Here is a 144,179-nt window from a genome sequence, read left to right on the forward strand (position 1 = left end):
CTTCAGCTGAATAACATCGAAAATACTGGCTCCATAGCTACCTTCACCAGCAAGAGCCTAGACTTAGTCCCAGGACGGGATGTAAGGAGACTCCAGACGACCTGCAGGAGTGATGTCAGAGAAGGCCAGGTGGGGAGCCAAGACTTTTATCTCCACTGGGTGTTAATGAGTCCCATTCTGTGGTATCAGGGGAGACCTGGTAGATACAAACCACTTTGTATCCCCAGAAGGAACCTCACATATTATGTTCTACGTGTGTCTCTGTATCTTCACATGCCCATCTTCGTATAGAAACGCCAGTCACGGAGAGCTAGCAATCCATCTTACCCTGGTGGAAACTCATCTTAATCAAACTAATTTTATTTACAAAAACCTTATTTCCAATGAGGTCCCACTATAAGATACTGTGGATGAGGCCTTCAACATCTTTTTGTGAGAACAATCTTCAATCCATAAAACAAGAGAACTCTTCACTCACTTACCAACTCTTTTCCACAAGCCCCCACCAATCAAGAGAAATTTTTAGGAAAGAAAAGGAAACTCAATGGAAACTTAATATTATTAAATGGCTTTGAATAAACACAAAGGTAGGAATCAGCTTTCACTAGCAGACAGGCACAAAATCTACCAATGCCCAAGACCTTCCTTGGATACAAAATTTTGTAGAGGACTGGGTACAGTGGCTCACACTTGTAATCCCAGCACTTTGGGATGCCGTGACATATGGATCACTTGAGGCCAAGAGTTCGAGACCAGCCTGGCCAACATGACAAAACCCCGTCTCTACTAAAAGTACAAAAAAAATTAGCCAGGTGTGGTGGTGCATGCCTGTAATCCCAGCTACTCGGGAGGCTGAGGCAGGAGAATCACTTGAGCCCGGGAGGCGGAGGTTGCAGTGAAAGGAGACCGCGCCATTGTACTTTAGCCTGGGGGACAAGAGCAAAACTCCATCTCAAAAAAAAAAAAAAGACATGTAGTAGAAGACAATATTATAAACAAAATGGACAAAAATTGATTGTATTTCTATACACTAGCAATAAACAATCTGAAAATAACATTAAAATTAAGGAAAAATTTTTTATAAATTGTATTTTAAAAGCATTCAAATAATAAAATACTTAATAATTTTTTAAAAGTTGTGCAAGACTTGTACAGTGCAAAATATTGTTGATTGAAATTAAGATGATTGAAATAAATGAAAATACATTCATGTTCATGGATCTGTTCATGGAATTAATATTGTTATGATAGCAATACTTCCCACACTGCTGTACATACCCATGCAAATTTCTATCTAATAATTTTTTTTTCAGGTATTTACAAATTTAGCCAAAAATTTACCAAAAACCTGTACTTGGGAACCAGAATAGTCAAAGAATCTTGAAAAAAAAAGAAAATAGGACTCGCCTTCACAATTTTAAAACTTACTACACATCTAAATTCCTATATGAATATAGTATTTATATACTGTATTATTGTATATAGATATATAGTATATAAAATATGTAATATATAGTATATAATTTATAATGCTATATTCAAATATACAGCATTATATATTATTTGCTAAAATATGGAATATAGTACTTAAGACAATGTGACACTCCGTAGTCTAGCACATAGCTCTAAGGAATAGAATCAAGGGGGTTCAAATATACACCCCTATAGTTATGGTAAATTGATCTTCAACAAGAGTAACAAGTCAATTCAATGGGAAAATAGTAGAGTTTCTAACAAATGGTGCTCATACAACTGTATATCAACAAGCAATGGAATGAATTTAGATCCCTACCTCAAACCATAATAAAAATAACTCAAAATGTATTATAGACATAAATATAAGGAAAAAACGTACAAAGGTTTCAGAAGAAAACATAGGTGAAATCTTTGTTACCTTGCATTAGGCACTGTGTTCTTAAGATATGACACCAAAAACAAAACACACACAAGAGAAGATAAATTAATTGAACATCATCAGAATTAAAAATGTGTGTACTTCAAAAGATACTGTCAGGAACATATAAATACAAACCAAAGAATGAGAGAAAACTTTTGCAAATTATGTATCTGATGAGATACTTTTATCTAGAATATATAAAAACTTCTTACAACTCAAAATTGAAAGACAACTTCATTTCTTAAAAAAAACAGTAAAACACTTGAATAGATATTTCAGCAAAGAAGATAAGCAGATAATAATTAACAACATGACTATGCTCAGGGCCATTAGTCTTTATGGAAATGCAAGTCAAATCCACAATAAAATTTCACTTTGTACACACAAGGATAACTGAAATCTGAAGGACTGGGAATAATAATGTTGAAGAAAATGTGGAGAAATTAAAACTCTTTCGCGTCATTGGTGGGATTGTAAAATGGTGCTGCCACGTTGTAAAACAATTGTACAGTTCCTGAAAATAGAAAACATAGAGTTAATAAGCTCACTAGAATTGTCTACCAGACACTTGCACACCAATGTGGATAGAAGCATTTTTCATAAAAGCCAAAAAGTGGGAATAACCCAATGTTCTTCAGCTTACGAATGGATAAACAGAATGTGATAGATCCACACAATGAAATATTATTCAGCAATAAAAGTGAGGTACTGATACATGGTTTAACATAAATGAATCTTGAAAACATTACGCTTAATGAAAGAAGCCAGTTACAAAATACCATATATTATACGATTCCATTTATATGAAATATAATTGAATAGGTGAATCTATAAAGACAGAAAATAGATTAATGTTTGTCAAAGGATGGAACAGAAGAACTACTAATAGTTTTGCCATGTTTTGGGGGATTATTAGCTAATAAAAATGTTTCAAAACTAGATGATGCCAATGAGTGCATGATTCTGTCAATATAACAGAAAACCACTGAGTTGTATACTTTAAAAGAGTTATTTTATAGCATGTAAAGTGTATTTCAATAGGTTTTGTTATTTTAAAAAGGAAGCTGGAGGAAAGACTCTACAGAGGTATTTTAGGTAGAGATATGGAGAATATAAGAAAAAAAACTAAACTTCTAGAGATGACAATTACAAAGCTTGTGATATAAAATTCCCTGGGAAAGATTAACAATAGATTTCACATTGTAAAAAAAAAAAAAAAGTAGTTAGTGTACTCAAAGACACAGCAATAGAAACCTTACACAATTAAGAATTGAGAGAAAAACTGAAAACATGAATATAGCATTAGTAAGCTCTGAGGTACATTCGGTCTAATATAGGAAATCTGGACATTTGCAAAGGTATGCAGAACACCAAAAATAGTAATTACGTCAGTAAATATAATACATAGTTTTCTTGTATTATTTAATTCTATGTAAAAACAATTGACTGTTTAAAGCAAAAATAAGGACAGCATTTGTAACACATAAAAAAGTAAAATGTATTAACAACAAAGCTTAGGCTGGAGCAAGAAGTGGAGCAGGCAAGAAATGAAATTGTATGGTTTTAAGGTTCTCATACCATGCAGGAAGTAGTATAAAAATCACTTGACAAAAACTACGATACACTGGAAATACATACTATCAAGCCTAAATCATCCATTTCAAACACACACTAAAATGTGTTAGCTGGGCAATACAGAACATACAATGCATTTCTAAAAAATTACTCAGTAAAATAAAGCAAAAATAAATAAAAAAGAGGAAAAAATATTAGATGAAACAAGTAGAAAACTAATGGCAAATTCTATCAAGTTAATAAACTTATTAAAGGCAAATACTCTAAACATTACAGTTTAAAGACACAGAGAGATTGGATTTAGAAAACTAAGGTCCTAGAGTACATACTGATTATCAGAAGCCCAAATTAAATATAACAAACCAAATATGCTAAACAATAGAAGAAATAAATGAAGCAAATGAAACAAGTTCAGTCACGCCGACAATAGTCAGAAATGAGAATGTATAAATACCACTCAAAATAGTATCAAAACTATGACATGCCCAGGAAAATGTTTGGAAAAATATGCATAAGACCAATACACTTAAAACTACATAACAATGTTGAGATAAATAAATTACCAGATATACTGTGTTTGCAAATCAGAAGGCTCAAGATTGTGAAAATGTCAATCTTTTCAAAACGACCTATTAATTGAATGTAATTCTAACCAAAATCTCAGTGCATTTTTCTGTAGACATTTACACACTCTTTCAAAGATGTATATGGCAATGCAAAGGTTTTACAATAGCCAAAACATCTTTGAAAATGAACTAAATGAAAGAACTCACAGTGTCTAATTTTAGGGCTTATTGTAAATCTTCAGTAGTCAAGATTGTGGAATTGGTGTCAAGACAGACAATTAACCAATGAACAGAAAAGATAATTCTGAAATAGACCCATAAATACATAGTCAATTAAAGCTTGACACAAGCATTATGGTAAAGTCATAAGTCAAAGGGAAAAATAATACAATCTTCTCAACGACTATTGCTGAAACTATTGGGTACCCTTATGCAAAACAACAAAAACAATAACAAAAGCTTCAATGCTTATCTCATGTCACATGTAAAAATTATGTGAGATGTATCATGACCTAAATGTAAGAGCTACAACTCTCAAACTTCTAGAAGAAAACATCGGGAAAAAATATTTTGACCTGGGGCTTGGTAAGATGTCTTTAAAACGACAAAAAACAAACAAACAAACAAAAAATCATAAACGCAAAAGAATCATTAAAAAATAAGTAAATTTAAAAAAAAAAAGAATTGGATTTCATTAAAGTTACACACTTACGTTTCTCCAAGACACTGTTAAGAAAATGAAAGCACAAGCCAAACCAATGAGAAATTATTTGGAAAACATATATCCAAAAATTATTTTTACCTAGAATGCATAAGGCCATGCTATAACCTAGCAAGAGAGACAACCTAGAAAAATAAAAGATTTGTAAAAACTCTTCACCAAGTAAGAAACGCAGATGGTAGGTAATTAAGCACATAAAAACATGCTCAGCATCACTAGTCTTTAGGGAAATGCAAATGAAAATCACAATAAGGTATGGCTGCACATCCACTAGAATGATTTAATTAAAAAGGCTATTAATACCTGGTGTTAGATGTTGAAGATGGGGCTCCTGCAACTCTCATACATAACTGGTGAGGTGAGAAAATGGTACAATTACTTGGAAACACATTTGTCAGCTACTTAGTTATATACACACAGTATGATCCAACTGTTCTACTCCTAGGTGTTTTTTCAAGAGAAACAAACCAAACCAACAACAACAAAAAAACACCCAAAACAAAAAGTGTCATTCCCTCAAAAACCTGGGTGTAAATGTTTATTGTGGTTTTTCATAATTGTCAGAAATTTAAAAATAACCCAAATATCCCTCAACTAGAGAATGAGTAAATAAATTGTGGTACTTATAAAATAGAATAATAACAGAAACAATGAAAGAATGAATAGGTGACCCGTGATGGCTCACGCCTGTAATCCCAGCACTTTGGGAGCCCGAGGAGGGTGGATCACGTGAGGTCAAGAGTTCGAGGCCAGCCTGGCCAACATGGTGAAACCCCGTCTCTACTAAAAATACAAAAATTAACCAGGCATGGTGGTGCACGCCTGTAATCCCCGCTACTCAGGAGGGTGATGCAGGAGAATGGCTTGAACCTGGGAGGCAGGGGTTGCAGTGAGTGGAAATGGGTGATTGTACTCCAGCCTGGGTGACAGAGTGAGACTCCATGTCAAAAAAAAAAAGAAAGAAAGAAAGAAAGAAAAAGAAAAAAAGAATGAGTAATTGATATACACAATGTAGTTCAAAATGTATTAGGCTAAATTAAATAGCCAGACTCAAAGGACTACATACCCTATGATCTTATTTATATGCCATTTTGGCAAGCGCGAAACTCTATGAAGACAAAGAAGATTAGTGGTTGCCAGGATTTGAGGGTAGAGGGAAAGGTTAACTACAAAATTACACAGGCAAGTTTTGGGGAATAATATAGTCCTTCCACATCCTGAGATGGTGGTTATGTAACTGTGTGTCTTTCACAATTCACAGAACTTTGCGTTAAGAAAGATGATTTTTGCTGTATGTAATGTATACCTTAATGAGGTAATGAAAAATAGTCTGTAAACCATATCTGGGCCATTTTAAATCTGAATTGATTAAATATGTAGTGATCCTTGGTCAATCAGTCATGGTTATGCATAAAAGACTAGTCTGATTATTATGGGCAGCTATGGAGAAAGATTTTCTCTTGCTGGTCGTATTGACAGGTCTTTTCCTTCTTTCTGAGATTTATGCACTGGACAGAGTATAGATCGCTAACTTAAATTAGGGCATGAAACAGGAAGCAGTCAGACTTCCTCTTCTCTTATAAAATTATAAAGGAAGAAGAGTTTCACTCTTGGGCATCTAATCCCAAGCAGGAGGTCTGGCCCTCCTCTGATTGATTCTGATACTACAATTTTATCTTTGTGCACAAAGTGGGAGAGGAGAATGAAGTAGGTGACATTCTTCTTGAGACAGTCCTTTGCTCACCTATTTAGATTCTAGGAAAATCATCCAACTGCACTGCTGCTCTAGCTGCCATCTCCCACGCTATTCCTGGGCTATGGTTTTCTCTACTCTCTTTTTTTTTTTTTTTTTTTTTTGAGACAGAGTTGTGCTCTGCACAATGGTTCAATGTCGGCTCACTGCAACCTCTGCTTCCGGAGTTCAAGTGATTCTCCTGCCTCAGTCTCCCGAGTAGCTGGGATTACAAGCTCTGCCATCACGCTCGGTTAATTTTTGTATTTTTAGTAGAGGGGTTTCACCATGTTGGTCAGGCTGGTCCGGAACTCCTGACCTCAGGTGATCCACCTGCCTCGGCCTCCCAAAGTATTAGAATTAACAGGCATGAGCCACTGCGCCCAGTCTACTCTCTTTCTTATGATCCCCACTTCATTCCGCAGAAGTTCCATCAAAATCTCAAATCTAGCCATGTGTATGTCTTCTTCTTAATACTTTTACAGCTTTGTTCTAAAGTGGCCTTCTTTATTTTTTCATTTTAATATTTAGGGAAGAAGTTTGCCCACTTGGAGCAGTATTTAGAACACATGTTTTTGTTTTTGTTTAAATCTTATTTTTCTTAAAAGCGGAGTCAGTTTATAAAAACTAATTTAATATGCTGTATATTTCTTCTTTTTGTTTATTTTTATTCATAATATTCTCTTTTGTAAATAGCACGAAAGTGGAAATTTTTGTCCCCAGTAGTGAAACTAAACATGTAAGGTAATCTTCCAAATTGTGTATTAGGGTTCTCTAGAAGGACAGAACAAATAGGATATATGTATATATGAAAGTGAGTTTATTAAGGAGCATTGACTATACAAGGTGAAATTCCATGATAGACCATCTGCAAGTTGAGGAGCAAGAAAAGAGTAATGGCTCAGTCCAAGTCCTAAAGTCTCAAAAATAGGGAAGCTGACAGTGCAGCCTTCAGTCTGTGGCTGAAGGCCTGAGAGCCCCCGACAAATCACTCATGTTAAGTCCAGGAGTCCAAAGGTCGAAGAATCTGGAGTCTAATGTTCAAGGGCTGGAAGCATCCAGCAGGGGAGAAAGATGAAAACCAGAAGACTCAGCAAGTCAACTTCTTCCACCTTCTTCCTCCTGCTTTTTCTAACTGTACTGGTAGCTGATTGGATGGTGCCCACCCACATTGAGGGTGGGTCTTCCTCTCCCATTCCACTGACTCAAATGTTAATCTCCTCTGCAACAGCCTCAGAGATACACCCAGAAACAATACTTTGCATCCTTCAATCCAATCAGATTGACTCTTAATACTGATCATTACAAATTGCCTTTTCCCTTTTTATTACTTAATGTTTGCTAACTCATTCCTTTCACCCTTTTAAATTTATACAATTTATCTATCTTTATACAACCTTCATGACTCATTTTTTTCAAATTCCACGTATTCTTGCAAGTTCCTCTTTCTCTTAATTTTTAGACGTCACGTCTCTAGCTAGTTTCCTTTAAATTTTGTTGTTTTTTTCTTCTAATTTATTTTTATTTTCTTAATTTTTTGTGGATACACAGTAAGTGTATAGATTTACGGGGTATCTGAATTGTTTATACAGGCATGAAATGCAAAATAAGCACATCACGGAAAACGGATTATCCATTCCCTTAAGCTTTTAAGCTTTGAGTTACAAACAATCCAATTATATCTTTTAAGTTATTTTAAAATGTACAATTAAGTTATTATTGACTGTAGTCACCCTATTATGCTATCAAATAGTAGGTCTTATTCATCAAAAAAATTTTTTTGCACCCATTATCCATCCCCACCTGCTCTCCAGCCCCCCACTACCCTTCCCAATGTCTGGTAACTACCCTTTTATTTCTATGCCCATGAGTTCAATTGGTTTGATTTTTAGATCCCACAAATAAGTGAGAACATGTGATGTTTGTCTTTCTGTGTCTGAGTTATTTCTCTTTAACATAATAATCTCCAGTTCCATTCATGTCATAGAAAATGACAGGATCTCATTCTTTTTATGGGTGAATAGTACTCCATTGTCTATATGTACCATATTTTCTTTATCCATTGATCTGTTGATGGACACTTAGGTTGCTTCCAATACTTAGCTATTGTGAACAGTGTGGCAACAAACATAGGAGTGCAGATATCTTTTCGATATATTGACTTCCTTTCTTTTGGGTATATACCCAGCAGTGGGATTAGTAGTAGCTCAAGCTTTTGTTTTTTCAGGAACCTCAAAACTGTTCTCCATAGTGTTTGTACAAATTTACATTCTCACCAACAGTGTACAAGGGTTCCCTTTTCTCCACATCCTTGCCAGCGTTTTGCCTTTCTTTAGGATATAAGCCATTTCAACTGGGGCAAGATAATACCTCATTGTAGTTTTGATTTGCATTTCTCTGATAACCAGTGTTGGGCACCTTTTCACAGGCCTGTTTGCCATTTGTATGTCTTCTTAGTCTGAATTTCATAGTCTCAGTTTCATAGTCTGATGTCTTAGATTTAAGTCTTTAATCCATTTTGATTTGATTTTTGTATATGGCAAGAGATAGGGGTCTAGTTTCATTCTTTTACATGTGGATATCCAGTTTTCCCAGCCCCATCTATTAAAGAAACTGTCTTTTCCCGAGTGTATGCTCTTGGCAACTTTGTCAAAAATAAGTTTACTGTAAGTGTGTGGATTTGTTTCTGGGTTCTATTCTGTTACATTGTTTGTGTGTCTGTTTTCATGCCAGTACCATGCTGTTTTGGTTATTATCACTCTGTTCAGTGGTATAATTTGTAGCCAGGTAATGTGATTCTCCCAGTTTTGTTCTTTTTGCTTAGAATAGCTTATAATAATAATAATAATAATTATTATTATTATTATTATTATTCTGGGCCATTTGTGGTTCCATTTAAATTATAAAATTCTTTTTTTTGTTTTTCTATTTCTGTGAAGAATGTCATTGGTATTTTGATAGTGATTACATTTAATATGTAGATTGCTTTGGGTAGTTTGGACATTTTAACAATATTGAGTCTTCCAATCCATGAACATGGAATATTTTTCAATTTCTTTATGACCTTTTCAATTTCATTAATGTTTTATAGTTTTCATTACAGAGGTCTTTCACTTCGTGAGTTAAGTGAATTGCTAGGTATGCAATTTTATATATGGCTATTGTAACTGGGATTGCTTTTTTATTTCTTTTTCACATTGTTCACTGTTGGCATAGAGAAATGCTACTGATTTGTGTATGTTGATTTTGTTTATCAATTCTAATAATTTTAAATCTTATCAACTTTGCTACATTTGTTTATCAGTTCTAACCATTTATTGTGAAGTCTTTTGGTTTTTCCAAATATAGACCATATTATCTGCAAGCAGGGAAAATTTGACTTCTTCCTTTCTAATCTGAATGCCCTTTATTTACTCGTCTTGTCTGATGGCTCTAGCTAGGACTTCCAGTATCATGTTGAATAACAGTGGTGAACATGGGCATCCTTGTTTTGTTCCAGATCTTAGAAGGCTTTCAGCTTTTCCCCATTTGGTATTATAATAGTTATGGGTCTGTTACATATGGCTCTCATTGTGTTGATGTATGTTCCTTCTATAGTCGATTTTTTGAAGACTTTTTTTCTTATGAAGGGATGTTGAATTTTATTTTATTTTATTTTTTTTATTTATTTTTTTTTTTGAGACGGAGTCTTGCTCTGCCGCCCAGGCTGGGGTGCAGTGGCCGGATCTCAGCTCACTGCAAGCTCCGCCTCCCAGGTTTACGCCATTCTCCTGCCTCAACCTCCCGAGTAGCTGGGACTACAGGCGCCCGCCACCTCACCCGGCTACTTTTTTGTATTTTTTAGTAGAGACGGGGTTTCACCGTGTTAGCCAGGATGGTCTCGATCTCCTGACCTCGTGATCCGCCCGTCTCGGCCTCCCAAAGTGCTGGGATTACAGGCTTGAGCCACCGCGCCCGGCCGGGATGTTGAATTTTATAAAGTATGTTTTCAGCATCAGTTGAAACGGTCATATGATTCTTGTACTTTATTCTGTTGTTATGATGTATCACATTGATTTATTTGCATATGATGAACCATTCTTGTATCCCAGGGATAAATCCCACTTGATTATGATAAATGATATTTCTAATGTATTGCTGAGTTCAACTTGCTAGTGTCAAACTCACTAGCAAGTTGAGGATTTTTGTATGAGTATTTATTAGAGATATTGGCCTATAGTTCTTGATATGTCCTTGTTCTGTATTGGTATTGAGGTAATACTGGCCTCATAGAATGAGTTTGGAAGTATTGCCTCCTTCTCTATTTCTTGGAATAGTTTGATTAGGATTGGTATTAGTTGTTCTTTAAGTGTTTGGTGGAATTCAGCAGTGAAGCCAACAGGTCCTGGACTCTTCTTTACTAGGAAAATTTATTATGGCCTCAATCTCGTTACATATTGTTGGTCTGCTCAGGTTTTGTATTTCTTCCTCGTTCAATCTTGATAGGTTGCATGTATCTAGGAATGTGTCTATTTCTTCTAGATTTTCCAACATATTGGCATGTAGTTGCTCAGAGTAGTGATTAATGATCCTACGAACTTCTGAAGTATCCATTGTAATGTCTGTTTTATTGTTTTGATTTTATTTGTTTGAGTCTTCTCTCTTTTTTCTTAGTCTGGCTATAGGTTGGTCAACTCTGTTTAACTTTTTAAGAAACCAACCTTTTCTTTCATTGATCTTTTTTATTTTTTTATTTCAATTTCATTTATTTCTCCTCTGATGTTTATTATTTCTTTCCTTCTACTAATTTTAGGTTTGATTTGCTCTTGCTTTTCTAAATTTTGATTTTTGTATTCTATTTTACCACAAGTCATTTGAAGATATTTGAAAAAGAATTTTTTTCTATTTACATATTTTTTCTCATGTTTTGTTTTATCTTTTTTGTTTTTTTCATAAACAACTGGTTTTATTTTTATTTTTAAAATTATACTTTAAGTTCTAGGGTACATGTGCACAACGTGCAGGATTGTTACACAGGTATACATGTGCCATGTTGGTTTGCTGCACCCATCAACTCATCATTTACATTATGTATTTCTCCTAATGTTATCCCTCCCCCAGCCCACCCCGCCCCCCGCCCTGAGAGACTCTGGAGTGTGATGTTCCCCGCATTGTGTCCAAGTGTTCTCATTGCTCAATTCCCATCTATGAATGAGAACATGCAGTATTTGGTTTTCTGTCTTTGTGATAGTTTGCTGAGAATGATGGTTTCCAGCTGTATCCATGTCCCTGCAAAGGACATGAACTTACCCTTTTTTATGGCTGCATAGTATTCCATGGTGTATATGTGCTACATTTTCTTAATCCATTCCATCATTGATGGACATTTGGGTTGATTCCAAGTCTTTGCTATTGTGAATAGTGCTGCAATAAACATACATGTGCATGCGTCTTTATGGTAGCATGATTTATAATCCTTTGTTTATATACCCAGTAGTGGCATCGCTGGGTCAAATGGTATTTCTAGTTCTAGATCCTTGAGGAATTGCCACACTGTCTTCCATAATGGTTGAACTAATTTACACTGCCACCAACAATGTAAAAGTGTTCCTATTTCTCCGTATGCTCTCCGGCATCTGTTGTTTGCTGACTTTTTAATGATTGCTATTCTAACTGGCGTGAGATGTTATCTCATTGTGCTTTTGATTTGCATTTCTCTGATGACCAGTGATGATGAGCATTTTTTCATGTGTCTGTTGGCTGTATGAATGTCTTCTTTTGAGAAGTGCCTGTTCATATCCTTTGCTCACTTTTTGATGGGGTTGTTCATTTTTTTCTTGTAAATTTGTTTAAGTTCTTTATAGATTCTGGATATTAGCCCTTTGTCAGATGGTTAGATTGCAAAAATGTTTCCCATTCTGTAGGTTGCCTGTTCACTCCGATGTTAGTCTCTTTTGCTGTGCAGAAGGTCTTTAGTTTAATTAGGTCCCATTTGTCAATTTTGGCTTTTGTTGCCATTGCTTTTGGTGTTTTAGTCATGAAGTCTTTGCCCATGCCTGTGACTTGAATAGTAATTGCCTAGGTTTTCTTCTAGGATTTTTATGGTTTTAGGTCTAACATTTAAGTCTCTAATCCATCTTGAATTAGTTTTTGTATAAGGTGTAAGGAAGGGATCCAGTTTCAGCTTTCTACGTATGGCTAGCCAGTTTTCTCAGCACCATTTATTAAATAGGGAATCCTTTCCCTATTTCTTGTTTTGGTCAGGTTTGTCAAAGATCACATGGCTTTAGATGTGTGGTGTTATTTCTGAGGCCTCTGTTCTGTTCCATTGGTCTATATATCTGCTTTGGTACCAGAACCATACTGTTTTGTTTACTGTAGCCTTGTAGTATAGTTTGAAGTCAGGTAGCGTGATGCTTCCAGCTTTGTTCTATTTGCTTAGGATTGTCTTGGCAATGTGGGCTCTTTTTGGTTCCATATGAGCTTTAAAGTAGTTTTTCCCAATTCTGTGAAGAAAGTCATTGGTAACTTGATGGGGATGGCATGAATCTATAAATTACCTTGGGCAGTATGGCCATTTTCAAGATATTGACTCTTTCTATCCATGAGCATGGAATATTCCTCCATGTTTGTGTCCTCTTTTATTTCATTGAGCAGTGGTTTGTAGTTCTCCTTGAAGAAGTCCTTCACATCCCTTGTAAGTTGGATTCCTAGGTATTTTATTCTCTTTGTAGCAATTGTGAATGTGAGTTCACTCATGATTTGGTTCTCTGTTTGTCTGTTATTTGTGTATAGGAATGCTTGTGATTTTTGCACATTGATTTTGTGTCCTGAGACTTTGTTGAAGTTGCTTATCAGCTTAAGGAGGGTGGAAATGATGGGGTTTTAAAATATACAATCATGTCATTTGTATTTAGGGACAATTTGGCTTCCTCTTTCTCTAATTGAATTTCTTTCTCTTGCCTGATTGCCCTGGCCAATCACTTTGTTGAATAGGAGTGGTGAGAGAGGGCATCCTTGTCTTGTGCTGGTTTTCAAAGGGAATGCTTCTAGCTTTTGCCCATTCAGTATGATATTGGCTGTCGGTTTGTCATAAATAGCTCTTATTATTTTGATATAAATTCCTTCAACACCTGGTTTATTGACAGTTTTTAGCATGAAGGTCTGCTGAAGTTTGTCGAAGGCCTTTTCTGCATCTATTGAGATAATCATGTGGTTTTTGTCATTGGTTCTGTTTATGTGATGGATTACATTTATTGATTTGCATAGGTTGAACCAGCCTCACCTCCCAGGGATGAAACCGACTTGTTTGTGATGGATAAGCTTTTTGATTTGCTGCTGATTTCGGTTTGCCAGTATTTTATTGAGGATTTTGCATCAATATTCATCAGGGATATTGCTCTAAAATTCTCTTTTTTTGTTGTGTCTCTGCCAGGCTTTGGTATCAGGATGATGCTGGCATCATAAAATGAGTTACAGAGGATTTCCTCTTTTTCTATTCATTGGAATAATTTCAGAAATAATGATACCAGCTCCTTTTTGTACCTCTGGTAGAATTTGACTGTGAATCCCTCTGGTCCTGGACTTTTTTTAATTGGTGGGCTATTATTGCCTCAATTTCAGAACCTGTTATTGGTCTATTCAGAGATTCAACTTCTTCCTGGTTTAGTCTTGGGAGGGTCTATGTATCCAGGAATTTATCATTTCTTTCTAGATTTTCTAGTTTATTTGCATAAAGGTGTTTACAGTATTCTCTGATAGTAGTTTGTATTTCTGTGGGATCGGTGATGATATTCCCTTTACCATTTTCATTGCATCTATTTGATTCTTCTCTCTTTTCTTCTTTAGTAGTCTTTCTAGTGGTCTTTTAATTTTGTTGATCTTTTAAAAAATCCAGCTCCTGGATTCATTGATGTTTTGAAGGCTTTTTTGTGTCCCTATCTCCTTCAGTTCTGCTCTGATCTTTAGTTATTTCTTGCCTTTGGCTAGTTTTTGAATTTGTTTGCTCTTGCTTGTCTAGTTCTTTTAATTGTGATATTAGGGTGTCAATTTTAGATCTTTCCTGCTTTCTCTTGTGGACATTTAGTGCTATAAAATTCCCTGTACACACTGCTTTAAATGTGTCCCAGAGATTCTTGTATGTTGTGTCTTTGTTCTCATTGGTTTCAAAGAACATCTTTATTTCTGCCTTCATTTTGTTATGTACCCAGTAGTCATTCAGGAGCAGGTTGTTCAGTTTCCATGTAGTTGTGTGGTTTTGAGTGAGTTTCCTACTCAGTTCTAATTTGATGGCACTGTGGTCTGAAAGAGAGTTTGTTGTGATTTCTGTTCTTTTACATTTGCTGAAGAGTGCTTTACTTCCAATTGTGTGGTCAATTTTAGAATAAGTGTGATGTGGTGCTGGGAAGAATGTATATTCTGTTGATTTGGGGTGGAGAGTTCTGTAGATATCTCTTAGGTCTGCTTGGTGTGGAGCTGAGTTCAAATCCTGAATATCCTTGTTAACCTTCTGTCTCACTGATCTGTCTAATACTGACAGTGGGGTGTTCAAGTCTCCCATTATTATTGTGCGGGAGTCTAAGTCTCTTTGTAGGTCTCTAAGGACTTGCTTTATGAATCTGGGTGTTCCTGTATTGGATGCATATATATTTAGGATACTTAGCTCTTCTTGTTGAATTGATCCCTTTACCGTTACGTAATGGCCTTGTTTCTTTTGATCTTTGTTGGTTTAAAGTCTGTTTTACAGAGACTAGGATTGCAACACCTGCTTTTTTTATTTTTTCTTTTCCATTTGCTTGGTAGATCTTCCTCCATCCATTTATTTTGAGCCTATGTGTGTCTCTACATGTGAGATGGGTCTCCTGAATACAGCCCAGTGACGAATGTTGACTCTTGCTGAATATGAAATTCTGGTTTGAAAATTCTTTTCTTTAAGAATGTTGAATATTGGCCCCCACTTTCTTCTGGTTTGTAGGGTTTCTGCCAAGAGATCTGCTGTTTTTCTGATGGGCTTCCCTTTGTAGGTAACCCGACCTTTCTCTCTGGCTGCCATTAACATGTCTTCTTTCATTTCAATCTTGGTGAATCTGACAAGTATGTGTTTTGTGGTTGCCCTTCTCAAGGAGTATCTTTGTGGTGTTCTCTGTATTTTCTGAACTGGAATGTTGGCCTGCCTTGCTAGGTTGGGGAAGTCCTCCTGGATAATATCCTGAAGAGTGTTTTCCAACTTGGTTCTATTCTCCCCATCACTTTCAGGTATACCAATCAAACGTAGACTTGGTCTTTTCACATAGTCTCATATTTCTTGGAGGGTTTGTTCATTTCTTTTTACTCTTTTTTCTCTAAACTTCTCTTCTTGCTTGATTTCATTAATTGATCTTCAATGCCTGATATCTTTTATTTCAGTTGATCAAATTGGCTACTGAACTTGTGCGTGTGTTACGATGTTCTCGTGCCATGGTTTTCAGCTCCACGAGGTCATTTAAGGTCTTCTCTACACTGTTTATTCTAGGTAGCAATTCATCCAATCTTTTTTCAAGCCAGCTTGCTTGCAATGCATTAGAACATGCTCCTTTAGCTCAGAGAAGTTTGTTATTGTCGACCTTCTGAAGCCTACTTCTGTCAGCTCATCAAAGTCATTCTCCGTCTGGCTTTGTTCCATTGCTGGTGAGGAGCTGCGTTCCTTTGGAGGAGAAGAGGCACTCTGGATTTTAGACTTTTCAGCTTTTCTGCTCTGTTTTCTCTCCATCTTTGTGGTTTTACCTACCTTTGATCTTTGATGTTGGTGACCTACAGATGGGGTTTTGGTGTGGATGTCCTTTTTGTTGATGTTGATGCTATTCCTTTCTGTTTGTTAGTTTTCTTTCTAACAATCAGGTCCCTCAGATGCAGGTCTGTTGGAGTTTGCTGGAGGTCCACTCCAGACCCTGTTTGCCTGGGTATCACCAGCGGAGGTGGCAGAAGAGCAAATATTGCAGAGCAGCAAATATTGCTGCCTGATCCTTCCTCTGTTAGCTTCATCCCAGAGGGGCACCTGCCTGTATGAGGTGTCTTTCGGCCCCTACTGGGAGATGTCTCCAAGTTAGGCTACACAGGGATCACAGACCCACTTGAGAGGCAGTTTGTCCATTCTCAGAGCTCAAATGCCATGCTGGGAGAACCACTGCTCTCTTCAGAGCTGTCAGACAGGGACGTTTAAGTCTGCAGAAGTTTCTGCTGCCTTTTGTTCAGCTATGCTCTGCCCACAGAGGTGGAGCCTATAGAGGCAGTAGACCTTGCTGAGCTGTGGTGTGCTCTGCCTAGTTTGAGCTTCCCAGGCACTTTGTTTACCTACTCAAGCCTCAGCAATGGTGGATGCCCCTCTCACTGCCCAGCTGCAGCCTCGCAGGTTGATCTCAGACTGCTGCACTAGCGGTGAGCAAGGCTCTGTGGGTGTGGGACCCACCCAGCCAGGTACAGGAGAGAATCTCCTGGTCTGCCAGTTCTAAGACTGCGGGAAAAGCCCAGTATTTGGGTGGAAGTGTCGCATTTTTCCAGGTACAGTCTGTCATGGCTTCCCTTGGCTAGGAAAGGGAAATCCCCCAACCTCTTGCCCTTCTTGGGTGAGGTGATGCCCCACCCTGCTTCAGCTCACCCTCCATGGGCTGCACCCACTGTCCAACCAGTCCCAATGAGATGAATCAAGTACCTCATTTGGAAATGCAGAAATCACCCAGCTTCTGCATTGATCACACTAGGAGCTGCAGACTGGAGTTTTTCCTTTTCGGCCATCTTGGAACGGAACCCAACAACTTTCTCTCATATGTTTACCTATTTGTTATTCATTTCACTTTGCCTAAGAAGACATCAAATATGTAAACCTTAATAGGTATCATAAAAGGCAGAATATATGGGGGAGACACAGGTCTTGACTTCAAGGCAAAAATGACTCTTAAATGAAATGAAGCAACAAAACAGCCAAAGAAATAAGCACTTTGCTTCACACAAGGGTCACACATCAAGATGCTTACAGGAATTGTGTGGGGTGCGTCAAGAAATTTTTCAAAGGTTACCTTAAGCTTAAGGGGGCTTTTAAGTCATGTATAAGGTTTGACTTACAGAAAAGGTCACTGTCATTTTCTCCCAAGAATAAAGGTAGACTGTGCTGTCTGATTACTAACAACTTCGAGAAATAGATTATTTTTCTTTCTTTCTGGGAGTTTTCAAAGTGGCCTCTAGAACTCTGAAGGCATAATTATTTTTATGCATTATTTTGTATTTTGATGAAATAAAATTGCATGACCACAAACTCTACTAATTAAATCACTACATTTAAATTATTTACAATGTAAAACAGAAAAGTAGTACTTGGTAAGAAGCATGAGTATTGAACATTTTAGAATGAATCCACATTGTCTTATACAATATAATTCATTTTTGAATTATTAAAGATAAAATTATACACTTATAATAAAAATGTAAGTGTAAATAAATTTTCATTTATTCATTTATCAACATAATGTATTTGAGATAAATGAGATTACCAATTTCCCTCAAATGCTTTCTGAATGTTTAAATGTTTTAAAAGAATATTCAAAAAATCTATTGTATATTTCTCTAATTTAGTAAAGAAAATAGATGACTATAAAGATTGCTTTAAGCATCACTTATTGTCTGTGAAATATTCAGAGACTATTCACATACATGACAATGTGTACTTTCTCTTATTCATTGTCCAGAGTTAGTGTTTAGTTTTTCTTTATGTATTTTTTACAAGGATTGGTTCAACTGTACATTCAGGAGATATTAGCCATATTGAATGATTTGGCTTCTGTTCTAAATGTCTCTGGAAATCTGGATTGAGTTATAGAAAGAGATACAGTTTTTATCATAACAGCCAAGTTGAAACAGGTTCTATGTAGTAAAATGGAAGAAGAAGAATCCAAAATTGATGTTTATAATTAGTGAAAATTTAAATAAAGGCAAAAGGGTCAAATGCAAGTTGTGTCTTTAAAATATTTATTTGTCATCAATAATAAAACAATAATACATATGGAAATATTACAGTTTACCAAGACCCAGCTCCTAATCCTTGCAGAGATCTTAGTGGCAACTATTAGACTTTACATATAAAGTGGGATATTGATATGGTTTGGCTGTGTCCCCACCCAAATATCAAATTGTAGCTCCCACAGTTCCCTCCCATTGTGGGAGGGACATGTTGGGAGGTAATTGAATCATAGGGGTGGGTCTTTCCCATGCTGTTCTCATGATAGTGAATAAGACTCATGAGATCTGATGGTTTTATAAGGGAGAATTCCCCTACACAAGCTCTCTTGATTGCCACCATCCTTGTAAAACATAACTTTGCTCCTCTTTGCCTTCCACCATGATTGTGAGGCCTCCCCAGCCATGTGGAACTGTGAGTCAATTAAAACTCTTTCTTTTATAAATTACCCAGTCTTAGGTATGTCTTACTTAGCAGCATGAAAATGGACTAACATAGACATCAAGATTTCAATTAAGTTGCCCACAATCCCACAATTGGTTGCTTGTGAGATTGGGTTTGAAATCCAGGTATTCAGATTCCAGATCCAAAGCTTTTATTTTTATTGCTAGTATATCTTGTTGCCTATTGACTGACTGTTGTGAAAGCAGGCTCTCCTCAAGGATTAATAGACAGATAACTTTAAACTTTGAGTAAAGGTGCTAGCCAAAAAAAAAAAAAAAAAAATTTTAAGAAAATCTGAGAAATTGCTGAGAAGGTAAAGGTTAAAAAAATAAGCAAATGATTATCTAGAGTATGAAACATATAAAGGACTAAGTTATTATGCCTAAAATTATATCCTCTGAGAGAGATGGAGACATTGAAAAAAGAAAAAAAAGTCTGAATGATGTATTAGTCTGTTCTTGAATTGCTATTAAAAATATCTGAGACTGGAGGAAAATTTATAAAGGAAATTTGCTCATGGTTATGCAGGCTGTACAGGAAGTATGATGCCGGCATCTGCTCAGCTTCTGGGGAGGCCTCAAGAAAGTTACAATCATGGTGGAAGGTGAAAGGAGAGCAGACACATCACATGGCAAAAGCCACAGAGGGAAAGCAAGTTTTCACACACTTTTAAACAGCCAGATCTTGCAAGAAGTCACTCATTATCACAAAGACAACACCAAGGGGATGGCACTAAACCATTCATGAAAATCCACCCCTATGATCCAATCACCTGTCACTAGGGCCCACCTCTAATACTGGGGATTACAATTGAACATGAGATTTGGGTGGGGACATATATCCAAACTGTATCAAATGATAAGAAATTAATGGTGAAATCTGAAATGATGAAGCAATAGACAGATATTTATGTAGCAAGTCACTGAAGATAAGGGTCTAGATGGCAGGATGAAGGTGCAGAGTTGGGAAGATCATGGGCACTGAGGAAATAGCTGAGACAGGATGAAGATGGGCTCTCTGAAGTAAAGAGTATATAATTAGAAGAACAGGAAGTGTAGTTTTGGAAGACAAGGACAAAAAAGACAAAGGAAGTACTATCTAAAAAAGTCAAGCAGGGATAATTATAAAAAAGCAAAATGTTTGGATTTTCATGTGAACCCTGAAAGGCTACTTGGGCAGCCTGTACTGTGTGTTTCCTGCCCCAGAATATGGCCTCTGAGTCGCGGCTGTAGTGGCACAAGCACTTCCAGCCAATCCTCCCATCTGCCCTGCATTGGCCGCTTGTGCTTGTCTTCCCAGAGCCACCTGTGGCTTTTAATGGTTCTTTCGACCCTCACCTCTCATACTGGCTTCATAATTTTCTGCTGCATGGCTCTGAATAAGCCAGATATAGTCCTTTGTTGCTATGGTCTGAATGTTTGTGTATTAGTCTGTTCTCACGCTGCTAGGAAGAAATACCTGAGACTGGGACATTTACAAAGGAAAGAGGTTTAATTGGCTCACAGTTCAGCATGACTGGGGAGGCCTCAGGAAACTTACAATCATGGTGGAAGGGGAAGCTAACACATGGCAGCTACAAGGAGAAGTGCCAAACAAAGGGGAAAGAGCCCCTTGAAAAACTATCAAATCCCGTGAGAACTCATTCAGTATCATGAGAACAACATGGGGGTAAACACCCTCATGATTCGATTACCTCCCACTGGGTTCCTCCCATGACATGTAGGAATTATGGGAACTATAATTCAAGACGAGATCTGGGTGGGGACACAGCCAAACTATATAAGTTTGTGTTCTCAAAAACACAAACATCCAAAAGAGATACATCACCCTTCCACCAAGTGAGGACACAATAAGAAGGCGTCATCTATAACCCAGAAAGTGGACCCTCACCAAACATCAAATTTGCCTTTGGTTTTGGACTTCTTGGCCTGCAGAACTGTGAGAAATAAGTGCATGTTTTTTAAAGCCATCCAGTCTTGGGTGTTTTGTTATAGAAGTTCAAATGGACTAAGATATTCATCTTCTTCTGAAGCTTACATTTAATTGATAGGGACATGCAATTGTAAAATAACTAATTTATTATTTTGTGAAAGTATGAAAGCTCTATATTCTATATCCCCATTTACACCACAAACCTTATATAGCACACCTCAAAATTCTGAATTGGCAGTGCTCATTGGAAACTGATTGTTTTTTTTTATTTTTTCTACAGAGAGAGAGTTAAGAAAGATTTTCATAGTGTTATTAGAAACAGTACCTTTAACTGGCCCTATTATTAATAACGTTCTTTGTCACATGTAGTTCTCTTTTACATTGCTCTTTCAGATATTGATGGAACTGCTGCTGTTTTGTTCTTTCTCTTTTCTTCCTTCTCTTTAATCTTTGGATTAAGTGCTGCCAGCGATGAACCCTTGAGGTGAGGCTATTGATTTGGAGATGCTAATATAACTGCAAACTAATAAATTATCCTGTCCTAACCTCTTAGGGAATCCTCAATTTGATGCCCTGAGACTTGTGGCCAAGCCTGTATAGAGACACTGTGATGAAAAGAACAATCCGGTTGATACAGAGAAAATCTAGCAAGCTGTCTCATGTTTGCTGAATGTTTCGTTTGTTTGCTTTTTTTTTTTTTCAGTTTCTGCTCGAGTTTAGGTAAGTAACTCTTGTGTACATTTTCTATCTGACCCAAGCAGTCCTCTTTACTACTTCTGGCTTACTATTCATCAGGCAAATATTTTTCTCCTCCAATTTCTGGGGTAGCCCTTGTTTAGCTGGCTCCCATGATGGCAGCCAAATGGAGGCTGGTGCACTGTGCTAGTCAGAGTCAACTTGCTGTGAAACTCCTCAAATAGACAGTTGTCATCAGAGCATTTCCTCATCATTCTCTTCTTGTTAAAATTGGGAATCTGACCAGTTCCTTCCTGTTTGCCAGCAAATATTTCAGTCCATGAGAAACTGAGTGGTGTATTTGTACAAAAAGTAAACTCATCATTTTGAGTAATCATTTGCAATTCTTGGCAACTTCCCCGTTTTTCCTGAGTTCTTCCTCTCTTTCCTAATTTTCTCCTCTTTTTTCCCTATTCTTCTTCTCTATTTCTTGGTAAAAAACATTTCTTCTATCAAGTGGTAATTATGGCACAACTTACAGGGTTCCTTCATCCATGGGCAGGTAGATGTTTATTCGTCCTTCTTTTACAAACTAGCAGACGGTGGAATTTCAGGTTGTAATATTCTGGACCTGAGCATGCATTCAATTGTGTGGGTCCACATTATCTTTAAGAACCTCCATGGCCATATGTAAATAAATTAGTGAGGTAGTACTCTCTGAAGACATTCTAGATAGGCTATTTCTCCTACTTGTGGCTTTTTGCATAGTAGACAATTTTGAGGCATCTGCAGAGTTCCACAAAACCCTATACACATAACATTAAAGCGCTGGGAAGATTTCTCATAGCTGTGCCTCATGCAATCTCAATTGTTTTTTTCCATACAAGGCACTGCTCCTATCTGTACCTTCACATTTCATGACTATTTACCCTGACTCAGGAGTAGCCCAAAAGAGAGGCTGGAAGCCACAGAAGGTTAGTGTCAAAATAATCCATCACTAATATTGTTAACCTTAGGCAAACTCGTACTCATTTTGCTTAAATGTCGTGGAAGCAATTAGGATGAGAAACCACCAAAGAAATACCTGCGTTGTCAGCTTGTAGACTTTATTCAAAAGTATCCCAATAGACACCCCTTTCTGTGATACCAGACCATGCTTATCTGTACTAAACCTACCACTGAGAACACTACACTGGAGAGGGGCCCAAAGTCAACTGCTAGTCCCAACTTCTAGTTTAGCAGCACCCTTACTTTGTCCCTGGAAGGAATTTTCCCCACCTAGGAATCACCGTAAATCACAAGAGCCTGGCACATTTCAAGGCTGCAGGAATGGAAAATATTTACTCGGTGATAATGGTTTGGATCTGTGTCCCTGTTCAAATCTCATGTCAAATGGTAATCCCCAATGTTGGAGGTGGGGCCTGGTTGGCAGTGATTGGATAATAGGGGCTGTTTCTCATGGTTTAACACCATCATCCTCATCCTTGGTGCTGTTGGGATAGTGGGTCCTCATGAGATCTGGTTGTATAAAAATGTGTAGCATCTCCACCGCTTCTCTTCCTCTTGCTCTGGCTATGTGAACATGCCTGCTCCAGCTTTGCTTCTGCCAAGAGTAAAAGCTCCCTGAGGCCTCCCCAGAAGCAGATGCTGCCATGCTTCCTGTACAGCCTGCAGAAACATAAGCCAATTAAATCTCTTTTCAATGTAAATTACCAAGTCTCAGATTTTTCTTTACTGCAGTGTGACAACAGACTAATACACTCTGCAAACAAATCACATAGTATGATAGTAAGGGGGCTACTATCATTGCTATTTCTTCATTCCCATATTATGTGTTGTAGGTACTGGAAACACAGGACAATATATTGTTCATTAGTTCAAGCTTATGTCTGAATCATCTATCCAAATAGATGGTAGTTGAGATGATGGCTAGAGAGCAAAATGGTTAGATAGATAGATAGATAGATAGATAGATAGATAGATAAATAGATAACAACAGTGGGATTGAATTAGATGACAGCAAGGTATAGAGGATAGGAATAGTAAACTACTTGTTTTGGTTTGAGTAATTCAAGGCATGATAGTGGCATTTACTGAAATTTACAGATTTACAATCTGAGCAGATTTGAGAACATACATCAATAATTCTGTTTCTATATCTAAAGTTTGAAATGTGAGACAATCAATTTGAAATGCTAAACTGGCAACAGGATACGTGAGTTTGTAAATAAGGAGTTAAAGCTGCAGATGTACCTTATTATTCATTCATTACTATTTTCTGAACTCCTGCAATAAAGAAAAAAAACCTTATTGTAAGAAGAAGAATGGCCAGTATGTAATTCAATTACAAAGAACTTGCTAGAAAAATTGGGGGAGAAAAATTATGCAGATTTCAAGGCAGTGATTGGCCTGGAGAGTCTGACTGAAGACAGGTGTAAGAGGCAATTGAGAAATAGGGAAGATCACATTCAGGATATGAATACCCAAACAAGAGAGGACTGTAAACTGCTTAAGCAGAGAGAAAGAAGGACACATTCCTGTGAAAGAGGAAACAGGTGTATGTTACATTTTGAGGTAAGAAAAGCATATATGGACAAGCTCTGAAAAATGGCTTTATGTTTTTAAAGTATTTAAAAGTAAAGAATAAGTGAAAGAAGCTGTTGAGGATAGAAACAGAGAAAAGATTAGTAAATAAATAATAAGGGAAATTGATAAAGTGTATTAGTCAGGGTTCTCTATAGGGAGAGGACTAATAGGATAGATGTATATATGAAAAGGAGTTTATTAAGGAGTATTGACTTACACGATCACAAGGTGAAGTCCCACAATAGGCCGTCTACAAGCTGAGGAGCAAGGAAGCCACTCTGAGTCTCAAAACCTCAAAAGTAGGGAAGTTGACAGTGTAGACTTCAGTCTGTGGTCAAAGGCCCAAGAGCCACTCGTAAACCACTGGTGTAGGTCAAAGACTCCAAAAGCTGAAGAACTTGAAGTCTAATATTCGAGAGCAGAAACATCCAGCACAGGAGAAAGACGGAGGCCAGAAGACTTAGCCAGTCTAGTTCTTCCACCTTCCTCTGCCGACTTTTATCCTAGCCACACTGGCAGCCGATTAGATGGTTCCTTCCCAGATTAAGGGTGGGTCTGCTTCTCCTAGTCCACTGACTCAAATGTTAATCTTCTCTGGCAAACACCCTTACAGACACACCCAGGAACAATAATTCAGTCCAATCATGTTGACACTCAATATTAACCACCACATAAGGCATCAAGGAAATGAACAGCACATTGATGCCAGTATTGCTGGCCAGTTTGAGAAGAATACTATGATTCTCAGAGGTCTCAAAACAGAAAGAAAATAAAGGTAGGAATGACCATGGAAGCAACATATTTTCAATAATTCATTGAGGAGACAGAGGAAGGAGTAGGGAGGGGACAAAACATCAGAGCATACAAGGTGTCAAGAGGTGGCCTTGGTTAGATGACGACACTGATGAGGCAGCCATAGAAGTTTAATTCTAATTTGTCCAGCACAGATAACATTAACTCAGTTTCAGAGTCACTTTTCTTTTTAACTGACCCTTAAAAATTGTGTCATAAGACTGAAGGGAAACTATAAAGGAATCTACAGATTTTTCATTGAAAACTATTGTCACAATTAGGAAATCAAGTGAAAACAAAAGGAATCTGATATCAAAATACTGGCCACAGGTTTTGTTTCATTTTGTTTCTTTCTTTTTCCTTTTTATTTATTTATTTATTTATTTGAGATGGAGTCTCACTCTGTTGCCTAGGCCGGAGTGCAGTGGTGTGATCTTGGTTCACTGCAACCTTCACTTCCCGGGTTCAAGCGATTCTCCTGCCTCAGCCTCTTGAGTAGCTGGGATTCCAGGCACCCATCACCATGCCCAGCTCATGTTTTATATTTTTGGTAGAAATGGCATTTCACCATGTTGGCCAGACTGGTCTCAAATTCCTGACCTCAAGTGATCTGCTTGTCTCAGCCTCCCAAAGTGCTGGGATTACGGACATGAGCCACTGCACCCAGCTTGTTACAGGTTTTTCAAAAACATCAAGGAGGATTTCTGCTTTTCTTATATTGTATTATGGATTCAGTGTTGGAACTTGTTATTAGTTTGCACTTCTCCATCACACATTTCAATTTCATAGTTAATATTATTATATATTTGAATTATATTTATAATTCAATATACATTTGAATTATATTTATAATTCAATATACATTTGAATTATATTTATAATTCAATATACATTTGAATTATATTTATAATTCAAATATACATTTGAATTATATTTATAATTCAATATACATTTGAATTATATTTATAATTCAATATACATTTGAATTATATTTATAATTCAATATACATTTGAATTATATTTATAATTCAAATATACATTTGAATTATATTTATAATTCAATATACATTTGAATTATATTTATAATTCAATATACATTTGAATTATATTTATAATTCAATATACATTTGAATTATATTTATAATTCAATATACATTTGAATTATATTTATAATTCAATATACATTTGAATTATATTTATAATTCAATATACATTTGAATTATATTTATAATTCAATATACATTTGAATTATATTTATAATATACAAACACATTTTTATGTAAAATTAGAAGTCCCAGATCCCATTTTCTGCATTATTCTCCTAAGCAAATGCTATTGTTAATGTATTGTGCATTACAATTTGCCATCATTTTAAAATAAGAGGTTTTAGATTATTCTTAAGAAAAGGATATTCAAAGGCACAATTATTGTGCCATCCAGATAAGCCAAAAATACATCCTCATGTTTTTACTGTTGCTAAATATTCTTGGCATAAAAAAGCAAAAAAAAAAAAAAAAACAACAAAAAAACACCCTAAACATATAATATAATATGAATGTAATGTTTTCTAGCTAATACATGAGATTGATTTAGCAAACAAAATTGTGAATAAACATGTAACTTCAAATCATATATACTTGCTGTCTAGAAAAGACCATTGATGTGGTTTGGCTGAGTCTATACCAAAATCTCATCTTGAATTCCCATGTGTTGTGGGAGGGACCTGGTGGGAGGTAATTGAATCATGGGGGCAGGTCTTTCCTGTGCTGTTCTCATGAAGTGAATAAGTCTTACGAGATCTGATGATTATAAAAAGGGGAGTTTCCCTGCACAAGCACTCCTCTCTTTGCCTGCCACCATCCAAGTAAGATGTGACTTGCTCCTCACTGCCTTCTGCCATGATTATGAGGCTTTCCCCAGCCAAGTGGAGCTCTAAGTCCAATTAAACCTCTTTCTTTTGTAAATTGCCCAGTCTCTGTTGTCTTTATCAGCAGTGTGAAAAAAGATGAATACAACTAAATTCCAAAATTAGTCAAATAGTTGGTATGAGAAAATTACAATATTAAATGAGAAAATTTCACTTCCTAATTTTTTTTAGTTTCAATTTTTTTTTTTTTTTTTTTTTTGGTAGCAGGTAATATCTGTGCAGATTTGTTACCTGGGAATATTATATGATGCTGAGGTTGGGGGTATGGATTTTGTCACCCAAGTGATGAGTGTAGTACCTTACAGGTAATTTTTCAACCAATGATCTCCTTCATCACCACCTTTCTAGTATTCTGCAGTGCCTATTGTTCCCGTATTAATGTTCATGTGTGCTCTATGTTTAGCTCCCATTTGTAAGTGAGAAAATGCAGTATTTGGTTTTCTGTTCCCACATTAATTTGCTTAGGATTATGGCCTCCAACCACATCCATGTTGCTGCAGAGAATATTAGTTTGTGTTTTTCATAGCTGTGTAGTATTCCATGGTGTGTATGTACCACATTTTCTTTATCCAGTCTACCATTGATGAGCAGCTAGGTTGATTCCACGTCTTTGTTATTGTGAATAGCATTTCAATGAACATACAAATGCATGCATGTTTTTGGTAGAACAATTTATTTTCCTTTGGATATATACCCAGTAATGGAATTGCTGAGTTGAATGGTAAGTCAGTTTTCAGTTCTTTGAGAAATTTACAAACTGCTTTTTACAGTGGCTGAACTAATTTACATTCCCACCAACAGTGTATAAGTGTTTCCTTTTCTCTGTAGCCTCACCAGCATCTGTCATTTCTTGACTTTATTATAATAACCATTCAAACTGGTGTGAGATGTTATCTCATTGTGGTTTTAATTTGCATTTCTTTGATGATTAGTGATGCTGAGCATTTTTTTCATGTATTTGTTGGCCTTGTGTATGTCTTTTGAGAAGTTTCTGTTCATGTCTTTTATCCATTTATTAATGGGGCTATTTGGTTTTTCCTGTTGATTTGTTTAAGTTCCTTATAGGTTCTGCATATTAGACCTTTGTCAGATGGCATAGTTTGAGAATATTTTCTTACATTTTGTGGGTTGTCTTTTTACTGGGTTGATAGTTCCTTTCGCTGTGTAGAGGCTCTTTAGTTTAATTAAGTTCCACTAGTCTATTTTTGTTTTTGTTGCAGTTGCTTTTCGGGAGTCAGCCATAAATTCTTTACCAAGACCAATGTCAAGAAGGGTATTTCTTAGGCTTTTTTCTAGGATTTTTATAGTTTGAGTCTTACATATAAATCTTTAATCAATTTTGAGTAATTTTTTGTGTATGGTGAAAGGCAGGTGTCCAGTTTTATTCTTCTGCATATGGCTAGCCAGTTATCCTGGCACCATTTATCAAGTAGGGAGTCCTTTCCCCATTGCTTGTTTTAGTCAGTCTTCTCAAATATCAGATTATTGTAGGTGTGTGGCTTTATTTCTACATTCTCTATTCTGTTCCTTTGGCCTATGTGTCTGTTTCTGAATCAGCACCATGCTGTTTTGGTTATTGTAGCCCCATAGTATAGTTTGAAGTCAGGTAGTGTGATGCCTCCAGCTTTGTTCTTTTTCCTTATGATTGCTTTGGCTATTCAGGCTCTCTTTTGGTTCTATATGAATTTTAGAATAGTTTTTTTCTAATATGTTAAAAATGACATTGGTAGTTTGAGAGGAATAGCCTTGAATCTATAAATACTTTGGGTAGGATGGCCATCTTTAAGATATTGATATTTCCAATTCATGATCATGGGATGTTTTACCATTTATTTGTTTTTATCTCTGATTTTTTTCAGCAGTGTTTTGTAGTTCTCTTTGTAGGAATTTTTCGCCTTCTTGGTTAGGTGTATTCCTAGGATTTCATGTTTTTATGTGTTTACTGTGAATGGGGTTGCAATCTTGGTTTGACTCTCAGTTTGAATGTTATTGGTGTATAGAAATGCTGCTGATTTTTGTACACTGATTTTGTATTCTAAAACTTCACTAAAGTCATTTATCAGTTCCATGAGTCATTTGGCAGAATCTTTAGGATTTTCTAGGCATAGAATCATATGGTCAGTGAAGAGAGATGGCTTGACTTCTCCTTTTCCTATGCAGATGCCCTTATTTCCTTCTGTTGCATGACCGCTCTGGTTAGGACTTCCAATACTATGTTAAATAGGAGTTGTTAGAGTGGACATCCTTGTCTTTTTCCAGTCCTCAAGGGGGAATGCTTTCAGTGTTTGCCCGTTTACTATGATGTTAGCTGTGAGTTTGTCATACATGGCTCTTATTATTTGGAGTTCCCTTCAGTGCCTAATCTGTTGAGGGTTTTTGTCATGAAGGGATGTTGGATTTTATGGAAAGTTTTTCCTATGTCTACTGAGATGATCACATGGTTTTTGTTTTTAACTCTGTTTATGTGGTGAATTGCACTTATTGATTTGCATTGCAGCCCAGGAATGAAGCCTACTCTATAGTGGTGAGTTAACTTTTGGATATGCTGCTGGATTTGGCTTGCTAGTATATTGTTAAGGATTTTTTTCATCTATATTCATCAGGAATATTGGCCTGAAGTTTTCTTTTTTTGTTGTGTTTTTGCCGAATTTTGATATCAGAGTGGTGCTGGCTTCCCAGAATGAGTTAGGGAGGAGTCTCTTCTTGATGTTTTGAAAGAGTTTCAATAGAATTGGTACTAGCTCTTCTTTGAACTTCAGGCAGAATTTGGCCATGAATCCATCTGGTCCAGGGCTTTTTTTGGTTGGTTGGTCTATTTTTTATTAGGGATTCAATGTTGGAACTTATTATTAGTCTATTCAGGTGTTCACTTTCTTCCTGATTCAATCTCGGGAGAGTCTGTGCTTCCAGAAATTTACCAATTTCCTCTGGATTTTCTAATAATAGAAAATTCATAATAGTCTCTGAGGATCTTTTGTATTTCTCTGGGATTGGTTGTAATGTCATATTTGTCATTTCTGGTTGTGCTTAATTGCATCTTTTTCTTTCTTTTTAAGTCTAGCTAGCAGTCTATTACTCTTCTTTAATCTTTTGAAGAACCAGCTCTTGGTTCATTGATCCTTTGTATAGATTTTTGCATCTTAATTTCATTTAGTTCTCTAATTTCCATTATTAATTTCCTTCTGCTAACTTTCCTAAAACTAAAAGTTTCTCTAGGTGTAACATTAGATTGCTATTTTGAGTTATTTATAACTTCTTGATGAAGGCATTTAGGGGTATATACTTGCTTCTTAACACTGCTTTATCTGTATTCCAGAGATCTTGGTAAATTGTGTCCTGATTTTCATTAATTAAAAATTGTTTTTATTTCATTTCAGTGTTCACTCAGGAATTATTTGGGAGCAAGTTGTTTAATTTCCATGCATTCGTGTAGTTTTCAGAGATCTTCTTGATATTGATTTCCATTATTATTGCACTGTGGTCTAAGAGTATGCTTGGTATGAATTTCATTCTTTTGAATTTATTTTCATCTCATAATTTTTATTTGAATGTTATCAGAACTAGGAAAAACTGAAGTGTTTTTCCCAGTCTCACACTCAATACCACACTCAACACAAAATGCTTCACCTCTGGTCCACAAAATGTATGTGGATTTCTCTTCATGAACAATAATTATCTGGTGGAAACCCACTGGGTGTTCTACAATTTAACTACAATTTAATTGTAGTATTCTCTAGCTGGAGTTAGAGTCCAGTCTCACAGGTTAAGGGCTCAGTTCCACAAGATCCTCCCCCTTCAGATGCCAATTGTAAGTAGCAGGTTGCCAACTACATTTCCAGCTGACTGGCTATAAATCAGGGTTCCCACTAGCCCCTCCTAAGGGTGATTAATATGCTCCATGGGCCACAAACCTTAGAGGAACACTTACTTATGCTTACCAGTTTAGCATATTAATAAAGAATATGAGAGAGGCTGCAGATGAACAATCCGAAGTGCAAGACATGTACAGCGCAGGGTATGTGGGAAGGTGTGTGGAGCTTCCACGCCCTCTCTTGGTGCACCACCCTCCAGGGAGCTCTAGAGTGTTCAGCAATCCAGAAGTTCTCCGATCTCTGTTTTGGGGTATGTAATAGAGGTTTCCTTACATAGACATGATTGATTACTTCATTAGCCATTGATGATCAAGTCAAGCTTCAGCCCCTCTCCACTCCCTGGAGGTCAGTGGGTAAAACTGAAAGTTCCAACCCTCTAATCACATGATTGTTTCCTTTAATCACCAGTCCCCATACTGAGGCTATCCAGGAGCCACTCATTAGAGCACCCTCATTAGAACAAAAGATGTTCCCTTCACCCAGCAAATTTCAAGGTATTAGGGAGCTCTGTGTTAGATGCTCCTAACACTCAAGAAATCCCAAAGATCTTAGGAGCTATGGGTCAGGAACCAGGGTCAGAGACTGACTATTAGAACAGAAGGTTCTCTAGCACGTTTATCTGCAAGCGTTTTAAGAGCACTATCTGAGCAACCCAGAAGCAAAGAACAAATCTATGTTTTTTATTATATCATAATATTAGAAATATAAATTTAAAAATAACTGATTGGGCCAGGCGCGGTGGCTCATGGCTGTAATCCTAGCACTTTGGGAGGCGGAGACGGGTGGATCACGAGGTCAGGAGATCGAGACGATCCTGGCTAACATGGTGAAACCCGTCTCTACTAAAAATACAAAAAAATAGCTGGGCTTGGTGGCAGGCGCCTGTAGTCCCAGCTACTCCAGAGGCTGAGGCAGGAGAACGGCGTGAACCCGGGAGGCAGATCTTGCAGTGAGCTGAAATCGCCCCACTGCACTCCAGCATGGGTGACAGAGAGAGACTCTGTCTCAAAAAAAAAAAAAAAGAAAAAAAGAAAACAAACAAACAAAAAGACCTGATTGATATGAAATGAAAGTATTCAAATGTAGACAAACTTCATGTAAAATAGAAAATGTAAATACAATATTAACTACTTTATTTCCCAATGTGAAATAGTACTTAAATAATTTGACCTATGGGTTTACAAGGAATGTATTTACGTTGTTCAGCATTATACTAAGATGGCAGTCTTGACACCATGCAGTATGACTTATGTGTTTTGCCAAAAAGTGCAAAGGCACTGAAGGCAATGATTATTTAGTGAACGTGTATCAAGTAAAAGCCGTTCCACGTGAATCACACAGACAAGTTTCACTTTATTATGAAATAAGGCTATAAGAAAAACTGACTATTATTCTCCCCATTTAAAAAAATATACAGATGCTTGAAAAGGATAATACTTTCATTTGTAATTATTATATTTATATAGCACTTAATATATATGTCCATATATGTATTATGTCCAGATGTATGAATACTTAAATGTACATAATTATTCATGTATGTATCCACACATTTAATCCTCACAACATCCCTGAGATAGGTGTGTATTTTATCTCTATTTTATAAAAGAGAAAGCTGGGGCACAGACAGGTTAAAAGATTTGTGCAGGATCATATAGCTAGTAAACAGGGCAACCAGGTTTTATCCTTTAAAAAGCTTCTCCAGAGACCTTGCTCTTAAACACTATACATTACTTAATTTCTTAAAGAACTGCATCTTTATTTAACCTCAGGCGTCAAAAAAAGATTCTGGAAAAACTCTCCTTGTCTGTGTGTGCGTCAAAAGAATTGACAAACTGACCAATAGTCCAGAGAAAGCAAATAAAATGAAATAGATTCAACCATTATCTATTGGTGCACATTATATGATCTTACTTATCGACTGGCAACTCAGTTTAATCAAGGAGTGCCTTTGAGGTCAAATGATCAAAACACTTCACTGTTCCTCTACCTCTAAGCCATTGATTTCTCTGAGGAAAATGCTGTGATGCTACTGTATTGAATCAATATTTATTTATTTTTATACTGGAACCATGTTGCCTGGATTTCTATTCCCTGTTTAGTTCTGAGTTAAGCTGGCCACAAGAGAAATTCTGTATGAGATGTGGAGGGTAAAGGTGAAGCATCAGTGGCTTCACACTGGGAAAGTTGGTGTGGGTTGCCAGGCCCTGGTGGGGCTCATGCATATTGTCATAATTCATCCATGCCCCTTTTGGTGAGGGCTGCAGCCAGGTCCCCAGCTCCTCCGGCTCCCATGGAGTTCCTCCTTCAGGGTTATCAATCCTGCAGCTGATGGCAAATGGCTTGGGCCTTTCTGCCAGTCATATGCAATGTTAGGGTTGGTGGTCACGTGAGGCTGATGTGCTTTTGCTCTGCTTGATTCCAGTGTGCCCTCATGTCCCCTTGCTTTACACTCAGCACTTCTTCCCCACTGCCAGCTCAGCAGCCTTCAAGACTCTAGGGCCTTCTCCTGACATGGAGGTGAGACCCTTACGTAGGCTTTTCCGCCAGCTCTCACAACTATGGGAGGTCTAATCCCCACAATGAATCCATTAGTCCATAGTACTCACAGTGGTGCCACTTCCTGGATCAAACTTTAATACTGACATTAATCATGAAGTTGTTCCAGGAGAAGAGAACCTTAAGACATGTTCTTATGTTCTTTGATTGAGATCTGGGCTATCTGGGATTGGTTCTCTGATTCAATTTGCTTTAACGCTGTTAATGACTCCTTCACCAGTGGAAAGGTGGGCACTAGTAGTCCTATGGCATGCACTGGCAAAAGCATTGCTTAAATAACCTGTAGACTTCCATAACCAGATGCCTTACAGGTAACAATGTTCTGGATAGCCAAGTAACTGCTAATATAGAATATTTTTATCGAAAAATTTAAAAAGTGGTGGAGCTGGCTGGTTGCTTCTAAGTGTTCTGGAGAACTTGGGAAAGAAAATGATGAGTTTGGGATTTTAAAAATCCACCTCAATATCCAAGCAAAAAGAAAAAATGTCAGAAAGTTTATATTACTACTGTGAAAGAAACCCTTAACTCTTGTAGCTATAGGACCAACATTGTTGAAACTAAACTCAAAATCTAAACCTATGAGTAACTGAATCACAATTTAAATTGAATTAATAATCACATAGGATCCTATATGTTAAAGCTGGGGCACTGAGTATAATAGAGGGGCATCCTGAAAATCATGAAGACATTTGAATTTGAGAAAGCTGGAGATCTCTCAAACTTCTGACTTGTGCCTGCCTTCACTTGCCAGAGGTCACTGAAGGAATTTCGTGTCTTTTTGCCTGAGAAAACTCTAATGGCCTCTCTTGTGACAGCTGCCTTGAAGGGGCTGCTGGTTCTCCGCAGGATTTGCTACCACCACCTGCCATGGCTTCTAGTCCAAGTCAGTCAGGCCACAGGAAATAATTACAAAGTATGCAAGTGAGAACCATGAAAAGATGCAATACACACCAACAGATGCTTCTAGGAAGGCTCCATCCACGGCTGCACAGAGCATCATATACACCAGCATGGCATTCCAGCAGCATTGCCTCCGACAGAAAGATGATTTAACGAAGCAAGACAATGGACGCTTGCTCATGGAATTCACTGATTGCTCTTCACATTTTTTCAAGCCAGATCATGTAGTGGAATTGACCTGTGTATTCCATCAGGAGGCATATGATGACAGTTTAGCTCAATATTTTTTATGCTAACTTTGCTTCACTTGATTAAGTCTGGCTTCTGCCAGGTTTCTTTGTCTCTCTCCTGTCAGGTTACCCTTTTTCCCTCTGCAATTAATAACTAATCTGTTGGAAAATACTTACAATCAGTGCATGTAGCCTTTTCCCATCACATTTTCACCCAATAGTTCTACTATCCATTGATTTTTGCCTGGAACATTTATTAACATGGTATTGGAAAAGAATGATTTTTATAACTGCATCATTCCATTTATATTTATTATTTAGTACTTCTCTGTAAGCAAGGATTTCTCTGTAAATCTCTGTAAGGAAGAGGTTTTTCCTTCTCCTGTGTTACGTATATATGTGTATATATATACACACATGTGTGTATTCACATTTATATGTGTGTATTCACATTTATATATGTATATACATATGTATGCATTTGGTGTAAGTATAGATTTATGTATTATTCTTTTAGTTTGAGATGTTTCATTAAAATTGAATTTCTAACACAATTATATACAGAGAAAATTTAAATCCATATGATGTAGGGTATAAATTGCAATATTAATGTGTTACACCATATGCATCTTACCCACTCTTGAATTCATAGATCTAAAGTATTATAGAACATAGTAGGCACTCAATATATATTTATTGGCCATATGATGTATGTCACTGCATACTTTGATTAGTTTTTGTCTCCTCTCAGTTATGTTAATTAGATGGGCACAGTATGAGTTCCGATTTCATGTTATATAGCCATTCATAGAAAAATGATAATGTCCTAATATAATTATTAACCTTACTGTAGTCATATTCTACTTGCAAATATAAAATGCAAACAGTCAGGGAACAGCGTGAAAGGGTATAAAATGAAGTCAGTTGAGAAGAAAACTGTTTTAAAAAGAAGGAAATTGGATTAGGAGTTCAATTTATGTTAAAGCTAAACCCATTAAGCTGAACAGATAAAAATGCTCCAGAGCACAGGAAGTAGAACTGGGAAATTACAGTGGCGAATTGGGCAATACAACAAAATGATCTAATAAACTAGCAATTTACCATATTATTATTAGCTCAAAAGGCAACTTAATCAAAACAATTTGGTTTATATTGCTTCTAACGTAGTTGTGTAGTTTCACACTTTTTTTTTAAGTACAAAACTTTTAGTCACAGGACTACAGTTTTATAAATTAGAATACATGCTGCTAAAATTATTATTGTTACTACCTTAGCGATGACTATAGTTATAAAGGCATCCACTTAAATGCCACAGTAAATCAAGACACAATTACAGCCAAGCCAATTTTTAATGTATATGCCCTTTTGTTTTGAGAATAAATAAAAGCACTTCTCTATTTTCTCCTCTACTTTATTTTTTCAAATAAAGATAGCAATAAAACATTTTCAAAATATATTCTTTGGTGGATATTAAGAAATTAATTAAGAATCTCATGTCCTAAAATTTTTATTCAGTTAGTAAGAATTATTTAAAAAGTAGTAGGGCACAAAGCACCCTAAATATCTTTATTCTATAATTACTTTTGGAAAATGGAGCAATTATCCTTGCTTAAAGTTTCCCAATTTCACATAATTTTATTACCATTTTTTTGTTAACCATACAATCACCCTAATGTTGGAAAAGTTAGTTGGGCATGACAGATAAATCTTTCCATGAAATTGACCTTTCTAAAACTATTTCATTGAGTGTGATGCTTTCCCAAAGATATCTACAGGAAATACACATAATAGTGAAAAGTTGAACACATTCTTTTTAGATCACTTATAAGTCAATGTGGTTGCAACATTTACAATTATATTACAATGCAGACAATGGAGATCTTAGTTATTACAGCAAGACATTAGGGGGAAATGTGGTTTAGGATCCTGAAAAGATAAAGACTTGAAGAAACTAGAACACTCATATGCTGCTGGTGGGAGTATAACATGTTAGCTCTGACATGTAAAAAACTTGGAAGTCATCACTCCACTGCACACAAGCTAAAGCTGGACAAACTGAAAATCAACAACTTTTTTTTGGACCCATCAGAAAACTGAGGATTCAGAGCAAACCACATCCTGAAATCTGGAGAAACAGATACATTCAGAGAGAAACAGCTGAGATCTACTTACCTGGAACAAAAGCCACTGGAGCCACAAACTGGTAAGAAGACTTAAACAGTATGTATTTTTAATGTAATAAAATTAAAATAACGAAATTTATCGTTTTGACCACTTAAAGTATACAGCTCAGTGGCATGAAGTACATTCACAGAGCCATGCAACTATCACCACGAGGTATCTCCAGAGTGTTTTCATCTCTCCAAGTTGAAATACTGTACCCCTTAAACAATAACTTCCCATTTGCCCCTTCCTCAGCCCCTCGCCACCACTACCCTACTTTCTGTCCCTTTGAGTTGACCACTCTATATGTCTCAAATAAGTGGAATCATATAATATTTGTTCTTTTGTAACTGGCTTCTTTACATATCATAATGGCTTCAAGCTTCATCCATGTTGTAGTATATGTCCAAATTTCTTTCTTTTTTAAGGCTCAATAACACTCAGTTGTATTTCTAAGCCACATTTTGTTTATTCGTTCGTCTGTCAATGAAAATTTGTGTTGCTTTCACTTTTGAGTATTGTGAATAATGCTTCTGTACCCATTGGTGTACAAATATCTGTTTGAATCTTTGCTTCCAACTCTTTTGGGTATATTCTCAGAAGCAGAATTGCTGCATGATATAGTTTTCCCACGTTAAATTTCTTTAGCAACTGCCATATGGCCTTCCACAGTGGCTAGACTTTTTTACATTCCCAGGAGCAATGCATGAAGATTCCAATTTCTTCACATCCTCAACAAAACTTGCTATTTTCTGATATTAAAAAAAAAAACAAAAAAAACACAGCCATTCTAATCATCGTGAAGTGATATCACACACTTCAAATGAAAATCAAATGGTTATTTGCATTTCCTTAATGATAATTAGTGCTGTTATACATCTTTTTTCGCTTATTGGCCATCTGTATAGCTTCTGTGGAGAAATGTCAGTTTAAGTCTTTTGCCCATTTTTAAATTGAGTTGCTAATTTTTTTCTGTTTTTAGCCAATGAAAATTTTGAAACCATTTCTATAAACTCTACAGCCAATGATAATTTTGAAACCATCCCTATAAACTTTATAAAGTTCATCAGGGAAGAAGAAAGGGGAAAAAAACAAAAAAACAGAAAACCAAGTTTGCAACACAAGCAGCATTCACCATGGGGTCAGCCTGCTCCCTGCCCTGCTTCCTCATAGCTGCTTCATGCCCCTTGCCTCAGAATCACATAGACTCTGTTACAAGATTATAATCCCCTTTAATTGTTCTGTAGATAACCACTTGAATATGATAAAATGTTAAGTTTTTCCTTCGAGATATTCTTTCAGGTCCTTCATAGCAATGCAGCTACTAATGTCAGCTGGTCTGAAGGACCCCAGTGATTCCAACTGGTTTGAAGGACTTCACAGGAGCTGACTCACCAAAGAATGCAGTTTTCACATCTTGATGATTTTATGCCCCTAGTCGCTATCAATCAACAACTCCAATTCTGCAACCACTCACCCTCCATGATCCCTTTAAAAACCCTAGCCCAGCTGGGCACAGTGGCTCATGCCTGTAATCCCAGCACTTTGGGAAGCTGAGGCGGGCAGATCACGAGGTCAAGAGATCAAGACCATCCTGGCCAACATGGTGAAACCATGTCTCTACTAAAAATACAAAAATTAGCTGGGTGTGGTGGTGCACGCCTGTAGTCCCAGCTACTTGGGAGGCTGAGGCAGGAGAATCACTTGAATCCGGGAGGCAGAGGTTGCAGTGAGCCAAGATTGCGCCACTGCACTCCAGCTTAGTTACAGAGCGAGACTCTGGAAAAAATAAAAACAAAAATGAAAACCAGCCCAGAATTCCTCAGGAAGATGGATTTGAGAGTCTCCTACCATCTCCTTGGTGCCCTTTAATCATTCAATTATTTCTCTGCTGCAAACCCTGGTGTCTATTAGTTCAGAGCCCCCATGTCAAGGATGGGCACACAGATGTCTAAACAGCTGACAAATTGAGGATCTTTGCTTCTCTAAATTCCTTAACTCAAATGGGTTTAACAAAATGCTATGTTTTCTATAGTTAATTGCTACAAATCTCTTTCTAAGATCCGGATTAAATTCTGTAACTTTATTTTTGGCTTTTGGTTTGGGCTCTTCTATTGATTAAAAGGCCTTCAGGGTTAGTGAGTACATGCTCACCTCCATTCCCACCTGTCCTAGAATGTTTAATTGCTTGTAAGTATTTTGGCTCGAAATCCCTTGGGCATAGGGTCCCCACCAAGAAACAGGATGGATCCAGGATAGGTAGCCACACCACCCTGTCAATATGGGACAAAATATAAGTTTAGACATCGATGCTGCCTCTGTCAGATCTTGGCCAAAAATGGGGGAAGGTAAACTAAAAATAAAATCTTAAACCCTCCTACCAACTGAACTGACCCTCTATGGCCATAGGACCCTCACCTCCCAAACCAACCCTTAAAACAGAGTTCCTGACAATGATAGGATGGAAATTCAGACACACCTTGTTATATACTCACCCTCTTAGGGTTTAGATACAACAACTGACCGGCATTAATGTTAAAATAGAGATCATAAAACTGACAGAATGGACTCTGTGTGGCAATAAGAGCTCATGGGTACCCCAAAGTTTTCTATCTATTTTACAAAAACTTTTAAAATTTGGGCTTATAATTCTGACAATAAGGGCTAAAATTTATCTTATATTCCAGTGTGCAATTAAATGCTATGTTAGGACAGTGGACAGATGCACTAATGTGTTCATGCTTCACCTCCCAGATCCCGTACTGTGCACTAGTAAATACTTGCAGGTCACTGACAGGCAATTTCATGACTTTAATCCTGACTCCTATCACAATTATGCCCTTTGCCAGAAGGAAAAAGCTGGAGCAGTCTTGGTCTGATTTCTAGTAGATTAGGATTGAAGTATGATCTCCTCACCTCAGGATTGAAGTATGATCAAACCCATGTGGACTGAAACCATCCTTATCAACTTTATAAAATTAATCAAGCATGGGGGGGAGAATGAAAGTAAATCAACCTTGCAGCACATGCAGGGTTAATGATTAGGTCAGCTTGCTCTCTGACCTGCTTCCTCATACTTGCTTGGTGCCTATTGCCTTAGAATCACATAGACCCAGTTACAAGATTATAGTTCCCCTTAACTGCTCTATAGAGAGCAACTCAAACGTTATAAAATGTTTTCCACTTGAGACATTCTTTCAGGTCCTGCATACCAATGAAATACTTTTGCCAGCTAGTCTGAAGGATCCCACAGGAGTTGACTCACCAAAGAATGCAGTTTCCATATCCTGAGGACTTCATCTCCCTTACCCTGACAAGTCAACAACCCCAATTCTCCAGCCCCTCACCTTCCACGATCCCTTAAAACCCCAGCCCAGAACTCTTTGGAGAGATGGATTTGAGGTCTCCTCTCATCTCTTTGCTCTGTCCCCTATGACCATTAAACTCTTTCTCTGCTGCAAACCTTGCTGCTTCAGTATAATGGGCCTGTTACTCTGCAGTGCCATGAAAACCCATTGTCCTATAATTTTTCAAAATTTCTGAATACTGAATGTGGGATAGCATGGGTTTGAGCAACTGCTTGGGCTGTAGTCTTATGGGAATCCATACTTTTATGTGTTTTACCTTCAGAAAACTCCCCAGGTTCTCATGCTGAATATCCAACCAAGACGCCCTGGTGATTCAGGCAGAAAGAAATGAATAATAATAGTAAACTAAGCCCCTAGCCTTCTCCTTAACAATGGCCTGCTCTGCAGAGGATGAAAAGAGCCTTGTTCAGCAGCCTGGGGGAGAGATTTCTACCCATCCCACTTCCCTCTAGTCTTCCTCTATTTCATAAAGAAGAGAGAAAAATAACATCAGAAGAGGCCAGGGTTTCAAGGAAACAGTTTGGAATATGGTAGCCAAGGGGAAAAAAGCTACACCATTGAGGAAACCCTTGTGAGGGTCACATTCAGAGACAAAGGTCCATTAATGGTTTAATTGGAAAATTATAGCACAGTAACTCCCACCCCTTACCACATCAACACAGTTTCCAGCATAATAACAGTGAATTACAGCTAAAAAGTTAAAAGACACAGTCTCTAAGGAGAAGTTCTCAGGGAACCCCAAAATGAAGATGGAAGACAAGCACAAGGAGACTAGCTGAATTTCAAATCTATCGCATTCATAACTACAAGGAACATTAAATACAGCCTAACCTCTAGCTATATTCACATAATTCTCACGCAAAAGGCTTACTTGTCTCAGTTTCTATTATCCAATGCAACATGTTCAGCTATCAACAAAAATTACAAGCAATGAAAAACGGCAAGGAAAAAAAGTATGAAAAGACAAGGCAAGCATCAGAACCAGATCCAGATATAACACAGATATTGGAATTCTCAGTCAGGGAATTTAAAATCACAAAGACTAATATAATAAGGGGTCTAATGGAGAAAGGCAGAGATCATTCAAGAACAAATGGGCAAGAGAAGCAGAAAGACAGACACTCTAAGCAAAATCAGAAGGAAATGCAAGAAATCAATCAAAAACACTGTAACAAGTAAAGAATGCCCTCGGCAGACTCATTAGTAGACAAGCCACAGACAAGAAAATATTTAGTGATCTTGGAGAGTTGTCAATGGAAACTTTCCATATTGAAATGTAAAAACAAAATAAAATAAAACAAATAAGCAGAACGGAACATCAGAGGACTGTGGAACGATTTCAAAAGATGTAACATATGTATAACTCAATACAAGAAAGAGAAGAGAGAAAGAAACAGAAGACATACTTGAAGTTGCAATGTCCAAGAATGCTCTAAAATGACACAATCCCTTTTAAAGCAGTCTGGCAGTTCCTCAACATGCTAAACATAGAATCACCACGTGACCCAACAATTCCACCCTTAGGGTTATACTCAAGAAAAATGATGTCCACACAAACACTTGTCCATGAATGTTCACAGCAGCATTATTCATAAGAAATAAAAAATGGAAACAAACCCAAATACTCATGAAGTGGTGAATAGATAAATGAAATGTGGTGTGTCCATGCAATGGAGTATCATTTGGCACTAAGAATGAATCGAGTTCTAATATATGCTTCAACACAGATAAACTTTGACACCATTAAGCTGGACAAATGAAGCTAGGTACCAAAAAACATGCATTGCATGATTTCATTTCAAAGAAATATCCAGAATAGTGAATTCATAACTAAGTGGTAGCTTAAGATAAGGGGTGGGGGGACGGGAGTCACTGCTAATGGACACACATGCTTTCCTTCTGGGTGGTGAAAATGTTGTAAAATTTGGTAGTGGCAATGGTTACACAATTGTGGAAATACACATAAAAACACTGAATTATATATTTAAAAGGGTGAATTTTATGGTACTTGGACTATACCACAGTAAAGCTGTTAGTTAAAAAAAAATTCTTAAAGGAAGATACAAAACTATTATAATGAAAATATACTGTAATTTCCATGTATAAATATCTTTGAACCTACCAAATCATATGTATACATTGTGGAATGTGTAAATAGAGCAAATTGACATACATGTCACCTTACAAATAATTTTTTCATGGTGAGAACACTTAAAATCTACTCTCATAGTAAGTTTCAATAGCTCAATACATTGTTATTAACTATAGTCACCCATTGTGCAATTGATGTCTTCAACTTATTCCTTCTAATTGAACGTTTGTGTTTTTTGACCAGCACCCTTCCCAACCCTTCTTCCCATCCCCAACACCTGGTAACCACCGTTCTATTCTCTGTTTCTGTAAGTTCAATTTTGAGTCCACATATGTATGAGATCACATGGTAATTGTCTTTCTGTGCCTGGTTTATTTCACTTAACTGTAAACCAAAAATAAAATTTGAAGCTCCCCACCACCCCCCAAACATCTGAAGGCACTCCCTCCTCCGCCAGGGCACTCCAAAATTTAACCTGAAAGACCGGTTCAGGCCATGATGGGAAGTAGGGGTTGGGCATTCTTCATTATACCCCTTCAACATTAACATCGACACAAACCTTCTGTCTGATAAGAAGCATTTACAATCTATTTTCTCTGAAGCCTGCTACCTGGAGGCTTCATCTGCAGGATAAAACTTTGGTTTCCACAACCCCTTATTGGAACCCAGACATTCTTTTCTACTGATAATAACACTTTCAATCATGCCAATCAGAATATGTTTAAATCTACCTATTACTTGGAAGCCCCCACTTCGAGTTGTCCTGCCCTTCCGGATGGAACCAATGTAATTAAATGTAAATGTTACATGTGTTGACTGATGTACTATGTCTACCTAAAATGTATAAAGGCGAGCTGTACCCCAACCACCTTGGACACACTTCCATACAGTTTTCCATAATAACAGTATTAATTTCCACTCTCACTAACAGTGTGTGGGGGTTCCCTTTTCTCTACATCTTTAATAACACTTGTTATTTTTTGTCTTTTTGACAATGGCCATTCTAACAGGAATGAAGTGGTATCTCATAGTGGTATTAATTGCATCTCCCTAATGATTAGTTATGTTGAACATGTTTTTATATACCTGTTGGCCATTTGTATGTAAAGACACAGACATGTTCGAACAAATTAAATAATTAATATTTTCATTTGATTAAAATTAAGACTTTCTTTTATCCCAAGAGAATAGAACATTTTAAGGCAGGGCACACAGCTTTGCAGAAAACATTTGCAACACTTATATGACAAGATTAGTATTATTGATACACCAAATATCTACTCATCTGTATGAAAAATATAATCCCATGGGAAGAAATAGGCCAAAAATATAAACAACCATATCTGGTAGATGAAACATAGATGGCTTGCTAAATAAAATTATGTACAGCTTTATTATTAATCAGGGACATGCACATTATAACCAGAATGAAGGTACTGTCAGACCTACCAGATTGCCAAAATTAAGTGAGTTTATAGCACTTATAAGTAAGGTAAGTGCTATAAGGTGATAGAAATTTATTTACTATATGTCATACTGTAAAATCAGTATAGTCATTTGGAAAAACTGATGAAATCTACTAAATCTTTTTGGATAAACTCCAGGTACCAGCAGTGCCAATCCTAGAGCTGTCAGGTACTTGTGGCTATAAAGATCTTTGTGCATGCATATTACATCAGAGTTTATGTGTAAGCATGTCCATAACAATATTGTATGTAAGAGCAGAAAACTCAAAATAGTCCAAATGTCCATCAACAGAAGAATGGATCAGTATATTGCAATTGTTTAAATAATGGAATACTATACAGCAGTGAAAAATTACACTACATCTATATCACTAATATGGATAATTCTCAAAAAAAATAATTCAGAGTGTAAAATTAGAAGCAGGAAAAAATATAGGCAGTAATACATATTTTATTGTTTGTTAGTTTATACATTGGTGTTAATAATGCAAAGCAAAGTAGAAAAAGATAAGCATAGTATTCAGAATCATACTTTCCCATGTGTGCAAAAAAGGTAAATGGTACCAGGTTGGGTACACTGGGAGATTCTAAAATACCTAATTTCTTAAGTCCTGTGGTGAGTACAGAGACATTTGTTTTTATCTTATTAACTGCTCTTACATGTTTTATACACTCATAATATTTAAGTAATACAGTTTCCATTTTCTAAAAAATGAGTAGAAATTCCTAGGGTGGATGCTTTTACAATATAGTGTTTTGAGTCAGGGGTTGGGAGTATAATTTCAGGTAAAATATAGTTTATTTGGGCATTATTTGGAAAGCAAATTTGGTAGCAACTTTTAAAAATCTTCATTTTGTTTTAAATGGAATTTTAAGAGTGCTCAGTGAGAGACATTATTTTTACCATAGTGATGTAGATTTCATATAACTGCTCTGCACAAAACATCCTCAGCTTTCTTTATTCAAATTCTTGTACTAGTATTCATGACAGCAAAAATAGGTTTCACCTGTTTATCAGATCACGGCTCCATGCTGAGAGGCATAAATAAGCTACCCCATATCCAGGTAATTAATATGACTTGTGATAATGCTAATGGCTTTAAAGCCAATACAAATACGACTATTTCTTCCTTATATTATACATTTACAAGTGATAGCAATTAAATAACATTTAGTAGTATCTGTGGTTATATTGGGTAAAAGCCAACCTGCCATTTCACTCCCTGAGCACATATTATGATAAAATTTTGTCCTTTATGTAATCCTAAAAGATGCATTTGATAGGAGATCAAGAGTTGAAAGCAGTAACAGATTCATAAGTCTATTAAAATAATTCTGTTGCCTCTATAAATCTATAGTTTCTTCCCTATTAAGAGGTTAAGTGTGACCGTAAGAATAAAAATACTTTTTTTTAAAGAAACTGAAAATATTCCACACAACAAAATCTTTAATTAGTTTTGAAAACTTTAATTTCATATGAATTAGGTTTGGTAAACAATTTTTTTCAGTTTTGCAAACAATTCTGATCAGTAGTAATATGTGTAGATATATTAGAGAAGTTTTAAATATCACACTTTGAAATAAATGTTAAATTAATTTTATAGAGCTATACAATTGAAATTAGAATTAGCTTCTATAGATTTACACAAAAATCCCATTTTTCCCCTGCTATTTTTTTTAGCTTTAACAAAAATAAGCAAAGTTGATTGCCTTGAAGTTAAAGCAAAGTTTATAATAACCTGTCTGTCTGAGTCTGGCAAGAAGTCTAAATAACATGGCCAAGCAAGAGAGTAAGATCAGTGGAAGAAAAAGACACTGGATCTGGCTTGTAGGTATCAATGATATGGGAGTAGGGATGGGGAGAAGAGCTTTCCAATCTGGATTGTTCCCACCGAAACTGCTCTTGCCAAGAATACTAATGACCGCCATCTTGCCAAGATGGTGAACACTTAACATTCCTCATCTTACTCACCTTTTTCAGCAGCACTGGCCACCGGTGATCGTTCAGTGTTACCATTTCAGAGACAGAAAGGCTTATTTCTTACTCCGTGTGAAGTAGGAACCCTGCTAGTCTTCCATAGGGGGGAAAATATCCCTTTAGTCTCTCTCACATCATTATTTCAATTATGAGTTTTATGTATTGTTTATTTATCGTCTTCTCACTCAGCAGACTTTGAACTCCTAAAAAGACCATGGACCACATGGACGCACCTGATGTGTAGCAAAGTTCAAGCTCTCAGAGATTATTATGATTTCAGATTCTGGTAGCCAGAGCTGTGAAATAACAGATATCTATAGTTCTATGCCACTAAGTCTGTGGGAATTTGTTACAACAGTCACAAGAAACTGTATAATAAACATTAAAATGTTCTTCCTCACTAGTAATCTAAAAATGTATGTTAAAAAGGAAATACCGCTTTAACCTCAAGATCTTAAAAATCCAAATAAATGATGACAACATATTAATGCGAAAGTGGTTATCTCTAGATGGCTAATTCTTGTATTTCTGTTTTATATAGAGAAAAATTTCCTAAGACAGAAAGGCTTCCACCGCAGATCATGCAGGATATATTAGAAAATACTCAGAAATCATGAATGGAGCAGGATTGTTGAGTGACCAACAAGCTTTAGATAAAAGTGTTCTTTTATGTTCTAAATCAATTCAGTTTACATATATACTATAAAAGCCGAAATATTTTAGATGCATATAGTAACATCCTTTTAGAGCAGGGTTGTTGAATTACAAACAAGACTTAGCTAAAAGTATTCTTTTATGTTCTAAATGAATTCGGTTTAAACATATACTAAAAAAGCCAAAATATTTTATATATGTATATTAAAATCTATATATATGTATATATAAAAGATATATGTATATTGCAATATGAATAGATATACATATACACATACACACACATATATCTCATAGTCAAAATCTTCCACAACCACTTTGTAGCTTAAATCCTTGAGAACCTAAGTCAGTTGTAAGCTGTTCATCTGGTCAATGATTCACAGATTTAAAGTCCAAGTGAACTTCAAGATATAGCTGTGTAAAAATACCAGTCAGAGTCCATTTAAAATAGTGAAAAACTCCCTGAATGTCCCGTAAACTCAGGGAGTATGTAAATTATGGTAGGAACAAGCAATGGAATTTTAACAAACATGAAAAATCATGTCTGTAAAGAATGTTTGATCACATATGGATAAATAATATCAATAAAATGTACAGTTAGAAGAGCAGAATCATTACAAAGAACTTTATTGAGTACTTGCCAAACATTTGGAAAAGTATTGCTGCTTCTTTTTACGTTCATTACAACATCAGGAGGAAAGTCAACTAACTTGCTCAGAGTTACGCAGCTAGAATTAGGAGGGTTAATTCCATAGGTCAACCTGTTAATCAGCGTGCTGTAACAGACTATATAAAAAATAAAACCCAACTTCTTTTTCTTGGAGAGATGCTCCCTACCAATTCCCAGTAGCCAACCTTGTCAGTTTTGATTACATCACCTGAACATAAGCTGTACCCGGACTGATCACCATTCCCAACTCAAAATAAGCTTAACCATGTTGTCAACAGCATCATCCCCGGGGTTTAGTGCATCAACACACCCAAATATACAGCATGTCAGGATTATGGACTTATACTTTGGTGATTTTTTTCAAAGATTATATATAAAGAATATGTTTCAAAAATCTTCTATAAATGTTTTTAAATAAAATATTTTTGAAGTAGAATAGGAGGAAATGAAAGGACACTTCAAGAGCAAGAAATGCAGCAGGAAGCACACAGCAGCAGTGCCAGCCACCAATTGTTTGGGTGATCAAAATACCGCTCTGTAGGCATAAGTTCCTGTAGTCTGGTTTACTGCTTCCTGCTCTCTGCACTGAAATGTTTTTTCATTATTTCTACAATGTTTATTGCTTTATTAAAAACATGCAAACATCACTGGGCAATGACTTTGAAGTGATAAATATATTTAATACTTTGACACTGGAGGCTCTTTCCAGTTGCAAAGTAAATGATGCCTGGAGGCCTTTCAATATTTTTGGAGTTTTAATAAAGTGGAGAAAAACAGAGTCTGGCAACCAGTAATCTGGGGATAATGAAGGCATCCACACCCACAATTTATTATTGTATTTTTATTCCCCTGGCATGTGGGTCTCACATTTCTCACACGAAAAAGAGGAATTGTTTTGCTGGTTGCTCTGCTGATCACAATAAATTGCGTACCTTATTTGTGTAAAAATTATTAAATCAACCTCCTATGACAATATCTATATCTATATTTTTTGTTACATTTCCCAGTAAGATCTCTCTTTCCTTCTCTGCATGGTGTGTGGTGTGTGTGTCTGTGTGTGTGTGTGTGTGTGTGTGGCTATAAATGTGTGTACTGAGTACTATAATCAAGACTTCTGGAGAATTTTATTACCTTGATTTTAGAATACACTACAAATTTCAGGCGATCTCAGCAGGATCCAGCATAGGACCTTGGAATATGCAAACACTACCAATGTGATAAAAAGCCGTGAGGCATGGCACAGCGCTTTTCAGAATTTAATATGCACATAAATCACCTGGAGAACACTTGAAAACTCGGATTCTGATTCACTAGGTCTCAGATGCTACCTGAGATTTTGTGTTTCTCACAATATTTCAGGTGATGTCAACGTGGTGGTCCACAGATCACACTTAGAATGGCAAATCTCATGGAATATGATAGACTTGAGTGCAAATCTCTTTTTAACACCTATTGACTATATGACTTTTGTATGTTTTAAACATCTCTTTTGGTCTCATTGTTGTCATTTATAAAGTGGAAAGTAAAAACTAACATGGATGGTTGTTGCCATGACATAATGACACTGTGTCTATAAAAGCACCTGCTGAATAATACACACAGATAATGAAGATTGTTTTTAACCTCTTTCAATGCTGAGGACCATGTAACGTCCATGAAAATGGGACCATCTCAAATGTCCAGGAAAGTGTTCATCAGAATGCTGTAAAATATTTTTTAGTGTTAGCTTAACACTTTCTCCAGGAAGTAAAAAGAAGTTATTGTTGCAACAATAATTTTATTTCATCGGTCTCAACCCTTGAGAAATTTCTGGCAACTTTCTACAAATAGTTTCAGAATAGTTTCAAATAGTTGCAGAAATGGCTGGATATAGCACAGGAGAAACGATTTCTGTGCTCATAAAAATGCAAAGAAAAAGAACAAGACATTTGAATGTCATGTAGTGCTAAAGTTAGAAACACACAGTTGTCATCACTATGAAGAAGCTCTGATGGTTACTGCCATCAGAAGTGCTTTGTGCCAATTACCAATCTCTTGAATCTCAGCTATAAATCCACCCTTCATTGCTATGTATTGTACTGGAGAATTTCTCCTTTGCCAGTTGGCAGGAGGGTATAAATTTTCAGGAGAGTGTCCTGGTAGTGGGGCTGCGTACACGAGAGGAGTAAAAGGTTTTCTTCCTTGTCCTAGGGTGCTTTTGTTTTCTGCAGCAAGTGGCTGCCAGCTAGAGATAGCATCTCTCTGTGGACAATTCTTCAGCACCCGCTGTGAGTTTCAGAGAGAGATCTGAGGCCTGGAAACTACCTGTGACTGGCTTTCCCCATTCATCCCTCTTGGAGTTTCCAGAGCCTTTTTCATAGGGTACCTCAGTGAAATTTGGGTAGGACACCTCAGCGAAAGCCACCCAGTAGGCCAGGCAACAGCCTCTCCCACAAAGCAAGGATTCTAGGCCTAGGATGGGAGTGACTTTTTCCGTATGATTCCTATCCGTGGAGTTAACAGCTATTTATTATTTTCAGCTTTCCTGTTCTTTGTAGTGTTCTCTTTATTCCTGAGTAGCAAGCTACCCCATTACTTCAATCCCCTGTAATCATCAATAATCTTTTCTATTACATTGTTGAAATCAATGTGTGATTTCTGTCTTCTGATTTAACAAGAACTGATACATACCTTAACATATTAGTCCATTCTTACGCTGCTATAAAGAACTGCCCTATATCGGGTAATTTATAAAGGAAAGCGGTTTAATTGACTCACAGTTCCACATGGCTGGGGAGGCCTTAGGAAAATTACAATCATGGCAGAAGGGGAAGCAACATGTCCTTCTTCACATGGTGGCAGGAAGGACAGAAATGAGTGCCCAGCGAAGGGGGAAGACCCTTATGAAAACCATCAGATTTCGTGAGAACTAACTCACTATCACAAGAACGGGATGGGAGAAAATACCCCCATGATTCAATTATCTCCACCTGGTCCCTCCCACAACCTGTGAGGATTATGGGAACTACAGTTCAAGGTGAGATTTGGGTGGGGACACAGCCAAACCACATCAACATCTAATGCAGATATCTGCTTACTCAATGTGGATGGGAAAATTCATAAAACGCTATGGGAAATATTGTTGAAAAGAATAATGAACACCCACAAAGTAAAATGCAAGGTCAGACCCACCCAAGAGAAAACAGATGAGCCATTTTAGTTAAAAAATCTCACCTGACAGAATTTATCAATCCTTCAGAGTGTGTTCAAAGGTGAATATCGTCTTTCAAATTTTAGAATCTACTAAATTCACACCAGCCTCTGAGATTCCACTTAGATCCTTGGAGAGAGCTTTGTAGAAATAGGTCCTATTCATGTAGTCATTGAAATCTTTGTCTCCTATCCGTTGAATAGTACAGTCCAAAATTTCAAATGACTCTTGCTTACTTTTTTTTAGCGAGGGGATTAAAGTTTTACTTTCCTCAAAGTAATGCTAATTTTGATGTCCTTTATGGTCAGTATTGAAAGAAAATCAATGAGAAATCATGGCTACATGAATACAACAGCGAGTAGGCAAAAATCTTGAAAACAGGTATAAAACTATCCACATGGATTTTAATATCTAAGTAGTAAAAATAGCAATTGAATGATATATCCCAATTGGTGTTTTTGTATTTTAAGTTCGGAAAATATCATATTTGGAAGCAATCAGTACTCAAAAGAACACATAATTTTTGAAGCATCTTATCTTTAATGCCTTTAATAAAGTTTCACATCATCCAGTTTCCTTTTCCTTCTCCAATATCATTCCCTACTCTCATACCCATAGCTCATGTTTCTTCTGCCATTCTTAGCTTATGGCTCTTCTTCCAACACAACTTTTCACCTTTCACCATCAGCTGCCTCTTCCTGGAATAGTCCACTATCCAATATTCTCATGGCTAACTTTCCTTCCAGTTTCAGTTCAAATCTCACTTTCTCCATGAATCCTGTCTTGACCACCATATTTCAAACTACAACCCAGATCCCTTCCCCAACTGGCACTTCCAACTTCTCTCAATGTGCCTGTTTTTCCTTAGCTTGTTTTATCTTCTAACATCCCATAACTTTTATCTAGTTATTTTATTTGTTGTTTATTTTCTCTCTTTCCTTGTTACATTGAAAGTTCAAAAGAACAATTGTCAGTTTTGTTTCTGGTATATCCTCAGTTCCTAGAAAAGTCCCAGGCACCTAATAAATATTTGATGAGTGAGTAATGCATGAATAAGCTGACAACAATTGCTTTAATCTGGATATAAACTTGACTTTAAAAAGATTGAAGGTTGGAGAACCAGAAGTTCAAGTAACATACTCATTATAAACTTTTTTAAAGCCTAAGAGAAAGTACATTATTCATATTACAACATAACTGATATGGCATCATACATTACACAATTATCCAAGTGCAATTTCTTAAGATTTGGAAGAGGATAATATGACTTAACTTTCCGTGGGTTGATACTGCAACTTAGCCATATGATTTTTGGAATAAGAAACTGTCAGTGCTAATCAAATATGTCTTTAACTGTTAATGTTTTCCCACAGATGCAGTTCCAAATGTTAGTTTTTCAAACATAGCCTGGTGAAAATGAACACATTGATTTAGCATCCAGAACTACTAGTTTTCTCGAATGTAAAATGTCATTTATGGCAGGTTGAAGCTTGCGAAGCACTCTTCTACGGAGTGTGTCATGTAATCTTGACAAACTTGTGTAATAAACAGAGAAAATCTATTCTTTTCTACACACCCTGGACTTCCACCCTGCAGCACCAGGCATCGTTAAGAGACACTCTTGTGATCCCTGCTCACCTTCGAGATTGGTATGTGAGTTGATGGGAAACAGTTTATAGGCAATTCTTGGCTGGCAACATCTAGGTGCCATTTCTCCGCTGATAAAATACTATGTCTTTCCCCACAAACAATTCAAATGCTGTCTCATTTGTGTATGTATTACTTCTTCCTCAAAATTCCCAGCCCACTTTGCTAGTGCTAATATTAGAGCAAGCAGATTCTGATGCACGTTATATCACACTTTAGCTCTAGCTGTCTCTGCTTGTTTCTCTCGTTAGAAAGTGAGCTTCTTGGCTGGGCGCTGTGGCTCACGCCTGTAATCCCAGTACTTTGGGAGGCCGAGGCGGGCGGATCATGAGGTCAGGAGATCGAGACCATCCTGGCGAACATGGTGAAACCCCCTCTCTACTAAAAATACAAAAAAATTAGCCGGGAGAGGTGGCGGGCGCCTGTAGGCCCAGCTTCTCAGGAGGCTGAGGCAGGAGAATGGCGTGAACCCGGGAGGCGATGGAGCTTGCAGTGAGTGGAGATCGCGCCACTGCACTCCAGCCTGGGAGACAGAGCGAGACTCCATCTCAAAAAAAAAAAAAAAAAAAAAAAAGAAAAGTGCACTTCTTGAGGCTAGAGATCAGTAATGGAAAGAGCACAGACTTTGGCACACAAGGATCTCAGCTGAAACCTCAGCTCCACTACTCACTAAGTGAATAACTTTCAATACATTCCTCAACTTCTCCAAGCTTCTATTTCTTATTTGGAAAAACCAAATTCTACTGACTGCATAAAGCTGTCATAGGAATTAAAGAATAGATGTATGTATAGCAGTTGGCCTATTTATTTAACAAGTGCTAATATAGAGCTTACTTAGTCCTAAGCAATGCTTTAAGTACTTGACACTCAGTTTAATCCTCATTATACCTTGATAAGTTGATGCTTTCATTTACTTCATTTTGTAGATGAGAACACTGATGCATAAAAAGAGTAAGGGAAAGGCACAAAGTCATCCAGGCAAAAGGCAATAAAACCAGGATTTAAATCCAAACAGACTGGCTTCAGGGTTTTTGGGATGCTGTTATGCTAGACTGCCTCTCCAGGAGAAGACAAACACTTGTGTAAGTGGCAAGCTCAACGTCACACAGCCACAGAGAATGCAAGGATAACTAGAATCCATTGTTCCTTACTCTTGAACAGATTCATTTACATTTAAATGAACCAGATTCGTTTATGGCAGGTTGAAGCTTGTGAAGCACTCTTTCATGGAGTGTGTCATGTAACCTTGACAAAGAAAATCTATTATTTTCTACACACCCTGGACTTCCACCCTGCACCACCAGGCATCATTAAGAGGCACTCTTGTGATTCCCGTTCACCCTGCCAACCTGTAAGGGTTGACTCAACCAAATGGTAACTGTCCTTTCTCCCCAGGAATCATGGGAATAATAATGTCTACCTCCAAAAGTCAGATTTTATCATGCAATAAGTCATTTGTATTCATGTTATTTATGAAGTATGAAGTGCTACATTACTAAACATGTTCAATACCAAATGTGTTAATATTAAAATCGTTTTCGTACATGTGGGTTACAGAATATGGGAAAATATGGACTGAATTTAAGAGGACAAGAGAGACAAGTTAAATATGACATTACTCCCAAGGTGAAAATGATAAACCATTCTGAGAAGATTTTTGAAACAATTTATAGGACATTTCAGTATTTGCACTAAAATAATTATTGATTGAATGAACAGGCAAGAACAGATGAGTTTTGCTTTAATATTGAAGTTGCTCTCCAGTAAAGACAAACATACACATTCAGGCCTCTATCCATGGGCTCTTCATCTGTGGATTCAATCAATGCTGAGTCAAAAATATTTGGAAAAAAAAAAAGCTTGCATCTGTACTGAATATGCACAGACTTTTTTTCTTGCCATCATTTTCCTAAGAATACAGTATAACAATTATTTACATAGCATGTATATAGTATTATGTATTATAAGTAATCTAGAGATTATTTAAAGTATACAGGAGGTTATGTGTAGGTTATATGCAAATACTATGCCATTTTCTATCAGGGACTTAAGCATCCATGGATTTGGGGTATCCATGGGGCCCTGGAATCAATCCCTTACAAATATGGAAGGATGATTGCATTTATCAGTTTTTCCTTAATCTTCTCTTTTTAGACTTCTCAAAACAAAGTTTACTGTAACGTTGATTACTGAATTTTTCACAGCCAGTTTGTGAGGATTGCTGCTGAGAAGATTGTGGACTTTCATCATAAAGAGGCTTAAAATACTGTAATTTTCCTCTAGGATATTTGAGAAGAGTTTAAGTTCCTGATTTACAAAACAACAATGTCAATTTCTCTTGCATTGCCATTTTACATACCAATTTAATGGGTGACTAATAATAATTTTCAGAGATCATAAATGGTTTTTAAACTCATTTTAATGGCAATGTTTTTTAGAAATAAAGTACCTACAGCCTTTAATTTTTAAAATATTTTACATATTTGTTTTTGCCTTTCTGTGATTCAGAATCATGCAAATTTCAAGTAGAATTAGCAAAATACACTAAAATATAAATATTTTGGAATTTTATGTTAATTTATAACATGTAAAGTAAAAATCTTAAAAATAGGATTTATACAGCTTAAATTTAGTTCTTAGTAGTCTAAAAGACTTATTTATTTACTTTTTGACTGTGCTGGTTAATCTGTATAAAATATCATAGAAAATTCAAAATCTTTTAGTCTATAGAGTCCTTCAGGAAGACCGAAGTTATGCTCATTTAAGAAGTAGAGAAAACTTTGGAAGAAGCACATATGTATGTAAACATATTTAAGGAAACAGCAGATGTCTACAGCCTGATTAGTCTATAATGGACTATGGTTCCAACAGTAGTCATGATTTTACTGACAAATTGGGACAGTACATAGATTGCTATAAGAAGCCAAAATCCGGTTCTTATGCCAATTCTCTAAAACAGGAAATAATGACCTTGGCTTTGTAAACATTCTGTCAAATAAGCAGGTTACGATAATTTGCTCATAGAATATTAGAAACCTCTACATGGTAATAGATCAGAAAAGCTTTCCTGGAGTTCCTTTCCTCATTTTTGAGGGTGATTGACCATTTCTGTTTCTAGAAATGTTTTCTTGAAGAATTCACTCTTATGTCAGATAAAGCAGGGGAACTGGACATCTCTTGTTGCATCCCCAGCATTCATTTCTCCTTCATTTGTCCCCAATAGCTACTGAGTGCCACTGAAAGATGGAGAATAGGCCCATTAGCATACTCCATGCCCTGGCCCACATTTTTTAGGATAGCATTTGGCAAGTTTCCTTTATAAAATGCCCTTTTCACAGTGCATCTTGGAAGTTTCTTCTGTGAACTCTGAACGACAGCTCTTCCGTCTTTTCCTGAATAGGCTAGTAATTGCATGTAAGAACTGAAATGGAGGCTGCCATTTTTGCCTCGATTTTTGCCATTTTGTAAACAAAGTCTGGGTGGAGTATGACTTACAGTTCTTCTACTGATGGAGTTTTCTTTTCAATGATATGGCCAAAAAATTCCTTTTATTACTTAAGCCAATTGGCATTGCTTTCTTTGCTGCATGTAACCAAAAGCATTTTATTAGTCCATTGGCAATGGCCTTCTCCAACTTAATTCCCTGTGTATAAATGTATGAGTTCATGAGACCAAACACTAAAATAACATGTTTATTTTTAAAGCAGCTTGTAACTAGAATTTCCATTGTTTTGTATATAGACCTGTTACTCCAAAGATATTCATTTCCATATCTTACCTTTATTTAAAGAATAATAATGGTCAGAAACTTAAAAGCAGGTGTCGATAAATTAATTGAATATTATTTCAATGCTTTTCCTGATTTGGCATGGTTTATAAGAAATTCCAAACTTTCAAAAGAGATAAAAGTTGCCATTTCTTCTACTCTTCTCCTGGAAAATTATACATATTTAAAGAACAAAATGGAATCATGAAGGACACAGATTGAGGCAAGCAGAGTGGGCGTCTGTGGGAAGGGTGCTTCAGAGGTCTGATAGGTTGACGATTTCCTTCTTGTCTGGCATGACTGTAAGTAGTTGGTGAGGTATTATCAAGTTAGGAATGGAGTCCCCCCTGGAAGTTGTCTCAGTTCTTAGTAAGCTGAATGGGACCCAGTGAGGAGTTTAAGGAGCAATGGACATGAAATGAAATATTCAGAGCAAGTTCTCTGTTTCTTAGTACTCCTGCTACTGGAATGGAAAGGTGTGTTCAACACAAACCTTATGAGCTTGCATGGATACCCTGTATTATCTGTTTCTTTCACAAGTTGCCAACAGTTCACCACCCTGTGCCAGCCCCAGGGCTGGGATGTGACCTCTGCCTCAGCCACCTCCTTGCTGAGGCTTACCCAGGTAGCTGAAGTCACCAGCTACATAGAGTTGAAATTCTGAAGCTTTCTACCTAAGTGGCATCACGTAGCATCTTTCTGCACTTGTCAGCTCTCTAATTACAGGCTTGGATGAAACACCACCCTGTGGTTGTGTGACATGGCTTCCTGAGCAGGTTTGCTAAGGAACCATATATGTAACTCAGAAGTGTAGAGACAAACTTTAGTTCATGGGAAGCGGAAAACAGAAGAAACCAGGCAGGTAAATCTTTCTTTCTTTTTTTTCCATTCTTTGGACTGTGTCCAAGGTGTGCTTTCTCTCAAGACCCCTCAAAGTCCATGGATGACAAAAATACCAGCAGAATGAACTACTCATCTTTAATATCACTTTAAAGTACTGAGTTTGCAGTTTTAATTGCTTCAATTCCTGTTTCTTAATGACTCTCACCTTCTTAGGTTTGGCTCTCCCAAACAAAATAGTATTACTTCAGTATATGTCTCAAGATCTTTCTAGAGTTTCAAGAAAGATATAAGATCATGAATATCCAAGGGAAAACCAAGACGCTGTTCTATATGTCAGGCTGCTGAAACATGACCTTAGACTGAGCCTTAAGGAAACAGGGCAACAAGACTCTTTAAGGCTCACGTATTTTACTTTCTAATTCACTATTAGAGATCATTTAGAATTTTGGATCTAAAGCCATAGATAGTAAATAGTGGACATGTGTCTAAATTATCCTCTGAGCTAAGCCTATTCATGTATGTCTTAGAAGTTAATTGAACTACTTATAACCTTACAATCAATGAGGAGTTGAGCTGACATTCAAACTCTAGTCTTCTGATCTTTCAAACATACCATGGTGTCTCCATTGCTTAACAATTCCTAACAAAGGACAGTGAACTTACCAAGAAAAAAAAAACTAGGTTATTTTAGCAAACATCTACTTTTAGTAATATCAAAGTCATACCAGATAATTCTTGATTAAATGCCCACAACGTTTTTTAATATTCTAAGTTTTCCACAAATAAATATCGAGCTTTTCAAAATATAGCTTCTAAAGTACACAAATATATCTTCTAATGTCTTAGCAACCTAAAGTCCATTTATTACTTGGATAAGAAATTTGTAAACTAGCAAAAGGATATGCTCTGAGAATACAAAATTCCTATTCTCCAGATAAAACATTGATTGTTATTTGGCCATAAAAACAAGTTCCAACCAACAAGGTTTAAAGCCATTCTACGTAATCAAATTCACCCTCAGTAAACCACACTTCTGAATGCCAGCAAATCAGTGACAATCATGCTTCCAAAATCAGTCAATTGCCCACTGACTCACTTCCATGAACCTGCTTCTGAAAGGAAGTCAGTCCGCTGAAGTCTTTCTCAATTAACTTTTCATTGCTTAGCAAACAATACATTCAACTTACTGTTTTAGATATTTAATTACGGTCTGTCCATTTGGCAGTTTATGTTTAGGTTCTTGGTACCTTGTTTTTCTTCCTGATTTCTCAGTTTCCCACTAGAGTATTATGTGATTATATCTGTACCTGTTTTCAGTATCTTGGCATATAATTTTAGTAGGCATAGAGTCTTAAAATATTTCACTGTCACTTAATTCTAGTACTCTCAATTATTATCCTTTTCAGAATCTCTCTTGGATACATGAAGGCAAAAATTGTTCTGTATGAGCTAATTCTTCTTCTTCTTATTATTATTGCTTGTTTGTTTTTGAGACGGAGTTTCACTCTTGTCACCCGGGTTGGAGTGCAAAGGCGTGATCTCGGCTCACTGCAACCTCTGCCTCCTGGGTTCAAGTGATTGTCCTGCCTCAGCCTCCCAAGTAGCTGGGATTACAGGCACCTGCCACCACGCCCAGCTAATTTTTGTGTTTTTAGTAGACGTGGTGTTTCACCATGTTGGCCAGGCTGGTCTCAAACTCCTGACCTCAGGTAATCTGCCCACCTCGGCCTCCCAAAGTGCTGGGATTACAGGTGTGAGCCACCACACCTGGCATTGTGTGAGCTAATTACATCCCTGAACTTTTTATAAGGTAAGAGGATGAAGTATAAATTAAAAAGTATAGTATGTTTACCATGTACCTGACATTCTACTTTAACCTTTAACTTCTGAAAATAGTGAAACAGTCTATAGCCATACCACCCTCAATGTGCCTGACCTTGTCTAATCTCAGAAGCTAAGCAGAGTCCAGGCCTGGTTAGTACTTGGATGGGAAAATAGTGTAACATTTTCCTTTGATGACAGATTTCCAAGTTAAATTAATTTGAATATGTATCTTTCCTACCTCGATGAACATTTTATCTTAAGCATGCATCTTTTAATAGTTCATGAGTCAGTCCAATTTTTGAAATGTATATCAAGAATTTTAAAATTATTGTAAAAATAAGTGATTGCTCAGTTGAATAACTGGAGTAGATTAACTAGTGGTAAAAGTAGTGACTTTATGGTTGTGTTTTGAGGACTCATTAAGGTAATAAATTACCTTAATAAATTACTAGTTAATAGCAAGTGATAGAAACATAGTATCTAATAAAACAATACCTGTAACTGTTGGTTAAGATGGAATAAATCTTAGATAATGTCCCACTAAATTTCTTTCTCTTTAGAAAAGTAAAATGAAGCTTAAAAAATCAAATTGAGTTTTTTTTTTGGCGTTCACAGAATTAATAGTTGATAGGGCCAGAGCTGATGTTACTTCACTCATAGTCCTGTGGGCTTGACATCCAAGGTGCCAGTTGTCATTGGTAACACCATTTGTGCTAAAGCTAAAGGAAATAACAGATCACTTTCCTTCAACGTATCTTGTCCAAAAGTCGTTTCTACAAAATATAACATAATAAATATGAATGTGTATTTGGAATTAGGCTTAAATTTACCGTCTGCCACTTCCTAGATAACAGGATTTCAAGCAATCATGTTATTTAAACATCTTAGAGTCACAAGTTCTTTATACAGTGTAATAAACATAAAAAAAAAGTTTAGAAAAGCCCTTCGAACAGTGATTAGCATGTATTTTCTATCAATGCCTGTTAATAAAATTTATTTTCCAATTACACTAATTATTTATGTGCATGTATATAAATGAATATATGTATACAGGTATAGGTTCATTAATCCATATATATTTATATACAAATATACATATAAATACACATGTACATATGCAAATACAAATATATATTTATATATCTATATGTATATAAATGTACATATAAATATATACAATTATATACCTATATGTATATAAATATGCAGATAAAAAATATATGTATGTAAATATACATATATATTTATATATACATAAATACATAAATATACCTATAAACATACATAGAAATATACATATAAACATATTTATGTATATATAAATATATAAGTATAAATATATTATGTATACATACATGTGTTTATATGTATATATAAATATATGTATATTTATATATACATACATATATGCATACAAATATAAATATAATATATTTATATATGCATGCATATGTATATAAATGTTCATATATTTATATGTAAATAAATATGTATATAAATGTATACATATTTATATATGTACATATAAATATACACACACATATATATAAATTGCCCCTGGCATAAAACATAGACAGAATAAACATTAATAAGATCGATATTGCCACAGCAGTAAATTATTCCTTTATATTTAGTGGATGATTGAACGTTTGCAATTTAATGATACCAATCCAGAAGCTTTTCAGTTTAGCATTTGTAATTTAATTAAAACTTGCTTCTGAATATGGCCTAGTATGTTTTATTTCTCTTACATTTTCAGTTGGCAGGCATCTCTTAGAAATCATAAGAACTTAAATTGCAAACAACTACATAGCAAATGATTCTTGAAATATTTATCACCTGTAACTCTTTCAAGAATTCCCACTTTGCTGAGAAAAGTGAAGTGCCCTTGTTGTTCATTTTCAAAGCTGTCTTAAAAATTAAGAAAAAAAATTTTTGTGGGAAAGAACGTGTTCTTCTTGTGTATGAATGTTGATACATTTCATCTTGACTTTCTAATTATGCATTATGGCTCTTTTGAAACCAAAAGCACCATATAAACTGTATAGTAAATGGAAACAATGAAGCACTGTCAACTGATTGTGGGAAAACTCCAAGTATAAATGTGTCAACTGATACTGCTTTAATTCTTAGTATGTATGTTTCTTGTGCCTCATTTCACAAGTTCAATGTATTCTCATAATTTTAGGAGACCTCCACACTTTCTTATAGGACCCAAACTCTACACACTAAATTTCTACACTCATAAAAAACAAATGAAACAAAAATCTTTGGTATATAGAGGTTTTTCTAAGACAGAAACAAGAAAATAATTTGATCTGCAGGCTTACCTTTATACTAAGTCTAGTCCAAAATGATTATACTTGTTTTTCTAATTTTATCTGTTTTTTAGATAATTTTGGTGTTTATATTCATATTCAGTTTACATATGTTAGGGTATTTGTTTCATGCCAGAAGAGAATTCACTTCCTTTAAATGGAGATCCTTTGGCCAGACATTCAAAGTCAACATGTCTTAAATGATTTTGCATGTCTGTCTTTTTTATTTATAAAACATTTCCTCTCCCTGAGGTGATTTACCTTAGAATCATTGTGAGTCTTTGTCCATTGTTCCCCTTTCAGTCCATCAAATGTGAAATCCTAGCATTTTTAACAAAAAAAGAATTTTAAAAATTCTTTTTCACTCTTGCTGCCACTTTTCTGATTTTAAGTCTAGTTACTTCAGGCCTAGAGTATAGAAGAACTTCTTGTTATCTTCTAACCTTCAGGTTCTATCTTCAGGTCTGTGTTTACTCTGGTGTCAAATGAGTTTTATTAAGACACTTTTAAAAGTCAGAATTCTTCCTCATTCCCAATCTTTTGGTGACCCTAATTTGCTTACATCCTGTAAACAAAAATGTTAAAATGACATTTTAAGACTTTAAAAATATGGCCTCATATTGCTTTTATAAACTTTCTTCTTACTAATTAGCAGAACATATCAATGGTCACTTTACTCTAAATTTATTATGAATATTCCAAGTTGCACGTGTGTGCTTACCAAGGCCTCATTATCTGGAATCCGTGTAATCACCTGCTTCTACCCTTAAAAATATCCAGCATTATTAAGTAATATTTTACATATTCATAAGGGCAAGGAGAACAATATACTTATTGAGCAATATAGTGGAAGAGGTATTCTGAAAGAATCTATTACTAAAAACATAAGGTTGAGCCACATGAAAATGCCGTCTTTGTAGTTTAAAAATAGACAATTTTATATAGGTCAAATTAAAAAGACTAGGTTTTCAATAAAACATATTGTATTAGCCCAGTCTCACCCTGCTATGAAGAAATACCCGAGACTGGGTAATTTATGAAAGAGGTTTAATTGACTCACAGTTCTGTATGGCTTGGGAGGCCTCAGGAAACTTACAATCATGACAGAAGGGGAAGCAACACATCCTTCTTCACATGGTGGCAGGAGAGAAAAGTGCCAAGCAAAGGGGAAAGAACCTCTTATAAAACCATCAGATCTCATGAGAACTCGCTATCATGAGGACAGCAGCATGGGGGTAACCGCCTCCACGATTCCCCTCTCACTGGGTCCCTCCCATGATACATGGAGATTATGGCACTACAATTCAAGATGATATTTGAGTCAAGACACAGCCAAACCATATTGCATATTTTAAGTATATCATTGGATTCACAAGAAGAGAAAGAAAAAAGATAAAGGCAAAAGAAAAAAAAAAACCACCTCCTAAATGAGAAAGTTGGCATTTCCCTAAGGAGCAAATGTTCTAATTCTGAGTTTGAAACTTGCTACTGGGCCCAAACAAGATTAAAAAGCTGAGCCTTAGAATATTACTATAAGTCTGGAAATGGTCTAAAGTGGTTCCCTGGCTTATGCTATGATCAAAACGGTCCCCATTGAGAGATCAATCCCAAATTAGGCCTCTGGTAAAATATCAATAAAATATGAATCTTTACAAGACAACAGAATAAAATAAGCAAGAATCAACAGCATATCCCTAAGCCCTTTAGAAACAGAAACTATCAAAGACAGAATGTAAAACATCTGTGAAAACAATGTTTAATAAACAATAATATCATTAATATAAGCGATGTATAGTTTCAGCATGGAGATTTAAAGAGCTGGAAAGATCATAGCGCCTGCCCTTCCTTGCAACAAAAAACTAACCCGGGGAAACTTCAAACTAACCACATAATGACTTTTCTGAAGCCCATTAGGTGACTGAGTTCTCAGGGCGAACAACTAGAAATCTGGTCAGAAAAAGAAACCTGCAGGGAGACACAGGACAGACACCACTAAATACTGTATAAACTGGGAAGAGTTTTCACCTACAATTACTTAACAAATTGCTAAAAGCAAGAATGTAGGCTAGCATGAGAGTATTCAGGCTGGAGCATAGCTGGTAGATCTGGGGACTCTGCCTCCTCTTGCAGGCTTTGTTCTCTAGGACCCCCTCCAGTTACTCATATGGAAGACGGACAGAAACCAGAGAAAGCATTTCTCTTGGCCTGGCTGAACAAGTGGAACGGCAGTCACTGAGCAAACTCTGTCCAAACCGATTTCTTCTGTTTGTCTCTCTCTCGGCTTTTTTTTTTTTTTTTTTTAATGGAGTCTCACTCTGTCACCCAAGCTGAGGTTCAGTGGCTGATCTGGGCTTACTGCAACCACCGCCTCCCGGGTTCAAGCGATTCTCCTGCCTTAGACTCCTGAGTAGCTGGGACTATAGGCATGCACCACCACGCCGGGCTAATTTTTTTTTTTTGGTATTTTTAGTGAAGACAGGGTTTAACCATATTGACCAGGCTTGCCTCGAACTCCTGACTTTGTGATTCGCTGCCTTGGCCGCCCAAAATACTGGGATTATAGGCATGAGCCACCGTGCCTGGCCTAGTTCTTCTGTTTCTCTAAGGAGCAAAACCTTTAATCTGCTTGGGAAAAGGTTAATAAAGTGAGACTGCTGCCTAAGGGAATTTGTGGAAATACACTGCAGCTGGGAAGAGAGACAGAAGCCAGCACTAAGAGTTCACCTAGACTACGTACCATGCACCCTAACTACCTAAGGAAGAAAAGCCTTACTCTGCAGGGGAAGGGCAACCAAATAGTAGCCTGGCACTGAAGACTGAGGAAGGGAATAGAAAAACAAAATAAAGCAAAGAAACTCTAAAACTGACAGAGAGGCAGCCACTGGGAGAAGGCAGAAACACTGGTGAAGGTCACCCCCTCAAGACACAGTGTCTGCCTAACACCAAGGCTTCCCCAAAACATGTTTCCCTTCCAAAACCATGCTGATAAGAATCAAGTAAAGAATTCCAACTGGAAGATAGCCCAGAAACAGTTTCTATCTCGGGAGCAGTGCACAGGAAACACAGAAAGTCAGGTTATGAGACCCAAAGTCAAAGGTGAACAAACTTCAAACCCAACTCAGCTAAACAAGCACAAACCCACGATTAAAGACAGGAGGAGGAAAGGTCTGCTCATTTTCAAGCATGAAAACATTTACTTCAATGTCTTCTGTCCTATGTTCAGCTTTGAACATACAACATTTTTTTCAACATAAAAAGTTATGAAGAATATGAAAATACACGATAAAACACAATCTGAAAAGACAAAGCAGTAATCAGAATTAAACTCTCACATAAGACAAGAAATTTAAAATGACTCTGATTCACAGGGTAAAAGCTCAGAAACTTGGATCTATGCAACAAAATGGAGAACATAAGAAATGAAAAAAACAAGTAAAAAATTTTTTTTTTACTTTTAATTATTCTGAAAGATAAGGAATGTTTAAGGCAAAACAGACAGATCTGAAAGAAAAATAGACAAATTCAAAATTATAGTTGGACACGCCAACATTCTTCTCTCTGTAGTTGATAAAAGAATCAGGGAGAAAACCGTTAAGGATATAGATGACCTGAACATTGTCAGCAATTTGAATTTATAACACTTTATCCAGGAAGAGCAGAATACACATCCTTATCAGATGCACATGGAATATGCCACTAAGAGTGACCATATCCTGGATGATAAAAGTATAACAAAAGAAAGTAAATAAAAGTCATTTAAGTTAGGTTCTCAGACAATCAGAACTAGAAATCGATGACCAAGACATATCTGGAAAAACTCAAATATTTGGAAATTAAACAACACGTTAAAACAAACCATGGGTAAAAGAGAAGTTTCAAGGACAACTTTAAAAATATTGTAAACTAAATGCAAATATAAAAACAGCTTATCAAAATATCTGGCATGCAGCTAAATTAGTATTTAGAGAGACATTTATAATATTAAATGTTCATAACAAAATAAAAAAATACAAAATCAGTAACCAAGGGGTGTGTGTGTGTGAGTGTGTGTGTGTGTGTGTGTTTTGAGACAGAGTCTTGCTCTTTTGTCCAGAATGGAGTACAGTGGTGCCATCTTGACTCACTGTAAACTCCACCTCCTGAGTTCTAGCAATTCTCAGGTGTCAGCCTCCCAAGTCACTGGGAGTATAGGAACGCACCACCATGCCTGGCTAATTTTTATATTCTTGGTAGAGATGGGGTTTCGCAATGTTGGCCAGGCTGGTCTTGAACTCCTGGCCTCAAACAATCCACCTACTTTGGCCTCCCAAAGTGCTGGGATTACAGAAGCCACCGTGGCCAGCCACCTAGGATTTTATTTTAAGAAATTGAAGAAGAGAAAATTAAACCTCATACAAAAAGAAAAAGAGAGATTACAAGGATGAGCAGAAATCAATGAAATATAAAACAAAAATATTTTTTAAAATCAATTGAAATCAAAAGCATATTTTTTGAAAATATCATTAAAACTTAGCCAGTAGCCAGGCTGAACAAGAACAAAAGAGAGAACACAAAAATTACCAATATTGAAAATGAAAAGGAGGAAGTAACTATTGGTCCTAAAGATATTAAAATGTTAATAAGAAAATTCTACGAATAACTGTGTACCTGTAAATTAGATGACTTACATGAAATGAATCAATTCTAAGAAAGACTTGAATCACCAAAAGTCACTCAAGAGAAACAATATATAATGTGAATAATATCAAGCCTATTAAATAAATTAAATTTATAGCTAAAAACTTTCCAAAATATCAATCTCCAGGCCCATATTGCTTTACTGGTAAATTCTACCAAACATTTAAAAAAGAAATAGTATCAGTTTTATATAATACCTTCACAAAAACAACGAGGAGGGAACACATCACTGCCTACTTTATGAGTCCAGTTTTATCCTAATACCATTACATTACATTGGCATTACAAAAGAAGATAATTACAGAGCAATATCTTTCCTGAATAGAGAAAATATTAGCAAATCAAATATATATATATATAATATCAGCTGACTGAAGTTCATTCCAGGAATACAAGTCTGGTTCAACATTTAGAAATCAATCAATATAATTTGTCTTATTAATAGACTAAGAAAAACTGTATGATCATCTAAATAGATGCAGAAAATATGTTATACAATTTAATATTCATTTGCAAGGCAAAACAAAATAAAAAACAACTCGCAGCAAAGTAGGAATAGAAAATAATTTCCTTAATATTACAAAGGTCACTAATAAAGTCTACAGTTACACAATGCTGTGTTTAACAGAACACATTAGTGTTTTGTTAAAGAAAGATCCCATCATTCAGATACTCACTATTCATCAAGATGTCTCTCTCAAAATAAAAGGTATACATATTTGAAAGAAAGAAGTAAAACTGTCATTATTTGCTCAAGACATGACTGTTTAAATAGAAAATCTCTAACGATCTACCAAAAGTAAAATCTATTAAATGCAATAAGTTATTTAAGCAACGTTGCAGGATAAAAAACAATGCAAAAAGAAATCAATTGTATTCCTGTATACCAACAATAAGATGTGAAATTGAAATTAACATGTGCAATATTATTTGTGGCAGTGCAAATAGTAAATATACATCAGATAAAACATGTACAGGATCTGTATGCTAAAAGCTACAAAATATTGATGGAACAAATCTAAGAGAATCTAAATAATGAAAAGATATACCATTTTCATGGATTGGAGGACTCAATATTATTAAAATGCTAATTCTCCATATTTTGTTCCATAATTTCAATAAAATATCAATAAAAATGATAGCAAGTTATTTTGTTGATATCAACAAAATGACTGTAACATTTGTAGGGGAAATCAAAGGAACTAGAATAGCAAAAACAATTCCGAAAATAGAGCAAAATTGGAGGACTCATGCTACCTAATGTTAAGATTGACTATAAAGCTACAGAAATCAAGTGAGCATGGTAGACACACACACTAACATAATAAAGTAGAGAGTCAGGAAACAGATCCTTACAAATACAACCAACTGATTTTGACAGTCAAAATTGTAGAGGGAATTCAGTGAATAATTAGAATAATTAAATTTCTTATAAAAGAAAAAAGAAATTTTGACACATCTCTCAGACTTTATACTAAAATTAATTCAACTTAATTTAACATTAATCCAAAGATAAAATGATAAAACTTTTAGAAGAAAAATCAGAGAGTGTCTGTTTGATCTTGGGTTTGGAGATACATTTTTAGATGACACACACTGTGATACATTAAAAAAATTAAATTATGATTTATAAATGTTAAAGTTGCTGCAAAAGATACTGTTAAAAAAGACAAGTCAAAGTATTTTCACAACATGTATCTAATAACAGACTTGTATGCAAAATACACCAAGAATTAAAAAAAAACTCATTAATAAATGATAATAATCCACTCAATTTAAAAAATGGGCTAAAGATCTAAAAAATCAGTTCTTCAAAGAAGATGTATGAATGGCAAATAAGCATATAAAATATAGTCAAAATTATCAATCATTAAGAAAGTAAATTCACATCACTATACACTTATTTACATGGCAAAAACATAAACACATAAATAAGTAGTCATGCCCAAAGCGGGTGAGAATGTAAAGCAACAGGAAATCTCACTCATGGCTGGTAGGAAAGCAAAATGAGACATTTTCTTATATTTAGGCTTCCTAGATCAAATTTCTTAAATTCTTATCCATTTTCCCTTTGCATGCTCTTTCTGATCTCTCTTTATTCCTTTTGCTGAGACTTTGATTGGATATTTGTTAGAATATTTCATTCCGCCCTTCAAATTGTTTCACTTTCCCTCATATTCTCCATCTGTTTGCAATTTAGGCAATCCTTAAGGTCTGACAGTGCATTTAATAATTCTATTTTCATTTGTTGCTAATGTGCTATTTAACTATTCTCTTGAGTGTTTAAATCTTTTTGTTATGAACAATAACTCGCTTCTAAAAAAAGTGAATAGAATGTTAATGTACAGCTAATTATTTTATTATAAACAAATGTCTATGGTAACCACCACATAGATCATTGATAGAATTCTACCAGCCCATGTCCCTGGTCTGCTCCTAACTGCTCAAAGTTCAGCATTATCTTGACTTTTATCACAAACTTTTGTTTGTGATAAAAAAAAATTGACTTTTATGTTCTTGCACTTTTTTATGTTTAAGGTAGATGTATAAAGTTGTATATTCTATGCATCCCAGCTATCAAGAAACAAAAAAGCAAATTTCAATCAATGACAGTAGGACTGAATTGCATTTTTATACTCTCTATGGAAGAAGATATCACAATTATTGTTATATAAAGATGATGCAGCATGTTGAAAAATAAAGTATAACAATTTTGTCAGTTAATGAGTAAAGTAAGTTGTTAGTGTTTAGGATTTGTGATGTCTGTAAGTATTTGTCAGATTTCAGTATTTTTTCATTTTAAACATTATGAAAATCGTCTAGTTTTACTCTTGTATTTGTAATTTTGTTTTGTTTTTGTTGTATTTTAAGAAATTTCCATAATTGCATAAGATTCAAGCTAAACAAATCTGTATTTAGCCCATATTGTTGGGAAAGGTATTAAATTTCACTCTTTCTTATATTGATATTAAAGCAGCCCAGAATCATTAATGCAAAAGATTTATCTTTTCCCCCATTGTAGTGCAATGCCATTTTTGTCATAAAGCCAGTTGTTCACATCTCAATGTTCTATTCTATGCCATTGGTCTTTTATCTACCCTTGCACTATTACCAGAATGTATGAATAATTATAGATTTATGACAAATCTGACTAACCAATAGTGCAAGTTCTTGTATGGTATTGTTCTTTTTCAAGTGAGTCTTCCATACCCTAGATTTATTGCATTTCTCCATATGTTTCAGAATAAACTTGTCAAACACACACACACAAACACACACACACACATATATATACATGCATGCAAAATTTACTATTTTGACAGGGACTGGCTAGTAGATAGTATGTACTCAATAAATAAATAATTGTCAAATAAATGAGCAAAAAAACTCTATGAACATGTTGTAAGTTCTACATTATTATTTCTCAGTACAGTTTTATTCCCTTGGTAGAAATACCACATCTATACTATTGTGTTTATTTCTAGGTGCTTGATGTTTTTGTTGCTGTTGTAAGTTTATTTAATGTTAACTTTTTAAATGTTTTGTTGTTGGGTATATTGTGGAAATATAGTTATTTTAATATATTGATTTAGTAACTAGCAACACCGCTATGCTTTTGTTTTAACTCTTAAAATGTATTGTTAAATTATTTTGTATTATCTATATCAGTAATGACATTTGGGGCAAGAGTTGGGTGCTTTTACCTTTCTAATTCTGTTGCCTTTTTTTTTTTTTTGAGATGGAGTCTCACTCTCTGTTGCATAGGCTGGAGTACAGTGGCGCGATCTTGGCTCACCACAACCTCTGCCTCCTGGGTTCAAGGGGTTCTCTTGCCTCAGCCCCAGTAGCTGGGATTACAGGTGTGCACCACCACACCCGGCTAATTTTTGCATTTTTAGTAGAGACGTGGTTTCACCATGTTGGTCAGGCTGGTCTCGAACTCCTGACCTCATGATCTGCCCACCTTGGCCTCCCAAAGTGCTGGGATTACAGGCGTGACCCACTGCGCCTGGTCTGCCTCTTACATATTTTACTTGCTGTACTGAACTGGCTAGCACCTGCCAAATGAAAGTGGTGATTGAGAAAATATATTTATTAACTAGAGACTTTCTTTGGATTTCCTCAGTTGTTTCACTAATATTCTATTTCTGTTGCAGAATCCAGTCCAGGTTACCATACTGCATTTAGCTATCATGTCTCCTTAGTGTCCTTTCTCAATCTCTGACAGTTTCTCAGTCTTCCTTTCCCTGTTGTATTGCTGACACTTTTGAAGAGTGCTGGTCAAATATTTTGTGTCATGTTCCTCAACCTGACTTTGCTGATTTTTACTGTGTGCGATTAAACTGAAGATAGGAGCTTTGATGAGGAATATCTTAAAGGTGACGTCCCCTTCTTTTCACATCATATTGGGGTACATGATGTCAGCATGACTTATAATTGATTATGTTATCCTTGATCACTTGGTTAAGGTCATGTCTGCCAAATTTCTCCTTTGTAAACTTATTTTTTCCTTTCTTTACTCTGTGTTAGAAGCAAGTTACTAAGTCCAAACTACACTTATGATAGTAGGGGTATTAAACTCCAACACTTGGTAAGTGAAGTATCAAAGAATGCATTGGCATATATTTAGATAGTAGTAATAAATACATATTTATGAAGAGATACTTTGAAGCTGTGCAAATACCCTATTTCCCTTGATTTGTCGATTAATTTTAGCATTCACTGGGGCACGTATTACTGTGGTGTTCTACTGGTGATTTTCTACTTCCATCACTATTTTTACATTTGTTACTTGGAATTATTTTGGAAAAAAAAATTGTCCCTTCTCTCCCATTTATGCATATATGCTTTAATTTATTTATTATCAGTATGGGCTCAGATATTTATTTTGTTCTTTGGTTTATAATCCAACATTATCATTGTTAATAGTCACATTATTTATTTGCAGTGTGTTTAAATTGTCCCAGCTTTGGCAATTGGGAGCACTTTCAGGTAGAATTCCTGTATCCTTTTGCTACAAACTCTTCTTTTTTTAGAGTTCTTACTTTCTGACACACTTTATTTTTAGGATCATTATGTCTTTTCTCTAACCCACCCCCAAACAGAGCCATTTCTCTAGGGAGCCCTGTTTCCTTTAATTCCAGAATGAGAATTTGACACCAAGATCTGGGGGACTTGGTATACTTATTGCTGCGGGTATGTCACTGCTTCCACGATGTGAAAATCAATGTGTGTATCCTAACCCATTTATATATACCTGTCTGTATTTATTCCTGCATGTATCTGTAAAATATTAAAAAGAATGTACGTTCATGTCTCCATCTCTAATACAGCACAGTAAGTTCTGCTCTAGCCATCACTCTTTGCATATTTATAACATCTTCCTCTGACATGAGAAACTTAGCTCCCATTATCTACAACTGATTTATTTATTGGCTCAACCTTAATATTCATGAAAAGTACTCTGAGAATTGATAACCCCATCCTGCTGTGAGAAACAAATTGACCAACTAGAGTACCTTGTTTATGTATACTTTTTTCTTTAGCCTTTCAGTGTCTAGTCAAAACATTTTCTGAAGTTACAAAAGTCAACTCATCTTTTTCCAATCCTATCAGTGCATCTATATCATATATTTGTAACATGGTTAGATCCGTTTATCACAGTCTATATTCTGTTCTGGGATCCCTTGACGTGCTAATTAATTTTTTAAGTTTGCATAAAATTAAATTCATGCTTTGTAGTAGAAAAGTCTACCGATTTTGGCAAATGTTATAATAAATGTATTCATCACCTCATTACCATATAGAACAGTTTCATGAAACTGTTATTATGCATCTCTTTCACAGAAAGTATCTTCCCTTCCTCTATTTCCCAACTCCTGGCAACCAGTAATAGGTTTCCCTCCCCGTAGTCTTGCCTTTTTCAGAGGGTCGTATATTTAGAATACTACAAGGTAGCCAATTAAGCCTAGCTTCCTTTGCTTAGCAAACTGCATTTAAGATTCTTTTATGTCTTTGTGTGAATCAATGTCTTACTCCTTTTTATTGGTGAGTAGAATTCCATTGTGCGAAAGTACTACAATTTGTTTCTCCATTCACTGGTTAAAGGATATACAGATTTTTTCAAATTTTTGGTGATAATGAAGAAAGTTGCTCTAAATTTTTGCATGTAGAATTTTGAGTGTATAATTTGCTTGGGGAAATACTGAGATCACTGTGTCATATGGTGACATATATGTAACTTTTTAAAAACTTGCAATAGCATATTAGACATAAATTCAAACAGAAGTATTACATAGGTTGTCAGACCTTAAGAATTATCCACATTGCAAGCAAATGGAGAATATGAGGAAAAGTGAAACAAAAATGGGAGAATGAAAAATTCTAACATACATCTAATCAAAGTGTATTCCTTTGGAACCCTATCAGCAGGCTCCCACCAGGAGAAGGGGTAACTGGTGATAGCTCCACCACTCCCTCCCATTCCCCTCTTCAAGGAAAAGAAAACAGAAGACACTGCTGAATTTGTCCAGATTCCTTTTTCTATCTCTTTTATAGGATAAAAAGCTTAATAAGCCTAATAAACACCCAACTATTTTAGAATAAGACACAACAGAGTATGTTTGCAAGTTTGTTGAGGCAAAGATTTCTTAAGATTAAAAAATCACTAATCATAAAGAAAAATGATGGGATAAATTATACTTCAACACAAAAATGTCCATGCTTTCAAAATCGCCAATAGGAATTTGAAAAGGCAAGCCATATACTGGGAGGATAGTACGTGTGTATTACACACACATACCGTTTTTTAAAATATATATACCTCACAAAGATTTTGTATCTAAACTGTGTAAGAACTTCTAAACCAGAATAACCCTTTCTTTCTTGATTTCTTTTGAATTTTTTACCTATGTTTAAATAAAATTTTTCCGTTTTACTCTTTCATACAGTAGAAACTAGTGGTAGGTTTTTGTATTTATGTGCTCTCTTTTGTTAAAGACAAAAGAGTCATATCTCTACTTTTTTCCAAATAATAGATCTTTTGCATACATTATTACCATTTTCAAATGTGTATATTATTGTTGCTCAATAATTCTATTACAGTTGCATATATTCTCTTAACCCAATCCTTATTTTTAATATTATTTTGTGCAGTCATTACTTATTTTGATTTTCCTTGATATGCATCTCTGTAACTTTACTCATCATTTTATTCCTGATTTCAGTTCTTCTTCCTTATGTGCATTTTTCAGAAGTTTCTTTAGTGAGTGCATGAGTCTGCTTTAGTCAGCTCAGGCTTCCAGAACAGAACGCCACAGCCTGAGTGGCTTAAACAACAGAAAATTTTTCTTAATAATCCTGGAGGCCAGAAGTTCAAGATTAATGTGCCCTAAGAGTTGGTTTCTGGCAAGTCTTCTCTTCCTGGCTTGTAGATAGCTACCTCCCTACTGTGTTCTCACATATCCTCTCCCTGCACAGCGGAGAGAGAAAGCTCAAGTGTCTCTTCTTCTTTTTGTAAGGACGCCAATCCTATCCAATGAGGCCCCCACCCTTTATGATTTCATTGAATCTTTATTATCTCTTTAATGGTCATGTCTCCAAATACACCAAGGGTCAGGGCTTCTGCATATGCGTTTGGAGGGCAGGGCATTATTCAGTCTATAACAGTGAGGTATGTCGAAAACACCCTCAGTTTTAGTTGTCTTTTTAAAAGTATTTACTTGCGCTTTTTAAAATGAAAATTGAGCTGGATATAATATTTTAAGTTAATATTTATTTCTCTCAGCCCTTAAGGATTCTGTACTGTACAAACCAATTGCAATTTAGAATGAAATATGGCAACTGATAATTCTCTTCGAATTTTTGACCATTAATCCCCTCCTTTTAAATCTCTTTTTTAGTTTTTCTTTCTTTCTTTCTTTTTTTTTTTTTTTGAGATAGAGTCTGGCTCTGTCGCCCAGGCTGGGGTGCAGTGGCCGGATCTCAGCTCACTGCAAGCTCCGCCTCCCGGGTTTACGCCATTCTCCTGCCTCAGCCTCCCAAGTAGCTGGGACTACAGGCGCCGCCACCTCGCCCGGCTAGCTTTTTGTATTTTTCAGTAGAGACGGGGTTTCACCGTGTTAGCCAGGATGGTCTCGATCTCCTGACCTCGTGATCCACCCGACTTGGCCTCCCAAAGTGCTGGGATTACAGGCTTGAGCCACCGCGCCCGGCCTTAGTTTTTATTTCTTACAGTAAATTTTTTTTAAAAAAACCGATTGTTTTGAAATTTACATGCTGTTGTAAAAAATAATACAGAGTAATCCCTTATATCTTCTAGCTGGTTTCCCCTAATAATTATATTTTACATAATTATAGTGAAATATCACAACAGGAAATTGACATTGATACAGTCTATGAATCTTTGATTTCAGGTATTTTGCATTCAATCACGTGTTTGTGAATGGATTCCTTTTATGCAGTTTTAACATGCTTGTAGTTTCTATCAATCAACACAGCCAAAATGTAGAAGAGTTCTGTTCTAAGAACCACTCATGATAGATATGATTTAACAACCACAGACATCCACCTTAACCCCCCAGCAACTACTATTTTCTATTATTGTCTCTCAATCTTTATAATTTTGTTATTTCAAAAAATGTTATATCAACAGAATTAGAGGGCAATCAGAGGGCATCATCTTTTGAGACTGACTTTTTTTACTCAGCATATTGTTCTTCAGGTCCATCCAAGTTGCTGTGTATGTATCAGTAGTTTCTTCTTTTTCACTGTTGAGTAACATTCTATGGTGTGGATATTCCACAGTTAGTTCAACCATTCAACCTATGAAGGACATTTCGTTTGTTTCTAGTTTTGTGTTATTATAAAGTTGCTGTGAATATTTGTGTACAGGAATTTGTGTCAACATAGCTTGTCGTTTCTCTGGGATAAATGACCAAGAGTGCCTTACTTGACCATAATGATAAGTGCATGTTTACTTTTTCTAGAAACTGGTGTAGTCTTGTCTACAGTGTCTGAACGACTTTTTACATTGCTATTTTCCCTTATAGTTTGACTTTCAATGTTACTTTTAACGTATTCACTGCAGTCTTGTTATCTTTACTTCACAGTTAATTTGTGTTTTATTTCTGGCTTTTAAGTTTTCTCTCTTTGTCATTATGATGTAACCTATGAGTGGGTTTATATTTATTTATTGTGCTTAAGATTCATTTTGTGTCCTGCATATGAAAATTCATGTATAGTATATTACCAATTCTAGAAAATTTGTAGCCAATTCATATTTCACATCTCCTCTGAAATCTGTTAGCTATATATTTGATCTTCTTATTTTTTTTTCTCCTGCCTCTCTTATTTTTTTGTTAAAGAGTTCTCTGTACTTACCTGGTTTCTGCCAATGGCATACAATTGTTTATCTCTTGTCTGCTAATGGCTAAATGCATAACTTAAGGTAAAAAATCATCAAGAGACTGTTTTTGACAATGTTTACTGTTAAAAAGCTCAAGAAGTTTAAAATCAGTTCCTGACAAAAACAACAAAGGTGCCACATTACATTGTGAACCGTTCAGCTTTGAAAACATCTTGGTCATAAAGTCAAACAGGGAAATCAGCCAAAAACTAAGGTCACAAAAATTGATGACAGAATGAAAACAAGACATCTCTAGAGTAAAAATGATTTGATACTCTGATGCATGTTCGCAACTCCCTGTATTTTTTTAGTTTAAGATATACAATTAATTTTAATTTCCTCTTCTGAATCAGCTATAAACTTTGACGCTAGTTTTAATTTTATTTTTACTGCAAGTCTTTGACCGTAAGGTTTAGTAAAGTTTACATTTTGCCCAAATTAAATGTTCTATACTTTACCTAATTCATTAACATATCTTCTCTTTCAACTTAAATTTCCTATTTTACTGATTTTTTTCTCGTGCCTAAGTTGACAATTTATGGATAATTTAAGATATGCTTATATTCTGTACACATGTATTTTGGGGTAATTTTCAAACATATAGTCCTATAAAGAATGATCCAAAAAAACCTAAAACCCTATTTGAATACCAGATAATTTGTATACTTCTTAAAACATCATTTGAAATCTAATTTCCTAGAAGACAATGCACTCCTGTAGTATGAAAATATTCTATAGAACATAAGATTGAATACAGATGGCAAGTTGGGAGGACTTTGCTTTCAGGTTATCTCCCAAACAAATCAACTGGATTCCACAAATAAGTGAGAAATGCGAGGTTTGTATTTCTGTGCCTGGCCCATTTTGCTTAATGATCTCCAGTTCTGTGTTGTGGCAGATCACTGGATCTCATTCTTTCCTAGGGCTGGATAGTACTCCCCTGTGTACATGTATGACATTTTCTGTATCCATTCATCTGTTGATGGTCGCTTAGGTTACTCCCAAATCTTAACTATTATAAAGTGCTGCAACAAACATAGGAGTGCTGATATCTCTTTGATATTACCTTTCCTTTCTTTTGGGTATATACCCAGCAGTGGGACTGCTGAATAATCTAGTAGCTCAATTTTTAGTTTTTTTGAGGAACCTCCAAACTTTTCTCCATGGTGGTTTAATATGAAAGCAGGCTACTGTATGAAACAAACATAGCACTTCTGCAGACTTGAACTCCTAGATTTGACTCTTCTCCAGGGAAACAATTAGCATTGTCTAATGTCACATGAAGAAAGAGGTTTGTATCCTGTTCGCTCTGGGGCACAGTTCATAGTGATATGATAGCCCTAAATATTCCCTTCCTTGGATATACTTTCTTTTCATATTTCTAATGTAGCAGAGGAGTGTCTGCAAAGCCTTCCTATAGTCTTCTAAGTATGAGTTTGTCTCATGAAGAGTCGAGCTGGGAGGAATACAGAAAAAGAGTTTGCCTTAGCCCTGAGAATTGAAGAACCAGAAAGAGGAGCTATCATTTGGTATACATTTGAAGAAATAGAATATTTCCATAAGGCACTTGAAAGTTTTCTGTCACCCGAGGAGCTGCACAGAACTTACCCGAGAACCTAGTAAGTTTCAATGGTTATTGAAATGAATTCTCAAGTGTGGTCATTGCAATTCATGATTATATATCACTGAAGTATTTATGACTGAAAGGGGCATTTCACGTTTAAATTGGGTTTGCGCATTAACATTTTTCTGGGGAGAATGAAAGTAACGCTTCAAGTAATATTTCAAATTTCATCATAATATGCATCTTGGTGCAAAATGATATGTATATGTGTTCCAGTTGGAGAAAACAGACAAATCAGTTATGGGGTTCATTATTGAGGGATTCTGTAAATAAGTTTCAGATGCTCTAAAAATGAAAGTGATGAAGCAAACTTTCATTACAAACAATTGAGGAGATTAATATTTTTCTGGAATTTTATAATGCAATAATTCACATCTTCACTGAAAACAAACCGAATGACAATCTATTGCTAATGAGCAAGCAGGAAATAAAATGTTATACTATTAAAAATTACTCTGGAATAGAACAGAGAGCCCAGAAGTAAATCCAGAAATTTACCACTAACTGCTTTTTGACAAAGGTGCCAAGAACCCACAATGGAGAAATGACAGTCTCTTGAATAAATGGAGTTGAAAAAACTGGATATCCACATGCAGAAGAATGAAACTGGAACCTTATCTCATGCCAAATACAAAAATCAATTCAAAATAGATTAAAGACTTAAACATAAAACCTGAAACAGTAAAACTACTACAAGAAAACATGGAAGAAAAGCTTCATAACGTTGGTCTGGATAATGATGTTTTGGATATCTCCCCAAAAGCACAGATAACAAAGCAAAAATAAACAAATGGGGTCACATCAAACTTAAAACTTCCACCCAACAAAGGAAACAATCAACAGAGTGATGAGGCAACCTAGAGGATAGGAGAAAATATCTGCCAACTATACATCTGATAAGGGATTCATATCCAAAATATTTAAGGAACTCAAACCACTCAATAGCAAGAAAACATATAACCTGATTAAAAAATGGAAAAAACGACCTCAAACACACGCACACATACATACACATACACGTCCAGCAGGTAAAGGAAAAACTGTTCAACATCACTAATTATCAGGGAAGTGCAAATTGAAACTATAATAGGATATCACCTTATACCTGCTAGAATGGCTATTTTCAAAAGTAACAAGTGTTGGCAAGGATGTGGAGCAAAGGAAACACTCACACACTGTTGCTAGGGAAGTAAATTGGTACAGCCATCACAGAAAACAGTGAGGCATTTGCTCAAAAATTGAAAAGAGTACTACCATATGATCCAGCAATCCCATTGACACAGCAAGGTGGGAAGGGGGTCCCCAGAAAACCCCCAACCAACCTCTCCACTTTGTGGAGCCTCAGGAAGTTTGTGCCATTTGCAGTGGGGAGGAGCCTGGCCTCTCCTCTTCCTGTGTGGAACCTGAGATTCAAGCGGTGGGTGGGAGGGACTCTGGCCTAGCAGAGCCCCTGTTTCCCCCTTTTCTTCTTTTTCACCCAATAAAACCCTTCTTACTCACCATTCAAATTGTCTGTGAGCCTTAATTTACATGGCTATGGGACAAAGAACCCCATCTTTAGCTAAACTAAGGAAAAGTCCCACAACACCATTACTGGGTACATATCCAAAGGGAATGAAGTTAGTAAACCCAAAGAGATATCCTCACTCCCAGGTTTATCGCAGCACCATTCATAATAGACAAGACATGGAATCAACCTGTGTCCATCAAAAGATGAATGGATAAAGATAATGTGGTACATATATACAATGCAATACCATTCAGCCATAAAAAGAAGGAAATCCTGTTATGTGCAGCAATATAGATTAACCTGGAAGACAGTATGATAAGTGAAATAAGCTAGGCACAGAAAGGCAGATACGACCTGATCACAGAGGTAGAGAGTAGCGGTGGTTACTAGGGGCTTGGGTGGTTGGGGAGTGGGGTTTCGGAGGTGCTGGTCAACACTTCAGTTAGGAGAAATAAGTTCAAGTAATCTAATGACAACACAGTGACTACAGTTAATAATTTAGTGTGCTTGTGAAAAATAAGAGAGTAGATGTGAAGTGTTCTCATGACAAAAATATGTGAAGCGATGTATATGTGAATTAGCTAGATTTTGTCATTCCTCAATGTATTTATATTTCAAAACCTCCTGTTGTACATAGTAAATATACACAATTTTGTTTCTCAATTTTAAAAATAAATAAAAAGAAAATAAAATTACTCTCACAAAGAGATAGAGGATGTTATGCATAGGATAGAGCAGAGAAGAAAAAAATTTCTATTACAATAATCTTGAGAAAAAATAATTGTATCCCCCAAATGGACCAAAGTAAACACATATAAATAGCATAGCCTACTTCATGTGCTTAAATTGGAGGCTGAGCTATGTAAGAAATAGCTATATAATATTATAAAATAGACTGGACTTATGAAAATGTCAAAGACCTGTAAGCCAGCTCACATATTTGCCAGTATTCTGAGAAATAATGTTATTGGGCATTATGGCTACTGGCTTTTGCATACACAGTGGATGGCATTAGTGGAAAACTACAAATATGAAATTAATAATGTACAGAAGATTTTAAAGTATCTAAGAGTCATTAGCTGAACTACATTGACAGTCATCAAATTGTTTTTAAAATCTTACAGAAAAGTTTTTGTAGTGTTTATATTTAAATATGATTATAAAAAGAGGACTTAAATAATATTCTAAGTAATATGTATTTGACAGTAAACCTGAAACAATATTAAATGGCAGAATTTGTGCACTTCTGCCTTTAGTAAAATTTAAAAAGAGAAAATCAAATGCTTTAGCGAGCCCCAGGCACAGCTATTCGTGTATTTGATTCTGCTGAGATACCTGAAATAATGGCATGCCTTTCCTAAGATACATTACAATTCACTTTCCTGTATGCTGATTTGTGGCTAATAGATGTCTTCCACTGTCACAATGCCTAATGTGTATGTGTTTATTTACAAATTCATTGTCTTTTGGTCCCCACAACTCAGTGTGACATAGGTAGATCAATGGGATTTTTTAATGGTTGCTTTCATTTTTCTGATGAAAGAATTAATGCTCTTGAGATTGTGTGATTTGTGCAAGGTTATAAAGTAAGAACTGGAATCCTAGTTATAATATTTTATCTCCTAATTTAGTGTTCTTTCTATTTCATTCTATATTGAAAGTGTCTCAGAAAAATTAAAGATTCAGGATTTTTTTTCACATTTATAATACTTATAAGTATTCTGTTTTGACTTGGAAAGGAAAATAAATTTGGTCTTTCTCATATATGCAGTTGGCTCTCTGTGTCCATGGGTTCTGCATCCATGATTTCATCTAATCACAGATAGAAAATATTTGAAAAAAAAATGTGCCTGTGATGAACCATGTACAGACTTTTTTCTTATCATTATTCCCTAAACAAAACATTATAACAGCTATTTATAAAGCATTTACAATGTATTAGGTATTATAAATAATCCAGAGATGACTTAAAGTATGTGTGAGAATGTGTGTATGATATAGGTATTAATAGATGTTATATTACTATAACATTAATTATATTTATATATATTCGATTATTAATATAACATTTATATATAACGTTAATGTAACATTGTCTATCAGGGGTGTGAACATTTGTGAATTGTGTTGGTCGGTGGCGGGGGGTGTCCTCGAACAAACACTCCACAAATACTGAGAGGTGATCATATTTCCAAAATAAGTTACTATGAAGCTAGATTGTGAGAAGGAGAATAGTATGAACTAGAGAAGGAAGGGATATTTTTCCCCAAAGGAAACATGAGCCCATTTGATAGGCCTGATTTATAAAAACTTCTTTTAAAATGTTTAAGCTCACACAAATTTGTATCTTGCTGTTGCTGGAGTTCATATGTTAATTAATTAATTTATATTTAATTTTTTAACATATTGAAAGGAATATTGTAAAGGAGATCAATTGTGTGTCAGCCGTGTGAAGGACATGTGGAAATGTAAATTTTTGATTGTATTATTTTAAAAGTGTGTATTACAGTACAGGTGACTTTGAGTCTAAAGAATTACCTCACTCCATTTGTTCCAAAGTCCGGAAATGAAGACAACAGTGTTCCCAAGGTAAGATGCCCAGGCCAGTGGGCCATAGCTTCACCTACTGGACTGGCTAATTATCCTTAACCATGACACAGGGTCATGGTCATGTTCACAAGGGTGAACATCATTCAGCCAGATGAAAATGAGAAGGTCAATTTTTCTTTTTCTTTTTCTTTTTTTCAGAAATCATTTTCATGGTGACCTTGCTGACTGAGGGAACAGATTGGCTGGTATAGGATTTAGCAGTACTAGATTTCAAGACGGCCTGTCTGAGACACTCAAGTACACTGGACCAGCTCAGTTCTCAGACTTCTAGTGTTATCATAGCCACAGTGGCTGTCCTTCACAGTTTTTCCATAAGTGCTTGACAGGAAAGCTTATTTCCATTGCCACACAGCAAAACGTTTGTGTATTAACCAAGTGGTTTATGTTTTTAACTTTTGAATAAATACAATATGGAAATCAACGTTCTGGAAAAAATTACACAAGTTCTCGAGGCCTAGACTCAGTGAACAAGTGACTGTAAATAAGGAGTGATAAGGTCTCTTTACCTGGAGCTACTTGTGCTTCTTTCTCATGATTTACTCCAGCATTTTGTGGGCTCAAAATCCAGTGTGCCACAAAAGCTACATTGGTCTTTCTGCATAGAATAAAATTTGCAGAGAAAGATGGATTTTAAAAAGGTACTATATGGCTGGCAATTTCAAAAAGAAGAAAAATACAGAGGAACTACAAATCCAGATCCAGATGTTCTTTTTCTGTTTTGTTGTTGTTGTTGTTTTGTGTTTTTTTCAAACTTGTCATTTTCTTTCCACAGTTCAATTTTTTTTATTCTAATGGTTCTAATGATATTCTGTGTTCAATCCTGCTGCTGTAATTGTTCAGAGAATACATACATCATGCTCTATCAATGTAACTCATCAAGTTCATAGAAAGGCCATACTATACTAAGTGCTAGAAGAAACAACTGCTTTATTCAAGACAGTCTACAATACAAACTTGCCTATGGTTACTTCTCTGTCTTCTCCCTGACATGAAGATTTTGTTCTTTTAAAATTGTTTTCCCAAGCATTTCATGCATACTCCAAGATCCCTTTTCTTATTCATTAATTCAAAAAATATGAATAAAGTACTTAAAATATGCAAACCAATGAATAGAACACAGGAGAAAAAAAATTCTACCCACATGAAGGTGGCATTCTAGCGTGTCTGAAAAGAAACCAGGGGGAGATAGAAGATAAAATTAAGAAAATTAATACCTTCTATAATACTTCAGTAGCAGAGACTGCTACAGGGGATCTTAGAGCAGGGTAAGGGTACAGAGTGCTGCGATGGGAAGAATTCACAATTTTAAAGGGTGAGTCAGGGTACACCCCACTGAGAATGTGCCATTTGGACCAATACTTGAAGAAAGTGAATTCTACAAGACATCCCTAGTAGATTCATCTTCTGCCAGGTCATACATGTTACCTTATTCCCAGAATTATCTCAGGATTGCAAACTGTTTATAAACAGAATCTCTACAACCTCAGCACCTAGTATAATGCCCTGCTGAAAATAGTTGCAAACGTTTATTTACAGCCTTAATAAATTACTTGGGCACATATTTCTTTATATATTTTCAAATATATTTAGAGTTCAATTCCCTAGCACAAACTAAAGTGAGATAGTGAACATACATTTATAAACATTTTCAGTCCCCAAGACTTTTACCTGCTATCTGCCAAGAACTCTTAACAATCGCTTATGCAACATTTAATTAACTAGGACTTTATAAAAAGGAATTCTAATTTTTCTAGAATTTACTTATAAAGCACAATGAAGTGGTTTAGAATAATAATTTTAGAATTTTTGACAGTAGTCCAATTGTTCAAACTACGTAAATAGAAATTTGAAGTCCACTTGCTTTTATTTATTTTAACTATTTGATATCTCAGCCTCACATATACGGTGACTGCCCTAATTTTAATTAAAATATACCATTTTTCATTCATGCCAGATGCATATACTCCTAAATTCTGTTGGATTTAGTGCATACCTTTGTTCAAAAAACCAATAGTTTATTTTCTGGACAGTTTTTTTGTAAAAAAATTGAGCAGATAGTACAGAATTTCTGTATACCTCTCCCCACCATCTGTTCACAGTTTTTCTATTTGTTAACATCTTGCATTGGTGTGATATGTATGTTACAATTGATGAAGCAATATTAATACATTACTATTAACTAAAGTCCAGAAGTTACAATAGGGTTCATTTTTGTGTTGTACAATTGTATGTAATATCATGCATCCAGTATTACAGTATCATACAGAAGAATTTGCTTCTCTGAGAATCCCGTTATTCTGCTCCATCTTTTCATCTGTCTTTCCCTCCCTCTAAATCACTGGGCAACCATTGATCTTTTTACTGTCTTTATAGTTTTATCTTTTCCAAAATGTCATAATTTGAATCATAGAATGTGTAGCTTTTTCAAACTGGCTTCTTTCACTTATTATCAGGCATTTAACATTCCCACATGTCTTTTCATGACTTGATTGCTAACCTCTTTTGATGGCTGAATATTATTCCATTATGTATATATACCATAGTTTACCTATTCGCCTGTTGAGGATATTTTGGTTGCTTCCAGATTTTGGCAATTATGACTAAAGCTGCTATAAACCTTCATGTGGGGATTTTCATGTAGATATGTTTTCAACGCATCTGGTTAAATACCTACTAGCACGATTGCTGGATAATACATTAAGATGATGCTTAATTTTGTAATAAACTACCAGACTGTCTTCCAAAGTGACTGTACTGCTTTACATTCCCACCAGTAGTGAATGAGAGTTCCCACTGCTCTGCATCTGTGCTAGCACTTGGATTAGTCAGGGTTTTGTATCTTAGCCATTCTAATAGGTGAGTAATGGAACTTTATTGTTGTTGTTGTTGTTGTTTAATTTGTAGTTCATCAAGACATATTATGCTGAGCATATTTCCATATGCCAATTTGCCATCTTTATATCTTCTTTAATGAAGTCTATTTAGATCTTTTGCCCATTTTTGTTTATTTTATTATTATGTTTTAATAATTATTTATGCATTTTGAATAAGTCTTTTTTTCTGATATGAGTTTTGTAAATATTTTCTTGAGGTCTGTGACTTGACTTTTCACCTCTAGCAATGTATTTGCACAGCAGAACTCTTTAATCTTAGTGAAGTCCAACTTAATCTTTTTTATGGAGCCTACTTTTAGTGTTGTATCTAAAAACTCATCACCGAACCCAAGAACACCTAGATTTTTTTAATGTTATCTTTTTAGAAGATTTTTGGTTGCATTTTACATTTAGGTATACAATCAATTTTGAGTTAATTTCTGTTTAAAATATAAGCTGTATGTCTAGATTCATTTTTTTTGCATGTGGATGTCCTGTTGTTCCAGCATACTTACCATTCGCCCAGCAATTTAACCTTTAGGTGTCTAACCAAGAGAAATGAAAACATACAAAAGTCACACAAAGGCTTAAACATGAATGCTTACAGAATTAGTCATGTTATACAAAAACTAAGGATATGCATCTATCAACCAGTAAATGGAGAAAAAATATCATGAGAGAAGCTTTGAGGAGTGATGGAACTGTTATAAAACTGTATTGGGTGATGAATACATAACCACAAATCTACAAAAACTGATTTATATGTATACTTGAGATAGATAAATTAGTAACACATGAATTAGACCTCAATAATGCTACCAGTAATATACTATCCAAGAATACACAGGAAGTAAATCTCCCTAAATTTTTTATTCAATGGTGACTAAATTTATTATAGTAATTTATCTGCAAATGGAGGGCAATGCAATCGGTGAGGAATGATAGAGAACTTGTTAAATACTGTTAGGTTCTAGTAAATTGCATTTCTCAACCTGATTAATGAGTATATGAGTGTTGATTTAAAAAATAAGTGTTTGTGTGTACTTCAAAATTTTTATTTTTAACATAAAAATATTAAATTAATGTGTACTACATATAATTATGTATATACAAGCTACTTTAAAAGCTCCAAGAATAAAATTGCTAACAATTCGTGAGATATAGGAGAATTGGGTTGAATCAATTGATATAAAAAAGACATGTATAACATACGACATTTTATCATGCAAGATGGATTCTCTAGTTTCTCCTTTCCTTGATTTACCATCTCACGAATGATTAAATATTTATCTCATTCAGCATCTGAAATCAGGACATAAAAAGTTCTGCATGGCCCTAGTTTTATCAAACCTAAATTGATTAATTAAAAGTTAATAAAAGAAAGTTGAATTGATTATTTTCTCTAAGCCTTCTTAGAGTCTACACTATACAATGTAGACCAGGAACATAAAACGTACCATGGAGCAGCAAGTTTGATTCACAAACTTATTTATCTACTCACCCTCTTTTTGAAGAATATTTCACAGAACAAATGCTCTCAAAAGTATATACTGAGATACGCTCTGTCTTATGAGTTCCCATTATCTACACTCTGCAGGTTTTGAAAATTGAAACTGCACACATCTGTCCCTATTAACTAAAACTTTAATAGAAAGATTAGTCTCTGTCTATCAATATTCTTTCCCCTTTAATGCCTATTCTCAATTTAATTTTTCTCATCAATAAGTTAGTAAGTACATTCATTATTGTTTTTTAAATTTTACTTCTAGTTTGCCAAAATGCAGGTGTAACATCAACGTTCATATTTACCATTACAGTTTTGGTACTGAGTAGCAATTTTAGTGATGGTTTGTTCTCCATGAAAATAATTTAAAAAACGATGGTCAACTGATTATCCTACTAGACTAGAGATTTCATTTGAACAATATCTCTAAGTACGAAAATAGCTACCCAGTGAAAACTTTATATTAGCTACAAATTAAAAACAAATTATCTGGCAAGTGGATCAACTCTTCGTTTCTGGTGGATATTTTATTAATAGATCTGCATTCTCTCACATGCTGTGATTATCCACCAGTCCAAATATACTTGATATGGTTTGGCTCTGTGTCCCCACCCAAATCTCATCTTGAATTCCAATCCCCAGGTGTGGAGGGAGAGATGTGGTGGTAGGTGGTTGGATCATGGGGGAGGTTTTCCTCGTGCTGTTTTCATGATAGTGAGGAAGTTCTCACAAGATCAGATGGCTTTACCAATGGTAGTTTCCCCTAGACTTCTTTCACTCTCTCTCTCTCTGTTTCTCACCTGCCACCATGTAAGACATGACTGCTTCCCCTTCTGCCACAATTATAAGTTTCCTGAGACCTCTCCAGCTAGGAAGAACTGTGAATCAATTAAACCACTTTCCTTTATAAATTACCTAGTCTCAGGTAGTATCTTTATGGCAGTGTGAAAACAGAATAATAATACAGTACTCATATACACGTATGCACGCACATCCAAACACATCCTTCTGCATTCAAAATATATCCCCAAAACAGGATTACCATGTTTTTCACCTATAAGGGTTCATTTGGCTTGGAATGTATTGAAATTTGTATCGTAGATATCATATTGGAAAGTCTTTTTTTTTTTGAGATGGAGTTTGGCTCTTGTTGCTCAGGCTGGAGTGCAATTGCGTGATCTCGGCTCACTGAAACCTCCACCTCCCAAGTTCAAGCAATTCTCCTGCCTCAGCCTACCAAGTAGCTGGGATTACAGGCATGTACCATCACGCCCGGCTAATTTTTGTATTTTGAGTAGAGATGGGTTTTCACCATGTTGGCCAGGCTGGTCTCGAATTCCTGACCTCAGGTGACCCGCCCATCTCGGCCTCCCAAAGTGCTGGGATTACAGGTGTAAGTCACTGCGCCCAGCCAAAAAGTCTTATAACCATATATATTACCATTATAAACATTAAAAAGGAGTGACTACTAGAGCCACATCATTAACAATTCAAAACAGATACTTTGGAAATAACTTTTTGCATCTCTGGTGTTCAACTTAATGCAACACAAAATTCTTAGTTACTTACTTTGAGAGACTTAAATATAATGTCTATGTCTGAGCCTTTGGTAAGTTCTTTACACAGTAGAGAGTAAGTACTCAATTGTGCTAATTCTACTGTTTGGCACATTGCCAGGTAAACCGCGCAGGCTACTTTTTAGGGAGCAGCATGTTTTGAACTGGTTTCTGCAAAGCTTCTAATTGACTTTGATATAAATTATGTTTCCTTTAATTTGAATCTCAACCAAATGGAAAATGTTATGTTACATTTGAATTTTGTTAGGTTGGATTCAGTTGTGATGGATTATAAGATGGTTGATTGAAAAACTAAGCAATTCTCATGGTGTCCATCAATGTATTTTTGGTTTAACATATTCAGATTTGATGAACCTAAACATGTTGATGGATGTTTTTCAATTCTTCTGACTTTCATATATCATATTCCACAAAAACATAAGAAAAAAAGCACAACATACCCTCAAAGAATATAAAATGCCTAACTGACATTCTTAAACATAATTAAATCCATATTTATTTCCAAAATTTAATATTGTAGGAATCTAATAACTAGTAGACTTTTAGAGGATGAGTATATTAGTATGCTATAATTCTTGAGGCGTGCAGTAAAAATTCAACTTAATTTAGCAATTCTACTCTTAAGTATGTACCCAAGAAAAAGGAAAACAAATGTCCACACAAAAACTTGTATCTGAATGTTCATAGCAGCATTATTCATCATAGCCCCAAAGTGGAAACAAGTCAAATGTCCTTTGGCTAATTAATGAATGAAAAATGTAGTATATCCATACAATGGAATATTATTCATCAACACACTACAACATGGATAAACTCTGAAAGCATTGTGCTAGTTGAAAACAGCCAATCACAAGAGACTGTATATTAAATGATTATATGAACTCACCAGAATGGGCAATGGGAAAATCCATAGAGACAGAAAGTAGATTAACAACTGCCTGGGGCTGGAGGAGAGAGGATGGCTTGAGTTTGTGGGTCAGGCTAAAGGGTGTGGGTGTCTCTTTCTGAGATAATGAGAAGGTTCCAAAATCGGGTTGTGATGATAATTATACAACTATATATTCTAAAAACCATTTAAGTGTATACTTTAAATAAGTGAGTTGTAAGGTATGTGAGTTACCTCTCAATAAAAATGTTAGAAAATAAGGATTGTCTGTACTATTCCAGACCTTAGATACAAGTAGAAAGTTCCTCATTTCATGTCACAAGCCCATTTAAATTTAATATAAAATATGACAAAAAAAGAATTAAAAACAGAAAACAGTTAAGGATGATGTTATTTAGCATGATGGAAGAAAAGAATTATAAATTAATATAAGCAAGTAAAATCTAGCTTTGTATAAAAATAATTATACCTTGCAACAAGGCAGTGAATTCAAGATGGAGCACAATCAGAAATTCTATTATCCCAACCCATTACATCATAAAATTAAAGGGATAAGATTATATGAACATATCAGCAGATGGTGAGAAAATTCAATAAAATACAATAATATATTTAAGTGGCATCAAATTAGAAAGAAAATAGCTAATCATAATCATTGTTGACCAGAAAACAATAGAAAATGGTTTCTGATATGGTGAACAGTAAAATCAACTAAGGACAAGAATTTCACAGAAATGTTAACTAATACATTTATTAACTAGAATTTTATTTGATGTTTTGGGAAACACAACATAAATATAAAATGAAATAACTGATATTAACATTAGAAAAGAAGAAACAAACAACCTTTTTTTGAAGATGATACTATTCTGTACTTACAGAAACACTCTCACAGAAGACCAAAAGCTATTCTTTTCTTTTTTATCCTGCTTGAGATTTGTAACACTTTTGAATCCAGTTTGTGATGTCTTTCATCAAGTTTGGAAAATTCCCAGCCATTACCAATTCAAATAACATAATCTATTCAAATATTATTTCTTTCTTTTCTGTCTTCTGAAATTCCAATTATATATTTTATCCCATATATCTCTAACATGGTTTCTTTATCTTAATCTTTTATTACCATCTGGGTTTCAAATTTTCTTCTGCTCTGTATTATACTTTACTTCCCATACATTATTTTTAGCTGTTTCTCATCTGTTAGCACATAATTTGGGTCCTTAACTACACTTAAAAAATTAGTTCTTTGCTCAGAGGCAATGTTCTATAAAAAACCATAATGCTATTGTCAAATTGCCAACAAACAATACACTATTTCTTGAACTCAGTAAATTCTTTAAGACAAATGTAACATTGCAATAAAAAAGGAATCTGAGAAATAGCAACATACTTCCCAATCACTACCCTTATCTCTCTGTATGTAATCTGGTTTATTTATCTGATAGAACTTATCACCATTTAAAACATAGTTTCTATTTCTTTACTTATTATATCTCCCTCACGACAATGCAAGCACCTCAAAGGCAGTATTTTGTTTGTTTTGAACATCAAAATAGCTTCATCACTGAGAATATCCTGGCACTCAATAAATGCTTTTAGATAGACATTTGTTTATGTACATTTTTCTGCTTTTTAAATCTTATTTTCTAAGAGGAAGGTGGCTAAACAGACATTTTAGAATATTAACATGAAAGTAAAAGCATTTGTGCATAATATTCATGATTATAAGGTATGTCACACACAAAACTTTAAAAGTTAACAGAACGTTTAGTTGAAACTGAACGATATTGAGCTTTCCTTTCTTTGCTTAAATGCCAGTGGAATTACTGAGGCACATGTCAAAAGTTTATTCTCTTTTTGTGGAAGTCATCTAATCTAAACTCGATTTCACTGTTGAATCAAAGTTAGAATAAGAAACAGTAACAAAGTTGCTGATACATAAACTTCTGTGAATATTATTTTTTGGCTGAACCTGTTTCACTTTTATCAACTCTGTCATCCCTATTTCTGTTTCTGTCAAATTTACAGGATGTAAACAGAAAGAAACTTCACTCTGAAAGAACAGAAACTGAAAAGGTCTGCGACAAAGCTTGAGGACAGATTTGTGACTTTCATTTCCAGGAACCCAAGGAGCAAGAGAACCACAAAAAAAAATACTTTCCTTCAAAATTCTTTTACTTATCAGTGGATACAGTTGTCACACTTATCAAGGCAAAGTTCTGTAAACACAGACTTGCTGAATCTCATTGCAAGGTTAACTTTATAGATCACCTAACTCTAATCCATTAAAATGGACTTTGCTAATTCCTACAGTATTATAAACCCTGCAAAAATCGCTGTCTCCAAAGTGATATTCTCATGTGTAAAGGATCATGCCCATAACATTAGATTGAGACATTAGTTTCAAACAACTCACAAAATAAATGTGAGTAGAGGCAGTGACCTAGACATTGACTGAAACAAAATTATTTTTCAGTTCTCTGTATATTAGGAAAGTTGACTTTTGATATATGTAGTCTGGAGTATCTTCGTGTAAGAAAACTTGCTGTAATGAAAGAAAAAGAAATCCCTGTTTTAGAAAGGATTCCTTCTCCTTTTTCATGTTAAAAGTGCCTGGTATGCCCAGAGGTGAATCAAGTGTCTTGAGGAAAACGAATGCACTGTAGACATTAAACCCACTATAATTAAAGATAAAGAGGAGATTTTGCTATAACATTTTCAAAATGTGATTTTAATGCTAAGAAAGAGAAATTTTAAATGGAAACCAATGAGAATGAATCAATTTTATCTTCTTTGAACTACTGCTTCCTAAACACTTAGCAAAGAAAGATTTTAAGAGGAGTTGGCATGGCCAGCCAGTCAATGATCTCACCAATCCTGGTGCAGGCACATTTCCACTGGAAGATGTGAATATCTGATTTGGACTGCTGGGAGGTGCTGTTCTTTCATAGGAGACTGCCTAAGAGAACTGTGTGAATCTTACACAGAAATTGCAATGTATTTTCATAGAAAAAGAAACCACATTTTCTCAGTCTCCAAAGTTTCCTATGTTGAATTATATAATGTGAATCAAAATCCTACATTAGTCAGAACAGCTCTAAATTTTGAAATTATTTTTGCTTCTCCTGTCATTCAAGATACATTTCATTATCTTCCACATTTTGCTGTATTCCACATCTTTTCCTTTACTTATATGCCTTTCTTAGTATTTTCTTCTTTTTTTGCTTTCATTTTTTAGCATGTATTACCACTTGTCAAATCACAGTCTTCCAATTTCTTAGAGGTCTAATTTGCATCAGAATGTTTATAGCTAATTTTCACCCAATTTTCCCCATTGTTCCTGTTCCTCTGAATTCTCCATCGAACTGAACTCTTCATCTTTCCAACTCCAACATGATAAAAACACTCCACTGGGGATTTTGTCTTTCTTTTCAAGCCACCATGCAAGACTCTGCAGGCTGCCTGTCATTTGCATGTGTTAGAACTGCACAAACCAGGTCTTTGAGATTCACACAATATGTAGCTTATACATTTTGTTGAAAAATAATTTGCTACCTCGTCTTCATTGTGGCACCATTACCCATCCATTTGCTTCAACCAGATTCACACCTTCTTCCTGTTGAATAATTCCTATGTCTCTATCTTCTTTCCAGAGTTGCTCAGGTCTCATCTCCTCTTATTTGGATATAAATTCTCTTTTCCTTTGTATTTCTCTCTTTTTAAATTTTCAAACTGACTTCAGGGTGATATTCCTAAAACTCTAGTTTTATTACATTATTCCTCTATATGAAAATATGTTACAGAAATCTTTATATTTAGAGCAAGTTTATCAATGTAACCATCACATCCAAGCTACCTTAATGTCTGATGCCTGACCAATTCCTGCCTTAGTTGCTCCATTTATAATTTTCTAACAACCACTTAATATCAGGAAATACATTAAGTAACAGAACTACTTAAATATCAGGAAATACATTAACTCCCCATGTCTTCTTGCCTTTTATCTTCTGACTGCCTGGAGTGCTCTGCCCTCGACTATATCCTCATTTTGAACTTCTACTCATCTTTTCAATCCTATCTCAAATAATATTTTCTCAGTGAAGTCTTTCCCTGGTCTTCTGGAAGAATTTATGCACCTCTTTAAGCTGCTTCTGCATGTTAGAGTTAATGCAGACCAGTGGCAAACACAACTTAAACTTGTTTTAACTACAATTTTAAAGTATAATATAGTAAACATTCTGTTCTAAAAATGACAATTTCCCATCAGGAAATTTCCTGTTGGTAAATACATGTTTATGACAATCCTAAAGGGCCTTAACAATAGGAATCTTATTTTCCTCTAATTATCCAGTTATCTGGTAAATCTATCAGACTGTCTGTCTCAAAATAGGGACGAAATGTTCACAAGTTTGTGTTACCATTCAAACAAATTTTCAGTGTAGGTGTAACTACTTGTTTACTTTTGATTTAAAATAAATCTAAAAACTAGATTAGAATTCCAGTGCACTACTGGTATTTTAATCAGTACCATTATCTACATCTCTTAAATGAAAATTCATATACAAGAAACATGGTGTGTACTAATAAACCATTTTATACAAATAATTCAAATTCATGTTTGTTAGCGCATAGTTTCAAAGATCTGAAAATCTTTCAATAGACATAAAGAGACATAAAGGAAATATGAGTTTCAGAGAGAAGGTAGTAAATCTGTTAATGAGAAGCGGAGAAAGGCTGAGGAAAAACAAGCTCTCTTATCCCTAGTCCCTGAAATGGTGAAGTCCAAGGTGAGTCACTGATGTTCTAGGTTGATGGTACAAATATCTATAGCGCAGCTTTGTTGCTCTCACTTCTTCCTTCACACCCTACTGCCCTAAACACACACACGTATTCCTAAAGAGCATTTTATTAAAAATTATACTACTGATTGCATTACCAGTTGGATGTAATAGAAAAACACTATTCATCAAGACACATGAATTCTAGTCCCAGATCTGCTATTGACCAGTTTTGTGACTTTGAGTTCCTTATACCTAATTGCTTTGGTTTTCTTCACCTCCCAAATGAAGATGAAGTTTGTCCTTTCTCCACAGAATGGCTGTGGGGAACATATAATATTATGCCTCCAGATTACTTTGTAAATGCCAAAGTGTTGCACAAATATGAGAACTTACTTATGTGCCAGGTTAGTTCTCACCATCATCTCAACGTTTCCTCTTCCTGTGTTCTTTTTGTTAGATTCATGGAGTCACTCTCCTTCCATGACCTGCGGGCTGAAAACACGAGTCATTGTTTTCCCCCTTCGTCAATTCAGTCATCACTCCCCTCAATTAGGCCTCCATAGTGTGTACCAAATTGTTCCCCTCTAGCTTCCTTTCCGCTCCCTGAGCCAACGCATTTGCAGGACTCATTATTCCCCTGACAGGCTGCTAGTTTCTCTTCTAATTCTTTGCCAAAAGTGCTGGAATTGTTTCCTATAAATACAGATTTCTAGCTGACAACATACACACTCCTCAGCCTGACATTCAAAGCCCTCCCACACTTTTCACCATTACTAACCGTTCCTGTCCTATGTGTGTGTTTGAGTGGGTGGGGGGAAGTTGAAGTGACCAATATCTCATCTTCCATCAATCAAAGCCCTCCCACACTTTCATCACTGCTAGCCATTCCCATGGATGTATGTGTTTTGGTTGGATGGGGGGAGTTGAAGTGGCCCGTCTCTCACCTTCCATCTATCATGCCAGCTGCAGTGCAACTTTAAGCATTAACACAGACTATTCCATCGTTGTGGGATGTCTGTGCTCTTCTTCCACTTCTGAATCCCCTACCATCTTAAGTCCTATTTCAAATCCAAGCTTTCTTCCAGCTCTCTAGTCATAACAGATCTCCCCGTCCCTCTTCCTCCCTTGTAGTCAGTATATTCATTATCCACTGGTATGTAAATAAGTACTACAAGACTCAGCAGCTTGAAATAGGAAACATTTATTATCTAATGTTTTTTCCAAGGCGCAGCTTAGGTATTTACCTCTAGCTCAAGATCTTTTCCAAGGATGCAAGTGGTTGTGGTCATTTCAAGACTTAGCTGGGGTTGAAGATGCTGCTTCCAATTTCACCCACATGGCTGTTGGCATGAGGCTTCTATACCTCCCTATATAACCATCTCCTGGGGACTGGTTGTGATGTAGCTTCTCTTGAGCAAGTGATCCATGGGAAAGGTACAACAAGCACTCAATATATCAGCCAATAATCTTAGAAGTGGCATATCATCACTTTCTCCATAAGGTATTGGTCACACAGACCAACCTTAGTGTAATGGGGAGGGGAGGCTGTACAAGGTGTGAGTATCAGAGGCATGGATCTTTGTGAAGTTGAAGGCTGGCCAGCACATTCCTCTAGCGCATTATTTTGTGGTTACTATAGTACTTACCATTACACCACTCCTCCAGCGTGGTACAACTTCACCTACTAGACACCAAACAATCTGACTTTACTTGTTACACTCTTACATCATCAGGAAAAATGATTCATGCAAAGTAGATGCCCATGAAATGTTGTTTTACGTAAGTACATTTCTACCATGTTCAAGGTTCTGAGTTATTTATAGCCTTGTGTTAAGAAAGTTCAGGTCCTGAGTGTGATTTTTCTCTGAGGGTTAGTGAGTCTTATGCAGAAACTGTGTATGTTACTTGTGCTTTAAACTTAGGAACTCATATTTCAAACACATTTCACTGCTAACAAAGTTGGTTGTAAAAGAGATTTGAAGGGCATTAACTACATTCCAACACCACTGCTAAAAATTAATTAGGAATGTGTGTTCTACCAATTTACTGACAGTGATCAAATATGTACACTTGATTTTATAAGAATAATAAGAGTGCATGGCAGAAAAACACTGGGTTTCCAAGAACTTATATTCCAAGATAAATTAACTGTTTTACATTAAACCAGTTTACATGTTGCCTCTTACCGTCATCATCAAAAAACAAGTTTATTCCAACTCTAAAACTGACATAAAAATTCTTCCTTAATAACTGGAATTTTGAATGAAGATGAGAATAGAAAATACATGTGAAAATGTATATCAACTTGTAAGAAAGACTCAATAACCTTGTACTCATCACTTGATACTTTATACATTGAGGAATGTTGCTTCCCAATTTTTGTCATCTGTACTTCTATCTTTCACTATTAGACCACAAAATTGACCCTATGATATCCTGTTTTCACAGGTATCAGATATTCCAATTAGGATTTATATCTCACTAGCAACCTAGAGGTTAGGACAATGAAAGGAGGGCTGCTTTCATGAGGCAAATAGGTGCTTCTTCTTTTATCTAACAAAACTCTTGGACACCTTAGGGCAATCTAGGATAATATTAAAATTACAATTCCAAACTCCCAAAGACATCTTTAGAATACAATTTAATAAATACAATTGCAAGCTCCTCAAAGACCAATTAAATCAGAATTTCTAGAAGTAGGACCTTAGCATCTTCATTTTTAAAAGGTCCACAGTAAATTCTGATATTCATTTATTATTGAGAATCACTGGGGGAAGCGCTATGGGATGGCAAGAAAAAACTTCCAGAAAGCAAGCGAAAAAAATGTAATTTTATCTTATACTCAGCAAGTCATAGAATTAGAATTTTCCTAAGCTCGAAGGGAAAACTAGATTGATTGTACCTCACTGGTCTTTGAATGTGCAGATAAAATACCTTCTTTTTAAATAGTAAATCCAAAGGCATAATATTCTTTTGAACATGCTTTAATGTAAATGTTTTTCATATTTAAAATATACATAATTACAAATATATGACTCATTTTCTACTTTATCTTATTTATTGCATATTTTCTAATAAGAGAAGGCCTATTCTCTGGAATGAATTAGTAAAATAAATAGCAGGTCTTAAATTTGAATTCGTGTACCTAGATTGATAGCTCAATATTTTCTCATTAAATTGCAATAGTAAGTATATTAACTTGTAATATAATATTTGTAATATGAGATAGTTGTGCTTGTGCACACACCCATGTGTTTAGTTTGTAGGGATAGCAACACTGTCTTCCTACAGATACCTGTACTGTTAACTCAGAGAATGCCTGGGATCCAGTGAGTCCTCCTATAATTAATCATTTCAAGGACTTGCCATTAGACTAAGTTAACTCCTCATTGAATCCTCTCAGCTCAAAACAATCAATTTTGAATGTATGTCTCTTGAAAAATCAAATTTACTGTGTGTTGGTTGAAAGAAGGAAAGAAAAGATTACCTGTAAGCTTATTTAAGCATTTGTTTTAGTATCTGTGAAAATCTAACCCTTTTATTTTGCTTTTCATCTTCTATCAATTATAGTAATATATAATTGACAGTAAAATAGAAATAAAACAAATAAAAAAGATACTTCAAAGTTGAATACAGTTTGAGAAAACATGGCCTTTCTAGAAAGGATGACCTTAATGTCAAATGGCAAGCCTTTGACTCTATATAAATTGCTCTATTCATTAAAATGTTAAAGCTCAGCACATAAAGATGAAAGCCAAGTTTCTTTTCATTACCAATACCCTCCTGTTGAGTATTTGGAAACTTATATTTCCATCAATGCATTTGATCTTTTCAAATTAAATTACTCACTTTGAGTGAGCTAGATGAAAAATGAGTTATATTAAAATTAATGGTTTTCCTCACCTTTCAAATGTGAACGGCAATAATTTCCTCTAGTTTTATTTTCTGTTTTACCATGCAAAAAGATTCTTTGGAACATATTGTAAACAGAAAAAATGCATATTATTGAATAGATATTTGCATGCCCCATGGCTCTGGGAAGTCTCCCTGGAAGTCTGTGTCCCCTCAGTTCTGGCTATAAGGAACTGCTCCATCTCAGTGTCTATACCTAGCAGGGCAGATGGCCCTCAGCAAATGTTTGTTACATTAAAACTTGAGATATAAGAATTAGATGATAAAGTTTTTCACTGTCTTCAAACTATAAAATTATACGAAGTGGCTACACAATACTACGTATTAAATTCCAGCCTCTACCTAGCAGGAGTTGGTTACCTAAAATTGTCAATTCGTCAAGACAGAATACTGTTGAGGGCAATCCTACCATATGTTCTGGCCAATTTATATTGACTTTTCTTTAAATATTTTTTCAGGGATTATTACAGTTGGTTTGATTATGCTACTGTGTTGACATAAAGTAATAATTAGTCTAAATTAATATAACGTATAGAAATATTATATTACTTTTGGAGAGAAAACCTATGAGATAGACACAAATTCTGTCTCTACCAAAAAATACACAAACAGTTTGATGTTATTCCTTTCAAACTCATGTTATAAACTGACAGTAAAGGCAGATTGGCTGACTTGCCTCCTACAGCACTTAAAATAAACCTGTTACAGACTACTACATATTCTATTCAATTGACTCAGAAAGAAGAATGTGATGGTAGAGAAAGATTCGGTTATTCTCTTATTCAACTCAATTTACAACCGTATATTTCAAGGAGATACAATTTATTACATTTATTACTAGATGAATTCAGTGGTGATTAATGGGTTTATATAAATGGCAGAATATTCATTTTTACTATGGTTACAATTTGGTATTCTAGATGGATGAAAACTCATTTAGATAGGAGTTTAAATGTATGTAATGCCCCAAGAAGCATTCCAAATGCAATCATAATGTTATTATTCTATTAGTAAGAATTCATTTGCAGATGATAGAAAAGATTCTAGCTATTTTAAGCGTGAAGTGATGTTTATAAAATTTTTAGAAGAATCATAGTGGTAGGTTTTAGGATGAATTTCAATAAAAGGTTTCCAGAACAACTCTGGGAGTTGGGCTGTTCAGAGAGTAACATAATCAGAGAGCTTGGCCATTAAGAAACTGCTGTCACAGTTGTTGGCTTTGGGTTAAAACATTCTAGCTGAGATTTCAGAGTAAATTTGTAGCAGCTGGAACAACTGCCATCTACTAGATTAAGAAACTTAAAGTATAATGGAAAAAAAAAAAAAAAGAAAACTGTTTTCTAACACATTATGGTCTCCCTCCTACTTCAAGGGCCAAGCAAGGGCATAGTATCAGCAGAATGCTAAACACATATAAATCCTTTTTGTAAGTTTTTTTTTTTTTTTTTTTGAGACATGAGGTGTTAGTTTCACAGTCTCCGATACACAGAAAGGCAACCTGGAAAGATGTTGGAATACATGTACAGTGAATCAATCTAACGCATGCACCACATTGAACTTTAAATTCATGTTATTAATAACGAACACATAAAACCACTCCAAAGTGATCATAAAATATCTAGTTTGATTAGAAAAACACAAACACATGATTTTATCTTTAATTAGGTAGGTTTTTTGTTTGTATTATAACTGCATTATTAGAATAAACAATTCTAATACTTTTTAAACAAATGATGTCAATATCTGTTGTATGAGCTGTATCATTATTAATTTCACATTATCACTAGTAAGATATCACATAGATACTGACAAAATTGTGGGCGAATTTTCCTACAATAATTTTATATTTTTCCCAGATAGACATCAATTTCTTTAAGTGACAGTTAGCTGTTTCATATGAGTCAATACAAATGGGAATCTTTAATATTTATTATTATTATTTTTATTGTAATTAAACTTTGATGATTTGGCAACAAGTTACAAGGTGACATTTCTTGGCAAGAGCTCAAATAGTAAAAAAGTCATTATACTGTCATAATTTCTGAAGAAATTTGCATTTTGAAACAAACAATCTATCAGGATGTAAATATTTTGAGAACTTTCTCAATGCAAAAAATCCATTTGTATAGTAACCGAGGAAACAGTGAATGATCAGAAGATATAGATTGTTGGATCTAAATCCCAAATTACCTATTGTTAGAGTTTCTGTGATGAAAATAAAAAGTCAACATGTCTATAATTTTGAATAGTTCTTAGCAGGTTAGGAGAATATATTATTTTTGTCTGATATTTTGTAAGTCACAGGTTTCTGAATATTCAGGTACAATAACAAAACAGATATTGCATATATTCTTACATGGCCAAAATACAGGCTCAGATAAAAATATTTACAACTTACTGAAATGAACAGATTTCCAAGATTTTCAATATTTGCATTGCTAGTATAGCTAGTTTAACAGCACGAGGTGTAAGTAGTTCTCAGAGGTTTTATGTGACATCAAGGAAAATGCCAAGTCAACAGTATGATAAGGTTAACCAATATGCTAAAGCAACCAACTGAACTAACATAAGTAAAGTATTCAAGTTAAAAGATATAGTGCATCTTGTTTATAACATGTTATTTAGTCAACTGTTGGAGAATGAATTGAGTTGTAAGTTCAGAGTACAATATATTGGAAATGATATTAATAAATTGTAGTTTAGACTGAGGAAATTAAATAGATGGTAAAAGGTCTTCAAACCGTATCATATGCATACTGATTAAGCAAAAAAGAACAGATAAAATTCCAGTGTAATAGGTGCGTTAGTTTGTTTGGACTGTTATAACAAAAATACCATAGACTGGATGGTTTAAAAGTCACAGAAATTTATTCTTCACAGTTTTGGAGGCTGGGAATTCTAAGATCAAGGCACTGGTAGATTTGGCACCTGGTGAAGGCCCCTTCCCTAGTTCATAAACAGTGTCTTCTTGCTGTGTTCTCACATGGTGGAAGGAGCAAACAAGCTCTCTGGGGCCTCTTTTATAAGGTCACTAATAATATTCACGAGGATAGAGCCCTCATGACCTAATTACTCCCCAAAAGGCCCTGCCTCCTGATACCATCACCGTGGGGGTTAGGATTTTAACATAGGAATTTTGGAAAAACACAAACAATCACATCATAGTCATAGGCCAGGATTAAAATTTTTTTTAAAAAAACTTAAATATTCAATCAATTATATTAAGAGTGCCTTCTCAAAATTAGAACGTCCCTGACAATGGGACTTTTAAAGTAATGAAATGCTGATCTTCACTAATATGCAAAAACCTTAAGAGTTATTAGATAAAGGTCAGTTAAGTCTCGATAAGTTTTAAACAGCTACCCAAGATTGTGAGATTTCAGCTTCGATCACCTGTGTAAAGATCTGTTTGCTCAGCATGAGACAGATAAAGCAGCTATCTTTTCAGCTGTCAAAAGTCTGCACCAGGCAGGTTACCAGAGAGATTTACCTCCAGTCAGAAATTAAAATAACATCCTTTCCTTTCCATCATTGTAACACTTTTATTGTCCTGGTCTTGATAATTATCCTATGGTGATGTTAACACCAGGGGAAGTTGCCAGAAGGATATATGGGAACACTCTGTACTACTTTTGTGACTCTGCTGTAAGCCTTAAATTATTTCAAAATAAAAGTAAAAACAAAAATGTCTCCCAAATTAAACAGATTTAATAGAAAACCAGGGAAGTAATTTGTAATTTACACAGTTAATTGGATTCCTAATGTGTAAATTACTATTTTGTTCTTTATACTTATTTTACTGATAGCCAGGGAGACATACGTCTTCATTTTAATCTGCGTATCTATGTGTATATAACATCTGCACAGATTATTACTAGAGCTTACTATTTTCTTCATTATTTTATAAATATAACCATACATAAACTGGAAGCCAACTGTACCTTGAAATAAATAGCAAATTAGACGTCAATTTTCAGGACATATTCTATTCTTGACAGAATTTCCTAATAACATGCAACATTTGTTGACATACTCTTCTCTGATCTTCACTAGGGCAGGCGGGTGGGTAGAAATGCGAGAAAATTTTTCATTCTTTGGTGTTGGTAGCAAGAAATGCAGGAGCTGAGGAAGCAAGCTCCTCAACTGTGGAGACCTCATTCCCGTTGTCATAGTTTGGGTTCCCCAAGAAAACACCAAGACTCAGATTTGCACTTAGGGAGAGATGTATTGGAGAATATTTTGGGAAATAAAACCTGTGGGAGGTGAAGAACACAGGAATGGGCAAAGGTGGAGGTGATACAGTTGCAGCAGGGGCTCTGGGGCTGGGATGGCCCTTTGAAATTGAGCTGAACTGGCGCTTGCCAGTACACCACATTGATTAGTTACTGTATGTGCACACACCCAGGAGAAGGGCCAGGGTCTTGGATATATTTAACTGAATGCCCCATGGGAGAGACAGGGCTGACAGCCATCAGTGCCAACCCTCCTAGCAGCTGGGAGAATGTGTCAGTACTGAAAGGGAGCTCTTAGTAGCACATTGCAGTTCATACTGCATAAGCTCATACTGCAGTTCATCTCTTGGACTGCTTGGCTCAAATTGTTTCATACAGGCCAGGCATGTTGGCTCACACCTGTAATCCCAGCACTTTGGGAGGCTGAGGTGGGTGGATCATCTGAGGTTAGAAGTTCGAGACCAGCCTGGCCAGCATGGTGAAACCCTGTCTCTACTAAAAATACAAAAATTAGCCTGGCTTGGTGGTGCATGCCTGTAGTCTCAGTTCCTCGGGAGGCTGAGGGAGGAGATCACCTGAACTTGGGAGGCAGGCAGAGGTTGCAGTGAGCCGAGATCACACCACTGCACTCCAGTCTGGGCGACAGCGTGAGACTTCATCTCAAAAATAAAAAGTAAAAACAGGCAAACAAAACTTGCTTCATATAAGTTCTGCACAGCTCCTCACGGATTCTGATTGGTCTCTTTTCATGGAAAAATGTACAAAACAGAGGTTGGTGCAACAAACTACAGTCCCATCACACCAGCCCTTATCCAGGCTGCAAATGAATACTCAACATCCTTCTCCTCTATATCAATCCTAGATTCCTCTCATTCTCAGCTAGCCCCTGAGTCTAGGTGATTTACCTGCTACGGTGGCCCCAGTACCCTCTCTTTGAAATCTATGATCATGTCCCAATGCCCTTCTCAGGACACGGATGCTACACCTGTGCTTTTTACCATCAAAACTTGACAGGGGAGGATCAGAATCTTGTGAATGAATCCTTAGGCTGTGAAATGTATTCTTCCCAGCCCCCTTAAGCAATAGCAGAAAGAGAAGCTCTTTCTGATAATCAGAGGAAATTACTCCTACCAATGTGATTACTTCTTTTCTTACCTATGGCTCTCTTGGAAAAACCACCTAAGGAACCCAGTGGCAGCCATGATTTAAAGTTTACTGGGACACCTGCTGTGTCTCTTGGTGGAAAATTAGCTTTCTGGGAACTAGAATGTCTAGACATTCAGAACGGAGAGAACTGGGAGAGGAAGCACAAATTCCTCAAGTGGGTCACTGTCAAGTGATGGTAGATGTGGGCATGCCTACTGCCACTCTTGGGCTCTTGGGCCTCAGGGCATAATAAAATAGTTATTGATTTAGGGTATGTTTTTCATTCTAAGGATGGCACAACATCATTTCAAGGTGTCATCTCTAAGCTGGCACCTCAGCTGCACCCCCAAAAGGCTATTTCACTGCTCTGTCACAGTGGAGCTCCTGGAGCTGCAATATGTGATATGGCTGGTGGTTCTCATGGCCACGCATCCATCGGTGTGTGCATCCCGGCATGGCCTTTGCTGTAATGTGGGAGTGCCGTGGGCTGATGTGATGTTATGCCTCATCCTGTGCTGCTGAATCAAGTACTGAATAAGCCCTTGAATAGTAATGTGGACTTGGTCACTAAAGGCAGGACAGGCAAATGAAAATCCAGGATATATGCTGATTCCAGTCAAGATGAATTGTTGCAATTTCGAATGTAATAAACTTGATACCAAGTTACATTCATAACTCAAAGAGAGTCACCAGATTTATTCTGCGTTTTCTTGGTGTAAAGTATACAATTCAATAAATAGCCCTTTATTTTGGAAGAGATGTCTCAGCGTGCCCCATAAAACGCAACTAACTTGTTCCTTAGCTCTTTATTGGCTAGATTTCACACCACCTGAAAGTGCACATTTCTTGCCAAACCTTTAGTCTACTTCCTATTTCTTGCTCATCTGATATCATTATCATGACGCTCTCAATAGAGGAGACTAGAAGAAGGTATGATGCTCCAGGTGCCTTCTGACTATAGTGTAGCAGATGATGAGAGAGTTACTGTAACCCTAGGACAAAATGACAAATCTACTGCTATCCTGTCCATGTGAATATGAACGGACAGCCACCTCCTCTGGGCGTCCATGTAGCAGTGGGGGCAAGTAGAGAGGGCAAAATAACTTGAATCTGCTTATATAGATCTATTGATGGAAGCAGCTAATAAGGTACGAGGAAAAATGACAAATATGTGAGTATTATAGGCTTATGTTTATGTGTGTGCTAATGTGTGTATATGAAATACATACACACATGTATGTGTTTAGTAAATACATATGAACATACACACATATGTACATATATGTGCATTTCTCTGTGTATTTATGACCAATTGTGTTATTCCATTGGAGACGGGAGACTGGGTGATTTAGAAGGAAAATAGGGTTATTTGGCTCATGATTCTGCAGGTTGTCAGTGAAGCATAGTGTCAGCATCTCCTTTTGGGTGGGGGGCCTCAGAAAGCTTACAGTCATGGCAGGAGGCAAAGGGGAAACCAGCGTGGCACATGACAAGAGAGGGAGGAAAAGAGAGAAGAAGAGGAGCGAGGTTCCCTTAAACAACTAGCTCTCCTGTGAATTCATTACCATGGGAAGGGAACCAAGTCATTCATCAGGGATTTGCTTCCATGACCCAAACACCCCCTAGTATGTCCCACCTCCAACCCTAGGGATCACATTTTAACATGAAATTTGCAGGCAACAAACATCCGTACTATATCAATGTTGTCTTCAAACAAACCACTGTTGTCTTCTAATAGAAGTGGCTATAAAATATTTGCTCAAATACACATCAGTTGGAGTGTTTACTCAAAATGATGATTCTAAAGTCCCACCTTCACTTCCACAACATGCAGTAGGCTTTTGTTGTAACTTTGGAATTTTAATTTTAATTCAGCAGTAAAAATAATTATTCTGATTCCCAGGAAACTCACTTTGGAAACTCTTTTACTTGAGAAGAGTTCCTAAAATTTCCATCAGTCAAACATTTCCTCATTTGACCACACTATTGAAGTGTGACTAATGCTAGTTCATGTTAAATAAAACATAAAAAATAGAGTAATTAAAAAGAGTCTATATAAATAAAAACAGTTTAAGGCAAGTCTTTTTTCAAGAGCAAAACCTAAAGTGTGAGAACATTGAATAATCACCTTGCTTAATTTCACATCATAACTTTTACAATGTCCGGGGCACATCCTCATCATACTCAACTTCAATCCAGTGAAAGAAGAAAATATGACCAGTTCTCCAGAGAGCACACAATTACTGCAGGAAAACTTTATGAATAATTAGATGTTAGAATTGGCAAGGGATATTTTAAAGCTGCTATTATAACTGTACTCAATAACACTAAAAAAGTGCCTAATATATGAAAACATAAGAAATCAAAGCAAATAAACAGAAACTATAAAAAGAAACCAATGGAAATTTAGAACTAAAAAATACAATATGAAAGATTAAAAATTTCTTGGGGTAGGTATAAAAGCAGATTGGAGATGAGAAAGAAAAATGACAGTGTGCTAGAAGATAGTTCAATAAAAATTATCTGATGTTTTATTAGTAAAAAAAGAGAGGGAGAATATGATTAAAAAATAAATGGTACCTCAGGGATCTCTGGGATAATATTCAAAGGTAACATGTCTGTAATTAGAGTCCAGGAGGAGAGCAGAGAGAAAATGGGACAGAAAAATTTTGAAATACATTATGGTGTACAAAGTTTCATCAATTTAGTCATAAGTTTAAGAGATTGAAGTTCAGACAATTCCAAGAAGGATGAATATGAAGAAATCCACATCAAACTCATCATAGTAAAACTACTAATACCACAGTTAAAAGAAAAATCTTTAAAATGCCCATAGAAAAATGACACATTACATATAGAGGAGTACAGACTTTTTATAAAATTCTAGAACTGAGCAACACAACAGCTGTAATAAAAAATTAATGAAAAATGAGTGGCATACAGAAGAATGGTCATGAACTTGCAGATAGGACTATGCAAATTATCCCACCTGAAGAAGACAGAGAAAAGTAAATTACAGAAAAATAATAGCACTTCAGTGATTCTGAGACAATATCAAGTAGACAAAATATAAATGTAGTTCTAGGAGAGGACAGGGGAAAACGAACAGAGAAAATATTTCAAGTAACAATGTCCTGATTTCTCCAACTTGGTGAAAGGCATCTATTTACAGATAAGACACAAGAAGCTCAGGACGTCTCAACCAAGTTAAATATCAAAAAGCTAAACATACCTAGGTACATACACAAACTGCTCCAGCCCAAATTCAAAGGGCAAATTTTGAAAGCCAGAGAAAAGGGGGACAATGAAAAAGGGAGAAAGAACAATAGAAATTATGTCTGACTTCTCATCGGAAGCAAGGCTGGAAGTAATGGAATGACATCTTTCAAGCAGGGGCCAGAGTAAAGAAAGCAAAATACACATACTACAACAACAACAATAACAACAAAAACACTTAACTCAAACTTTTAATCCAGCAAAAATATTCGTCAAAAATAAAGATATTTTATGTTTTTTTTAAGCTAAGAGAATTTGCCACCAGCACACCTAAACTGTAAGATAGAAGTTTTAATACTTCTATTTGAAATACAAGTAGAAGGTAAATATAAAAAGCTAGCTGTTTCTTATTTTTTAAAGACAACTTTAAAAAAAAATTAATGTCTACTTAAGGTAAAACGATCTCTCTTCATTATGGGATTTAAAATCTATGTGAAATTAGTGACACTACAAGTCCAAAGAACAAGGGCATATTAAATGGAACTATATTGAAAGGTTTTTACATTTGTAAGGTGTGAATTGGTATAGTATAAATTGAATGTCAATTGCGATGAGTTAAGAGATATACTGTATTTCCTAGAACAACCAGTAAAATTCGTAAAAAAAGATATAAAGGAAATGACTACATAAATTTTTATATAACTAAAAAGCATGTGGAAGAAATAAAACAGAATGCTAAAAGATACTATATTAATTCCAAAGAAGGCAGGATAATCAGAAGGGAGAAACATAGAAGAGGGTAAAAAGTGGAAAAATAATGGCAAAATGGTGAACTTAAACCCAATCACAAGGATTCCAATGATAAAGACACAGGGAAATGGAAAAGTAATAGTGTGCGAATGTTACAGCACAACAAAGCTGACGGGACTCTATTAATATCAGACAAAGTAGACTTCAGGACACGTAGGATAACCATCATAAGAGCTATGCTTTGTAAACATAAAAGCATGATTCATCAGGAAGACATGACTATTTTAAATGTTCACCTAATAGTAGAGCTTCAGAATGTAAGAAAAAAATGTTAAGAGGAATTGACCCACAATTACAGTTGGAAATTAGAATGCATCTTTCCTAGTAGCTGAGCAAAATTTATGAATAACACTATCTAATAATCTGACCTAGTTGATATTTCTAGAGCCCTATGACCAGCAACTTCAGATTCGTATTTGTTTCACATGCACAGGGAATATTATCAAGTAGACCATATACTAGACCATCAAAAGTTTCCATACCTTTCCAAAGAATGAAATATTACAGGGTGTGTTTTTTGACAATAGAATTAAATTAGAAATCAATAATAAAATACACCTAGAAACTTACAAATATTAGACACTACACAATACTTCTAAATAACCCATGAATTATAGGAGAACTCACAAGGAAATGAGGAGATATTCTTAGCTGAATAAAAATGGAAACATGGCGTTTCAAAATTTCTGTGATGCAGCAAAAGCAGTGAGTTAGGGAAATTAATACTTTAAATGCCTACATAAAAACAGAAGAAAGGTGTTTAAATCAATAGTATGTTTCCAGCATAGAAAAATAGAAAAAGGCAAATTAAACACCAAGTAAGGAGAAGGAAGGAAATAATTCAGATGAAAACATATCTGTGAGGGTTGGGGGCAACGAGGGGAGGGAGAGCATTAGGACAAATAGCTAACGCATGCGCAGCTTAAAACCTAGTCAATGGGTTGATAGGTGCAGCGAGCCACCATGGCACACATATAGCTATGTAACAAACCCACACGTTCTGCACTTGTATCCTGGAACTTAAAGTAAAACTTAAAAAAAAAAGAAAAAATATATATATTTGAAATAAAAAGAGACAAACAGTATAGTAAATTACAGATGCTGAACGGTATTTCTCTGAAACAATTAATACAACTGGTAACCTCCTGGCAAAACTAATTGACCAAACTCAAAGGCTGTCAGGGTTCCCTTTGCAGATCCCATCAATAGTAATGATACTATGTTTATTAAATGCCTCCAATTGATAAAATGCATTTTACAAGTGGATTTTTTCTGATTCAATTCATAAAGTGAGTTATTTCTAATTTCTAATTTCAGTTCCTATAAAATTAATCTTTCATATTCTTGCTGTTAGAAAACATTTTCTTCTATTTAAAATATATTTTAGTCTGCCCTTCATTATCACTTTTATGATTCAACTTATTTTTTTTTACTACTTGTAAACTATTCATATTTTTACTAAACTTTGTATGCTTCACAGAATAAATAATGTTAATATTTCCAAATGCAGTGGATTTCTAGTACTTGACAGGTAAGCCTTTGCAAAGTTAATATATTGTATTTGAAATATCCACCGGGAGGCAGAACTTGCAGTGAGCGGAGATCGCGCCACTACCCTCCAGCCTGGGTGACACAGCAAGACTCAGTTAAAAAAAAAAAAAGAAAAAAAAAAAAAGAAATATACAAGCTGCTGAATAAGGAAATCAGAGAACCTCTTTTGTTTATAAGCAGGATCCCATCACCCTTATGTCCTAACTGGATAAATGTAACCAGTTATTGAAGCATTACCACAGTTTAATAACATACAAAGAGAGCCCCTCACCTCCCCCCAACAAAAAAAGCCTTTTAAAAAAAGATTTCCACACCTGCCTGTAGTCCTAACTACTTGTGAGTTTGAGGCAGGAGGATAGCTGGAGCTCAGGTGTTCAAGGCTGCAGTAAGCTATAATTGTGCCACTGTAGTCTAGCCTGAGTGACAAAGTAAGACCCTATCTCTACTTAAAAAAAAAAAAACCAACAAATTCTGAATTCCTTTCTTTCTTTGACCAATTGTTCTGGATGATTCATAGTTTCTTTGTGTCTTTCTTTGTGTCTGTAACCCCTTTTGAACAGTTGGCACTTTATTATTTCTAATACAAACAAAGTAGCCCTAATGCCCTCAAATATGATTCCAAACAGTATAAGAAGATTGCAGCCTGTCCAAATTATCAGCCTTTTCACTTCTAATGTCGTTTTTGTTTATTAGTTCCTCATCACCCATCAGACCTCTTTTAGAATGCTTCAAACTGTTATTACATTAATGGAGGATTTCAACTCCCTGCACAGGAAAAAGAAAATACTCATAGGTAATTACTTACCATATTAAACATCCACAGGTTTGTGTGTATGTGCACACACACATATGTACCCTAAAAATAAAGTTTGCTAGATTCAACATTTTCATGGCATTTAGGAAGAAGAGAAAGGGCAGGTCTTTGCAATATGCTTCTAGATCTATTTTAAATATGTAATAATAGCGGGGGAATCGGTTTATTTTTAGCCTGTTTATCTTAAGAAAATATATAATCTCAGTTAATCATGTGTCGATATGATGGGTGCAGATAGGGATAAATAAAGGGATAGATGATGGGTGCAGATAGGGATATTCTAGATCTATTTTAAATACATAATAATAGTGGGAGAACTGGTTTATTTTTAGCCTGTTTACCTTAAGAAAATACATAATCTCAGTTAATCACGTGTTGTACGATGAGTACAAATAGTGATAAATAAATAAAGGGATATACAATGGGTGCAGATAGGGGTATTCTGGATCTATTTTAAATATGTAATACATAGTGGGGGAACTGGTTTATTTTTAGCCTGTTTACCTTAAGAAAATATATCATCTCAGTGAATTATGGGTTGATACTATAGATGCAGATAGGGATATATTAAGGAATCTATGTGAACTCAAGATAATCATGCTTCATTTTTTAAAGTGCAAGTGAGAACAAGAATCATTTCTAGGATTTCATCATTCCCTGTAGCAATCAGTAAATAAACAAGCACTTATTGGGTGCTAAGTACCCAGAAGTAATCAACAATGAGAAGTGCATTAAAGATCCACACAACAGAGTGCCCTCTGCTTTAATGTGCAAGCTTCTAAGAAATAGATTCCAGAGAATTTTTGAGGTATGCTCATATATTTCTACTTCATTTATCAAATATTATTTTGGCATGTACTATTACTCAACACTACTATAGTTTCTAATGGGAAAATTATGACTGCAAAAAATATGGTAAGAGAGGAAGAAAGACGTGAGACACAGCCTGGGAGCAAACAAATCAGCATTAGGCAAATAATGTGGTGAACATTTTACAAACATCGTCTCGTTTTTGTCCTAACAAGAAAGCTGAGGTATGCTTTTACTATTTTGATCATACAGATGAAGAAATTGTCTCATTTTTATTAAGTAAAAGAGCCAAATTTTGAAATCAGCCATTTCTCATTCTACTAATTAAAAATGCCTTTTGTTTATAACTCAGTTATAAATTATAATGTATAACTGTATTGTGAGTTATAAGCCCAGAATGAGTTGAGAGCTTTAGAAGATACGTTGTCTCTCAAGAGCGGACAGGGATTGGAAAATTTATAGCCTAATTTATCAAGCCTTGACCAATACAGAATTTACTTTTAGTAAGGTTTCCATAGATGCTTGCCTAATCTGGTGTACACCAAAGAGATGCCCAGGCTTTTTAAAAAAATCAGGCATGCCCGTAACTAGCATGATTGTTTTCATTCAGGAATCCCAAGGGGTCTGTTTCAATGGCTGACTTTCCTTGAAAATTCAATTATTCCTCGGATCATCCAATACTCAGCTGTGAAGTACTGGATTATGAAATTCACATGGTGGTAGGTGCCCTAACTGTGTTGGTTCTTCACAGTAATCAGACTCAAAGGTATTTATATTTCTTAATTTAAAATGTGCTATTAAAAGTATAAAGTTACCTATTTAAATCATGGTCATTAAATGGGCTGCTCAAACATGTTAGAGAAATCAACCATTTTTATTTTATTTTTTGTTATTTACATAATTACATTCAGCAAATTCCAGGCAGTATTGGCATGGTTGTGTTCATTTTTATGTGGACTTTTTGTATGGATTCAATGCATTGACTTTAAATGTAGCTTCTCCATGCCCACTTCCTCACTTTCAAGAGGTGGCATGATTTGGAATCAGAGAGACTTGAGCTAGAAATGGCAATTATATGGCACGTCTCACCTGACACAGAGAGGTGTGTCTTTGGGTGAGCTACATGTCATCTCTGGGTTTCAGTTTCCTCTCTTGTGGAATGAACATAATGTGTTTATTTTCCAGGCCAATTTTCAGGTAAACAGAGATAACGTGTGTCACTTGAAAACATACATTCAGTATTCAATAACATGTTATTAGATAAATGGTAGACGTTATTGTCTACTATCTTCTTGAGTCACTTTACATCAACCTATTACGTTGATAGGACTAATGCTAGTTATTTTTCATATTTTTCTTTTACCAACTTGAATAATTACAAACTTAGATATGCAGAGCTAATAGCTTTGTTTCTTTCTCCATCCTTGCAAAAGACAAAAAACAAGCAACAGAACAAAAACAAAATGTCTTAAGAAGAAATACAATTTGTATCAAGATTATTCAGAGGGCCAGGCGCGGTGGCTCAAGCCTGTAATCCCAGCACTTTGGGAGGCCGAGACGGGCGGACCACGAGGTCAGGAGATGGAGACCATCCTGGCTAACATGGTGAAACCCCGTCTCTACTAAAAAATACAAAAAACTAGCCTGGCGAGGTGGCGGGCGTCTGTAGTCCCAGCTACTCGGGAGGCTGAGGCAGGAGAACGGCGTGAACCCGGGAGGCGGAGCTTGCAGTGAGCCAAGATCCCGCCACTGCACTCCAGCCTGGGCGATAGAGCAAGACTCCGTCTCAAAACAAACAAACAAACAAAAGATTATTCAGAGAACAGTCTATTTTTCCAGGGTTATTTATGTTACTCTGACAATTGTTTTCCCCAAATGCCCTTTCCGTTGTGTCTTGTGCTTTAAAGTTTGATTCTTCTGCTATGTCGTCTATGGGTAGTAGAAATATGGATCGAATATCCCCCTTTTATATCCCCTAATGGTGTGAATCACTGTATTACCATTGTTACATTATAGGTAGATGTGATTGCGTATAATATCCAATTTCCTCTGTCTCATGCTGTCTTTATTAAAACATTTCCAAAATTCTTAAAATTTATATTGACATCCATGTGAATTTTGGAACTCCCTTCTACCTTGCCTAAAAGTATTGATGATGGTACTTCACCAGCCCAGAAATAACCACTCAGTTTTTGTTACTGCTTTGTACTATAAGAATATGTTCACATATATTATTTTCATATGTATTTTATAAAAAAGCACACGTGTAACTTTAATTATTTTCCAACTCCCACCAAATCAGAACCTCACAAAATTAAGTGATGATAGAGTTATATTCTGCACCACTGTTGACTGAGGGCTGCTGAATGGTGTCATGGAGGAATTGGTAAGTAAAGTGACAGCATGCATGAGTCATTATTTTTTAATTCAGACTCCAAGTCAGAAAACTTAGGTCATTCCAAAAGGACTTTAAAACACTATGCCTGCCATGGCCCAGTGTAGAGTATAATTGCTGATTTTTACAGATCAGTAACATCCAATTTAGAGACACTGAGAGCTGAAGATTCTATAGCCACACTTTTGTACAGCAGTTTTGAAGAAAGCAAAATGCTTGTATTAATTAATGAATTAAAACCCAAAATAGCAGAAAAGCAGAAGTAGATAAGAAATAATATGAGTCAGAAACCAGAAAGAAATATATCTGACTCGGATATACACCTAGAGAAAGTCTGTATTAGGTGAGAACAAGGAGGCACTGGAGACATTTTCAACTGCCCTATCACTTGAATAGTTGTGATATGTAACTTTGTAAAACTCAGAAACCATTTCAAGCTTACAAATAGGAATGTTGTATGTTTTAATTCAAATATGATTCTCAGACACATGTTTTATTTTCCTTTCTCCTCCCTGAGCTCATCAAGCATTTTATTCTTGAAACTGTTGCCGACAAGCTAACACATTTTTGGCTTAAGTATATTTACTATCTCCTGGGTCTTCTGTAAAGATTGAGATTCTTTGTCCCTGCATATTTCAGTTGCCTTTAATAAGATATAAAATAAAAATTCTCCAATTATTATTACTATTATTTGAGTTGGAGTCTTGCTCTATCGCCCAGGTTGGAGTGCAGTAGTGTGATCTCAGCTCACTACACCTCCGCTTACTGGGTTCAAGCAATTCACCTGCCTCAGGTTCCCGAGTAGCTGGGATTACAGATGCCCGCCACCATGCCCACTAATTTTTGTATTTTTGTAGAGATGGGGTTTTACCATGTTGGTCAGGCTGGTCTTGAACTCCTGACCTCAGGTGATCTGCCCATCTCTGCCTCCCAAAGTGCTGGAATTACAGTTGTGAGCCACTACGCCCAGCCTAATTATTATTCTTATACTGTGAAATATATGATTCTCTTAACCGACTTAGGAAGTAAGTAGATATGGGAGAAGGCATTATTTAAGAGATTTTGCAGTCTGTATAACAGGATGGTAGTGTCATTTGTAGGAGTGTGACCGAAGTGTGCAGTGCTTATTACAAATTTAAGTATGGGTTGAAGGATTAGGGAGAATTTTAGAGAGAATAAAGAGAAAATTATCAACACTTGCTAAGATCTTAAATTCTAGGATATTCTGCTCACTTTTTCTTTATCATCACAAATGAGATGGGAGATAGTATTCACTGAGGATACAAAAGAAAGAATCAAAAATATTTTAATTGTTAAAAATATAGGAGTTCTCAAGTATAACTGGATATGATTTAACATTATGATCATAATAGAGAAAGTTCTAAAAGTCATCATTACAATTTTAAGTGAGAGGTAGAAAGAGTACAATCAAGATTATTAATATCTTGAGCCAAGATCAAATTTTCTTATGCTCTGTAATTACCTCTATTTTTATCACATGATTTGAGCTCAAAAGATAGTACCATATTCCTTTAGCCATCAGACATCTCAAAGATATACTAAATCAATGCTAAAAAACTAAAAAAAAAAAAATTCTTTCTTATTTAGATAAAAATCTTCTGAAAATTTTCATCCAGAAAGGCTCTAGGCAGAGTATAAAGAATCTTCTGGGTTCTTGTCTCTGTTCCCTATAGGACTATAAGAATTCCTGGGTACACAACAAAATACTAAAGTAATAGATACAATTGAGTAGGGTGGTCCCCACAAAAATTAAAGCACATGTAGCAGCAGCCACCAATGAATGATACAAATCATATGTCCACAGCATCATTAGCACAAAATTACATTTTAGCGTCTTCTCTAAGTGGATGAATAGCCTAAAGTTAAATCACATGACAGGCAAAGACCATGCTAGTAAAATCAGACACTAGGTGAATGAGAGAGGCTCAAGCCTTCATGCTTAAAATATTTTTAACCTAAGTCTGCTATATGTTGAATGTGTATCAGAAATACATTTTAGTTAATCTTTCTAGAAGCCTATACAATATTTAATAATAGTCATTTATTTGACAATCTGTTTCATTCCATTACCAGATATTTTTTCCAATAAGAAATGTAACCTTGTATAACTTAGCTTTCAAATTTTTTCATTAATAATTTCAGATACTTTGCTGAAGGGAAATTTTCTCAAATTGAAATTAGGTAATAAAAGCTAATGAAAGGCTTTTGTCACGGTGGGTTTGAGATGTTAATAATGCTAGAGATACCTTAAGGGAAAAATTCCACATACTAGTGACAGCATGTTTTGTAACATCTTTTTTTTGAAAATTGCAGGCATTTATGAAAAATAATAGTCATTTCAGTTAACGTATTGGTACAGCACATATAGTTAAGGGTACATGCACGTTGATTCCTGCTACTCATGTCTTCAATTTGAAAAATGATTGATCTTACATACAAGTTACCTTAGGATACAATGATAAGTTTCTCAGTTTCATTTCAATGTATAATAATCACCCGTAGTAACTGAAGGATTGAATTAAAAGTGACTTGTTAGAATGCTGTCTCCATAAAATTAAAGAACACTCAATTACAGAACACAAAACATCAGTGAAAGATATGTATTCCATTTGTTCCCAGATGTTGGCCTGTGGAAGTTGTCTGTTGGTTACATGTGGTCTCCCGGGGCAGCTTAGTGAGAACAAAAGTGCCTGGTCCTGCTGTGAGACATCTTGACTTCACAGGTGGTAACGGAAGCCCGAGAGTTTGCTACTCAAAGTGTGGCCCTGGACACGCAGGTTGAGTCACCTCAGAGCTTGTTAAGTAATCAGAATCTCAGGCTCCCTTCCACTCCATTTTAAAAGATCCCCGGGTAATTCATAGGCACATGAGAGCTGGAGAAAGTGTGGTCTAGGATGCCAGCTTTTTGTTTGCTTTATTTGTTTTCAAAACACTCAGTTGATGCAAAGAATATCAAATGACATCACTTTTCCTATCCCACTTGCACTTAGGGCAGCAGAGGATTAAAACAATTACTATTGAAAGGGGTTTTATGTGTTTGCTTGTTTTCTTTATCAAAGTCTTTGTCTTTAAAATTCTTACAGAATGTGAAGTGGGATGGAGAAAACGGAGAGAAAAGGCATTCCTGGATGAAAGGACAGAGCATCAGGAAATGTTCTACAGAGGAATATGCTGCAGAAATCGATAACTATAGATTGCAACTAGAGCTAAGTTTGAGAAAATCATGTGCAAGGAGAGATTTAAGATTTCTGAGAAAAATCGACTGCTGTTCCTGAGTCACCAGACCTAGCAAAACATAGACTGTGCCCTCAACGTGTGGAAAGTTATTCTGGCCTAATGAAATTAACACAAATGACGAGATCTGCGGCAGATGAGTATGTGCAAACAGTAGATGCAAGGCACGTGTGGATAAATAGGCTATTAAAATGAAATACTAAGTGATCTTTTTTCACTAATATTATTTACATATTACATCACTCAGGACTTACTGAATGTGTACTTATGGAGTTAAATATTCCATTTGAACCTGACAGATTTTTTTCCCTGCTTTTCTAGTTACTTGCTTTGGGTGAAGAAATAGTAAAAGACCACTGGAGTTTTCTAAGGTATATTCTACACATCCGGGCAAACTGCTCTTAATCATGATCTTTTGCACACAGGAACTGAAGGCATTTCTCTTAAAATTTTCAAACACGGAGTTATTGCATATAAAGAAAAACTGAATGTGCAACCATCCTGAGATGAAGAGGAGAGTAGGCAAGCTAGGCAGAGACAACTCTGTGGGATCAGTGAACATGGATGGCATTTCAAATGACTTTGTGTGAGCTGGAGATGAGGTCTGTGTGTCAGAAAAATGATATAATTGGCAAGGGGCAAGATTATTGTAGGATGTGCCAAATACAGCTGGCAAAATTTGGACAAAACAAGAGGAGAATGCAGAGCAGATCATTACAGAGATAACAATCTAGCTAAATAGTTTTATTTTTTCATGTTTGAATATTACTAAATATCCTTTATAATTGTATAAGTGATTACAATTATACAGAGAATAGATATGAATGTGTGTATACATATACACTGATGTAAAATAAATGTGTAGAAAGAAAATTATGGGGTTTTGTCATTAATCCATTATTACAGCATTAAGTATGAGTTTATTATTGATAATGTGCAAGACATTACATGAGGCAATGGGAATTGAACATAAATAATTCAAGCTCCCTGCTGTTAACTAATTTACATTCTCATAGGGGAGAATTCGGAAAAGAAGATACCAAGGTTGAAGTGTATATGTATATACACACATACATATATACACACACACATCTACACATTATGCTTATATATACTATTATATAAGTAATATATATACTATGTATAGTATACTATATATAATAGTATATATTACTTATAATAGTATATATTATATATAATAGTATATATATTACTATAGTATATAAATAATATACTATATAATAGTAATATATATAGTATACTATATATAGTATATATTTATAAATAAATTTATAAATATACATATAATTTTATATATATAATGGATAGAATCAGTCCATAAGAGTGCCTAACAAGGAAGTGCAAAGCCTTTTGCTAAAAACTTTATGTAAGTTAACTAATTTAATTTGTTCATAACCTTGTAAATTCTATAATTATCCGTAGAAGTTATGTAATTTGTTTCAACAAGGAAGTGGCAAAACAATAGAATAGAATGAATATATATATTATATATATTTAATATCTATTTATTCTCCCTGATATAGATATATAATATATCCATATCATTATGGATATATAATATATCTATCATTATAGATATATTAAGTCTATATAATATATAATATATATAATATACATAATATTATATATATTATATATATCTATATCAAGGAGAATAAATAGAATTAAATGTTCAAGTTTAGAGAATGAGGAGGCATACAGCAGTGTTTAACAAACACTTTGTATAGGAACTCCACTTTGAATTGAATCTTCAAAGATAAGAAGGTGTTAACCAGGACACAAGAAGGTAGGGGCCAGCAGTGTCATGGCAGGTGAGAGATGTCCAGACAGCCAGAGACTTGGAAAAGTTCATGCCCTTCTCTAACACCTGCAAAAGATTTGTTTTTTTATTTTCAGTGTCAGGTTTGTGATCATCAAACAGAAAGACTTTCTGGACCTGTACGACTTTTTTCTCATTATTAATAAATAAATAAGAAGTTTTTTATAGTTTGACTTTTCTCTCAAATGAGAAAGGTCATCCTGCTAATAAACAGAAAAACTAGACAGGCCTTTCCTGCTGTGACTCATTTGATGCATTCTTATTTAGTCTATTTAAAGTTTTAGAGATAACCAGGTCTAATTGGAATCGCTATGACAGGTTTGCCCATTGCTCATGTGTGGCTAATATTGGTGGCATCAATGGACAAGTAACTAATGTACAGAAGAGCATGATTAAATGAAAGTCTTTTTAAATGTTGTGCACACTGTTTGAAAAGCCATTTAAAGAAAGAGTTTATTTCCTCCAAGTGAGTTGGAATTGAAGCCCAGCTGCTATTTCTCCCTGGAGATCGATGTCTCTAAGCCCACAGTTCAGATCAGTCAATGCAATAATCTTTCCTGTCAAACAAAGTACCTGCCTGTTCAAAGTCATGCTGGGCAAGAAAGATGTTCTTTGTGCTGCCAAAAGATTCCAAATAAATAGGATAATAATCATGTTCTCACCGTTTTGTGAAATTTTCTGTCATTCTCAAGGAAAATGATTAGATCAGGGCACCAAATTACAATTTCACTAAAGCGTTCTCAGATTTTGCTACTCTTTCAGATGATTAGAAAAGTCTAGAAGAGGAATGTTGCTTTTAAAAAATGAATTACAGAATACCACTGGGCTTAAAATTACAGGAAAACATTTTTAAATATAAAATCTTCTTGGCTGAACAACTAAATTTACCCCTTTCCCACCTGAAGTGCTGGAAAGTTGTGGAAATGAGACGAAGTCCAACGTTACTTTCCTCTATATTAAGGCCTGATGATTCCATAGCCAGCTACTGAAGAGACGAAAGGGAGTTAAGTGCTTTTGAAATCATCTAATTCATGCAGATATTGTCAGAAGAATAAATGAGACCTGAAATATCAGAATGGCAGTTACATTTTATTCAAAGTTTTTCTATTTCTCTTCATACCAGAAAGGCCTATTTATTTGCCAAGGAGACATCAGAAGAAGCACGTCCCCAAACCAGGATGACCCATGGGATGAATACACCCTTTTCCTGTGAGAGCCACTTTCATCCGGGATTTCATTCAGCTGAACAATTTCCTGGAAAGAGGTTAATCCAATACAGATCCTTCTCTCTCTCTCTCTCTCTCTCTCTCTCTATATATATATATATATATATATATATATATGTATGTACATATATATAATTATATATGTACATATATATTTATATATATACACACACACATATATATATGATTCATATCATATTTTGCTAGTTTCTGCTTAGTGGTAGGAGTAGTTCATGGAAATGAGGACTCACTGTTCAGGCTGGACTGTCAGTCTTAATTTGATGTGACTGTAAAGGTAGGGGTATTTAAAACCATTTTTACAAAGTAAGTGTTAAGAAATACTCTATAAGAAGAATGTATTTCTTTTTCTACCATCGTCACCAACCTTGGGGTCTGTTAGCTGTCTCAGCATTGCAGCTGATGAGCTTAAAAATCACTGACATCCCTTCCCTGCTCTGCCGCTTCAATTTGTCAAAGTGTTCAGAGAGTGATCATTTGCAGTCATGGAAGAATTACGTTTAGTCATGCACGAGGAGTGAAACAAAAAATCTGATTTCTTTTGATCGAGAGAAAAGTAACAATTTCAATTTTTCATACTACTAATTGTCTTTCTCAGCAGAAAGTGCATTTCATTTTCCTTATTGATGTTGTGATGAGTGGGAGGAACAAGAGCCCAGAGTCAGGGGACCTTAACTAATTAATCCTCCTACTCATCTGTGGGGAGCAGGCAAGGCGTTTATATACCGTTTCTGTACCACATCAGTCCAATGCATGAAAGATGATTCCGAAGATTACTTTAAACTCTAAAATACTATGATCATTAACGTTGTTATTGTTATCACTTAAAAGCCCTTAACTGCCTTCTATGAAATATTTCAGAAAGCAAACCATATATAATCTCTCAAATTTAGATTACTGCAACATAAAATACATGATATTTATAAGGATCTCGGGAAAAGAGAGAGATGATTTCTGAACTGAAACTGTAGCCTTAGCTATGGTTATAAAATGCTGAGTGAGCTCCTAAACTGAGGATTAAAGTCTTTTCTGGCTTCTGACACATCATGATTGATTCAGAGAAGTGCACATAACTCAAACTGGAGGAATGGGAATAAAACGTGGGTGTTGCAGTAACTGTAGAAGCAAGTGGGAGAGAATTATTGATTGGCCACAACATGAATTGCATTGTATTATGTGCTTTGGATATTTGGGATTTTACTCAGAGAGAGAAAGGCTTTAGTCTCATAAAAGTGTAACATAAGATCTATCCTCTAGAAAAGAGTAGCATTTTCCAATTACCTTATACATAAAGGTAAAACGTATATAGGGAGATTGAATGGCCTGTTGGCCAGAAGAAATGGCTAATTATAGCTAACACATTGCAGTGCCCATACTAGTTTACCAGGGATACCGTAACAAAGTACCACAGACTGGGTGACTTAAGCAACAGGAGTTTATTTTCTCATAGTCCTAGAGGCTAAAAGTCTGAGATCAAGATGTTGGCAGAGTGGGTTCCTTCTAAGGGCTGTGAGGTAATCTGTTCCAGGCCTCTCTCCTTAGCTCGTGCATGGTCATCTTCTTCCTGTGTCTTCACATCCTGTTTCCTCTGTGTGTGCCTGTGTTCAAACTCCCTCTTCTAAGATTGCCTAATATTGAATTAGGGTCCATTCTAATGGCCTCATTTTAATTGAATTACCTCTCTATTGACTGTATCTTCAAACACAGTTACAATCTGAGGCACTGGCACTGGGGTTAGAAATTCAGCATGTGAACTTTTGAGGCCCACGATTCAGCCCATAAGAGTACCTAACCAGGAAGTGCAAAGCCCTTTGCTAAAAACTTTATATAAGTTAACTCATTTAATTTGTTCACAACCTTGTAAATTCTATACTTATCCATAGAAGTTATGTAATCTGTTTCAACAAGGAAGTGGCAAAACAAAGATTTTAACTCAGTCCATATGGCTCCCAAGTATTTGCTTTTAACTGAAGTTTGGCAGACCCTAGTTGAAAGCGACCTCATTCTATTTCCTCTTCCTAGGTACAAAGGAACTACTTTTCCCATTTTTTCTTGCAGTGAGTTTGGAGCCACATGACAGAGGTTTGGTGAGTGGAATGTGAGTTCAAGGGACGAATGCTACCTTTAGATCTGAGACTCTAACATACCCCAAATCATCATCCTTGCTCTCTCTCTCTCTTTTTACTCCTTAGTCCTACTGAACACAGAGCAGTGGAGAAACCCAAGGAGGCCCAAGGAGTGTGGCGGCCCAGCAGGATGACAGGCCCTGGGAGCCCTGAATTACTGCATGGAGAGATGATTAAAAAACAAATGAATTGGCCAGGTGCAGTGGCTCATGTCTGTAATCCCAGCACTTTGGGAGGCCAAAGTGGGCGGACCATGAGGTCAAAAGATCAAGACAATTGGCCAACATGGTGAAATCCTGTTTCTACTAAAAATACAAAATATTAGCTGGGTGTGGTGGTGTGCATCTATAGTCCCAGTTACTTGGGAGGCTGAGGCAGGAGAATTGCTTGAAACCATGAGGTAGAGGTGGCAGTGAGCTGAGATTGCGCCACTGCACTCCAGCCTGGCAGCAGAGCGAGACTCCATCTCAAAACAACAAGAAAACCGAAAAACAAAACAAAACAAAAAACAACAAATGAATTGTAATATGAGCGAGAAATAAAGCATTATTGTATTAAGCTACTGAAATTCTGGAGTTAATTATTATATTAGTTAAAATCAATTACCCTGACCAGTAACTATGAAAGCATAGAAGTAAAAGAGCTAAAGTTTAGAGAAATTATGTGATTTTTTTTTTTTTTGGTCAGAATATGTAAGCCATATTCTGATAGTTAAGAAAAATGGAATTAAAAATATATTGTCATTATAAGGCTTGACATCTGTAAGACACCTACTACAAGATTAATTTCACATTTCAGTTTTGCTTTCAATGAAATTATTTCTTAAGAAAAATTTTTATTTTTGTGGCACATAATTTAAATATATGGCTATGTGGGATAGACATTTTTGGCTATTTTGATTGTACCAAAATTTTAAAACTTACCTAATTTAAGCCTAATTCAAAACATGCTTATGTTGAACAGTTTAAAATCAAATATTAAATTAAGCATCAAGTTCAATGATGAAATGTTGCTATTTGGTCATATGAGGTCTCAGATCAAAACTTTATTTTTTTTTAAAGAAAATTGCATTGAGCTATAAAATTAGAAAAAGGAGAAATTGGAACAGCAATGAGAATTTTCATCATCATGACATTATTGTAAAATATCATTTTATTTGAAGTGATACTTTTTAAGAATAGAAAAAAAATGTGTTCCTTTCCTGTTTAGAAACAAAAGCCAGTTTAAAAATATAGTCCAAGAGAGACAATAGTTGAATAGATACTTGGAATATTTCCCTCTCCTTTCTACAAACTAGAAAAAATTGACAAATTAGACAAAATATATATTTCAAAGTAAAGGAAAAGAAGGAATCCCATGGAGTGTGCTATAATTGTACGGTCAAATTATGTAGAGGTGATACTGAAGCCGGGGACTTTCCAAGGCAACTTTCCAGCTTTCCAACGCTATAAGTTAAATATGTTGCTGTTATGACTTTAAGCAAATGTCATCATTTAGAATAATTAAGAGTTAAAAAAAGAAAGTATTTTTATATTTATTTGTTGCTGAATACTTTTCCTTTCTTTATATAGATACGAGTTTCTCATTTATATAATCTTCCTTATGCCTGAGAACCCTTTTTTTTTTTTTTTTTGAGACGGAGTCTGGCTCTGTCGCCCAGGCTGGAGTGCAGTGGCGCGATCTCCGCTCACTGCAAGCTCGCCACCCGGGTTCACGCCATTCTCCTGCCTCAGCCTCCTGAGTGGCTGGGATGACAGGCGCCCGCCACCTCGCCCGGCTAAATTTTTTGTATTTTTTAGTAGAGACGGGGTTTCTCCGTGTTAGCCAGGATGGTCTCGATCTCCTGTCCTCATGATCCACCCGCCTAGGCCTTCCAAAGTGCTGGGATTACAGGAATGAGCCACCACGCCCGGCCCTGAGAACTTCTATTCCCATTTCTGACACTACACGTCTGCTGGCAATAAATATCCTCGGTTTTGTTTGTCTGAGGAAATATTTCTTTTCTTTTCAACTTTTTAAGAATTATGACATTGGATATTGAATTCCAGGTTGGTAAGATATTAGGTTGGTGTAAAAGTTACTGCGTTTTTTTTTTTTTCCCATTGAAAGTAATGATAAAACCCCCAATTATTTATGCAGCAACCTAAGATTTTCTCTTTCAACATTTTAAATATTTCAGTCCACTCTTTCTCTCTCTCCCCTCGCCACCCCCACCCTGCCTTCATGGTTTCTAATGGGAAATATGCTGCAATTCTTACCATTGTTCCTTTCTGAGTAAGACATTTTCCCTCTGGCTTCTCTCAGGATTTTCTCTTTGCCCTGGTTTTCTGCAGTTTGAATATGGTATACATATATATCATTTTTTGTTTTGGTTTTTGTTATTTACGTTGTTTGTTTTTCTCTCATTTCCTTGGGTCTGTTGCCTCATATCTGTTGATAATTTTGGAAATATTTCTTCTGCTCTGTTTCATCTTTTCTCTTATTCTGGTATTCCAATTATACATATTTTATAATTTTTGATATTTAGTCTCAGTGCTCGAATGTACTGTTCTGATTCTTTCTTACTATTTTTCTTTGCGTTTCACTTAGGGAAGTTTCTATTGACTTACCTTTAAGCTCACCAAATCTTTTCTATTCTACGTAGTCTATTATTTAGTCCATTGAAGACAATTTTCATTTCAGGTTCTGTGTTTTTGATTTCTAACATTTCCTTTTATTGTTGGAGTTTCCATCTCTGCTTATATTATGCATATGCTTTTGCATATTATCTGTTTTTCCCATCAGAGCCCATATTAATCATAGTTATTTTAAATTGCCTAATAGTTCCGATGTTTGTATTTTATGAGAATGTGATTCTGATGATTACTTTATCCCTTCATACTATTTTCCGTCTTGCTTTTTTGGCATGCCTTGTTAATTTTTATTGAAATCCAGATTTATTAAATAAAATAGACTGAAGTAAAAAGTCCTTTAGCAAGAGGATTTATGCTAATTTGGCCAGCAGTTTTTCTGTGTTTAGTGATTGTTGTAGCTTTGTATACCAGAGGATACAATTTTGTCCAGTGTTTTTGTTTTAATCTCTCTTTGCCTTGGTTCTTCCCTAAACAGAGACCGTCTGTGCTGGCAGCTCTTACACTTTAATCCACTATGCATTTTTCTGGATCCCTATTGGTAGGGTTGTAAGGAGTGGGAGGTGGGGAGAGTTCTTTGCCAGTTCAAGTAAATCGCAGTCACTTAGTGGGCCTATGTGTAGGACTGTAGTCTTCACATGTTTTTCAATCTCTCCTCTAGTAGTAGAGCTGTTTTGGGCCCTGCCCACTACTCCCTTCCCTGGCTGTGACATTACCAGTGGGTTTCCTTGAATGCCTAACTCCCACTACAGATGGTTCTTGAACTTCCTTAGCTAAGAAAGAAAGACCAGAAGAGGCAAGGATGGGGAGAACGGCCCTTCCTCCAGCTCAGATAAGATTTCAGAATTGTACTTTAGCAAGGTCTTTTCCCCTGGAGATTAGGTCTTTGCCAAGGAGAAGGCTCTGAAAATGTTTCAAAATAGCTATTCTTGTTCCCCTCCTCCCGTCAGGGCCACACGGATCCTGTGGGATCCTCACCGTTAGAACCTGGGATGGTCCTGATGAGAAAGCCAATGCAAGTGGCTAAAACTACACTTTGCAGAGTTTCTTTGTCTCATGCGGCTCTCACTCAGCCTGAGCAATTCACACATTTAAGATTTATAGCTCTGTTGGCTTTTGCTGCAGGCAAGTGGCCTTTGGTTGCTATATATCCTGGAAAATACCTGCCTCTTTAGATTTAGGGTAGTGATTTGACCTGGGACCTCAGTTTTCTTATGGGATCAATAAAAACAATTGACTTTCAGGTTTTACTTGTTGTAGGGATGGGAGTAATGACTTCTAAGTTCTTTATGTTTCAAAGTTGAAGTTGGCATTAGCTGTCTTTAAGTTTAGGAAATGTTTAAAAAGTTTACAATAACTTATATCGAAGACTCAACTATTTATTAACAAATAAGTTTGAGAAGTTGAGGTTTAAATGGACCTTTAATAATATAGGCAACTCCTAATTATATTTCCCAACTCCTAATTATATTACTGGTACTGAAAATATTTTAATCTGAAAATAGCTTTATTCAAAACATATAAGTTGACTTTGGTTTGCTTTTTCAATCTGTGGAATGTAACACATTATGATGGGATCTCCTACCACAGCAACACTTTTTTTTTTTTGACACAGACTCTTGCTCTGTTTCCCAGGCTGGAGTGCAGCGGCACAATCTTGGCTCACTGCAACCTCCACCTCCTGGGTTCACGTGATTCTCCTGCCACAGCCTCATGAGTAGCTGGGATTCCAGACGTGTGCCACCACGCCCAGCTAGTTTTTTGTATTTTTAGTAGAGATGGGGTTTCATCATGTTGGCCAGGTTGGTCTCAAACTCCTGACCTCAAGAGATCCACCCACCTCGGCCTCCCAAAGTGGTGGGATTACAGGCATGAGCCACCATGCCAGGGAAGCACCACATTTTAAAAAAAGAAAACATTGCTAGAAGCATGTATATGTTAGTCCCATAAAATGTTATATTTTATTCTTTTTCTCAGAACTTTTGAATTAAACCATGCATTCATGTGATTGAAACTACATATGGGAAATGGATTTGTTTCCTGCATAGTCAGATGAATTACTTAAAAAAAGTTATTATGATTTAAAACTAGTACAGCAAAACTATAAAAAAGTAGTGTTTAAAATTCCCTACAAATGTATAACCGAAAGACAATTCTTCATATTTTGCTACTTTAAAAAATGTTTTTCATTCATGTTGTATATACTTTAGGTGACATAATTACAAAATATATGCTACTTTCTTCACATATTATCATAGCAGAAGCTTATCCAGCTATTATCACATCTCTATAGATGGAATTTAATGTCTAAAATATTTTATCATTTATATAGTGATTCTATATTGTTAAATATCTAGATTATTTCCAGTATTTCATTATGCTTTGCTTATATTTATTCATATATTTTTAAGTTTAACTCTCAAGTTTACTCAGCTAATGACCATTACTGGGTCTCCAGAAATAAATTATCATTTGCCTATGTTATATGCTATTATAAGTAGCAGTTATTGTTTCCTATATGCTAGAAAATATTTAAGTGCTTTATATTTGATCATCACAGGAATCATATAATTTTGATTTTGTCATTCTTTGCATTTCAGACGTGCAGAAACTGTGGCACAAATATGTTAACTGTTCAAGGCTGGACAGAGTGTAGGTGGTGGAGCTAAGGTTTGAAAGAAGGGAATCTGGTCTTGGGTTCTGGAATCTGGTCCTGAATTCTGGATGCTTCTACATTATGCTACATTCCCTTTCCATTTCACCTCATCTACACCAGTAAAAAATGCTAGTTGAATGAGCTAAAATAACATATGCCTCATTCAATAAATTACTTGTAAATTACTGACTACACTATATGTCATGTTAAATGAAATAAGTGTTAGATATAAAAGCAACATTAGAATAGGGTACGGGGTGAGGGGGGGAGGGCAGAGCAAGATGGCCGAATAGGAACAGCTCCAGTCTCCAGCTCCCAGCGGGAGCGACACAGAAGACAGATGATTTCTGCATTATCAACTGAGGTACTGGATTCATCTCACTAGGGAGTGCCGGACAGTCGGTGCTGGTCAGCTGTTGCAGCCCGACCAGTGAGAGCTGAAGCAGAGCAAGGCATCGCCTCACCTGGGAAGTGCAAGGGGGAAGGGAATCTCTTTTCCTAGCCAGGGGAACTGAGACACACAACACCTGGAAAATCGGGTAACTCCCACCCCAATACTGCACTTTAAGCAAATGGGCACACCAGGAGTTTATATCCCACACCTGGCCGGGAGGGTCCCACGCCCACGGAGCCTTCCTCATTGCTAGCACAGCAGTCTGCGATCTAACCACAAGGGAGCAGGGAGGCTGGGGGAGGGGCGCCCGCCATTGCTGAGGCTTAAGTAGGTAAACAAAGCCCTGGGAAGATCAAACTGGGTGGAGCTCACAGCAGTTCAAGGAGGCCTGCCAGTCTCTGTAGACTCCACCTCTGGGGACAGGGCACAGCTAAACAACAACAACAAAAAGCAACAGAAACTTCTGCAGATGCAAGCGACTCTGTCTGACAGCTTTGAAGAGAGTGGTGGATCTCCCAACATGGAGGTTGAGATCTGAGAATGGACAGATTGCCTGCTCAAGTGGGTCCCTGACCCCTGAGTAGCCTAACTGGGAGACATCCTCCACTAGGGGAAGACTGAAACCCCACACCTCACACGGTGGAGTACACCCCTGAGAGGAAGCTTCCAAAGCAAGAATCAGACAGGTAACTCGCTGTTCAGCAGTATTCTATCTTCTGCAGCCTCTGCTGCTGACACCCAGGCAAACGGGGTCTGGAGTGGACCTCAAGCAATCTCCAACAGACCTACAGCTGAGGGTCCTGACTGGTAGAAGGAAAACTAACAAACAGGAAGGACACCCACACCAAAACCCCATCAGTACGTCACCATCATCAAAGACCAGAGGCAGATAAAACCACAAAGATGGGGAAAAAGCAGGGCAGAAAAGCTGGAAATTCAAAAAATGAGAGCGCATCTCCCCCTCCAAAGGAACACAGCTCATCGCCAGCAACGGATCAAAGCTGGACGGAGAATGACTTTGACTAGGTGAGAGAAGGCTTCAGTCCATCAAACTTCTCAGAGCTAAAGGAGGAATTACGTACCCAGCGCAAAGAAACTAAAAAGGCTGAAAAAAGAGTGGAAGAATTGATAACCAGAATAATTAATGCAGAGAAGGCCATAAACGAATGGGCAGAGATGAAAACCATGACACGAGAAATACATGACAAATGCACAAGCTTCAGTAACCAACTCAATCAACTGGAAGAAAGAGTATCAGCGATTGAGGATCAAATGAATGAAATGAAGCGAGAAGAGAAATCTAAAGAAAAAAGAAGAAAAAGAAATGAACAAAGCCTGCAAGAAGTATGGGATTATGTAAAAAGACCAAATCTACTTCTGATTGGGGTGCCTGAAAGTGAGGGGGAAAATGGAACCAAGTTGGAAAACACTCTTCAGGATATCATCCAGGAGAACTTCCCCAACCTAGTAGGGCAGGCCAACATTCAAATTCAGGAAATACAGAGAACTCCACAAAGATACTCCTCTAGAAGAGCAACTCCAAGACACATAATTGCCAGATTCACCGAAGTTGAAATGAAGGAAAAAATCTTAAGGGCAGCCAGAGAGAAAGGTCGGGTTACCCACAAAGGGAAGCCCATCAGACTAACAGCATATCTCTCAGCAGAAACTCTCCAAGCCAGAAGAGAGTGGGGGCCAATATTCAGCATTCTTAAAGAAAAGAATTTTCAACCCAGAATTTCATATCCAGCCAAACTAAGTTTCATAAGTGAAGGAGAAATAAAATCCTTTACAGACAAGCAAATGCTTAGAGATTTTGTCACCACCAGGCGTGCCTTACAAGAGACCCTGAAGGAAGCACTAAACATAGAAAGGAACAACCGGTACCAGCCATTGCAAAAACATGCCAAAATGTAAAGACCATCGAGGCTAGGAAGAAACTGCATCAACTAATGAGCAAAATAACCAGTTAATATCATAATGGCAGGATCAGGTTCACACATAAAAATATTAACCTTAAATATAAATGGACTAAATACTCCAATTAAAAGACACAGACTGGCAAACTGGATAAAGAGTCAAGACCCATCAGTCTGCTGTATTCAGGAGACCCATCTCACATGCAGAGACATACATAGGCTCAAAATAAAGGGATGGAGGAAGATCTACCAAGCAAATGGAGAACAAAAAAAAGTAGGGGTTGCAATACTAGTGTCTGATAAAACAGACTTTAAACCATCAAAGATCAAAAGAGACAAAGAAGGCCATTACATAATGGTAAAGGGATCAATTCAACAGGAAGAGCTAACTATCCTGAATATATATGCACCCAATATAGGAGCACCCAGATCCATACAGCAAGTCCTTAGAGACTTACAAAGAGACTTAGACTCCCATACAATAATAATGGGAGACTTCAACACTCCACTGTCAACATTAGACAGATCAACGAGACAGAAAGTTAACAAGGATATCCAGGAATTGAACTCATCTCTGCAGCAAGCAGACCTAATAGACATCTATAGAACTCTCCACCCCAAATCAACGGAATATACATTCTTCTCAGCACCACATCACACTTATTCCAAAACTGACCACATAATTGGAAGTAAAGCACTCCTCAGCAAATGTACAAGAACAGAAATTATAACAAACTGTCTCTCAGACCACAGTGCAATCAAACTAGAACTCAGGACTAAGAAACTCAATCAATATCGCTCAACTACATGGAAACTGAATAACCTGCTCCTGAATGACTACTGGGTACACAACAAAATGAAGGCAGAAATAAAGATGTTCTTTGAAACCAATGAGAACAAAGATACAACATACCAGAATCTCTGGGACACATTTAAAGCAGTGTGTAGAGGGAAATTTATAGCACTAAATGCCCACAAGAGAAAGCTGGAAAGATCTAAAATTGACACTCTAACATCACAATTAAAAGAACTAGAGAAACAAGAGCAAACACATTCAAAAGCTAGCAGAAGGCAAGAAATAACTAAGATCAGAGCAGAACTGAAGGAGATAGAGACACAAAAATCCCTCCAAAAAATCAATGAATCCAGGAGTTGGTTTTTTGAAAAGATCAACAAAATTGATAGACCAACAGCAAGACTAATAAAGAAGAAAAGAGAGAAGAATCAAATAGACGCAATAAAAAATGATAAAGGGGATATCACCACCGACCCCACAGAAATACAAACTACCATCAGAGAATACTATAAACACCTCTATGCAAATAAACTAGAAAATCTAGAAGAAATGGATAATTTCCTGGACAGTTACACTCTCCCAAGACTAAATCAGGAAGAAGCTGAATCCCTGAATAGACCAATAGCAGGCTCTGAAATTGAGGCAATAATTAATAGCCTACCAACCAAAAAAAGTCCAGGACCAGATGGATTCACAGCCGAATTCTACCAGAGGTACAAGGAGGAGCTGGTACCATTCCTTCTGAAACTATTCCAATCAATAGAAAAAGAGGGAATCCTCCCTAACTCATTTTATGAGGCCAACATCATCCTGATACCAAAGCCTGGCAGAGACACCACAAAAAAAGAGAATTTTAGACCAATATCCCTGATGAACATCGATGCAAAAATCCTCAATAAAATACTGGCAAACCGGATCCAGCAGCACATCAAAAAGCTTATCCACCATGATCAAGTGGGCTTCATCCCTGGGATGCAAGGCTGGTTCAACATTCACAAATCAATAAACATAATCCAGCATATAAACAGAACCAAAGACAAAAATCACATGATTATCTCAATAGACGCAGAAAAGGCCTTTGACAAAATTCAACAGCCCTTCATGCTAAAAACTCTCAATAAATTCGGTATTGATGGAACGTATCTCAAAATCATAAGAGCTATTTATGACAAACCCACAGCCAATATCATACTGAATGGGAAAAAACTGAAAAAATTCCCTTTGCAAACTGGCACAAGACAGGGATGCCCTCTCTCACCACTCCTATTCAACATAGTGTTGGAAGTTCTGGCTAGGGCAATCAGGCAAGAGAAAGAAATCAAGGGTATTCAGTTAGGAAAAGAAGAAGTCAAATTGTCCCTGTTTGCAGCTGACATGATTGTATATTTAGAAAACCCCATTGTCTCAGCCCAAAATCTCCTTAAGCTGATAAAAAACTTCAGCAAAGTCTCAGGATACAAAATTAATGTGCAAAATTCACAAGCATTCTTTTACACCAGTAACAGACAAACAGAGAGAAAAATCATGAATGAACTTCCATTCACAATTGCTTCAAAGAGAATAAAATACCTAGGAATCCAACTCACAAGGGATGTAAAGGACCTCTTCAAGGAGAACTACAAACCACTGCTCAGTGAAATAAAAGAGGACATAAACAAATGGAAGAACATACCATGCTCATGGATAGGAAGAATCAATATCATGAAAATGGCCATACTGCCTAAGGTAATTTATAGATTCAATGCCATCCCCATCAAGCTACCCATGAGTTTCTTCACAGAATTGGAAAAAACTGCTTTAAAGTTCATATGGAACCAAAAACGAGCCCACATCTCCAAGACAATCCTAAGTCAAAAGAACAAAGCTGGAGGCATCATGCTACCTGACTTCAAACTATACTACAAGGCTACAGTAACCAAAACAGCATGGTACTGGTACCAAAACAGAGATATAGACCAATGGAACAGAACAGAGTCCTCAGAAATAATACCACACATCTACAGCCATCTGATCTTTGATAAACCTGAGAAAAACAGGAAATGGGGAAAGGATTCCCTATTTAATAAATGGTGCTGGGAAAATTGGCTAGCCATAAGTAGAAAGCTGAAACTGGATCCTTTCCTTACTCCTTATACAAAAATTAATTCAAGATGGATTAGAGACTTAAATGTTAGACCTAATACCATAAAAACCCTAGAAGAAAACCTAGGTAATACCATTCAGGACATAGGCATGGGCAAGGACTTCATGTCTAAAACACCAAAAGCAACGGCAACAAAAGCCAAAATAGACAAATGAGATCTAATAAACTAAAGAGCTTCTGCACAGCAAAGGAAGCTAGCATCAGAGTGAACAGGCAACCTACAGAATGGGAGAAAACTTTTGCAATCTACTCATCAGACAAAGGGCTAATATCCAGAACCTACAAAGATCTCAAACAAATTTACAAGAAAAAAACAAACAACCCCATGAAAAAGTGGGCAATGGATATGAACAGACATTTCTCAAAAGAGGACATTCATACAGCCAACAGACACATGAAAAAATGCTCATCATCACTGGCCATCAGAGAAATGCAAATCAAAACCACAATGAGATACCATCTCACACCAGTTAGAATGGCAATCATTAAAAAGTCAGGAAACAACATGTGCTGGAGAGGATGTGGAGAAATAGGAACACTTTTACACTGTTGAAGGGAGTGTAAACTAGTTCAACCATTATGGAAAACAGTATGGCGATTCCTCAAGGATCTAGAAATAGAAATACCATATGACCCAGCCATCCCATTACTGGGTATATACCCAAAGGATTATAAATCATGCTGCTATAAAGACACTTGCACACATATGTTTATTGCGGCACTATTCACAATAGCAAAGACTTGGAATCAACCCAAATGTCCATCAGTGACAGACTGGATTAAGAAAATGTGGCACATATACACCATGGAATACTATGCAGCCATAAAAGAGGATGAGTTTGTGTCCTTTGTAGGGACATGGATGCAGCTGGAAACCATCATTCTCAGCAAACTATCGCAAGAACAGAAAACCAAACACCACATGTTCTCGCTCATAGGTGGGAACTGAACAATGAGATCACCTGGACTCGGGAAGGGGAACATCACGCACCGAGGCCTATCACGGGGGTGGGGGGGAGGGATTGCATTGGGAGTTATACCTGATGTAAATGACGAGTTGATGGGTGCTGACAAGTTTAGGGGTGCAGCACACCAACATGGCACAAGTATACATATGTAACAAACCTGCACGTTATGCACATGTACCCTAGAACTTAAAGTATAATAAAAAAAAAATAATAAAATAAATAAATAAATATAATGATTGAAAAAAAAAAAAAGAATAGGGTACAGGGAATAAAGACCTAGAGGGGATGACAGGGTGAAGTATTTGAGTAGGGAAGCTTTAAGCAAAGCATGCATGAGAGGACTGGGCAAGGGGACTGGTCAAGGCTGGAAGGGGGCAGAAGGAATGGCTTGAGGGAAGATCCTAAGACTGGAATGTGCTTAGTGTGTGTGAGAAACAACAGGAAGGCTGAAGTGGGACAGATAGAGGAAAGTAGGGGAAACTTGTAGATGTCAGAGTATAAATGCATGGCAGATTATGAAGGGTCTTGCAGGCCACTGGTAGGACCTAGGCTTTCACGCTGAGTGAATTTGGAGAAGATTGCAGGTTTCTGATCTGACTTACTGACTTTATTTGCATATCTTTGGTTCCTAATGAGGTTGACTATTTTGTTCTTAAACGTGATTTAATTTCCTGTTTTATGAAACCTGTGAAATTTTAAAGTTTATTTTCTTCACTTTGAGTGAGGTTTTCCTTTTTGTCCACAACATAAAGCAATTCTGGGTAACTTACACTGATGATGTCAAAGGTACTGATGTGATAGAAAGTAATTCACAGATTTAGGCAGAGTGGAGTAATAATCAGGGCTCAGGGTAGATGGGAACCAAGGTAACTCTGAGAATCTCAGAAGTAGAGACTAGAAACATTATGTGTCATAACCCCAAATGCCTTCCACTACCTTCAAATCTCAGAAGACAATCCAGTTTCCTTATATGAGGCCACATTTTTGATTATGGTTTGGATGCCAGGACAGGTAGCTTACCAGAATCATGGAAGTAGAAATAGGGTCAGTTTCCCAGAAAAAGATATATGAGGTAGACAAAATAAAAACTGTCTAATGTAAAACCTAGTGTTACTAAACATTAATCTCCAAGAGATATATATGTGTTAAGAGTGTTAATCATTTATTCAGCGTATTTGTTGCAGCATGACAGTTTATGGGTATTCTTTCACGCCTTCATTACGTGGCGATACGAAATGTAATTTACTCTATTATCTCATAATTAACATAGATGGTTTACAAGAATAGTATTTTATCCAAAGCTTTGATTACAGTCAGGAGTTTTATAAAGTGTCCTTGAAAATGATGTATGATGGTGGATTTACAACTGTATAGTTACAGGATAATTGGATAATGACTCAGAAGTCTGTTTCACTCTTGCTGTAGTTGGTAAATACTAATTTTTCTGACTTGGTTATTGAAATGCTTTGAACAAACCTTTCTAAATTATTATTAAGCCTGTATTTTATCAATATAATTTACATTTTACAAGACACTTACACTTATTTCATCTCATATGAACCAGAGACATGTGACGCCAACAGTCAGATGGTTTCATTGTTTTTCAATAGAAAAAGTGAGCACAGAGAGGACATGTTAAGATTTACCTGTCAATGAAAGCCCAGGCCAGATTCAAGGTCTCCATATTCCCGGATCCGAGTTAGTCCCATCTGATTATCTCAAAGAACTATTCTTTAAATAATTTGTCTCTTAAAATTAATAGCTCATTGTAGAATCTCATCTATCATGTCACTTGATATATAAATATAAATGTTTTTATTATTAGATTATATACATTATGTACATGATACAGTAATTTGGTAAATTAAAAGATCATTAGTTTGATACATTTCATCAAATCTCACAAATTTTATAGAATACAGATACTAGAATATCATCTATACTTTGTTAATGCACAAATTAAATGACTACAGTTTTTATAGTACTCCTTTCTCTCGGTCTTCTTTCAGAGTGGTCTATCTCTAAATGTATAAGTCAGTTTTAACCTTAGTTTTGTAGGATGACGGTTAATTTCACAAAAAGGCAGTGAGGTAATTGGGTAATTGTTTTATAGCAGGCTATGCAAACGCAAAGCAAGTAGACTCATGGAATGTTAAATGTATGATCACAGACATTTCTGATCACAAACAGATTTGTCAAATTTGGTGGAGAGTATAGCCAGGATCCCAAGATTCACCAGTAATTAAAGCTCAGCTCTTGCCTGCCTACTGCCTTCTTTCCTCTCTTCCTTCCTTCCTTCCTTCCTCCCTCCCTCCCTCTCTCTCTCTCTCCCTTTCTTTCTTTCTTTCTTTCTTTCTTTCTTTCTTTCTTTCTTTCTTTCTTTCTTTCTTTCTTTCTTTCTTTCTTTCTTTCTTTCTTTCTTTCTTCTTTCTTTCTTTCTCTCTTTCTTTCTTTCTCTCTTTCCTTTCTTTCCCTTTCTTTCTTTCTCTCTCTCTCTCTCCCTCCCTCCCTTCCTCTCTCTCTCTCTCTCTCTTTCTTTCCCTCCCTCCTTCTCTCTCTCTCTCTCTCTCTCTCTCTCTCTTTCTTTCTTTCTTTAGTCTCACTCTGTCACCTGGGCACAGGCTGGAGGGCTGTGGTAGGATCTTGGTTCACTGCAACCTCCGCCCCCTGGGTTGAAGCAATTATCCTGCCTCAATCTCCCTAGTAGCTGGGATTACAGGCATGTGCTACCACGCCCAGCTAATTTTTGTATTTTTAGTAGAGATGGGGTTTCTCCATGTTGGCCAGGCTGGTCTTGAACTCCTGACCTCAAGTGATCTGCCCACCTTGGCCTCTCAGAGTGCTGGGATTACAGGCATGAGCCACTGTGCCTGGTCAGTTCTTGGGTTAATAACAGGGGGATGTAACTTTGTAAAAACATATTTTTATTAATTGTCTGTTTCTTCAGTACTTTCCTCTGAGATTCTCTGAGCTTTGTAATTAGATAATCGATGAACATTACTGAATTTCATCATATTAAAGTATGATGAAAATTTCATTTATTAAATGCTTACAGACTAAGCACCTCCAGGTGTTTTATTTATATATATATATATATATATATATATAAACATATATATAACATACATATTTTATATATATATAATATGTATATATATTAATGCATTTAATATAGAATTACTATGAAAAAGGATCAGTTATTATCCCCTGATGGTTTGGACATTTGTCTCCTCCAAATCTCATGTTGAAATGTGATTCCCAATGTTGGAGGTAGGTCCTGGTGGGAGAGTTTGGATCATGGGGGCAGATCCCTCATGAATGGTTTAGTACTATCCCCTTGGTGATAAGTGAATTCTTGCTCAGTTAGTTCACAGGAGATGTAATTATTCAAAACTCTAGGACTTCCTCCCTCTCTCTTGCTCCCGCTCTCACCATGTGACACACCTGCTTACGCTTCACCTTTCACCAAGATTCTAAGGCTCTCACCAGAAGCAGATGCCAATACCACTCTTGTTGTACAGTTTGCAGAGCACTGAGCCAATTAAACATATCTTCTTTATAAACCACCCAGTCTAAGGTATTCCTTTATAGTAATGCAAAGGGGCTAATACATCCCCCATGTTATAAGTGAGAAATTGAGGCACAGTGTTAAATTATCCAAATTCAGATAGTTAGTAGTTAAAAATTCAGGCACAATTATACCTAAGCAGGTTAGGTCCAGAGCCTGTGCACTAAACAGCTATATTGTGGCTTCTCAGTAAAAAACAAGTATAGAACAACTTGGATTATATCGGTCAGAATTCTTCCCATTTGGCTAAATATGAGAAAAAAAATGCGTGGGTGAAAGCTTAGGTTTTGGAGTCCTCTGTCTTTAAATCTCAATTTCACCTTTTATTAATAATATTCAGCAAATTTCTTATCATCTTTAAGCCATTTTTCTCATCTGGAAAATGAGGATAAGAATATTTTATTCTTTATTGTAGATTGTGAAATTAAATGATTAATAATTCATTCTTACTATTTTCTCTACTATTTTTCTTCTTTATAAACATTCAGCGGCAATTACGCTTTACACCAATCCACCAAACAGGACGCTGTAGTAAAATTCTTTCTAACTTGAATAAGGAAGAGAAAACAGACATTAATCATTTTATCTTTAATAAATAGAGGTGGCTCTTGGAACAACTGTGTTATGTCAGGTGAACCTAATCTTATTCAAAGCTGGAGTATCTTAAAAAAATGTATAAGTGAGGCCGGGTGTGATGGCTCACGCCTGTAATCCCAGCACTTTGGGAGGCCGAGGCAGGCAGATCACGAGGTCAGGAGATCAAGACCATCCTGGCTAACAAGGTGAAACTCCGTCTCAAAAAAAAAAAAAAAAAATGCAAAAAGTTAGCCGGGCATGGTGGTGGACGACTGTAGTCCCAGCTACTCGGGAGGCTGAGGCAGGAGAATGCTGTGAGCCCGGGAGGTGGAGCTTGCAGTGAGCCCAGATTGCACCATTGCACTCCAGACTGGGCGAGGAGCAAGACTCCCTCTCAAAAAAAAAAAAAAAAAAATGTATAAATGAATTGTAACTATCACGAGATAAGCAAATAATGGGCTTCCCTGTCATACTTTAACTGCGGCTTGATTTTAAATTATTATTATTATAATACTTTGCAGAAATAAGTCTAAGTGTATTATGAGGTGTTTGTTCTTCCCCTGATTTACTGATTTAAGCTCATATTTTTACTTGGATTTTGGTTATATTTATTTTCTGACTCATTATCTGAAAACATTAATAGATCACTAAGAAGAAAGTAGAAAATACTTAACGAAGGGAAAATCCAAACCTATGCCGTAATTGAAAATCTCATTTCTTCTAAAATTGTGCTTTACTTTTCAAAGTAAAGAACTTGGATCATTATTAGCGGGCTCTGCTCTTTCTTGTCCATTTCTTAATGGCACTATTACAGATAGGAAGTCTCAAAATGTTGGGATCACTTTCATGCCTTTCAAATTTTAAAATTCCTTTCATTCCCTTTTTACTCATCTCATTTATCTTTCCATGTACTCATTCCCATTTTGTACAATTCCATGCCATCTCTAGTGCATACATGTATATGTATGTGTGTGTATATACACACATTCACGTGCAGGTACACACACACGCACACACATATATGTATATTTACCTTTCTTGTTAGCATGGTGTTTTATTGCCAGGAATATTTTATATAAAAATATTAACTTATCCCCTTACACTCTGCCCACCCGCACTTCCCCTCAGTGTTACTTATCTTAATAAATTGATTGTATTGGGCTAATCAAACTAGACACTAGGGAATTCTCATCCTATTCATCTCTCATATCCAATGGCAACGTACAAGATAATTCCCCTCTGAAATGTTCTTATTTAAACCCATCCCTATCTTTCCTATCCAGTTGGTATCAGCAAAACTTTAGTCAATAGTGGGAAGAGCAGGGATGAGCAGATTCATTGGCACAAATATATGATTTAATAGAAAAAATATGACCTAGTGTTAGATAGATCAGTAGGATGACTATAGTTTCCAATAATCTAGTGTACATTTCAAAATAGTTAGAAGAGAATAATTTGAATGTTGCCAGGATAAAGAAAAGACAAATATTTAAGATGATTATATCCCAAGTACATTGATTTGATCTTTACAAATTACATGAATGGATTAAATTATCACATGTATCCCCAAATTAAGTACGTTTATTATGCATCAATAAAATAAAATAAAAACAAATCCAAAATAACCCTTCAGTCATGAGCTCTCATTTAGCTGTGCTGAATTTAACTCTGAGATACGATAATGAGGAAAGATCCAGAGCCATGTTACTGCTGCTTCTTTCAATAGTTCTTCATTCTGTACATTCCATAAAAAAGGTTTCTCATATTCCATGATCTAACATTCAAAACTTTCCAACATGAGGTCTCTGCCTCCTTTTCCATACCTGTCTCTGGTTACACAACCATCCCCTAATATAATAGATACTAATTATCTCCTTGCACATAGGCTACATTCCACTCTGTCTGCTTTTAGGATCCAAATGAAGATTTTTCACAACCCTTTTTATGTATCCATGTTGCTATCACAACCCCGCTCAAGGACAAAGTTGTATTGTCCCTCTTTCCATTACACATTCTAGAGATGGCCCAGTTTCCTTCATCTTTCATCACAGCATAATACATCTTCCTTGATTTGATGATTTATCAGAGACTGCTGTGAAATGAAATAAGTTCTAAGTATATCCAGTTTTATTCTTATGGTTGTAAGTTTCATTTTAGTAAAATGGTGCCTTTATTCTGATTATATGTTATACATATAAAATCACAGAAATTTCATATAATATCTGGTGGTACATGGAAGAAAATGAAATATTCTATAAGATCTTCTCCTATATATGATTATTAACATGCCCCTTCAATTTTCATGATATAATTTAGAGCATATAAAGATTTTTGCATATCATTAAAAAGCTTTTTATATCATTAAAATCATGCATTTTAATATGCAGGGTATTCCATTTTTCATATTTACTTAATACATTTAACATTTTACTTATTGCTAAACAGTTAAGTTGTTTCTTATATTTGGTCTCTTTTTTTTTTTCTTTTTTTGAGACAGAGTCTCTCTCTGTTATCCAGGCTGGAGTGCAGTAGTATGATCTCAGCTCACTGCAATGTCTACCATCCAGGTTCAAGCAATTCTCATGCCTCAGCCTCCCGAGTAGCTGGGATTACAGGTATGCGCCAACATACTGGCTATTTTTTTTTTCGTTTTTTCTTTTTTGTATTTTTAGTAGAGACAGGATTTTGTCATGTTGCCCAGGCTATTCTCAAACTCCTGGCCTCAAATAATCTGCCCACATCAGCCTCCCAAAGTGCTGAGATTACAGGTATGAGACACCACATCTGGTCATTATATTTGTTGTTTAATTTAATACTGTAATGAAAAAAGTTAATTCTTGGGCCACATCTCTGATTTATTTAAGATATATTCCTATAAATTTAGATTTTTCCTAAAAGAGAAATTTCTATCTACAAATATTTCAGGCTATCACAACATATTGTCAAATATGTTATCTATAATGTTTTATTTTTTGATGTCTGTATGTGATTAGGAGAGGCCTTTCCCCTCCATTCATGTAAGCACTATGAATTATCTTCTTTAACATATTCTAATTTTATAGCAGAAAATTTATGTCACAATTAAATTTATATTGTTAGTGAAAATAATTTTGTATATTACTAAACAATATACTGCCTTTAAATTTTGTTTTCATACCATTTGTCTTTTTAAAAATATCAGCATGTTTAAGATTTAAAAAAACCTTTTTTGTTCTCTTTTAGAGGTGACATCTCAGCTCTGTCACCGAGCTGGAATGTAGTGTTGGGCTCTAGTGATCCTCCTGCCTAAGCCTCCCAAGTAGCTGGTACAATAAGTGCACACCACCACACCTGGCTAATTTTGTTCACTTATTTTAGAGATGAAGTCTCACTATGTTACCTAGGCTGGTCTCAAACTCCTGCGCTCAAGTGATTCTCTTATTTTAGCCTCCCAGAGTGCTGAGATTACAGACATGAGTCACCACGTCTGGTCTAAAAACTAATTTGTTAAATGCTTCTTGAATATTAAAAGAAGTAACCGTTTTACATAGTTATAACAAATATTATTTTCTTTACTTTTAAATAGTGTAGGCATAAGTAATTTGTCTCATTTTTTCTTTCACAACAATTAAAACAGAATTTTGGGCAAAGTAGTTGCTAAATACATGTGTATAATTGAATTTATTAACCTCAAAGTAAAAAATAATAGTTACCATTTAAATTTACTGGTGAGTTTGGATAATAAAACTTTCATCTCACACAATCTAAGTTCAGAGCTTTTTTTTTCCTTTATAAAACTGGTAAAAGTAATCCAAATATCTCTTTTCCAAGTAGAAGATGCTCTCATTCCAGGGGCCTCTAGCCAGAGCCTGTTCATTATGCACACTATCCCAAACCTAGTACATAACATAGTAAATTATGATAGGTTAATTTATACTTTGATTTTGAAGTTATATTGTGATATACTTTGATAATTATATTTGGCATATAATTTTGATTAGGACGTTGGTATTAAAACTTATCTTACCAGCTTTTGCTTTATTTTAATAACAGTTTAATTGACAACATTGGCTTCTAAAATTGTGTAGAAATATTAACTTTGTTGGCAAAAAAATAAAGTGTTTTTGAAGAAAATGTGAAAAGGATGAAAGAGCAAGTTCTTGTTTCTGCCAGGCGAATTCGAAGTACAGCCTGATCCTTTGTAGTGTGAGCACTTGCATTAAAGAAAGAAAAAACAAAACAGAACAAAACAAACAAACATACAAAAAAACCTATGTGACAAACAAAATGTAAGTTTTTACTGTTTTATTTTATATAGCGGATAGTTTTTACTATCGACTATTTTTAGTGGAGTATTTCAGATAATGCTTTATTCCGAATGTTATTTTCCTTGCTTAACATCAAGCCAATCCCTCTCTGTGTATTATAAGTGTGTTCTTGGGCAAAGCACATCACACTTGAAAGGAAAGCCCACAGGAATGATTGCTGTGGGGATGCCATTTTTCTGTGTCCCAGAATGGCTCCTGAGCACAGGTACAGAAAATCGATTGAAAAAGAGACAGCCATGTATCCAAGTCAAAAAAGCTTTTATTTAGAGACTTAAATTTGAAAAAAAATATAGACAGAACACTCTCTACCATGAACATATATGCACTAATACTAGAATATCACATATGAAGTAAGCATTATGGGATTTAAAAAATATAACACAGATGGAAACGGAGAGCACAGAACACCAAAGGACAAACAAAGACAAGATCTACCGTGTAGTATCGCTTTTAGTTTTTCTGATTGCCACCTGCCCTGATATGGTATGGCTCTGTGTCCCCACCCAAATCTCAACTCGAATTGTAATCCCCAGGTGTTAAGGGAGAGACTGGGTAGCAGGTGATTAGACCATGGGTGCAGCTCCCCCCGCATACTGTTCTCGTGATAGTGAGTGAGTTCAAACGGGATCTGATGGTTTAAAAGTGTTTGGCATTTCCCGCCTCCTTGTCTCTCTCCTGCTGCCACATAACATGTGATTTGCTTCCCCTTTGCCTTCTGCCATGATTGCAAGTTTCTTGAAGCCTCCCAAGCCATGTGGAACTATAAGTCAATTAAATCCATTCTCTTTATAAATTACCCAGTGTCTCTTCATAAATTACCAAACGCCTGGTACCACAAGTTTGCAGCACTGCTATAAAGATACCTGAAAATGTGGAATCAACTTTGGAACTGGGTAATAGACAGAGGTTGGAATAGTTTGGCGGGCTCAGAAGAAGACTGGAAGATGTGGGAAAGTTTGAAACTTCCTAGAGACTTGTTGAATGGTTTTGACCAAAATGGTGATAGTGATATGGACAATGACGTTTAGGCCGAGGTGGTCTCAGATGGAGATGAGGAACTTATTGGCAACTGGAGCAAACATCACTCTTGTTATGCTTTATCAAAGAGACTGGTGGTATTGTGCCCTACTCTAGAGATCTTCGTAACTTTGAACTTGAAAGAGATGATTTAGGAATCTGGCAGAATAAATTTCTAAGCAGCAAAGCATTCAAGAGGTTAGCTGGCTTTTTCTGAAAGCATACAGTCATATATGGGTTCACAAAGATATGATTTGACATTGGAACTTATGTTTAAAAGGGAAGCAGAGCATAGAATTTTAGAAAATTTGTAGCCTCTTCATGCATTAGAAAAGAAAAACTCATTTTCTGGGGAGAAATTCAAGCCTGCTGTGATGTCTTGCTTCCCCTTTGCTTTCCGTCATGATTGTAGGTGTCCTGAGGGCTCCCCAGCCATGTGGAACTGTGAGTCAATTAAATTTCTTAATAAATTACCCAGTCTCAGGTAGTTCTTTATAGCAGTGTGAAAACAGATTAATACATGCCCTAAAGAGAAGGAGTAGGTTATTATCATCAGAATTACATTATCAGTTATTCAAAAATACTGTAATTTGCTTTACTTATTTCCATTTATGTTGATATGTTATTTGTCATTTTTATTATCTGTTGAAAAGTTGTATATTTTAGTTCTTTTATTTTTTACCACAGTGGTAGACAAGGGATCTGTTAACATTTTGTATAAAGGGCTGGGTAGTAGATATTTTAGTCTTTCTGGACAATTCAGTCTCTGTCAAAACTGCTCTGTGCTGCTGTTGTGGCACAAACACTGTTATAAACAACCACAAACAAATGAATGCAGTTTTGTTCCAGTAAAATCTTATTTACATAATAGGCAGCAGGCTGGATTAGACTCATGGGTCATGGTTTGAAAACCTTTATTTTAGAACAATAATTCTAAAACATATTTAATGCTATGGATATTATATTTTCTGTTGTAGGAAAGACAGTAATTTCTATTTTTGGATACTTTTCCACATTTCTTTAGGAACACATGTAATTGGGTCATTTAGTTCAGAACTAACACTAAAACTAAAATGAATAATAGCAAGATACAGTGTCTGCATGTATTTTTAAAAATTCCAATTATACATGATCCAGGACCCACCCATCAGGGATTTGAAAGCAACTCTAAGGTTAATCAATTTTCAGTGATGACTCTACCCAACATTGGAATCTAATAAAACCCCTGGGTTGGAAATTAGAGATGGCCATTACTTTACTACAATATTAGGTTCTGGTACTCCTTGTCCATATCAAGTGAGACCTTCCAGACTGGTCAGCCAGGTTGGTGATATCCCATTGCCCATACCAGACTCAGCACTATGGCTTCCAAAGCTGTGGCTTTTAATGCTTTTTCCTTTCCTCCACCCTCCTATGCAGCCATCTCTTTACTACTTTATCATAGTTTTGCAGTTGGTACATAAAGAAGCATCAGTGATCATCCTATTTAAATTTCCCTGTGGCAATATTGTAGAGCAAATGACTTAGACTTTGGAAATTTACAAACAATAAAAACAATAAAAATCATTATGAGAATAATATGATTCCCTGTGAATAGGATTAGGTATAAAGAATAGGTTTGAAACTCACTCCTTTTTTCTGAAAACTTAATAGGAGGCAATATGAAAGAAAGATAAACCACATTAGAAAATAGGTTATTTTCTTAAGACTCTGAGAGAAGTCCTATTTAAAGCAGAGATGTACCTTTTTCCCTATGATGTATCTTTTTGGATTTCCCAGTTCTTCCAAAATGAATTTAAGGTAATTATAAAATCTGCCAATGTGGATAAAAAGAGAACTGGTAGTCTCTGGGCAACTTTAGAGAAGAGCAGCCATAAATAGTGAAGGCGATGCATTGGAGAGTCAGGTCAATATTAGAAGTCCAGTGAGTATTGTGCTATGAGGAGTGACGGGAACAATGACATGATGACATTGTCTAGCTACTACTAAGGAAACTGAAGAGAGATATAGACTAAAACCTATTGCTTTCCTATAGTATCCTAGGGAAAATTTTAAAAGTGGTTGTGAAAGACCCATGGATTATGTATAAATGATTATAAATTAGAAATAACCTAATGGCCATCAATATTTAATGTCTATGCTTAACCAGAAGATTAAGCACATTATGGTATAAAATATCATAGGATACTCTTATGCGAAATGTGATGCAGACTCACATATACTGGCATGTTAAAATATACACCCTATATAGTTGAGTGAAATAAAAATTAAAAAGTTTTACTTTTAATTATGATGTAGAATGGTGTGAAAGATCTTTTCTTCGATGGTTCCAATTAGAATAACCTGAAAAACAAAAACTAATGTGTCTCCAAGGCCAACAAAAAGCACTAAAAGAAAGGAAAGTTTATTGAATATATAGACAGAGCCATAAAAGCTTTCCCATAAGAAGCAACATCTGCTTTGAATACTGTTCTACAGAAGAGTGGGTCTGCTGTAAATAAAGTGCTTTTTGGTGATGAGAAATTACACACAAAAGCAGGCGATGAGTATACAGTGTTTAGATTTTAGAGCCCTAGAGGAGTTGCATATAAAAGTAAACCAAAAATATATGAAACCACAGCCAAACACCAAACTAGCTTAAATATCGGTAAGATCAGAAAGATAGTGGATGTCTCAAAGTTTGGGAGTTGGTCCAATTGGATATACATTCAGTATAGTTAAGGCTATGACCCAGTCCCAGCTGAGGAGGAGGAATTTGAATTATTAGTTTGGTATCCCAACTGCTAGACAGAGAATACAACTTGCTATAAACAAAAATAAAGTATATATTATAGTTACTTCTCCACTGCTTATTTTAAAATATACTTTATCTGTAATAATAAGAAGTTACAGGCATGCAAGAAAAGCTGTGATACATCATATGAATCAAAACCATCAATAAAAATAATCTCATAGATGACCCAGTAATAAAAAACTATCAAAGACTTTAGAAAAACTATTAGGAAGATGGTAAAAAATTTTAAGAGAAGACCAATATAATTAGTGAAGACATAGACCATTTTGTTAGAAAAACAGAAAATATAAAGAAAACACAACAGGAAATTCTAGTATGGAAAAATAGAACATCTGAAATTAAAAATATTATTGGATCTGACTAAAAATAATCAATAGAAAGTATTCAAATGGAAATAGTCCCCAAAAAATTTTAAAAAATTGAATTCCATAACCTAGGGGACAATATTAAGCAATCTAACATGTAAGTAATTAAAATCACATGAGTGGAGAATAAAAACATGAAAGGAAAAAATGCTGAAATTTTAAAAATGTGCCTTAAAACAATTCAATTGCAAGAAGCCCAAAAAATACAAAGCTGAATGATACAAAGATTATACAAAGATATATAATTGTCAAATTGCCAAAAGAAAAGATAAAGAATCTTAAAAACAGACAGAGACTGACAGCTGACTTCTCACCAGAAACAATACAAGTCAGAAAACAATGGAATGACCTCTGGTGGAGAGAGGGCACATATCATCTCCCAAGACATAGATATCTGGTAAAAATATTCAGAGGAGAGAAAAGAGAACTGAAAGGTATATAGATAAACAAAACCTAAAACAGTGTGTTGGTCACAGATTCCCACTGAAACAAATAATAAAGAAAATTCTTTAGGCTGAAGAGAAATAGTACAAGATGGAAAAATATCTAGTAGAAGAAATGAGGAACAAAAGAAATGGTAATTATATCATTTGGCATCCCAATCCAAGTCTTAGGTACCATTTTTTTTTTTCCCCAAGCAGGGCAATAACCCTGATGGGTTTGAGAATTCACTCTTCTTGCCTTCCCTGTCACTCTTATACTTAAGGCTTGGATGTAGCCTTCTGTTTTTTTTTTGCCCTCTGGTTACAGGAGATGAGAGTTTCTTTCTATGCTTCCTAGGAGGTCCTTTGACTTTTCATACTTTGTCTTGAATTGGTGATTAATAATCTTTAGCCTTTCCTTGTTATTGTCTAATGCACCAATAGAACCCAGTGAGTGCTATCTGGTGTCTGAA

Source organism: Macaca mulatta, chromosome 4 (genome assembly GCF_049350105.2).
Source record: "Macaca mulatta isolate MMU2019108-1 chromosome 4, T2T-MMU8v2.0, whole genome shotgun sequence".
Lineage (NCBI taxonomy): Eukaryota > Metazoa > Chordata > Mammalia > Primates > Cercopithecidae > Macaca > Macaca mulatta.